This window comes from Coregonus lavaretus (assembly GCF_964263955.1).
Source record: "Coregonus lavaretus genome assembly, chromosome: 7".
In the NCBI taxonomy this organism is placed as follows: domain Eukaryota; kingdom Metazoa; phylum Chordata; class Actinopteri; order Salmoniformes; family Salmonidae; genus Coregonus; species Coregonus lavaretus.
This window is the reverse complement of record NC_139994.1, coordinates 15,694,694-15,816,770: the sequence shown is the minus strand read 5'-3', so window position 1 is coordinate 15,816,770 and position 122,077 is coordinate 15,694,694. Positions and strand designations below refer to the sequence as shown.

Below are 122,077 nucleotides of genomic sequence, written 5' to 3'. Positions count from 1 at the left end.
AGTTTGTCACCATCCACTTCCTTATGTCTGAAACACAGGCTTCCAGGGTAGGCAATTTTGGGGCTTCACCATATTTCATCGAAATGTACAGCTGTGTGTCGTCCGCATAGCAGTGAATGTTGACATTGTGTTTCCGAATGACATCACCAAGAGGTAGATTATATAGTGAAAACAATAGAGTTCCTAAAACGGAAACCTTGAGGAACACCGAAACGTACAATTGATTTGTCAGAGGACAAACCATCCACAGAGACAAACTGATATCTTTCCGACAGATAAGATCTAAACCAGGCAAGAACTTGTCCGTGTAGACCAATTAAGGTTTCCAATCTCTCCAAAATAATGTGGTGATCGATGGTGTCAAAGGCGGCACTAAGGAGCACGAGGACAGATGCCTTGGTCTGACGTCATTAAAAGGTAATTTACCACCTTCACGAGTGTAGTCTCAGTACTATGATGGGGTCTAAAACTAGACTGGAGCGTTTTGTATACATCATTTGTCTTCAGGAAGGCAGTGAGTTGCTGCGCAACAGCTTTTTCAAAATAAATTGCCTTGCAAAAGTATTCATCCCACTTGGCGTTTTTCCTATGTTGTTGCATTACAACCTGTCATTTAAATTGATTTTTATTTGGATTTCATGTAATGGACATACACAAAATAGTCCAAATTGGTGAAGTGAAAAAAAAAGAACTTGTTTCAAAAAATTCTAAAAAATAAATAACGGAAAAGTGGTGCGTGCATTTGTAATCGACCCCTTTGCTATGAAGCCCCTAAATTAGATCTGGTGCAACCAATTACCTTCTGAAGTCACATAATTACTTTAATAAAGTCCACCTGTGTGCAATCTAAGTGTCACATGATCTGTCACATGATCTCAGTATATATACACCTGTTCTGAAAGGCCCCAGAGTCTGTTACACCATTAAGCAAGGGGCACCACCAAGCAAGTGGCACCATGAAGACCAAGGAGCTCTCCAAACAGGTCAGGGACAAAGTTTTGGAGAAGTACAGATCAGGGTTGGGTTATAAAAAAATATCAGAAACTTTGAACATCCAACAATTAAATCCATTTTTAAAAATGGAAAGAAATGGCACCACAACAAACCTGCCAAGAGAGGGCCGCCCACCAAAACTCATGGACCAGGCAAGGAGGGCATTAATCCGAGAGGCAACAAAAAGACCAAAGATAACCCTGAAGGAGCTGCAAAGCTCCACAGTGGAGATTGGAGTATCTGTCCATAGGACCACTTTAAGCCGACACTCCACAGAGCTGGGCTTTACGGAAGAGTGGCTAGAAAAAAACCTTTGCTTGAAGAAAAAAATAAGCAAACGTTTGGTGTTCGCCAAAACGCATGTGGGAGACTCCCCAAACATATGAAAGAAGGCACTCTGGTCAGATGAGACTAAAATTGAGCTTTTTGGCCATCAAAGAAAACACTATGTCTGGCGCAAAGCCAACACCTCATCACCCCAAGAACGCCATCCCCACAGTGAAGCATGATGGTGGCAGCATCACGCTGTGGGGATGTTTTTCATCGGCAGGGACTGGGAAACTGGTCAGAATTGAAGGAAAGATGGATGCCGCTAAATACAGGGAAATTCTTGAGGGAAACCTGTTTCAGTCTTCCAGAGATTTGACACTTGAGTGGTTTAAGGGGAAACATTTAAAAGTATTGGAATGGCCTAGTCAAAGCCCAGACCTCAATCCAATTGAGAATCTGTGGCATGACTTAAAGATTGCTGTACACCAGGGGAACCCATCCAACTTGAAGGAGCTGGAGCAGTTTTGCCTTGAAGAATGGGCAAAGATCCCAGTGGCTAGATGTGCCAAGCTTATAGAGACATACCCCAAGAGACTTGCAGCTGTAATTGCTGCAAAAGGTGGCTCTACAAAGTATTGACTTTGGGGGGTGAATAGTTATGCACGCTCAAGTTTTCTGTTTTTTTCTCTCTTATTTCTTGTTTGTTTCACAATAAAAAATATTGTGCATCTTCAAAGTGGTAGGCATGTTGTGTAAATCAAACGATACAAACCCCCCCAAAATCCATTTTAATTCCAGGTTGTAAGGCAACAAAATAGGAAAAATGCCAAGGGGGGTGAATACTTTCGCAAGGCACTGTAGGCCGATAGTTAAAAAATAATAATCTGGGTCAAGGTTTGGCTTTTTCATGAGAGGCTTTATTACTGCCACTTTTAGTGAGTTTGGTACACATCCGGAGGATAGGGAGACATTTATTATGTTCAACATAGGAGGGCCAAGCACAGGAAGTAGCTCTTTCAGTAGTTTAGTTGGAATAGGGTCTTGAAGGAAGCTGGAAGGTTTAGAGGCCATGGCTATTTTTTCGATGAATGTTTTGAGAGATACAGGATTAAAAAACTTGAGTGTCTCCATTGATTTTAGGTCCTGGCAGTTCTGTGCAGACTCAGGACAACTGAGTTTTGGAGAAATAGGAGTCCGTAATTTGCTTTGTAATGATTAGGATCTTTTCGTCAAAGAATTCATCACGGCTGAAGTGAAGGCCATCCTCTCTTGGGGAATGCTGTTTTTTAGTTAGCTTTGCGACAGTATCAAAACTAAATGTTGGATTGTTTTTATTCTCCTCAATCAGGTTGGGAAAGTATGCTGATCGAGCAGCAGTGAGGGCTCTTCGATATTGCGCGGTACTGTCTTTCCAAGCTAGTCGGAAGACTTCCAGTTTGGTGGAGCACCATTTCCGTTCCAATTTTCTGGAAGCTTGCTTCAGGGCTCGGGTAGGGAGCTAGGTAGGGAGCTAATTTCTTGTGACAAATGTTTTTGAGGTGCGACTGCATCTAGGGTATTATGCAAGGTTCCATTTAGATCCTCAGTTAGGTGGTTAACTGATTTTTGGTAGGTGGAGGGAGTCTGGAAGGGCATCTAGGAAACTTTGGGTTGTCCGAGAATTTATAGCGTGGCTTTCAATAATCCTTGGTTGGGGTCTGAGCAGATTACTTGTTGCAATTGCAAACGTAATAAAATGGTGGTCCAATAGTCCAGGATTGTGAGGAAAAACATTTAGATCCACAATATTTATTCCACAGGACAGAACTAGATCCAGGGTATGACTGTGGCAATAAGTAGGTCCAGAGACATGTTGGACAAAACCCACTGAGTCAATGATGGCTCAGAAAGCCTTTTGGAGTGGGTCTGTGAACTTCTCCATGTGAATAAAGTCACCAAAATGTATAATATTTTCTGCCATGACTACAAGGTCCGATAGAAATTCAGGGAATGCTGTATATGGCCCAGGAGGCTTGTAAAAGTAGCTATAACAGTGCTTGGGTAGGCTGCATAGATTTCATGACTAGAAACTCAGAAAGGCAGTTTTTGTATTTTTATAGATTTACATTTGCAGTATGAAAATGTTAGAAACACTTCGCCTTTGCGGGATGTGCAGGGGATATGGTCACTAGTGTAACCTGGAGGAGAGGTCTCATTTAACTCAGTAAATTCATCAGGCTTAAGCCATGTTTCAGTCAGGCCAATCACATCAAGGTTATGATCAGTGATTAGTTAATTTACTATGACTGCTTTGGAACAGGGATCTAACATTAAGGGATCTAACATTAGGTAGTCCTATTTTGAGTTGAGGCATTATCACAGTCTCTTTAAAAAATGACAGGGATGGAGGTCTTTATTCCAGTGAGATTGTTAAGGCAAACACTGCCATGTTTATATTTTCCCGACCTAGATCGAGGCACAGACTCTGTCTCAATGGAGAAACTAAGCTGACTACACTGACTGTGCTAGCGGCAGACAGGGGGCAGGCCATCTCATTGTGGAGCTAGAGGATCCCTGTCTATGTTGATAGATCAGATGAGAGCACCCCTCAAGCTAGGATGGAGTCCGTCACTCCTCAGCAGGCCAGGCTTGGTCCTGTTTGTGGGTGAGTCCCAGAAAGAGGGCATATTATCTATAGCGACTGCAATTAGATGGCATTGCGTTAATGTTGCTACTTAGCTTTTTCGGCTGGTGGAGGTCCTGTAGAATCATGTCCAGATAAACTGTCCAGGGTGAGAAAGTTGAATGAAAAGTTGAGCGAGGACATACATTTACATTTTAGTCATTTAGCAGACGCTCTTATCCAGAGCGACTTACAGTTAGTGAGTGCATACATTATTTCTTTCTTTTTCATACTGGCCCCCCGTGGGAATCGAACCCACAACCCTGGCGTTGCAAACGCCATGCTCTACCAACTGAGGTACATCCCTGCCGGCCATTCCCTCCCTCAAAGGGGACAAAACCAAGACGTTGGTAGATTTCTTAAAGTAAAAAAACGAAAAGGTAGCCAAGTAACAACAAACAGCACAGATGCTGAAACTTTCATTTTATGACATTTATTAATACATGTACAAAATACTCATACTGATAATATGTATGAGTGTGTGTATGCATTTACACAAACACATGGATACAAGAATTTCTAACAAAAACGTCAACCTCATTTTGGAGAGATCCAACTCATCTCAAAATATCATATCAAAATAAAACGCAACAAATCCAACCAAAAACAACATTTTACATAATTATAGTCCCACAAGAGACATTAAGGCCACGGTTTTCATAGAAAACACTTTGAATTAGTTGACCCAGAGAATGATTCCTTAGTTTTACCCCGTTGGACATTTAACACTGACCGAACACTGAAGCCCATACAAGCTAATACAGGTGTGTGTGTGTGTGTGAAGAAGCAGCACTTATGTAAGGGGACTGTGTGTCTGCCACAGGGTATCCAGGGGGACATTTGACCATCATTTTTGTCACATGGAAGAGAGATACTCCTGGTGGTACAAGTTGATGGTACAGGTTATACAGTTGTTGAAATATAAAAATCACACAGAGGCTTCCATTAGACCTGAACTTCATTCACTATAATGTATTCTTGGTAAAAGGCTCAGTCAAATCAAGCAACGCTTTTTCCTGTTGTTTCCTCTCCTGTGATAGGCAGACCACTAATACCCACAAGTAGAAAACGCAACACGTAGCCTACAGGCAGCGTTCGTTCGTTCAGCGCGTAGGCATTCATCTAGGAGTGGTTCAGTTGAACATTCTCTTCTCAATACTGTTTCATTCATTTGATCTTGAGGGGAACGGTTTCAGGCAGGCCTTTCTAGAGCAGGAGCTAGATAGTAGAACATAGAACAAGCAGCGTAGAGGGCGGGAGCGACATTAGACGTTACCAGTTAGGTCCTGTCCTGTCAGTCAGGATGCCTGGTGAAAACGACTTGGATTTGGCCCTCATCTTTCCTTTTAAAGTGCTTCCTAACTGATAACGCTGTTGCCTATTGGGAAGTTTGCAAACAATATTCAAATGATTTGGTCAACTTCACATTCATTATCTTGTTTTCTGTTGAAATCCTACGGTAGAAAAAGTGGCATGTCTTTCTTGTATGCCACTTGGCCGTAAATAGGTTTTAAAATGGTGTACTGAACATTGTCATTTGGCCATGTCTTTCTGACTACAGTTTGAAAACTCAGGGGACCACAGTGCTACATTCAGTCATTCAGGAGGGAGGGCGGGGCTTATACTCATTCTGGCGCTGACGGTTCGCTAAAGATCCTGTCTCAGGGGAACACGGTCCAATAGGTACAGCCAGGGCAAGGGTGATGCTACACAACTACAGAGCAGAATGATGGAAGGATTATTTAGCTTAAAGAAGTCTGGCTCAATACTGGGGAGATCCTGGAGATGTTTCTATTGATGTTCTATCTTCATTGCTGATCTCTTAGCTCAGTGCTGATTGAAGTATCAAAGATGTAGGAGACTAGTGCGTTAGACAGGGCTAGCTGATAGGCTATATGGGAGAGTGTCAGACAGCAACCATAATAGTCATAGTGGTCATAGTGGGTGGTTACTGTACATCATCAACCTGAAGCAACTGTGTTAAATATGATCACAATAAAACATCTATTTAAACATATTAATGATCATCTCACAGCTATAGCAGTACCTATACTTTTACAAAGCCAGGGCATGAGCGTGTGTATTCTTGTGTACAAGCAATGTCCTCAATCCCTGATTGAGGGCGTTTGAGCGAGCAGGGCAAACAAAAATGGATGTAGAAAGTAAAGGATTTCTTGGGGGACATCTTGGGTTGGTGTGGGGAGAGAGGAAGAGGTAGTAGTAGAGAAAGGTCTGATTCTGCCCTCTACATTCAGTATCTTCCTCTGCTACTGGTGAGCCTTCATATCAAAGTCCCAGTCACACAGTAGGAGAACTGCTTCTTCAACAGACCTGCAGAAAAATCACAGAGATCACCAGACCGGAGCAGCTGTTAAGGCAGCAGGACACATTGGCAGTCACATCCAACTATCTATGGGTCTTGTCTCGCGCCATGTCTTTCTAGCCTGGTGGGCTGTCTGTCTCTCTGTCCTCGCTGTTCCAGCGGTGAAACCAAACCAGCAGCTCATGAATTCAGAGTTCTGCCACCTAGTGGTAGTATCAGGGTATTGTCACGTCTTAGTGTCCGAGGTGTGTCGGCGAACTAGTGCCCATGTTGTGGACCGTGGTCGTTGTACTGGTTGTGGGCGGGGTGGTTGGGAGGCAGGGGAGGACCGTTGACACCGGGGTGGTAGAAAGCACAGTTGCTCTCGTAACGGCAGTTTCCTTTCATCATGAAGTGGCGACACACTGGCCTCTTGGACATGTCTGGGAGGAGGAGAGTAGAGAGAAAGAGAGAGAAACAAGAACAGAGTTAGTACACAACTAGCCAGGCAAATCAAACGTTTCTGTACTGACTGCATCAAGGCTAGAAGATGGCAAACGGAAAACAACTTCGTCCTTACTTTTATTGGACTACTGTGGGGCAGAGTCCTACATGGGCAATACGGGGTGTCGTTTCAGACTGTCCCTATATGTCTCTAACATAGAAATCTAATTACTTGAAGGAACATTCCCTTTCTAAGTCAACTCACCTCCCATGTTGTGTCCTCCTCTAGGACCACCTCGTCCTCTCCCTCTGAAGCCCACCTGTTCCCCTCCTCTCCCTCGGCCCCCGCGGTGGAAGTGTCCCCCTCCGCCCCGGTGTGGCCCCCCCCTCATCGAGTCGTCCCCCCAGTAGTTGCTGTTGTCTCCTCCGTGGCCCTGGGGCGGCGGGGGCCCCATCATGCGGGGATTGGCGTTGAAGCCAGGGGGTCCGTGGTTGTGTGGGGGCGGGGGCGGGGGGTGGTTGTAGTGGGGGCCTCCGGGGCCCGGGGGCTTGCCTGCAGGAGGGTACCCCACTCCGTTCATGGGCATGCCCATGTTGTTCATGTTGGGCATGTTGTTCATGCCTGGACCGTGGCCCAACAGGCCCTGGCTCACTGTGGAGGAAAGACATACTTTAAAAATCATCCTAGCATGCATATTGTCATATACAGTTAAGAGTAGGAGGAAATGGAAGAATACTTGGTTTGTGTTAGAACTGAAGAGCGAGGTGAAGGTGTGTTGTAAAGGTGTGTGTGTGTTTTAAAGGTGTGTGTGTTGTAAAGGTGTGTGTGTGTTGTAAAGGTGTGAGTGTGTTGTAAAGGTGTGAGTGTGTGTGTGTGTGTTGTAAAGGTGTGTGTGTGTGTGTGTGTGTGTTGTAAAGGTGTGTGTGTGTTGTAAAAGTGTGTGTTAAAGGTGTGTGTGTGTGTGTTGTAAAAGTGTGTGTGTGTATGTGTTGTAAAGGTGTGTGTGTGTGTGTGTATGTGTTGTAAATGTGTGTGTGTTGTAAATGTGTGTGTGTGTGTATGTGTTGTAAAGGTGTGTGTGTGTGTGTATGTGTTGTAAAGGTGTGTGTGTGTGTGTGTATGTGTTGTAAAGGTGTGTGTGTGTGTGTGTGTGTATGTGTTGTAAAGGTGTGTGTGTGTGTGTGTATTGTAAAGGTGTGTGTGTGTGTGTATGTGTTGTAAATGTGTGTGCGTGTGGTAAAGGTGTGTGTGTTGTAAAGGTGTGTGTGTTGTAAAGGTGTGTGTGTATGTGATGTAAAGGTGTGTGTGTGTGTGTTGTAAGTGTGTGTGTGTGTGTGTGTGTGTTGTAAAGGTGTGTGTTAAAGGTTTGTGTGTGTGTGTGTGTACCTCCGGGCGGGGGTCCGGTGGGGGGGCCCTGGTTCTGGGTCTGCTGTAGAGAGCCCAGCAGCTGTTTGATCTTTTCAGAGAAGTCTGGCTGCTTGATCAGGTCCTCAGTAGACTGGCCACCACTAGCTCCCTACAGGAGAGACAGGGAGGGAGGGAGAGGTTAAGCCAAATCATGAAGACACTCTAAAATAAATATCACAGATACACTGGTTACAGGGCTTCTCCAGGGGTTCCAGAAGTTCTGTTTTAAAACAGTTACGGTAGACAACGCATTAATAATTGAATTCATCCAATCATAAAGTTCCTCAATGAGATTACATAATGGCGGGGTTACAAAAACAGCATTAGTTCATGTTTTGACATTTTTTAAATCTCTATATCGCTTACCATGATGGAGGTGAGTAGCTCCTGTACGTTGACGGAGGGGGCAGCGGGGGCACCAGGCGTGCCCTGGGCAATGTTGCCTAGGTTACCCAGGTTGCCCAACAGGTTGTTGGCCCCCAGGTTGCCCATGAGGTTGGCGAGGATGGGGGGCAGCTTGGAGCCCTCCACCCCCCCGGGGCCCACGGCAGAGCCAGGCTGGGACGACGTGTCCATGGGCTCCATGTAGCTGTCGTCCATCATGGTTGAGTCCTGGAGAAAAGAGGGAGTTAGTGAACTGGACACAGAGGATGTTTGGAGCATTGAATGTTGTTTTCTATGTATTACAGGAATTTTGTATCAATTTCAGATGCAAAACTCTGAAGAGTAAAAGTCAAAACTGATAACACTTGTAATGCTTCCTATTTTATATTCAAAACCTTTGTTTGTGCATTCATTGGAGTTGAACATCTTTCAAACAGCATCAAAGTGATTGACAGAAAATTGTATATCTCACCTCGTCCAGGGGTATGAGGCGTGGAGGCATGGGTTCGTAGGCCTCAGGCTCTGGTTCATGGGGGCTGTCAGGAACACTGAGGAAGAGACAGAAGGTGAGCTTCCCCAATACAATGTGAGGCACTTTGAGCACCTGGTAACCCACTAGGCTATAGAAATCCATATCATTTTAAGCCATACTTCTCTCTTCCTCTCTCTCACAAACTCTCTCTCTGTGTGAATCCGTACCTCTCTTTGGTGAGGAAGATCTCCTGCAGGATGCCCGTCTCGCGGTCCCTCTGTGTGAGTCTCTCTGTGCTGTTGGCCCCGGCGTTGACCAGGGGGCCGGTGAGGGCCAGGGGCCTCGGGGGGCTCCAGGGGACCCGCTCCTCCATGGAGTCGTGGGACAGGCGCCTCGCCATCTCAAACGTGTGGCGGTCCATCATCATCTCGCGCTTCGCCGCCTCGCCAAAGTCCTTGACCTTGTTGACGTTGACTGGAGAGGGGGATAGAGGGAAGGAGAGAGGTGGAGAACAAGGAAAAGGTTAGCTGTGGCACCCAACAGGGATGTGATTACGACAAGATAGAAAAAGCTGGCTTTTGACTAGGGATTGAAGATAAATGACAGAAAAGCAGGGGGGGAATCACATCGCTACCAAAAGACTCATTTACCAGAACTTAGTAAAGTATTGAGCATGTCTTTATTGGGCTGTTGACTAGCTAGCCAGTATTGACAACTATCTAGTTTGACTATAGAACCACAGTTTGACGTGCAATTAAACACAACACCGACCAAAGAAATTGAATTGAAGTTACCGTTAGTTTTTGTTCTCTCACCTCTCTCGGTCTCGTCCAGGTCGAAGTAGAAGTACTCTTTGAGCTGCTCCTCCTCGGCCCAGCGCACGCTCTTCTTCTTCTTGCCCTTCTTGGTCAGCTGACCCTCCTCTTCGCCGCGGGGCTCAGCCAGGGCGCTGGGCTTCTCACTGCTCGTGTCCATGGCCTCTGGGTCGTCGGCAGGCACAGGCGTGCCGGGTTGCTCTAGGTCTAATGGGACCTCGTGGGGAGGGGTGGTGGAGGCCACCTGGGTCTCTGGGGACAAGGGCTTGGCGCCGCCCTGGGGTGACGGATAGTGGGGTTTACCCTCGAATGGACACGGCTGAGAGGAGGAGGGATGCAGAGAGAGAGAGACAAGGGTGAATACTCAATTCCATTTGCACAGCTTTCCCATCGATTTAGGTGTAGAGTCAGAATAGCAGAGAGAGTAGTTGTCTGTGCTGTCTGTCTGGTCAGGAAGGCATGTGTTTACCTTGTTTGACGTGGGAGAGACAGCTTTGGGGTCTCTCCCTTCCCTTCCTTTCTTCTTCTTGATCTTGATGAGAGAAACGGGGGCGGAGTTTAGGGCATCCAGGAAGCCTGTACCCTCAAGGGCTGCATAGAGAGAGGAGGGTACCTTAGTGATGTCACTAACAGTCAACATACTGCAGTGCTACCTGATTGGGAGATTGGTTTAAAAGTGTGTACTACACACCACACTATTTTCTCAGGGGTAGGGTACAAAACAACAACATGTGAAAGAAACAAATGTTTGTTTATGCTCTGAAACTGTTGGTATGCTCTCTTGTAGTTTATTGCAATGTTTCAATCTTGAAGACCTTCCAGTAGGGGAACATATACAGCAGTGTGTGGGTCTCTACCAGGGTTGAGGAGGTCAATTCCATTTCAATCCAATCAACTCAGGAAGTAAACAAATTCCAAAATGTTTTCAGAGAAGTACTGAAGACACTTGGAATTGGAATTTCCCTTAACTCCCTGAATTGAGAAGGAATTGACCTCAATCCTTATATATTCTCCTTGTTAAGAGGTTAGATCTAGCCTAATCTACTAAATGTTGCGGGGTTAGGTCTAATCTACTACAGTGGGGGAAAAAAGTATTTAGTCAGCCACCAATTGTGCAAGTTCTCCCACTTAAAAAGATGAGAGAGGCCTGTAATTTTCATCATAGGTACACGTCAACTATGACAGACAAAATGAGGGAAAAAAATCCAGAAAATCACATTGTAGGATTTTTTATGAATTTATTTGCAAATTATGGTGTAAAATAAGTATTTGGTCAATAACAAAAGTTTCTCAATACTTTGTTAAATACCCTTTGTTGGCAATGACACAGGTCAAACGTTTTCTGTAAGTCTTCACAAGGTTTTCACACACTGTTGCTGGTATTTTGGCCCATTCCTCCATGCAGATCTCCTCTAGAGCAGTGATGTTTTGGGGCTGTCGCTGGGCAACACAGACTTTCAACTCCCTCCAAAGATTTTCTATGGGGTTGAGATCTGGAGACTGGCTAGGCCACTCCAGGACCTTGAAATGCTTCTTACAAAGCCACTCCTTCGTTGCCCGGGCGGTGTGTTTGGGATCATTGTCATGCTGAAAGACCCAGCCACGTTTCATCTTCAATGCCCTTGCTGATGGAAGGAGGTTTTCACTCAAAATCTCACGCTACATGGCCCCATTCATTCTTTCCTTTACACGGATCAGTTGTCCTGGTCCCTTTGCAGAAAAACAGCCCCAAAGCATGATGTTTCCACCCCCATGCTTCACAGTAGGTATGGTGTTCTTTGGATGCAACTCAGCATTCTTTGTCCTCCAAACACGACGAGTTGAGTTTTTACCAAAAAGTTCTATTTTGGTTTCATCTGACCATATGACATTCTCCCAATCCTCTTCTGGATCATCCAAATGCACTCTAGCAAACTTCAGACGGGCCTGGACATGTACTGGCTTAAGCAGGGGGACACGTCTGGCACTGCAGGATTTGAGTCCCTGGCGGCGTAGTGTGTTACTGATGGTAGGCTTTGTTACTTTGGTCCCAGCTCTCTGCAGGTCATTCACTAGGTCCCCCCGTGTGGTTCTGGGATTTTTGCTCACCGTTCTTGTGATAATTTTGACCCCACGGGGTGAGATCTTGCGTGGAGCCCCAGATCGAGGGAGATTATCAGTGGTCTTGTATGTCTTCCATTTCCTAATAATTGCTCCCACAGTTGATTTCTTCAAACCAAGCTGCTTACCTATTGCAGATTCAGTCTTCCCAGCCTGGTGCAGGTCTACAATTTTGTTTCTGGTGTCCTTTGATAGCTCTTTGGTCTTGGCCATAGTGGAGTTTGGAGTGTGACTGTTTGAGGTTGTGGACAGGTGTCTTTTATACTGATAACAAGTTCAAACAGGTGCCATTAATACAGGTAACGAGTGGAGGACAGAGGAGCCTCTTAAAGGAGAAGTTACAGGTCTGTGAGAGCCAGAAATCTTGCTTGTTTGTAGGTGACCAAATACTTATTTTCCACCATAATTTGCAAATAAATTCATAAAAAATCCTACAATGTGATTTTCTGGAATTTTTTCTCAATTTGTCTGTCATAGTTGACGTGTACCTATGATGAAAATTACAGGCCTCTCATCTTTTTAAGTGGGAGAACTTGCACAATTGGTGGCTGACTAAATAATTTTTTTCACCACTGTACATGTTGAGGGGTTAGGTCTAATCTACATGTTGAGGGGTTAGGTCTAATCTACTACTGTACATGCAGTGAAGGGGTCAGAAAGATAGTACATACCGATTTCTGTTGAGGTCTTACGTTGTGCCGGGATGATCTTCACCTTGATCTCCTTGGTCTGGTTAGGAGTGGTGTTTAGAGGTTTATACTTCTTCTCCACAGGGGGAGGGTCCAGAGGACCCAAACTGGTGGGGAGAAAGACAAGAGAAACACAGGTTAAGTTTTACCCCAGAGGACCCAAACTGGTGGAGAGAGATAAATGGGAGAGGTTCAGTGAGTAATAGTTCCAATATCTTCATTACAAATGGCAAATACATTTGCCAAAGATGGGTTTGGGCAGTACTCTCATTAAGCACCTAGGGGGAAGCACTGAGCAGTGTGAAATTCTGTGGTTAGGCAATATTTATCCTGTTATTGCCCAGTAAACAGCAGAAGGGAAACACATATACACAATACGAACAAAGCTGTTATTACTGTCTGAAGTAAGTGTAGTTTACCTGGGTCTCTTGAGGACTAGGGCTGGTTTGATGTTGTACTTGTCTCCCAGCTGGAGGGCCACGGTTGGCTTCTTGACTGGGACAGGGGTGGGAGCATCCATCTCCAGGCCTGGAAGACAACACACAGGACAGGGTCAAATCAGGATATTATATAGTCCTACATCCAGCACTTTAGGAACAGCAGGAGCTTCATCCCTACAGCCAGAAACACAATGACCTTTTCCTCATTTGCATATTACTGTGGCCTGTCTTCTATTGAAGGACAATAACCGTATACACAGAATCATCTTTTGTAAATTAAACTTTTTTGTGAAAAACTGTGAGGACAGAGTGTGCATGTAGTTTGACAATATGGTGGTGACGGGAAGCGTAGTGTACCTATGGAGCGGATCTTAGCATGGCTGGGAGCGTGAGCTTTGGGCTTCTCCCGCTTCTTCTCCTCCTCTGCTGCCTTCCCTACATCAGCCGCCTTCACCTCTCGGACTGGCACTCTCCCCTCCTCCTTCTTCCGCTTCTTATCTGAGAGAGAAAGAGACTGGGTGTTATGTAAACAAAGAGATTACAGGGGAGCGGAGAGTTAAAGAGGAAGAAAGTAAAAATGAGAAAGAGGGGAAAGATGGAAAGCATGAGGGAACGGGGGATAGGAAAGTAGTGGTTACCTGCAGGAGAGGTGGCAGAGACACTCTGGGAGCGGATGGTAGCCATCCAGCCATCCACCAGCCCAGTGGCCAGCTTCCTCAGCCCTGAGAGACAACATTAGTTACACATCAACTTCAGACACTGTCATAAAACAATTGACATCTTCTGGAACTCTATCTTGGCTTTGGGTTTGTGAGAAAGTGAGTTACAAATAAAATGCTAAAGTATTTCTTCACAGAGGTCTATTAGTCAGCTCAGTGTATTGAAGAGGGTGGACCACAAGGGAAAAGAAAGTTGTTTAAAAACATACCCTCAGTCTCTCCAGTCTTGCTGAGCTGCTTGACCAGCTTGGCAGTGTTGTTCTGTTTCAGGTGGTCTACAGTGAGGGGCAGTTTCTGCAGCGTCAGCAGGATGAGCTGTAACAGGGGGGTGTTGTTGCTAGTCTTGGAGTAGGTCAGCCACGCGTTCAGCAGCTTGTAGCCTCCCACTCGGATAAACCTGGATGAAGTGATGGAAGAGTCAATCAAATTGAAGCTAAATTGCCCATTTTTACAAAGCCATTTGTCACAAAGTGCTTTACAGTAATCCGGCCTAGACCCCCAACCCCCCAAAGAACAAGCAGCAGCACAGTGGCAGAGAAAACTCCCTAGTGAAGTTACTAAACAAGTTACTAAACAATAAATGACATAAGATGGAAGTAGATCTTACCGGTTGAGAATGTCATGGGACTTGGTCTGCAGTAAGATATTCAGGTACATACACCTGCTCACCATCTTGTGAGAGCCCTTCATGAGACTGTGGAGAAAAGACCAAGAAGAAAACCAACCGTCAGAACAAAATAATGCTACCATTACAATGCTACCATTACAGTCTACACCGGCAACTCAAAATACATTTTAAAATAATTAATGAAAAACACTAAAAGCTGGAAAAAAATGTATACAAGTTCAAAAGCACATCATAAAAGTTAAAATATGGCAGTGTGTTAATTACCTGAAAACTTTGGGGACTCCCTCCAGGCTGCGGAGCTCTCCATCTTTCCCCAGCAGGTTCTCTACTCCCTTCAGGACCTCCCTGGGGTCCACCGGGCCCACCGCCATCTCTGCTCTAAGGGAGGAAGAGACAAACACACTTAACATACAGGATATCGTCAAATAAAATCTTATAAACGCTGGCGCTTACTAAACAGTCATCGTTATAGTCTCTTTCAATGTGCCGCTCAAGTGATGTTTGCACTGAACTGCATCCAGGCATGTCAGATTTGACTTTGTTTTGGGAGTGCTCCTTGGAACAGACACCATCCGTTCAACTCTAAATCCTGCAAAAAGCAACGACCATAAGACATTTCCAAAATCCTCTCTACTACATGATCAACCAAGGCTGAAATCCATACTGCATAGTTTACACTGTTTCCTTCTAGCTACAAAACTGAGAGCAACACCACAATGGCCCAGAGGCCTACGTCAAAACACCAACATTGCTAGATCTTCAGTCACACTGAAATCTGACAACACAAGGGGGCAGTGACATTCCCAGCTAACCCCTCAGCATAGGTGCTGCCTTTGTATTCCAAATTATGTACCATGGTGAACAATTTGTAAGTCGCTCTGGATAAGAGCGTCTGCTAAATGACGAAAATGTAAATGTATTGACTGATATATTGGCTCATACTTTTAAAAAATGTGCATTTCATTTTCTCTGAGGGATGGATCTGTCAGTTCCGTGGGGTTATTCTCCTAGCTGAGGGAGAAGAGGGGATGACAGACAGAGCCTACTGTCCCTGTTCTCACAGTATCTGCAGTAGGCTTCCCCAAAGACAGCAGGGTAGAGCCTAATACAAAGATTGCTTATAGGTCATGCTGCTAGTTCATTTTCTGTGTCAGTAATTCAATAGAATACATAGAGAAAGAAAGGGAGGAAATATGCAAGGAGTCAGTTCAACACAGCACATTATTATGAGAAAATGACAGGTTGGGCTGTAGTTTAGAGTAGGTTCATGTGGACTTCCCCCAAGGGCGGAGCAATAAATTCAAGTAGCTATGCTTTATTCAGATTGTTAAAACATTACACAACAAGTTTCAACAAAACCTTCCACTCATGATTGCCTTCATAAAATGTACAGCCTTAACAAGTTCATGGTAAGTGCAAATAAAAACGGATGAGTGATTAGGCTTGGACATGAGCAAAACAACCAGTAGACCTACAAACTACAGTGGAGGGGAAGTTAGTCTTTGGGCTGAGCAGCAGCCTTGTCAACCTGCCATTTGTACTGTTCTAGTCTCAGAGAAAAAAAATACTGACTTTCCAACTTATTTTTATAGAAATGTTTTTATAGAAATGTCAAAGGTGATGAGAGCTGTGGAAGCTAGAATACTTTACTGATGCTGTCCTGGTAATGGATGAGGATGCTACAGTCTTTGTTGAGTGTGGGTGAAAAATACCTTGAGTAGCTTCCCCCTCTACTAATAATACACACATATTGGAAGCTAAACACTGAGGCACACAGACACGGCCCTCAAAATGAAAGCCTACCGATATTCAGTTTCAGGCTTGCAGTGCACTAAACTGGTGGTTGGAATGACTGACCAGCTCCTTCACTGATAGAGAAGGGTGCAGTCATATTACCAGTAGTCTCAGGTGGCACAGGAACTCCAAGGAACACAGTTGGTTGAACAGAGCACAGAAGAAGCCTATTCTATGACAAATGCATAGTACTATTAATTTCAGTTATCTAAAGAACATATTTAACTATTTTTGTGTGTGTTTGTAAGTATAAATAATAATTTTAAAGTAATATTAAAGTTATTTGAATTGATATTGTAAGTATTGGTATTGTAAGTGGTTGATCTCACACATACATCCCTTAAAGTGTATAGGACTACTGTGGAACCAGTATGTTAATTACCTAATATTAACATTAGAATAAAGGGAATATTTAATCTGAAGCATTATCCATGACTAACACTTGCTTCAATGGTCCCCCCAAGAGTATTGGATAAACGTTTCTTAGCATTTACTGCCACCTATAGTTTAGTACAAGGAATGACAAATTGTATGAAATGTACAAGCACTACACGTCAATGCTAATGTAGTCAAAAGAAATCCACACATTTCAAAGTACAAATTAATGAATACATGTATCAAAGCAAATTTATACACTATATTTAAAAAACGTCAAATTCACTAAACGAAAGTAATTTAATTTGGCTATGAATATATTTGAAACGTATAGTTAACCTGAGCAGGAGATTGGCTCAAGTACAAGTGCGTTGTTAAAACAACTACCGACGTCATTAATGTGCCATATAATGGGAACACTAGTAGACCAACCTCAGTTGAGGATACAGTGACGAAGGATGGATCGATCCTCTACATATAAAACGCAGTCAAATCTCCACTAAGCTATAAAACCATTGCAGTAAAATGTAATTATAATTTTTGCTTAGCCTTGCTCAAACTATGCTTAAATCATAATAAACACTTACAGTAGGGGCGGGACTTAGGCTATCTGTATGCATTTTTCTCATTGTTCAGTGCATAACTGAACGCTTATAACGTTAATATTTGAAGGTCGTTATAATATGGTTATGCCTATGTTCATTATCATATACTTTTAATTACTGTATCCAAGTATTACTTGGATAATATCCAAGTATTTCATTTTGAAATGTCATGATGTGAGGAAATCAGTTTGGTCTTACCCGTTTAACTGTTGTAGTAGAAGTTTTATATAGTCTCAGAACTCCACAACACACAACTCCTGAAAATGTCACAACTGTTACACACGCACACAGTCAATAGAACGAAGTTATTGAGAAGACAGCCTAGTAAAGAATAATTCAATGGGGGAAAAGTCAAGTAAATTAATATTCATACACAAATAATTGCTTTGGTGCATTTACTCAAATAAATAGCAATGCAGTTGAAAAGAGTAACACCTGTTATCATTTAGCTACAATTTAACAAATACTTTGTCACTATCGCTCAAACCCCTGGCAATACAAAGTGATTTTTTGTTTACATAACAACCGTATCCCTGGTCGACAGTCATTATTACATCAAACACATTTGTCCTATGGGGTTAATGTTATTTCTGTTTGTAGCCTACACCAAGCAGATCTAACTCAAATAAATGACTAGTTACAAATAGAAAATAGAGGCGGGAAAGCCTGTAGATAATCAAATTATGTATATACATTTCATTCAAACGCACCATGTTAATGATGGTTATATAATTAAATTTCACGCAGCCCTTTATGACAAACTGCATCTGTCATTGCAATGCACGCCCTACCATACCACTAGAATAAAGATCCCGTTGAATGACCGAGTTCAGACTAGGGGAGGGTGCCGTTAAGAGAGAAAGAACTAACCCGTGATCCACCGAAAATAAACCTAGGCCCTGCCCTCTTTTGTTAACTGCTTCGTGGCTGCCACAGCCTCGAGAACAATGTATGCCAGCTAACCCGGCCACAACAACAGTTAGCCTACTATCACATTAGCACGGCCGGAGAATCATTTGACTATCTACAAAAAACAACGGAAGGTATCTAGCTATAACGGCTACACATGCGTTAAGGACACTGCGAGAAGAAAGTCATTCCGCTATTCAGGGAAGCCAACACCCGACTGTCACTCCAGAAAAACATTGTAGCCATTAATGCTGAGTCTTCTGAAAGGATAAAACGACAACAAGCCCGCCATTTTGATGTAATTCCGACAAAACCGTTCTGCCTTGTACAAAATTTCGAATGAACGTTTCCCCCCGAGTATTTCAATCCTGCAATCTTTATCCTCAGATTGCCGTATACATATCGTACACCTGGGGAATGTATTTCCTGCTATAACGATATCGACGATACAATGTCAGGTGTAGCAAACTACCACAAATGACCGACTTTTCCAGTGAAGTCCGTAATCTTCAAACTAAGCAATCTTTATGTATAGATTGCGGTAGGTGTCAATTCCAAGAACCTCTCCCTATTTAGAGAAAAAAAACATCCAGATTCATAGGCAAAAATATTTCCTACGGCAATCTTTATGAGTAGATTGCTTATGATTAACTTAAAACATGTGTTTAGTTTATTTGTATCAGTCTCACACACAAAGAAACGGAGCGTTTCCACTCTGCATACTTTCCTGTGTGAGCTCATAAACTATCCTTAGCTTTCGCTGCATTTGAACTGCAAATAGCTAGCTAGCCACGTACGGAGACCAACTAGCAGACTTCACATTAGCCTAAATCTACGACAAAACAATTGATGATTTCATGAATTTTGGTTCAGAATGCTTTGAAAATCAACACTTACTATAAATACTTCAGCGTCTCGGGTAGCTATACTACTGTATATTGTGCTTTACAGCAACAGATCTCTTGTTACATCAGTTTTATATCGTTAACCGTCATGTTATTATAACGTTAACAATCTTATGGCTGGAAAAACTGGTTTATGGGCGGGGTTGTGGCAGCTAAAAACTAGTTTTTCCTTCTGGAACAAACTGGAGGCAAAAATAGTAATCAAATGTCCATTACTTGAAGAAAAAAAAAGTTTTTTTTGAGTAAAATGTTCAAAGTCCTCGACGGCCACTCTTCAGACTAAATACCTGAAGAAAAAAAAGAGCACACAAAACGAAAAACACATTTAAGATACATTCACTTATTTTTTCGGTGTGTTCATACACACCTGAATCTTAGAAGAGCTTTCTTATGATGGATTATGGTTAAAATACATAATTGCGCAGTCGTTTTTGTTTAAAAAAATAGCAGCATTTCTTTTGACGTTACTCACCTCAGAACACATCCAGGAATGAGCTAGAAGGGGAGGGGCTTGGTATTTATACCATGTGACGTTTTGACGTCGTACGCGTGTTCACGCATGCACTTTCTGGGGTTTTCATGGTGACAAAATGGAGTTTTTGGTGACGCGTGGTTGTAGAACGACCTTCATCAGTGTTTTGTATATGTGCTTTCATTGTCCATGAAGGACAGAGAGATGGCGCTGCAAGTTTTGTACGTTCTCTTTTCAATGTATCTCACATCCCAAGTCTATTGTTCCTTATCTAAACAAATTTAAATGAGTATCAGTGCTAACTCACAAAATATGGTGCTTGTACTGTGTTATAATATCACATTTGGGTATAAATTCGATTGTACTATTTTTACAAAATGGCTGCGATGCACTCGAGCATGCTGCGTGCCACACCCGCGGACACTATCAAAACCTTGCCGTTTAATTTAAAATGATGAAATTAATAATTAACTAAAATTAATAAAATAAATGAATTGAAGTCCAAAAGGACCGTCTTTGGCCATGCACAAAAATAAATAATGTGCGACTTCCCTTTTCACCTGTAACCTTTCAACCCTCAGTTGTAAAAGGCATAATGGGAACATTCATATTAAGTATTGGAAGGATTTTATGCCGTGTGTCCCCTTTACTTTTACAGAATATTCGGCAGAATAAGGTATTTCACAATTATTTTCTATAGTGCGTCAGATAAGCAAAAGCTATGACGTCTGCTGCACACATACAAATACGTTACATAGATAGTCATATCACGAAACGATGACCGAGCTAACTACAGCTAGCGAAGTTACAGAGCTAGCTAGCAACATAGCTACATAGCTAACTACAGACCAGTACCTGACTTTATGCATTGTGCATATTGCATCTTCAAAGTACAATATCCAATGCAACCCCAGTAATATGTTTCACATAGAACCATAGTCTATGCAAACGTATCAGCATCATTGTCGTGTGTACAGTACAGTACACTGTATTTGCAAGTTTCACACTTGATGACTTGACTGACAGTCACTGTATTTGTTTGGTTTCTAGCTTCCAAAGAGGTTGCCTGTCAGGCTTTGGACCCAGGATGGGTTTCCAGGTGTGCAGTCCAGCCTCTCTGTGCACTGCAACCTCACCTGAGATCCCCAGTAGTGCCGCTGAGGCAGTGGAGGCTCTTGCCCACTACAAGGACAGACCATTGGACTACCTGGAGAAGAATGGAGATTAGAGCTTGAATGTCTACTCGATGCGCTCTGATGTTTTTTCTAAGGGATGGTTCCTCGGACCCAGATTAAGCCTACTCCTGGTTCCTGCTCTAAAAAGCATGCTCAATGGAGAATCAGGAATTGGCTGGGAAAAGTCCAGGAATAGTGTAATTAATTACTGTTAATCCATCCATATCTGTGACCATTTACTTTGTGTCCGTCTACCTCTCCTATCTCTAGAGTACATAGAGCGCTATGGAACCAGTCCAGTGTGGTCTGACTACAGGAGGAACCACAAAGGGGGGATTCCCCCTCAGAAGACACGCAAGACCTGCATTGTAGGTGTAACAGAGGTGGTTCTGTAACCTTGCCTGAGACCTGGAGACTTACGGCAGGTCTCTGAGCTATTGCCTAGGCTTTGGGGAGTGCACAGATGATCAGAGGATGTCTACCTTGATGCTGTCTGCTTTGTATCAGGCTATGTAACTCCATATTATTATTATATTCTCCACCGGACAGACATGTGACTGCAACCTCTAATCACTATTTCTGTTTAGTTTTCTTCAGAGAGGAGACAAGATATGTGGGAACCCCTGTCCAATTTGTCAAGACACCAACATCATCCACTATCAGGTTTGGTCTCTCACATTTACTCATGGAATACACACACAATCATTATGAGAGATGGAAAATTGTCAAAGACTTCAGCCACCCTAGTCATAGACTGTTCTCTCTGCTACCGCACAGCAAGCGGTACCGGAGCGCCAAGTCTAGGTCCAAAAGGCTTCTCAACAGCTTCTACCCCCAAGCCATAAGACTCCTGAACAGCTAATCATGGCTACCTCGACTATTTGCACTGCCCCCCAAACCCATCCCCCTCTTTTACGCTGCTGCTACTCTGTTTATTATTTATGCATAGCACTTTAACTCTACCCACATGTACATATTACCTAAATTACCTCGACTAGCCGGTGCCCACGTACATTCACTCTGCACCGGTAGCCCCCCCTGTATATAGCCTCCCTACTGTTATTTAATTTTACTGCTGCTCTTTAGTTATTAGCTTTTATTTTTTCACTTAACACTTTTTTTATTTTACTTAAAAAATAAAATAAAATGCATTGTTGGTTAAGGGCTTGTAAGTAAGCATTTCACTGTAATGTCTACACCTGTTGTATTCGGTGCATGTGGCAAATACATTTTGATTTGAAAATTGGATGGCATTACCTTTGATTTCGTTAGGTTGATTTAACAAGCTATTCAATGTTATGTTTGTAAAGCAATGGACCATTGTCTTCCTGCAGAATGTGAAGCTGCTGCAACAGTTTATCAGTCCATATACAGGATTTTGTATGACCCAACACGGACAGGTAAGATATGTGTTCAATTTATGTAATATGTATACAATTCTATGAATGAATCTGAATCAACCATGCTGAATTCAGCAGGTGTTATCTAAATGCTTGCTGGTTTCATCGAAATAAGTTGTCTTTGATTTGATGAATGATTAATTTACACAGTTGACACAACCAAGAATCTGAGAATCTGCCAATAGTTGATTTAGTGATGAAAACAGTTCTGCATAAAGTAACATCTGGTTCAAGACCAACACTTTTTGTGAGGTTTGAGGTAACCAAAGTGCCACATTTATATTGTTATTCTACATGTTTATCCAGGAGTGTGTCAGAAACAGAAAAAACTACTCAATCAGGCGATTGGTGCTGCAAGAGACCATGGTAAGTTCAGCCTCTGTGACTAAGGAGCAGAATGTTAGAGCAGTACAGTAATAATGAAGAATCAACAATTTTTTGACCAGCGCAGTGCTTCAACAATGCCACCAAAACAGAAACTGCAGTTCTCTACAGTACATATTGTACATATTTCCAGGGCTGCTACCCTTCCAGGTTCCTCAAGTGGACTTCTCAGGGGAGGACTATTCCAACTCCCATGACGCGGTGGGCTCGACCCCTCCTCCCCCCACCATGACCCCTTGGTACCGGTGGTACTACACCATACAGCCAGACGAGACTGAAGTGGCTAAAGTCAAGAAGACCTACAAGGCCTATTTGAAATAGACTAGGGCCTATCAGAAGAGGAATCATGGTGAAATAATTTTTTTGTGTGGATTTAATTTGGGCTTTCTGGAAGTAGTAGAGCCCTATGCAGAAATCTCCCTCTGCCATTTCCTGTTTGCTAAAAATCTAATAGTTTGTCTAATTTCAGTTTGTGACAAAACAACCGCTGTGAAATATATTTTCCATAACCCAAAATATTGTGTTTGAAGCTGGTGTACAAAAATGAAAGTAAAAGACAAAATGAATTTTAAGCACAGGACGCATAGAAATAGCACACATAGAAGAGATCTACCACTTCTTGGAGTTGCTTTCAATGAGAATGGCAGATCTATAACTCACTTCTATGTGAATTTGGTCAGGTAGCTTAAAGTCACAAATTGCAGCTTTAAAACAAGTTATAGAATATTGTGTATGATTTGTTTGTTTTCATGGCAACATATAGCTTTTTTTTATTGATTTTGGGAGTGTGGGAGGGTAGCAGTTACAATCTTGATAAAACATCACTGATTCATTCCAGCCTCTTCTCCTTACAGGCAACAACTAAAAATCTAATTTTGTCACAAGCTTTGCAAACAGGTGTAGGTAGACTAACAGTTAAATGCTTTTGTACGGGCCCTTCCCAACAATGCAGAGAAAAATTGAAAAAAAGAACAAGGAAGAAATAGGAGTAACATTAATTTAGCAATTTCCACGGGGTACCAGTACCAAGTCGATATGCAGAGGTACAAGGTAATTGAAGTAGATAAGTGTATATATAGGTAGAGGTAAAGTGACTAGGCAACAGGACTTATCAGCTCATGAACAGAACATGCTACTATATTTACATTTTAGTCATTTAGCAGACGCTCTTATCCAGAGCGACTTACAGTTAGTGAGTGCATACATTTTTTATTTTTCATACTGGCCCCCCGTGGGAATCGAACCCACAACCCTGGTGTTGCAAACGCCATGCTCTACCAACTGAGCTACATCCCTGCTGGCCATTCCCTCCCCTACCCTGGACGACGCTGGGCCAATTGTGCGCCGCCCCATGGGTCTCCCGGTCACGGCCAGCTACGACAGAGCCTGGATTCGAACCAGGATCTCTAGTGGCACAGCTAGCACTGCGATGCAGTGCCTTAGACCACTGGACGTCCATGAGATAAATCTGTCAAATAATCTGTTCTATGCTCATTGTTTAGTATTCAGAGACAAGTTGTACAATAAAGACATTGTAAGATGCAAAATCCATTTATTGAATTGCCTTATCTGTAGTAAATACTTGATCATACAGGTATCAACATGTTTATTTCAAGTTAATAAGAGCTTGGTTTATACATGTACGAATCCGGTGGTAATGTATTGCCATTATAAACACTTCATCATATTGCCCTTTCTTTCTGTCCCATGGGTGAGACATGCCCACTTGTCCAGTCAAATTCTGAATTCCAAATCACCACCTTTGCCCTATCTTTTCAGATCTACAGGTGTGTAGGGGGGCAAGGTGGCAAATTGGACTAAAAAATGTATGCATCTCATAGGCTGACAGGATAATGTCATACAACAGGGGTGTGTCTCAATAGTTAGCGTGGCTTCCTCTCCACACCTTTCTTCAATCAAACTGATTTGGGAGACAGACTTCAGCCATGAGCTTTATTCAAATAAGTGCTGAACGATCAGGAGCGGAGACAAGGAAGCCACCTTAGACTATCGAGATGCACCCCAGCACTGAGCTGATGACATGGCCAGCTTCAGCAGTAGGTTATATAGCATTACATCTCCTCCTGGGGTCCGTTCGAAATGGCACCCTCTTCCCTACATAGTGCCGTACATTTGACCAGGGCCAATAGTGCTCTGGTGAAAAATTGCACACTATAGGGAATAGAGTGCCAACAGAGCCCTGGTTCTGCAGTAGGTAGGTCACTCCATGACCTTGTGGACCAGGGTCTCCCCCAGTGATTCCAGGTCCTCCTGTTAGTAGTCCTGGAAGTCCCCGCCTATCTGGCTTTACACCACTCCAGCCTATGCTTGGCATTGCGCATGGTGATCTTAGGCTTGTGTGTGGCTGTTTGGCCATGGAAACCCATTTCATGAAGCTCCAGACAAACAGTTATTGTGCGGACGTTGCTGTCAGAAGCAGGTTGGAACTCGGTAGTGTGTGTTGCACGAGGACAGAATTTTTTGCCGCTACAGCACTTGCCGGTCCCGTTCTGTGAGCTTGTGTGGCTTACCACTTCGCGGCTCTGCCGTTGTTGCTCCTAGACGTTTCCACTCCACAATAACAGCACTTACAGTTGACCTGGGCAGCTCTAGCTGAGCAGAAATTTGACTTACTGACTTGTTGGAAAGGTGGCATCCTATGACGGTGCCACGTTGAAAGTCACTGAGCTCTTCAGTACAGGCCATTCTACTGCCAATGTTTGGGCGAGGTTGTGGCAGCTAAAAGATAGCTATTCCTTCTGGAACAAACTGGAGGCAAAACTAGTAGTAAAACGTCAATTTGTTGAAAAGTGTTTTTTATTTAATGTTCAAAGTCCTCGACGGCCACTCTTCAGAGACAAAATACCTGAAAAAAAGAGCACACAAAACGAAAAACATTTAAAGTTACATTCACTTACTTTCTTAGTGCGCTCATACACACCTGTATCTTAAAATAGCTTTCTTATGATGGATTATGGTTAAAATGAATAATTGCGCAGTCGTTTTCGAAAATAAATAAATAAATTACAGCATTTCTTTCGACGTTACTCACCGCAGAACAAATCCAGGAATGTGCTGGAAAGGGGAGGGGCTTGATATTTATACCCTGTGACGTTTTTGACGTCTTACGAGTGTTCTACCATACATTTTCTGGGATTTTCATGGTAACAAAATTGAGTTTTTGGTGACGCGCAGTTGTAGACCGACCTTCATCAAAGAGTTTTCTATCTGTGCCTTCATTGTCCATTAGGACAGAAAGATGTCGCTGCACGTTTTGTACATTCTCTTTTAAATTTAAATCACACCCCAAGTCTATTGTTGCTTATCTAAACACATTTGAATGAGTATTAGTTCTAACTCACAAAATATGGTGCTCGTACTGAGGTATAATATCACATTTGGGTGTAATTTCGATTGTAATATTTTTACAAAATGGCTGCGGTGGAGTCGAGCATGCTGCCTGGCACACTCGCGGACACTATCAAAACCTTGCGTTTAATTTAAAATGATGAAATTAATAATGTACTAAAATTCATAAAATAAATGAATTGAAGTCCAAAAGGAGAGTTTAGCCATGCACCAAAAAAAATAATGTGCTACTTCCCCTTTCACCTGTAAACTTTCAACCCTCAGTTGTGAAAGGCAAAATGGCAGCGTCCATACCAAGCGTTGGAAGGATTTTATGCCGTGTGTCTCCTTTACTTTTACAGAATATTCGGCAGAATAAGGTATTTCACAATTATTTTCTATAGTGCATCATATAAGCAAAAGCTAGGACTTCTGATGTACACATTCAACTACGTTACACAGATAGTCATATCACGAAACAGTGACGGAGCTAACGTTACCGCCGGCTAATAAACACCACTACCCAGTTGCAGCTAGCAACATAGCGAACTACATACCGGTACTCGACTTTGTGCACTGTACATCATCCACTGCAAGCCCAGTAATATGTTTCACATATAACCATAGTATATGCAAACTTATCAGCATCATTGGCTTGTGTACAGTACAGTACACTGTATTTGCAAGTTTTACACTTGATGACTTGACTGACAGTCACTGTATTTGTTTGGTTTCTAGCTTCCAAAGAGGTTACCTGTCAGGCTTTGGACCCAGGCTGTGTTTCCAAGTGTGAAGTCCAGCCTCTCTCTGTGCACTGCAGCCTCACCTGAGATCCCCAGTGATGCTGCTGAGGCAGTGGAGGCTCTTGCCCGCTACAAGGACAGACCATGGGACTACCTGGAGAGCGAAGGTATGGAGATTAGAGATTGTATGTATTTTCTATGCACTCTGCTGTTTTCTAAGGGATGGTTCCTCGGACCCAGATTAAGCCTACTCCAGGTTCCTGCTCTAAAAGGCATGCTCAATGGATAATCAGGAATTGTCTGGGAAAAGTCCAGGAATAGTGTAATTAATTACTGTTAATCCATCCATATCTGTGACCATTTACTTTGTGTCCGTCTACCTCTCCTATCTCTAGAGTACATAGAGCGCTATGGAACCAGTCCAGTGTGGTCTGACTACAGGAGGAACCACAAAGGGGGGATTCCCCCTCAGAAGACACGCAAGACCTGCATTGTAGGTGTAACAGAGGTGGTTCTGTAACCTTGCCTGAGACCTGGAGACTTGCGGCAGGTCTCTGAGCTATTGCCTAGGCTTTGGGGAGTGCACAGATGATCAGAGGATGTCTACCTTGATGCTGTCTGCTTTGTATTAGGCTATGTAACTCCATATTATTATTATATTCTCCACCGGACAGACATGTGACTGCAACCTCTAATCACTATTTCTGTTTTGTTTTCTTCAGAGAGGAGACAAGATATGTGGGAACCCCTGTCCAATTTGTCGAGACACCAACATCATCATCCACTATCAGGTTTGGTCTCTCACATTTACTCATGGAATACACACACAGCCATTATGAGAGATGGAAAATTGGATGGCATTACCTTTGATTTCGTTAAGTTGATTTAACAAGCTATTCAATGTTATGTTTGTAAAGCAATGGACCATTGTCTTCCTGCAGAATGTGAAGCTGCTGCAACAGTTTATCAGTCCATATACAGGCATTTTGTATGACCCCACACGGACAGGTAAGATATTAGTTCAATATATGTATACAATTCTATGAATGAATCTGAATCAACCATGCTGAATTCAGCAGGTGTTATCTAAATGCTTGCTGGTTTAATAAATGCTTGCTGGTTTAATATGTTTCATCGAAATAAGTTGTCTTTGATTTGATGAATGATTAATTTACACAGTTGACACAACCAAGAATCTGAGAATCTGCCAATAGTTGTTTTAGTGATAAACAGTTCTGCATAAAGTAACATCTGGTTCAAGACCAACACTTTTTGTGAGGTTTGAGGTAACCAAAGTGCCACATTTATATTGTTATTCTAAATTTTTATCCAGGAGTGTGTCAGAAACAGCAAAAACAACTCAATCAGGCGATTGGCGCTGCAAGAGACCATGGTAAGTTCAGCCTCTGTAACTAAGGAGGAGAATGTTAGAGCAGTACAGTAATAATGAAGAATAAAACATTTTTTGACCAGTGCAGTGCTTCAACAATGCCACCAAAACAGAAACTGCAGTTCTCTACAGTACATAAATATTGTCCATATTTCCAGGGCTGCTACCCTTCCAGGTTCCTCATGTGGACTTCTCAGGGGAGGACTACTCAAACTCCCATGATGCAGTGGGCTCGACCCCTCCTCCCCCCACCATGACCCCTTGGTACTGGTGGTACCACACCATACAGCCAGACGAGACTGAAGTGGCTAAAGTCAAGAAGACCTACAAGGCCTATTTGAAATAGACTAGGGCCTATCAGAGGAATAGTTTGTCTAATTTCAGTTTGTGACAAAACAAGCAAGTATAGTGTAAAGAATCATTGTACCATCTAAACAACAGTGTGAAATATATTTTCCATAACCAAAAATCTTGTATTTTAAGATGGTGTACAAAAATGAAAGTAAAATATGCAAAAAGTTAACTTAAGCATAGAAATAGCACACATAGAACATATCTACTGCTTCTTGGAATTGCTTTCAATGAGAATGACAGATATACAACTCACTTGTGTGAATTTGGTTGGGTCGCCCTAAAAGTTACATATTACAGTTTTAAAACAAGTTATAAAATAGCTTTTTTTTTTATTGCTTTTGGGAGTGTGGGAGAGTAGCAGTTGCAATTTTGCTAAAACACGTCACAGGGCCTCCCGAGTGGCGCAGTGGTCTAAGGCTGTGCCACTAGAGATCTTGGTTCGAGTCCAGGCTCTGTCGCAGCCGGCCGCGACCGGGAGAACCATGGGGTGGCGCCGCGTCATCCAGGGTAGGGGAGGGATGTTCTTGTCCCATCGCAGTGCCAGGTGTACGGTGTTTCCTCCGGCACATTGGTGCAGCAGGCTTCCGGGTTAAGCGGGCACTGTGTCAAGAAGCAGTGCGGCTATGTTGGGTTGTGTTTCGGACGACTCTCGACCTTCGCCTCTCCCATGTCTGTACGGGAGTTGCAGCGATTGGACAAGACCGTAACTACCAATTGGATACCACGAAATTGGGGAGAAAAAGGGGGTAAAATACCAACAACAAAAAAAAACAGATCACTGATTCATTCCAGCCCCTTCTCCTCACAGGCTACAACTTAAAATGTAATTGTATTTGTCACATGCTTTGTATACAACAGGTGTAGACGAACAGTGAAATGCTTACTTAAGGGCCCTTCCCAACAATGCAGAGAAAAATAGGAGTAACATTACCTTTGCTATATACACGGGGTACCAGTACCGAGTCAATATGTAGAGGTACTTGAAGTAGATAAGTGTATATATAGGTAGAGGTAAAGTAACTAGGCAACAGGATGACTTATCAGCTCTTGAACAGTACATGCTACTATATGGACAGTCCATGAGATAAATCTGTCTAATAATCTATGCTCATTGTTTAGTATTCAGAGACAAGTTGTACAATAAAGACATTGTAAGATGCAAAATCCATTTATTGAATTGCCTTTTTATCTGTAGTAAAGACTTGATCATACAGGTATCAACATGTTTATTCCCAGTTAATAAGAGCCGGTTTCTACATGTATGAATCCAGTGGTAATGTACTGCCATTTCCTCTCTATAATATAAATACTTCAGCATATTGCTCAGCATATTGCTCTTTCTTTCTGTCACATGGGTGAGACTTGTCCAGTCAAATTCTGAATCCCAAATCACCCCCTTGCCCCATCTTTTCAGATCTACAGGTGTGTGTAGGGGGGCAAGGTGGCAATTTGGACGTACGCATCTCATAGGCCGAGAGGATACTGCAGTACACCAGGGGTGTCTCAATAGTCTTAACGTGGTTTTCTCTCCACACCTTTCTTCGATCAAACTGATTTGGGAGACAGACTTCAGCCATGATGCTTATCCAAATAAGTGCTGAACGATCAGGAGCGGAGACGAGGAAGCCACCTTAGACTATCGAGATGCACCCCAGCATTGAGCTGATGACATGGCCAGCTTCAGCAGTAGGTTATATTGCATTACATTTCCTCCTGGGGTCTGTTCGAAATGGCACCCTATTCCCTACATAGTGCAGTACATTTGACCAGGGCCAATAGTGCTCTGGTGAAAAGTAGCACACTATAGGGAATAGAGTGCCAACAGCGCCCTGGTTCTGCAGTAGGTAGGTCACTCCTTGACCTTGTGGACCAGGGTCTCCCCCAGTGATTCCAGGACCTCGCGTTTGTAGTCCTCGAAGTCCCCGTCTATCTGGTTGACGGACCGGTCCTCCACCACCCACAGCTGACAGGCTGTCTCAGTGATCAGCCGGGCATCGTGGCTCACGATGATCACCGCTATGGAGGGACAAAAGCAGGGAATGAACATGTGACATTACCATAAGATATGAGACACACTGTCAGAAGAGTCTACCAAAAGGCACTATCAGCAGCATGCTAATTATGCGTTTGATGTTGACAGCCATTTTATTTATGCCACCACCACTGTTCCCTCTAAGCTACATGCAGCTCCCCCGGGACTGGCGCGCAGAAGAAATATCACCACGCGCAGAGAAGCACGAGATTGAACATTATCAACGTTTCCATCTACTGTGCAAATTGTGTTCAAATCAACACAATATTAGCCACTTTCAACGCAACATACCGAAACAAAACGAACAATGCAATAGATTTTCTTGTACATTGGAGTAGGATTCTATTGCATTGACAGGCACGATTCAGACCCATACTCTACACAGACCAGTGCGCCATAACCAATCAGAGCTGCAGTATCCCTATATGCAAATAGACCATTGCCATATATGGATCTGTGCCATTTACTTTGAACTGGACTGTGTTTACAGCACGAGTGGTCGCGAGTAGATGCGCTTGTTTTGAGATCAAAGCAAGAGCTGCATGTAGCCAGGTGTGTACATTTGTTCATATTCTTTGCTACCGAGTTATTAGCCCAGTTATAACTAATTTCAAGTCAGCGATGGGGGAGTGGTTTCTTCCTACAAGAGCACAAAAGTGTGCATTTCTAGCCATCTTTGAAAAGCAAGTCAGGGAAAGAGCTTTTTTCTGTGTTATATTTTGAGACAGGCTTGAATAAGCTAAGTAGAAGCCAATCGGCAGAGGGTAGCATAATTTGACTGATTCTCTGTAATAATGGTATGGTAATAATAATGAATTTTACACTGAACAAAAATATAAAACGCAACATGTTTCATGAGATGAAATAAAATATCCCAGAAATGTTCCATACGCACAAAAAGCTTATTCTCACAAATTAGTTTACAACCCTGTTAGTGAGCATCTCCCCTTTGCCAAGATAATCCATCCACCTGACAAGTGTGGCATATCAAGAAGCGGATTAAACAGCATTATCATTACACATGGGCGGCAGGTAGCTTAGTGGTTAAGAGCGTTGTGCCAGTAACCGAAAGGTCGCTGGTTCTAATCCCCGAGCTGACTAGGTGAAAAATCTGTCGATGTGCCCTTGAGCAAGGCACTTAACCCTAATTGCTCCTGTAAGTCGCTCTGGATAAGAGCGTCTGCTAAAATGACTAAAATGTAAATGTAAACATGTGCACCTTGTGCTGGGGACAATAAAAAGCCACTAAAATGTGCAGTTTTGTCACACAACACAATGCCACAGATGTCTCAAGTTTTGAGGGAGTGTGTAATTGGCATGCTGAATGCATGAATGTCCGCCTGAGCTGTTGCCAGAAAATGGAATGTTAATTTCTCTACCATAAGCTGCCTCCAACGTTGTTTTAAAGAATTTGGCAGTACGTCCAACCGGTCTCACAACCGCAACCGCAGACCACGTGTATGGTGTCGTGTGGGCGAGCGGTTTGCTCATGTCAACGATGTGAAGAGTGTGCCCCATGGTAGCGGTGGGTTATGGTATGGGCAGGCATAAGCTACGGACAATGAACACGATTGCAATTTGAATGCACAGAGATACCCCTGTAGCTCAGTTGGTAGAGCATGGCGCTTGCAACACCAGGGTTGTGGGTTCATTTCCCACAGGGGGCCAGTATGAAAAATGTATGCACTCACTAACTGTAAGTCGCTCTGGATAAGAGCGTCTGCTAAATTACTAAAATATAAATGTAATACAGTGACGAGATCCTGAGGCCCATTGTCGTGCCATTCATCCGCCACCATCACCTCATGTTTCAGAATGCTAATGCATGGCCCCATGTCGCAAGAATCTGTACACAATTCCTGGAAGCTGAAAATATCCCAGTTATTCCATGGCCTGCATACTCACCAGATGTCACCCATTGAGCATGTTTGGAATGCTCTGGATCGACGTGTACGACAGCGTGTTCCAGTTCCCGCGAATATCCAGTAACTTCACACAGCCATTGAAGAAGAGTGGGACAACATTCCATAGGCCTCAATCAACAGCCTGATCAACTCTATGCAAAGGAAATGTGTCCGGCTGCATGAGGCCACACCAGATACTAACTGGTTTTCTTATCCACGTCCCTACCTTTTAAAAAATGTATCTGTGACCAACAGCTGCATATATGTATTCCCAGTCATGTGATATCCATAGATGAGGGCCTAATGAATTCATTTCAATTGACTGATTTCCTAATATGAAATGTAACTCAGTAAAACCTTTTAAATTGTTGCATGTTGCATTTATATTTTTTGTTCAGTATATTTTGTAAAGTTGTTTCTTGCATCAAACAACAACATTTTCAGTCACCTTCTCTGAAGGACAAGTGGATAAATAGGTTAATGTCAATCCCTACATGTTTTTTTCCAAACGTCTAATGGAATGTAGGCCTACATTGAACAACACACATTTACTGCTACTGTAGGCTGATATTATGCGTTATGATCAAATAGCCACAGTAGCCTACTTGGCCACTGTTATAGCTAACTTGAAGCAGGTACAGCCTCAGAGTTCACAGTAAACGCGTGCCAGAAGTTGCACAGAATATTTACAACGTTTAAGTTTGCACTAAGCAGACCTGAAATTTGCTCAGTGCCGAAAACAAGTAGAGGGAACACTGAGGCTACTTTCTGATCCTACATTTAAACAAAAATAAACCCTCAATAACAAACAGTCTCTTATATTTGTGTACATACAGTTGAAGTCGGAAGTTTACATACACTTAGGTTGGAGTCATTAAAACTCGTTTTTCAACCACTCCACAAATGTCTTGTTAACAAACTATAGTTTTGGCAAGTCGGTTAGGACATCTACTTTGTGCATGACACAAGTAATTTTTCCAACAATTGTTTACAGACCGATTATTTCACATAATTCACTGTATCACAATTCCAGTGGGTCAGAAGTTTACATACACTAAGTTGACTGTGCCTTTAAACAGCTTGGAAAATTCCAGAAAATGTAATGGCTTTAGAAGCTTCTGATAGGCTAATTGACATCATTTGAGTCAATGGGAGGTGTACCTGTGGATGTATTTCAAGACCTACCTTCAAACCCAGTGCCTCTTTGCTTGACATCATGGGAAAATCAAAAGAAATCAGCCAAGACCTCAGAAAAACTATTGTAGACCTCCACACGTCTGGTTCATCCTTGGGAGCAATTTCCTAACGCCTGAAGCTACCACGTTCATCTGTACAAACAATAGTACGCAAGTATAAACACCATGGGACCCGGCAGCCGTCATACCGCTCAGGAAGGAGATGCGTTCTGTCTCCTAGAGATGAACGTACTTTGGTGCGAAAAGTGCAAATAAATCCCAGAACAACAGCAAAGGACCTTGTGAAGATGCTGGAGGAAACAGGCACAAAAGTATCTATATCCACAGTAAAACGAGTCCTATATCGACATAACCTGAAAGGCTGCTCAGCAAGGAAGAAGCCACTGCTCCAAAACCGCCATATAAAAAGCCAGACTACGGTTTGCAAGTGCACATGGGATAAAGATCGTACTTTTTTGAGAAATGTCCTCTGGTCTGATGAAACACAAATAGAACTGTTTGGCCATAATGACCATCGCTATATTTGGAGGAAAAAGGGGGACCTTGCAAGCCGAACACCACAATCCCAACCGTGAAGCACAGGGGTGGCAGCATCATGCTGTGGGGCTGCTTTGCTGCAGGAGGGACTGGTGCACTTCACAAAATAGATGGCATCATGAGGAAGGAAAATTATGTGGATATATTGAAGCAACATCTCAACACATCAGTCAGGAAGTTAAAGCTTGGTCGCAAATGGGTCTTCCAAATGGACAATGACCCCAAGCATACTTCCAAAGTTGTGGCAAAATTGGTTAAGGACAACAAAGTCAAGGTATTGGAGTGGCCATCACAAAGCCCTGACCTCAATCCTATAGAAAATGTGTGGGCAGAACTGAAAAAGCATGTGCGAGCAAGGAGGCCTACAAACCTGACTCCGTTACACCAGCTCTGTCAGGAGGAATGGGCCAAAATTCACCCAAGTTATTGTGGGAAGCTTGTGAAAGGCTATCCGAAACGTTTGACCCAAGTTAAACAATTTAAAGGCAATGCTACCAAATACTAATTGAGTGCATGTAAACTTCTGACCCACTGGGAATGTGATAAAGAAATAAAAGCTGAAATAAATCATTCTCTCTACTATTATTCTGACATTTCACATTCTTAAAATAAAGTGGTGATCCTAACTGACCTAACACAGGGAATTTCCTAGGATTAAATGTCAGGAATTGTGAAAAACTGAGTTTAAATGTATTTCGCTAAGGTGTATGTAAACTTCCGACTTCAACTGTACCTCCTTTGTACTCGTTGATAGCTTCTGATAAGGCATCGATCGACTCAATGTCCAGGTTGTTAGTAGGCTCATCCAGGATGAGAACGTCAGGTTGCCGACAGGCCAGCTCAGCGAACACCACTCTGGCTTTCTGACCACCTGGATGGAGAGGAACATAGAGAGGACATTTAAAAGAACAGATTGACAATGGATGATGGTGTGTGTGTTTGCGCATGTGTGTGCGTGCATGTTTCTAATCCTAACCTGATAGCTTGGAGATCTGGATGGTGTGTGCATGGCTCTCCAGTCCGAAGCGGCCCAGACACTTCCTGCTGTCCTGGTAGGGCAGGTTGAAGTTCCTCTGGAGGTACTCTGTAGCTGCCTCCTCCATGTTCAGCTGGTCAGCATACTGCTGGTTGAAGAAGCCCACCTTCAGCCGATGGTTCTTTCTCATCTCCCCCTTGGTCTGAAAGGCAAATCAACACATTTAGTTTGACACACAGTTACACCCATCAGTGCAGAAACAGATACCGTATTTGTATAGATATTACTGTTGTTTTTGTTTGGAGGCAAACTCACCGGATTTAACCTGCCAGTGAGAAGTAGTAGTAGGGTACTCTTCCCGACTCCATTGGGTCCAACAATACAAACTGAACAAGGATAAAAGCTATGAGGTATAGTATGGAGGCAAATGAACATGTCCCAGGTTTTCAAACAGAAACAATTTCTACTTACTTCTAGTCTCCATGTCGATACCAAAGTCCACATTCTTGAAGAGGGGTTTGTGTCCCTCAAAGGCAAAGTCCACACCTGAGACAGACAGAGAGCGGAGGGTTAACAGGGATACACAAAGAGTGAGAGAGGAAGAGGAAAAAAGAGAGAGGGACAACTCACTGTGCAGTCCGAGGATGGGAGGAGAGAGAGAAGGGGGGTTGGGGAAGGTGAATTTGACAGTGTACTCTTTGGGTCGTTTGAGCAGCTCTGTTGCTTCCTGACTCTCCTCTTCCACTCCTCCCTTCTTCTTTCCCTTCGCCTGCTTCCTGGTCAGGACCTCCTTAGTCTGCTTCTCCTAGAGACAGAGACAGAAAACAGTGGATGATAGGAGAAGTACAGAGAGACTGACAGACACAGACAGATCCAGGTAGAACAATGTCTAAACAGAGGTAGCTGAACTAAACTTACGGCCTGTTTGGTGGACTTCCCTCCAGCCTTGAGATCCTTGAGCTTCTTCTCCTGCTTGTCGTACTGTTTCTGGAGCTCCTTCTGCTTCTGGACGTACATCTTCTTAAACGTCACTGAGACGGAGAGAGAAACACATTTGACATTTTAGTAATTTAGCAGACACTCGTATCCAGATAGTAATTTAGCAGACACTCGTATCCAGATTAAGCAACAGTTACTGCATTCATCTTAAGATAGCTAGGTGAGACATATCTCCGTCATAAATAACCACATCTCAGTCATAGTAAGTACATTTTTCCTCAATAAAGTAGTTAAACAAAGTCAGTGCCAGCGGGAAAAGACAAGTGCGAGGGTTAGATGCCCCTAGCTAGCAAAAGACAGTACAAGACAACAACTGATTATGACAAAAACATGTCACTTTGCTACTCCTGGAGAGATTAGATACAGTGCATTTGGAAAGTATTCAGACCCCTAGATTTTTTCCACATTTTGCTATGTTACAGCCTTATTCTAAAATGTTTATCAATCTACACACAATAACCCAGAATGACAAAGCGAAAACAGGTTTTTAGAATTTTTAGCACATAAAAAAAAAAACTAAAACAGAAATACCTTATTTACATAAGTATTCAGACCCTTTGCTATGAGATTCAATTTAGCTCAGGTGCATCCTGTTTCCATTGAGCATCCTTGAGATGTTTCTACAACTTGATCGGAGTCCACCTGTGGTAAATTCAATTGATTGGACATGATTTGGAAAGGCACAAATGTTTTGGTACACTTCCCCAGAGTTGACTGTGCATGTCAGAGCAAACACCAAGCCATGAGGTCGAAGGAATTGTCCGTAGAGCTCCGAGACAGGATTGTATCGAGGCACAGATCTGGGGAAGTGTACCAAAACATTTCTGCAGCATTGAAGGTCCCAAAGAACACATTGAACTACATCATTCTTAAATGGAAGAAGTTTGGAACCACCAAGACTTCCTAGAGCTGGCCGCCCAGCCAAACTGAGCAATTGGGGGAGAAGGGCCTTGGTCAGGGAGGTGACCAAGAACCAGATGGTAACTCCGACAGAGCTCCAGAGTTCCTCTGTGGAGATGGTTGTCCTTCTGGAAGTTTCTCCCATCTCTGCAGTACTCTACCAATCAGGCCTTTATGGTAGAGTGGCCAGATGGAAGCCACTCCTCAGTAAAAGGCACATGACAGTCCGCTTGGAGTTTGCCAAAAGGCACCTAAAGACTCTCAGACCATGAGAAACAAGATTCTATGGTCTGATGAAACTGAGATTGAACTCTTTGGCCTGAATGCCAAGCGTCACGTCTGGAGGAAACCTGGCACCATCCCTACGGTGTAGCATGGTGGTGGCAGCATCATGCTGTGGGGATGTTTTTCAGCGGCAGGGACTGGGAGACTAGGCAGGATCGAGGGAAAGATGACAAAGCAAAGTACAGAGAGATCCTTGATGAAAACCTGCTCCAGAGCGCTCAGGACCTCAGACTGGGGCGAAGGTTCACCTTCTAACAGGACAACGACCCTAAGCACACAGCCAACACAACGTAGGAGTGACTTCGGAACAAGTCTCTGGATTTCCTGAATGGCCCAGTCAGAGCCTGGACTTTAACCCAATCTCTGGAGAGACCTGAAAATAGCTGTGCAGAGACGCTCCCCATCCAACCTGACAGAGCTTGAGAGGATCTGCAGAGAAGAATGGGAGAAACTCCCCAAATACAGGTGTGCCTAGCTTGTAGCGTCATACCCAAGAAGACTCGAGGCTGTAATCTCTGCCAAAGGTGCTTCAACAAAGTACTGAGTAAAGGGTCTGAATACTTATGTAAATGTACTATTTCCGATTTTTATTTGTAATAAACCTGCAAAAACTTTTTTTTAAACCTGTTTTTGCTTTGTCATTATGGGGTATTGTGTACAGATTGATGAGTATTATTATTTTTTAAAATCAATTTTAGAATAAGGATGCAACGTAACAAAGTGGAAAAAGTCAAGGGGTCTGAATACTTTCCGAATGCACCGTACATGTTCTACATTATAGAACATGCATCTACACTGAACAAAAATATAAACGCAACATGCAACAATTTCAAAGATTTTACTGTAGGAAATCAGTCAATTGAAATCAATTAATTAGGCCCTAATCTATGGATTTCACATGACTGGGAATACAGATACGGATCTGTTAGTCACAGATACCTTAAAATAAAAAGTTTGGGGGTGGATCAGATAAGCAGTCAGTATCTGGTGTGACCACCATTTGCCTCATGCAGCGCGACATCTCCTTCGCATAGAGTTCATCAGGCTGTTGATTGTGGCCTGTGGAATGTTGTCCCACTCCTCTTCAATGGCTGTGCGAAGTTGCTGGATATTGGCGGGAACTGGAACACGCTCTTGTACACGTCGATCCAGAGCATCCCAATGGTATGCAGGCCATGGAAGAACTGGGACATTTTCAGCTTCCAGGAATTATGTACCGATGGCAATGTGAATGCACAGAGATACCGTGACGAGATCCAGAGGCCCATTGTTGTGCCATTCATCTGCCGCCATCACCTCATGTTTCAGCATGATAATGCACGGCCCCTTGCGACATGGGGCCGTGCATTATCATGCTGAAACATGAGGTGATGGCGGCAGATGAATGGCACAACAATGGGCCTCTGGATCTCGTCACGGTATCTCTGTGCATTCACATTGCCATCGATAAAATGCAATTGTGTTCGTAGCTTATGCCTACCCATACCATAACCGCACCGCCACTATGGGGCACTCTGTTCACAACGTTGACATCAGCAAACCGCTCACCAACACGATGCTATATAAACTGTTTGCAATCTGCCCGGTACAGTTGAAACTGGGATTCATCCGTGAAAAGCACACTTCTCCAGCTTGCTAGTGGCCATCGAAGGTGAGCATTTGCCCACAGAAGTCAGTTATGACGCCGAACTGCAGTCAGGTCAAGAACCTGGTGAGGACGACGAGCACGCAGATGAGCTTCCCTGAGACAGTTTCTGACAGTTTGTGCAGAAATTCTTTGGCTGTGCAAACCCACAGTTTTATCAGCTGTCCGGGTGGCTTGGCTCAGACGATCCCGCAGGTGAAGAAGCCGGATGTGGAGGTCCTGGGCTGGCGTGGTTACACACGGTCTGCGGTTGTGAGGCCGGTTGGACATACTGCCAGATTCTCTAAAAAGACGTTGAAGGCAGCTTATGGTAGAGAAATTAACATTCAATTCTCTGGCAACAGCTCTGGTGGACATTCCTGTAGTCAGCATGCCAATTGCACGCTCCCTCAAAACTGTGGAATTGTGTTGTGTGACAAAACTTCACATTTTAGAATGGCCTTTTATTGTCCCCAGCACAAGATTCACCTGTGTAGTGATCGTGCTGTTTAATCAGCTTCTTGATATGCCACACCTGTAAGGTGGATGGATTATCTTGGCATAGGAGAAATGCTCACTAACAGGGATGTAAACATTTGTGCACAACATTTTTGAGAAATAAGGTTTTTGTGTTTATGGAACATTTCTGCTCATGAAACATGGGACCAACACTTTACATGTTGCGTTTATATTTTTGTTCAGTATAGTATGTCAATAACCAAATACACACATTTTTGTTTGTTGTTGTGTTGAAGTTTGTATTCCCAGGCTAACAGTTTGTGGGGAAGGTGAAAGAATGTACATAGCTAATACTCACAGTAGTTCCCTCTGTAGTAATAAAGTTTCTGGTTGTCCAGATGAACGATGTCAGTACACACATCGTCCAGGAAACTCTGGTCGTGAGACACGATGAGGAGAGTCTTCTTCCAGCCCTGAAGGTAGCTAGGAGAAGGAGGAGAGATTGATATATTAGCCACTGTAGTGTATCATTCACAGATGCAAGGCAGAAAGGAGACCCATTGACTAAGCAGCTCCGTGTTGTGTGGACTATGACTGTGACCTGTCCCTGTGAAATAAATGATATTTAAGAAAAAGGCAGCGTGTGGTGTGCCCTTACTTGTTGAGCCAGATGACAGCGTTGAGGTCAAGATGGTTGGTGGGCTCATCCAGCATCAGCAGGGTGGGCTCCATGAACAGAGCTCTGGTAGGAGAGAGGGCCACAGGAAGCTTAGGTTAGAGTTCATTTTCACTGCTGTTTTCATTGCTGCTGTTTTTATCTCTGTTTTCATCCTTTCAGATCTATAGAAGTGCCTAAGCAGGGCTAGGGCGTCTACAGATATAGGATCTTAATTTGATCAATATTGTAACAGTAAAATAATCCTCCAGCAACAGGATTTAAAATGTTAAGTCCATAATGTCCATATTAGCTGGCCAAAAGTAGATTACATGAAAAGTGCGATACTGTTAATAACTGTGTGGTAGTGTGGGTTTTCAGTGAATTTATTGAAATCACAAAACTCATCTGCAGGAAAATTCTCAGCATCTCGAATTCTGATAAAGTCTACCTGGCTAGTGAGACTCTCATCCTCCAGCCTCCAGAGAACTTCTTGGTAGCTCGGTTCTGCATCTCTGGGGTGAAGGAGAGACCAGCCAGGATACGACGGGCTTTAGCCTCCGCTGCTGCTGCCCCAATGATCCTCAACTCCTCATAGACCTGGTTGAGACGGACACACAATATGTAGACATGCAGTGGCTTAGTCTATTGACAGATATGGCATTTCTGTCTGAATGCAGCCTAAGAGACAATGACTCCACAGTCTGAATTAAAAAACACTGTATCCAATACATTATCATAGCAATTAGGAGGTGGATATTTCACCTGGCAGATCTAAGAGTGTATTAGGGTTTCATTATAACGCTTCCCCATACCTTGTCCAGTCTCTCAGCCACGCTGTCTTCTCCTTTCTCCAGCAGAGCCTGCAGTTGTCTCTCCTCTTCCAGGAGCTTCAGACGCCTGGTGTCTGCCTTCAACACAGCCTGGACCGCCGGGGTGTCATCAGCTATCACCTCTATGGAGAGATGGAGAGAGACATAGGGTGTTAGAGAGAGAGAGGGTAGGGGTGACGTGAGAGAAGGGGTAGAGAGATAGGAAGGGAGAAGAGGGGTAGAGAAAGGAGGGTAGAGGGAGAGAGACAGGGGGTAGAGACAAAAGACATGCAAACAGATCGACGATAAGAGAGGGAGATGGAGAGAGAAGGGTATGATTGGAGAGGTATTCTTCAGAGGACAGGTGACATACCTTGCTCACAGAGCAGCACGTCGATGTTAGGAGGGATACTGAGAGCTCTGTTGGCGATATGTTTCAAGAGAGTGGTCTTCCCTTTCCCGTTGGGTCCAACCAGACCGTAGCGTCTTCCTGCCACCACCAGGAGGTCTGCGTTGACAAACAGCTCCTTCCCGTGAGCTGATATACTGAACCGCTCCAGCTGGAGGAGACAAAGAGTAGCACATTAAAACACTGAAACCACTACAGGTGAACTCTGATACTCATAGAACTTTATGGAACATTCTACAGCAGGGATGGGCAACTGGCGGCCCGAAGGCCCTCGGATCAATTTAAATTGTATTTTATATATTTATATTTTATTTTTTAAATTGGAGCTCAGTTGGGGTCTCAAATTACAGTTGCGCGTTACAACAGTAGAATATGAAATTTGGTTGTGCATTAGCAGTTTTTCTCTTGTTATGCCAGTCACTGATAGTCAGTTAGCCCATGTCAGCTAAATTTTTTTAGATTTGCTAAGTTAGTTTAGCGGCCAGCTATCTAAACTTATTATCATGGTCGAATTAATGTCCGGGGTGCCCCCATTGATTTTGTTATTCAGTCTCACTCAGATATATTAAAAACTGCAAACATTTCTCCCCACCCTATATAAAACAGCTACTTTTCCTCTCCGCCCCATGGCAAAATGTACATTTACATTTTAGTCATTAGCAGACGCTCTTATCCAGAGCGACTTACAGTTAGTGAGTGCATACATTTTTCATGAGTAGAATTGCATGAAATTAGTTATAAAACTGCAGTCTTCTCTCTGCCCCATGGCAAAATGTATAGAATTGCAGCAAACTTAATTTAAAACCGCAACATTTTCTCTCTACATCCCATGGCAAAACATCTAGAATTGCGCGGAATTTACTCAAAAATGCCTCTCTGCTGTCAAAGGGGTGGGGGGGGGGGGGTGGTATGGATATAGTACATAGACCCGCAAAAAACTGCGGCCCCTCATGATGAGTTCAGATTTTGTGGCCCCCACCCCCATCAAGGTAGCCCATCCCTTTTCTACAGTATATAATGGTTGAAGGGACTACCTCATACCTCACACTGTCTACTTACAAAGAAACATTTAATACATTTTCTTCAGTATTCAAGAACTATGTTCTATTAAGTTCTCACTCAATTCGTCAGAATAAAGAAACACTAGAAGAGTTGAGACGGTCAGGTCACCTTGATATCTGATGCGTTCTCCAGCATGGCCTGTCTGGAAGACAACTCAGCCTGGGACACGGAGAAATCTCCCTCGATAGCGTTGGCAGCACGCACACTGGCCAGCTGCTTCTCATACTCCATCTAGAAACACAGAGGCACAGACACACACTTCCAATGAATAAAAAGCTTATTCTGTGTCTGGTCAAGTACAGTGGGGAAAAAAAGTATTTAGTCAGCCACCAATTGTGCAAGTTCTCCCACTTAAAAAGATGAGAGAGGCCTGTAATTTTCATCATATGTACACGTCAACTATGACAGACAAAATGAGAAAAAAATCACATTGTAGGATTTTTAATGAATTTATTTGCAAATTATGGTGGAAAATAAGTATTTGGTCAATAACAAAAGTTTCTCAATAGTTTGTTATATACCCTTTGTTGGCAATGACACAGGTCAAACGTTTTCTGTAAGTCTTCACAAGGTTTTCACACACTGTTGCTGGTATTTTGGCCCATTCCTCCATGCAGATCTCCTCTAGAGCAGTGATGTTTTGGGGCTGTCGCTGGGCAACACAGACTTTCAACTCCCTCCAAAGATTTTCTATGGTGTTGAGATCTGGAGACTGGCTAGACCACTCCAGGACCTTGAAATGCTTCTTACGAAGCCACTCCTTCGTTGCCCGGGCGGTGTGTTTGGGATCATTGTCATGCTGAAAGACCCAGCCACGTTTCATCATCAATGTCCTTGCTGATGGAAGGAGGTTTTCACTCAAAATCTCACGATACATGGCCCCCATTCATTCTTTCCTTTACACGGATCAGTCGTCCTGGTCCCTTTGCAGAAAAACAGCCCCAAAGCATGATGTTTCCACCCCCATGCTTCACAGTAGGTATGGTGTTCTTTGGATGCAACTCAGCATTCTTTGTCCTCCAAACACGACGAGTTGAGTTTTTACCAAAAAGTTATATTTTGGTTTCATCTGACCATATGACATTCTCCCAATCCTCTTCTGGATCATCCAAATGCACTCTAGCAAACTTCAGACGGGCCTGGACATGTACTGGCTTAAGCAGGGGGACACGTCTGGCACTGCAGGATTTGAGTCCCTGGCGGCGTAGTGTGTTACTGATGGTAGGCTTTGTTACTTTGGTCCCAGCTCTCTGCAGGTCATTCACTAGGTCCCCCCGTGTGGTTCTGGGATTTTTGCTCACCGTTCTTGTGATCATTTTGACCCCACGGGGTGAGATCTTGCGTGGAGCCCCAGATCGAGGGAGATTATCAGTGGTCTTGTATGTCTTCCATTTCCTAATAATTGCTCCCACAGTTGATTCCTTCAAACCAAGCTGCTTACCTATTGCCGATTCAGTCTTCCCAGCCTGGTGCAGGTCTACAATTTTGTTTCTGGTGTCCTTTGACAGCTCTTTGGTCTTGGCCATAGTGGAGTTTGGAGTGTGACTGTTTGAGGTTGTGGACAGGTGTCTTTTATACTGATAACAAGTTCAAACAAGTGCCATTAATACAGGTAACGAGTGGAGGACAGAGGAGCCTCTTAAATAAGAAGTTACAGGTCTGTGAGAGCCAGAAATATTGCTTGTTTGTAGGTGACCAAATACTTATTTTCCACCATAATTTGCAAATAAATTCATAAAAAATCATACAATGTGATTTTCTGGATTTTTTTTCTCAATTTGTCTGTCATAGTTGACGTGTACCTATGATGAAAATTACAGGCCTCATCTTTTTAAGTGGAAGAACTTGCACAATTGGTGGCTGACTAAATACTTTTTTCCCCCACTGTATATGTATAGACTGGTTACCATTTTCTTTTTCTTCTTCTTCTCCTTCTTGCTCATGTTGGCGAAGGGGTCGTCACCTTTCTCCTGCTCCTGCTCTGCGATCACGTCTTCAGCACACTGACACACAGACAGAGGGAGAGACAGTGAGTTAGGCCTTCTATGGTGACTCTACACGCTATGTATCACCCTTCCATATAGCAGACTCAGATTAGACTATAAACACACACCTTCATTGTGTCATCTTCATCGTCTTCACCCTCTTCCTCATCTTCGCTGCGAGGCGGGCGAGCAGGTTTGTTCATCCTCTGAATGGGACAAGTCACACAGCATTATGGTTTTACAGAAACTACCTTGACAAGATATTAAGTGTTACTGTGACCCATACACTGTGGCCATGCATTATATTGGCCTGCATACTAGACAGTTTACAGGTTTGGATTTTAGGACTTGGTCACACTATATGTCGCTAACCCAATAATATTTTCTATCGAATGCCATCCTTACATTCCAGAAGGAAAACTGTTTTAAACAAAGTTTGTGTTGTTACCACCAGAGAGAGCACTTCACTCACCTTGGGCTGTTCCTTCTTGCCTTTCTTTGGCTGAGACGTCTCCTTTTTCTCCTCCTCTGCTTCATCCTCCTCAGTTGCCTACAAGGGAAGAGAAAAGGTGAGTCTCTCTCATTTAGTTCTCAACATAATGCTGAATCCCAAAGCAATACTCTCTAGATACTCCAGTAGATCTGAAATAATTTGATAGGTGTAAGCAATATGGTGAATATTCCACCAAGCCAATCAGAAGCCTGACCTTGGGTGCTGGTTTAGCCTCTGGTTTCTTGTTCTTTTTCACAGCTTTTTTCTCATCCTCCTCTTTCTTCTCTTCCTCCGCCTCATCATCAGAGGGAGCCTGGTTTTATGTAGGAAGAATAGAGTGAGGCTCCACGTCTGGGAAAAAGTGAGATCAGACTCACACGGTTTTATTGTGTTGAGTATTTCAGTGGGTTAGATCTGCAGATATGAGGTGTACGATGAAGAGAAATAAGTTAAATAGAGAGTAGAGTGAAATAAAAGTGAATGGAATGAGTGGGGGATGTGTTAGTGAACATTAAAAAATGTGCTGCCTTCCGTTATCAACCCTGTTGGATGGGAAAAAGACAGGCACGGGGGTAAAAAGGGTATGAAGAAAGGGGAAAGGAGAGGGAAAGAAAAGAGAATGCAGTAGGAGAAGAAACATTCCATCACCCACCTTGGCTTTTGGTTTTGGCTTAGGTTTATCTTTTTTCTTGCCCTTATGCACCTTCTCAACCTCCTGTGTTCAAGTATTAAAGACGCACAGACACGCACACAGATACACCAGTTCCTTAATATTAGAGATGTCCTTACACCAGAGTACAACGTCGTTATGAAGAAAAAGAACATGCTTGATTCAGATCATTCGATTCTAAGTGCCTTGCAAGCCCCAGCCCTTCTAGCCATTGCTAATATGTCCAACACATGTAGATGAAATGCAATAAAATGCAATAAAATAATGTAGGAATACCTAAGAATATGGATGTGAACATGTGTAGCTATTATTGGGTGTGTGTGATGAAATCCAAAAGAGAAGAGAAGACTGTAGAAAAGGAACAGGAAGGAAGGATATGAGGAGGGGAGGGATGGGGTGGATGAATTAGTAAACAAACCCATTCTTAGAGCTGCCTGGACCGCAAACAAAAAGGTAGTATAAATACAATCAACATTCAGATTCAGAAGAACATGATACATAAACATAAGAAGCAAACCGCACGCACCTTCATCCGTCTCTCATCTTCATCATCATCCCCTCCAGCCACTCCATCATCATCATCACTGTCTCCCTGACTGAGAGCTGCAAATATGTTCCCGCCCTGAAACAACAAATAGAACAAATACAATTTAAAAGTGGATTATAGCATATTCTCCCCCCAAAATGCAATAGAATAGAACAGAGTGATCAACACTGTTAAGACTAGATATAGTGATCAAGACTGTTGCATGCACAACATGCTCACCTTATTTCCCTTGCCTTTTCTGGGGGCCACAACTGGGATAAGATAGAGAGAGAGAGAGAGAGAGAGCAAGCAAGAGCGAGAAGTTGATGAAAGGCTAGCTAAGCTATCAACTCCACACATTTCCAGCTTGAAATGTATACATAATTTATGTTTGACAGACTTATTAAGCAGTCAACTTACCCTCTTCTTCCTCGTCCTCGCTGGCTTGCACTGACAGCTTCTTCAGTTTCTCCATCACATCCTCGTCATCATCATCGTCTCCCTCTCCACCTTTACCTTTCCGCCGGTCTTTCTTTTTCTTCTGAGGCTGAGAGCAAGAGAGATTATATTAGATGGGCATTAAGGTTTACATGATAACTACTAAGGTTAGGTATTTGCAGGGAGGGACCACACGAAACATCACAATACATAAGTTACAAATATATACAGTACCAGTCAAAAGTTTGGACACACCTACTCCTTCAGGGGTTTTTCTTTATTTTTACATTCTAGAATAATAGTGAAGACATCAAAACTATGAAATAACACATAAGGAATCATGTAGTAACCAAAAAAGTATTAAACAAATCAAAACATTTTATAGTTGAGATTCTTCAAATAGCCACCCTTTGCATTGATGACAGCTTTGCACACCCTTGGCATTCTCTCAACCAGCTTCACCTTGAATGCTTTTCCAACAGTCTTGAAGGAGTTCCCACATGTAATGAGCACTTGTTGGCTGCTTTTCCTTCACTCTGCAGTCCGACTCATCCCAAACCATCTCAATTTGGTTGAGGTTGGGGGATTGTGGAGGCCAGGTCATCTGATGCAACACTCCATCACTCTCCTTCTTGGTAAAATAGCCCTTACACAGCCTGGAGGTGTGTTGTGTCATCGTCCTGTTGAAAAACAAATGATAGTCCCACTAAGCCCAAACCAGATGGGATGGCGTATTGCTGCAGAATGTTGTGGTAGCCATGCTGGTTAAGTGTGCCATGAATTCAAAATAAATCACAGACAGTGTCACCAGCAAAGCACCCCCACACCATAACACCACCTCCTCCATGCTTTACGGTGGGATCTACACATTCCTAGATAATCCGTTCACCCACACCACGTCTCACAAAGACACAGCCGTTTAAACCAAAAATCTCACATTTGGACTCCAGACCAAAGGACATATTTCCACTGGTCTAATGTCCATTGCTCGTGTTTCTTGGCCCAAGCAGGTCTCTTCTTTTTATTGGTGTTCTTTAGTAGTGGTTTCTTTGCAGCAACTCGAACATGAAGGCCTGATTGACACAGTCCCCTCTGAACAGTTGATGTTGAGATGTGTCTGTTACTTGAACTCTGTGAAGCATTTATTTGGGCTGCAATTTCTGAGGCTGGATGAACTCATCCTCTGCAGCAGAAGTAGCTCTGGGTCTTCCATTCCTGTGGCGGTCCTCATGAGAGCCAGTTTCATCATAGCGCTTGATGGTTTTTGCGACTGCACTTGAAGAAACTTTAAAAGTAATTGAAATGTTCCATATTGACTGACCTTCAGGTCTTAAAGTAATGATGGGCTGTCGTTTCTCTTTGCTTATTTGAGCTGTTCTTGCCATAATATGGACTTGGTCTTTTACCAAATAGGGCTATCTTCTGTATACCACCCCTACCTTGTCACAACACAACTGATTGGCTCAAACGCAATAAGAAGGAAATAAATTTCACAAATTAACTTTTAAGAAGGCACACGTGTTAATTGAAATGCATTCCAGGTGACTAGTTCATGAAGCTGGTTGAGAGAATGCCAAGAGTGTGCAAAGCTGTCATCAAGGCAAAGAGTGGCTATTTGAAGAATTTCAAATATAAAATATATTTTGATTTGTTTAACACTTTTTTGGTTACTACATGATTCCATGTCTGTTATTTCATAGTTTTGATGTCTTCACTATTATTCTACAATGTAAACATTTGTAAAAATAAGGAACAACCCTTGAATTAATAGGTGTGTCCAAACTTTTGACTGGTAGTAATATATATATATATATATATATATATACATATATACACACACACACACACACACACACACATACATACAGTTGAAGTCGGAAATTTACATACACCTTAGCCAAATACATTTAAACTCAGTTTTTCACAATTCCTGACATTTAATCCTAGTGAAAATTCCCTGTCTTAGGTCAGTTAGGATCATCACTTTATTTTAAGAATGTGAAATGTCAGAATTATTTATTTCAGCTTTTATTTCTTTCGTCACATTTCCAGTAGGTCAGAAGTTTACATGCACTCAATTAGTATTTGGTAGCATTGCCTTTAAATTGTTTAACTTGGGTCAAACGTTTCGGATAGCCTTCTACAAGCTTCCCACAATAAGTTGGGTAAATTTTGGGCCATTCCTCCTGACAGAGCCAGGCTATTGGAGTCAGGTTGGTAGGCCTCCTTGCTCGCACACGCTTTTTCAGTTCTGCCCACAAATTTTCTATAGGATTGAGGTCAGGGCTTTGTGATGGCCACTCCAATAGCTTGGCTTTGTTGTCCTTAAGCCATTTTGCCACAACTTTGGAAGTATGCTTGGGGTCATTGTCCATTTGGAAGACCAATTTGCGACCAAGCTTTAACTTCCTGACTGATGTCTTGAGATGTTGCTTCAATATATCCACGTAATTTTCCTTCATCATGATGCCATCTATTTTGTGAAGTGCACCAGACCCTCCTGCAGCAAAGCAGCCCCACAGCATGATGCTGCCACCCCCGTGCTTCACGGTTGGGATGGTGTTCGTCGGCTTGCAAGTACGATCTTTGTCCCCCATGTGCAGTTGCAAACCGTAGTCTGGCTTTTTTATGGCGGTTTTTGAGCAGTGGCTTCTTCCTTGCTGAGTGGCCTTTCAGGTTATGTCGATATAGGACTTGTTTTACTATGGATATCGATATTTTTGTCCCCGTTTCCTCCAGCATCTTCACAAGGTCCTTTGCTGTTGTTCTGGGATTGATTTGCACTTTTCGCACCAAAGTACGTTCATCTCTAGGAGACAGAACACATCTCCTTCCTGAGCGTTATGACAGCTGCGTGGTCCCATGGTGTTTATACTTGCATACTATTGTTTGTACAGATGAACGTGGTACCTTCAGCCGTTTGGAAATTGCTCCCAAGGATGAACCAAATTTGTGGAGGTGTACCATTTTTTTATGAGGTCTTGGCTGATTTCTTTTCATTTTCCCATGATGTCAAGCAAAGAGTCACTAAGTTTGAAGGTAGGCCTTGAAATACATCCACAGGTACACCTCCAATTGACTCAGATTATGTCAATTAGCCTATCAGAAGCTTCTAAAGCCATGACATTATTTTCTGGAATTTCCCAAGCTGTTTAAAGGCACAGTCAACTTAGTGTATGTAAACTTCTGACCCACTGGAATTGTGATACAGTGAATTATGATTGAAATAATCTGTCTGTAAACAATTGTTGGAAAAATTACTCGTGTCATGCACAAAGTAGATGTCCTAACTGACTTGCCAAAATTATAGTTTGTTAAAAATAAAGTTGAAAAACAAGTTTTAATGACTCCAACCTAAGTGTATGTAAACTTCCGACTTCAACTGTACATACATACATACAGTGCCGTCGGAAAGTATTCAGACCCCTTGACGTTTTCTACAGTTTTTTACGTTACAGCCTTATTCTAAAATTGATTAAATGAATAAAAATACCCCATAATGACAAAGCAAAAACATGTTTTTAGACATTTTTGCAAATGTATTAAAAATAAAAAACAGAAATACCTTTTTTACATAAGTATTTAGATCCCTTGCTATAAGACTCGAAATTGAGCTCAGGTGCATCCTGTTTCCATTTATCATCCTTGAGATGTTTCTACAACTTCATTGGAGTCCACCTATGGTAAATTCAAATGATTGGACATGATTTTGAAAGGCACACACCTGTCTATATGAGGTCCAACAGTTGACAGTGCATGTCAGAGCAAAACCCAAGTCCTGTGTAGCTCAGTTGGTAGAGCATGGCGCTTGCAACGCCAGGGTTGTGGGTTCGATTCCCACGGGGGACCACTATGAAAATGTATGCACTCACTAACTGTAAGTCGCTCTGGATGAGAGCGTCTGCTAAATGACTAAAATGTAAAATAAGGTCGAAGGAATTGTCTGTAGAGCTCCAAGACAGGGTTGTGTTGAGGAACAGATTTGGGGAAGGGTCCCAAAAAATGTCTGCAGTATTGAAGGTCCCCAAGAACATAGTGGCCTCCATCATTCTTAAATGGAAGAAGTTTGGAACCACCAAGACTCTTCCTAGAGCTGGCCGCCCGGCCAAACTGAGCAATTGGGGTAGAAGGGCCTTGGTCAGGGAGGTGACCAAGAACCCGATGGTCACTGACAGAGCTCTAGAGTTCCTCGGTGGAGATCGGAAGTAGAACCATCTCTGCAGAACTCCACCAATCAGGCCTTTATGGTAGAGTGGCCAGACGGAAGCCACTCCTCAGTAAAAGGCACATGACAGCCCGCTTGGAGTTTGCCTAAAGACTCTCAGACCATGAGAAACAAGATTCTCTGGTCTGATGAAACCAAGATTGAACTCTTTGGCCTGAATGCCAAGTGTCACATCTGGAGGAAACCTGGCACCATTCCTACGGTGAAGCATGGTGGTGGCAGCATCATGCTGTGGGGATGTTTTTCAGCGGCAGTGACTGGGAGACTAGTCAGGATCGAGGGAAAGATGAACGGAGCAAAGTACAGAGAGATCCTTGATGAAAATCTGCTCCAGAGCGCTCAGGACCTCAGACTGGGGCAAGGTTAATCTTCCAACAGGACATGACCCTAAGCACACAGCCAAGACAACGCAGGAGTGGCTTCGGGACAAGTCTCTGAATGTCCTTGAGTGGCCCAGCCAGAGCCCGGACTTGACCCTATCGAACATCTCTGGAGAGACCTGAAAATAGCTGTGTAGCGACGCTCCCCATCCACCCTGACAGAGTTTGAGAAGATCTGCAGAGAAGAATGGGAGAAACTCCCCAAATACAGGTGTGCCAAGCTTGTAGCACCATACCCAAGAAGACTCGAGGCTGTAATCGCTGCCAAAGGTGCTTCAACAAAGTGACTGAGTAAAGGGTCTGAATACTTATGTAAATGTGATATTTCCGGGGGGGTTTTCCCCATAAATTAGCAAAAATTCAAAAAACCTGTTTTTTCTTTGCCATTATGGGGTAATGTGTGTAGATTGATAAGGAAAAATACAGAATTTAATCAATTTTAGAATAAGGCTGTAACCTAACAAAATGTGGAAAAAGTCAAGTGGTCTGAATACTTTCCAAAGGCACTGTTTGTGTGTGTGTATATGTATACAGTGAGGGAAAAAAGTATTTGATCCCCTGCTGATTTTGTACGTTTGCCCACTGACAAAGACATGATCAGTCTATCATTTGAATGGTAGGTTTATTTCAACAGTGAGAGACAGAATAACAACAACAAAATCTAGAAAGACGCATGTCAAAAATGTTATAAATTGATTTGCATTTTAATGAGGGAAATAAGTATTTGACCCCTCTGCAAAACATGACTTAGTGGCAAAACCCTTGTTGGCAATCACAGAGGTCAGACGATTTTTGTAGTTGGCCACCAGGTTTGCACACATCTCAGGACTTCTCCAAGTCATTAAGGTTTCAAGGCTGGCGTTTGGCAACTCCAACCTTCAGCTCCCTCCACAGATTTTTATGAGATAAAGGTCTGGAGACTGGCTAGGCCACTCCACGACCTTAATGTGCTTCTTCTTGAGCCACTCCTTTGTTGCCTTGGCCGTGTGTTTTGGGTCATTGTCATGCCGGAATACCCATCCACGACCCATTTTCAATGCCCTGGCTGAGGGAAGGAGGTTCTCTCCCAAGATTTGACGGTACATGGTCCCGTCCATCGTCTCTTTGATGCGGTGACGTTGTCCTGTCCCCTTAGCAGAAAAACACCCCCAAAGCATAATGTTTCCACCTCCATGTTTGACGGTAGGGATGGTGTTCTTGGGGTCATAGGCAGCATTCCTCCTCCTCCAAACACGGCAAGTTGAGTTGATGCCAAAGAGCTCCATTTTGGTCTCATCTGACCACAACACTCACCCAGTTCTCCTCTAAATCATTCAGATGTTCATTGGCAAACTTCAGACGGGCCTGTATATGTGCTTTCTTGAGCAGGGGGACCTTGCGGGTGCTGCAGGATTTCAGTCCTTCACGGCGTAGTGTGTTACCAATTGTTTTCTTGGTGACTATGGTCCCAGCTGCCTTGAGATCGTTGACAAGATCCTCCCATGTAGTTCTGGGCTGATTCCTCACCGTTCTCATGATCATTGCAATTCCACGAGGTGAGATCTTGCATGGAGCCCCAGGCCGAGGGAGATTGACAGTTCTTTTGTGTTTCTTCCATTTGCGAATAATCGCACCAACTGTTGTCACCTTTTCACCAAGCTGCTTGGCGATGGTCTTGTAGCCCATTCCAGCCTTGTGTAGGTCTACAATCTTGTCCCTGACATCCTTGGAGAGCTCTTTGGTCTTGGCCATGGTGGAGAGTTTGGAATCTGATTGATTGATTGCTTCTGTGGACAGGTGTCTTTTATACAGGTAACAAACTGAGATTAGGAGCACTCCCTTTAAGAGTGTGCTCCTAATCTCAGCTCGTTACCTGTATAAAAGACACCTGGGAGCCAGAAATCTTTCTGATTGAGAGGGGGTCAAATACTTATTTCCCTCATTAACATTTTTGACATACGTTTTTCTGGATTTTTTTGTTGTTATTCTGTCTCTCACTGTTCAAATAAACCTACCATTAAAATGATAGACTGATCATTTCTTTGTCAGTGGGCAAACGTACAAAATCAGCAGGGGATCAAATACTTTTTTCCCCTCACTGTGTGTGTATATATATATATATATATATATATATATATGATTCTATATGTATTATGATTTTCTATTTATTGGAGATTCGATACGGCAAGCTAGCTATCACTCTGGCTAGTAGTGGCTACCTTCCCGACCTCTTCAAGCTCATCTTCTATCTTTCAAGAGAGCAAATTAGGTGGGAAGGGAAGAAACGTAACAATTATGTAATAGGTGGATTTATTAATGTCAACATATCACAGGACATTGTGTTATTGATACAGTGTTGCAAAAATAAGTAATCCAACTACAAATGGCCTATATGATTATCTGTATTAATAAATTTAAACAATTACCTGCTTTCCTTGAGTCTCCTTCGCCACAGGTTCATCCTCCTTCTCCGTTTTGTTATCTGTGGCCAGCTCATCAAAGAACTGTGAGAGAGAGTGTGACAGTCAATGAGAGATTTTGACACATTTTGTTTAATGTGTTCACACATTGATGATTACATTTTCTTTCTCACCTCATTCAATCTATTCAAAATATCCACAAAAGAGGTATACTCACACTCTTCTTCCCCTTCTTATCCTTCTTTCCTTTCTTTACTGATTTTTCTGAAGAGAGGGGAGAGAAAATGTAGGTACAAAGATGAGCAAGTTGGTCATCGACATATGGATGCACTGAGTGACAAGATATGCGGTAAAGCCCGTTATATGGGGAAGTGGAGGGGTGGCGCATTTTCAGAATGACTTTTTTTTGTTATTATTATTTTATTTTATTTTAGCTGACGCGCTTATCCAGAGCGACTTACAGTTAGTGAGTGCATACATTTTTCATACTTTTGGCAACACAGCAGTTCTTCTAACAATGCATACTAGCTATGACAGAGCTAACTAGCCTTCATGACTTCAATGAATGAGAAATGCATAGCTAGTTAGCCAAGATCCTGTGTTGATTATTCTTCCACACAGGACCCCTTTTACATGTTGAAGTATGTCTCTACTTGACTGTCAGGTAGAGAGAACAAGGAATCATTTGTCTGACAATTACAAGGCATGCATGTGGCATTGCATCATTTTCACAACATTGATAGTAAGCTAGCTAAAGTAGACAGATACACCATATGACAGCCAGGACAGTTACTTGCTTATTAAATATCACATTGATGCACATTAGCTAACGTTAACAACTGTGGTGCAGTGGCTGGCTAGGATTCAGTTGTCACCGTTAGCTTAGCTGCTAACAATTAGCTACCTGCCACCGCTGGTGGGGCTGCTCCCTCTTCTCCTTCCCATTCTGCTTCTTCTTTTGCTTTCTTCGGCATTTTAATCTATTTATTTCTACCGATATTAGCAGATAACCCCCTGACTTTGTCTCAAAATAACTTAAAAGCAGTGGTAAGAGTGGCTGTCAGTGATGCGCAAGTGTTTTGTCACAACACATGCGGCCTGAGATTTTCCCACTTCATCATGTGGCGAGAGCACCACCAAAGAGGAAGAGGCAAAGCGAGAGGCCTAACTCAATGACGTCTCTAAACACATAATTAGCCCAACTCTACCAAAAATCTGTCTTCTTCAGCAGGTAGCATTCTTTCGTTTCTTTCGCTCACCAAGCGAGTTTTCGTACGGAGTGTCGAATTTGGTCAACAAAAAAATCGAATGGCTTATTTGCTACGTGAGGTTTATTTGATCGAATAGGAGTTTCGTAATGCTAGGTTGTTACGAGTGTACTGATATAAGTAGGACACGTGACATCCCGGCATATTCATGGTATGAACCTTGGGCATAGCAATTCAATTCGATTCAAAGGGCTTTATTGGCATGGAAAACATATGTTTACATTGCCAAAGCTAGTGAAATAGATGAACAAAAGTCAAATAAACAATAAAAAATGAACAGTAAATATTACACTCAGTTTCAGAGGAATAGAGACATTTCAAATGTCATATTATGGCTATGTACAGTGTTACAAAGTTGTGCAAATAGTTAAAGTACAAAGGGATTGTATTTACAATGGTGTTTGTTCTTCACTGGTTGCCCTTTTCTTCTGGTAACAGGTCACAAATCTTGCTGCTGTGATGGCACACTGTGGTATTTCACCCAATATATATGGGAGTTTATCAAAATTGGATTTGTTTTCAAATTCTTTGTGGGTCTGTGTAATCTGAGGGAAATATGTGTCTCTTATATGGTCATACATTTGGCAGAAGGTCAGGAAGTGCAGCTCATTTTCCACCTCATTTTGTATATAGCCTGTCTTCTCTTGAGAGCCAGGTTTGTCTACTGCGGCCTCTCTCAATAGCAAGGCTATGGTCACAGAGTCTGTACATAGTCAAAGCTTTCCTTAATCTTGAGTCAGTCACAGTGGTCAGGTATTCTGCCACTCTCTACATTGAATACAGGCGGTTGACGTCAACAACCCTAATCGAATCATTTAAAAAGTATTAAAACAATGACATGTATCCACCAATCCAAAGAAAGTAAAGGGGGGCGCTAGACAGCCCGCCGAGAGGCTTTATGGACAACGAGTCGTTGAGACGAGACTCCCATTGTTACGGTGGAGACACAAGTATCTTGTCAGTATATCCATCATCTTTGGCACCACCGAGTTTCAGTAGCCGATTGACAGCTGATAGTGAAGCAATATTTCACAGCTTCACCAGTAGGTTTGTCACAGAATTGCAGTCTCTTGTGAGCAAAAAAAGCTATAGATTTTTTATTTATTTTTTAGATAGTGAAATAATAATTTTGTTCAATGGATAGGATAAGTATTAAATAATTATATATTTTTTTCACAAAATTGATTGAAAAAGTTTAATAAAAACTTTTTAAAAAATGAAAAAGTTTTTAAAAAAAAGTAGCTGAAGATGGTAGTCATGAAAAATACCTACAATATTTTTTACAGCAGACTTCGATCAAAAATATATATATATATATATATATTCTTGCCTATAATGTAATGATTGTATAACTTTTATTGATTACGAATGATATCGATATTCATTCTACATCTAAGGAAATATGCATTCTCCACCAATCAGCGCTAAGCCGGTGTATGACGTGTTGACGTTTTTTTCTTCTTCTAGAAACGTTCCTACGCTTGCGTGAGGCGTGTTGCTGCTGGACAAGGACATTGGGAGATAGAATGACATTTGTGTAACGTTTGATAACTTCCAATTTCGTAACATTACGTGGGCAATCAAAAGTAAAACACCTGACTTGGAGGATTATCATCTCACTATCTGGTCATTGCCAAACTGACTCATCGCAATTTCGATCCAATTCGCTTCTGACACAGGTATTCATGCTAGCTAATAGCTAACGTTAGCTAATCATGGTGATCTTGCCGCTAGCTTATCAACTGACTAGCGAGTTATAGAACGTTAGCGTGCGTTTTATAACTAGATTGATGGGTCCCTATATTCGTCAATCAATTATGCATTTCCATACATATCAACATCAAAGTTGATGCATGGTTCACTTGTTTCTGGTTGTGTCTGCAAGATTGTGTCAATCGTCCAACCAATCCACTGGGTTACCAAAGGTTGAAAGTCAGTTAACGTTAATGAAGTCTAGAATGGGAAATGTTACATCATAGTATTGTATAATATTGTAGCTGCCATAAACTGATTGCAGTTTATTCTGCCTCTGTAATCATTAGTGAATATCGATTGTCTTAATGACAAACGTTACACTGCAGTGTCACCTATGTACGGTATTTGTATGTCATGTATCAACATCACGGTTCTAAAGTTATATTAGAAACATCACGATAGACGCTACTATAGTTATGGGTGGTTGTCGAGTTCAAATGTACCAAAGGACTGTCTTATTTGAAAGACGTCTGAGTAGCAATTACGATCTTGTGGTTTGCTGTTTCCACTGCTCGCTGTCATGTGCTACTGGCATGTATTTTTCGCGCTCCAAAATATATTTCAAGTGGGGTGGGTCAAACTTCAAAGTAGAAGAGGACCGACCTGCTTCAAATCTATTGCTCCTAGATGAGCACTTCCAAGACGGTGTTTGTTGTGTCGATTTAGTGTTAATTTGTCTAAAAGTTTAAAAGGAAACTTAGTCAAATACTGAATCTGAGGTTTAACCACTCAAACTCCAGGGACATCTCAAAATGTGTCTTGAATAATTCCCACCTCATTGAAGTTCTCTTCCATATGGCAATATTATCTCAATAGAATTTGGGGATTTTGTTTTCACTTTCAAATGCTATCTGTGAAATTTCATGGATGCTAGATCTGTCCTTCGTCATGGTATAGGCATACATGTATGTGTTATGCGTACCGTATGTATGCCTGTCTGGCATGGCAGTGAATGACAGTAGTATAAAGGTCATATAGGTCTTGATTTACAGCCTAGCAACCTACGGATGAACTCACAACTGTTCCTTGAGTAGCCTACACATGCACACACCAGGCCACATCATCATATGGACATATCATTGAGACGATGGTCTAAAAATAACTGTACACCCTCAACTGCCCCCCTTTCTCTTTATCTAGGTTTCTTATTTGGGATCGAGAGGGGACCAAGAAGATAAAGAGCTGGTCCTTCCTTGGGGTGGCTGTGGCATGGTGGTCTGGTGACTGTCTGGGGTGTCCCCTGCCCCTGGTGACTGGGGTTACACCCTACCCCCTGTCGTGAATGGCTGCGTGTAGAGGGGGCCTCACCTTGTGGGTGGGGGGTGTGAGGAGCCATAGCAACAGGCAACCAGTCAAGCAACAGTGCTGGAGACTTGCTCAGGTATTGTCTTGACAGACAGGCCTACATTCATTAAATATTTGGATAAGAGCAAGGCTGGATCCAGATCTGTTATAGATCTGGGACCAGGCTGTATAAGAGCACCTTATGGAAAATCTTTACTTGTCCTATGTGAATTTGCAGGCGCTGGATGTGCAGTGGAGTAGACAGATTCGGTCTCTCAGCAGCACCTCATGGGCCCTGGTTCCCCCCAACAGTCTGAGGTATCAGAAGATCAAGCAGCCGGCCCTGTCACACCCCTTCCACCATGCCAGCCAGGGCCAACCCCGCAGCCGGAGGCCCCTGGGCCTGGATGAGGACTGGGAAGAGACTGTCAGCCTGTGTGTGCTGGTGCGGCCCGTCCCTGGGGAGTGTGATGACCAGCACACCCTGGTGGAGGTGCCTCTGTTTGGGCATACTAAACTAGGCGAGCTCCTGGCTCCGGGAGGACTCAGTAGGCCTGTGGAGTTCCTCTTCCCCATGACCACTGTGGACGGGAGCCGAGAGGACGACATCAGCATTGGGACGACAAAGGTTCAGGCGGGTTCCAAGACGAAGATGAACGAGGGAGAGACAGAAAAGAGGGAGAGAGGATCGTTCCGAAGCCTGTTTGAGGCAGAAGGATGTCCCGCTCCATTTATGTATGGATCCAGGTTTTACTGCTTCCACTGTCCTGGGATGGAGCCATTACCTGGTTACGGGGACAAATCGGGCCATATGATTGGACTAGAGAAAGAGTTGTCGCTGTTGCTCCACACCTCTCTGAATAGTAGCTACTCAGAGAGAGAGACAGTGCAGGGGGGTCACAGCGATAGAGGGAGGGAGGATGAGGAGAAACTGGCCTTGATGTATGAAAAACTGAGGATTGAGGTAAGAGAGGAGAAGAGGGGTTTGTTTAAGATATTTCTGTTTGATGGCATACACTGCTATTTAGTTATTAGTATTGATTATCATTTGTTTGATTTGCAGCTTTCTAGTTTCTTTGTGAAGAGTCATGACTACACCATGTACACAAATGATATCGAGTTCGTCAACTGTATTCTAAATGCCAAGACCAGGTAAATGCTACTTTCTGGCTACTCAATAGCAGTTTCCCGAACCCTGATATTTATACATATGTAACTACACACATTTACACCCCCATAATAGGTCTACATTATAATACAGTTATACCGTGTCTATCTATCCTCTAGGGGCAGAGTTCTGTACCAGCTGAGCCTGTCTCTGTGGAGGCTGCTGTGTCTCTGTTACTATGCTGAGGCCCGGTTAGAGGTACTGAAACTGACTAAGCACCCAGAGGATGGGACCATCAAGGCCAGGTGGAGGGTCAGAGGACTGCCCTTCCTCTCTCTGCTGCTGAGATTCTACCGCAAGGACAAAACTGACCTCTACAGGTACAGAAACCTGGCTGGGATCTGTTCATCTTAACACAATGTTCAGATAGAAATGTATTGATTTGGTATTGGAATGGATAGTGTTTCTGGTCAGTGTTCCTCTTCACTGTTAATTATCTTTGATCATTCATACACTAGTAAACACAGTCTTTCAACAGGTCATATGATGCATTCTCTACCTTCTACCTTGGCCATGATGGACTCATACACTGTCACAAAGTGGAAAAAGTGAGTGTCCCTGTTGTGTACTGTCTCATCTGACTGAAATAGACATGCCTATAAATTGCTGAGAAATATCATCAGATTCTCTGCCTTGCCTAAACTGATCACCTCAAACTTGCTGAGTATTGTTTTCCTGTCTTCCTCCAGGTGATGAAGGCCCAGCCACCTATCTTGCCCAGGGTGACCACTCTGTTAGCGGGGGCCCTTGTGGCCCTGGGGGTCCAGGAGCACCGGCCAGCCCTCAACCTCCTGCCCCCCCTGCTTTCCTCCCTCCGACAGGGCCGAGACTGAGAGAGACAGAGAGAAAGGAGGCTCTGGAGAAAGGAGCATGTGTGTACCATGAGAGGAGTAACGGAGAGAGAGAGGGAAACATGCAATCAATGTTGTCGAGAAGAAAACATGTTTATCCCTGATCACCTGTACAATCCCCCCCTATTGTACGCCTGCTCTAAAACATTATTATAAAAAAATATATATTACTTTCCAAAACCGTTCTCTCTCTGGACTCCCACAGCAATAGAATAGCCGCTACTATTTTAGTTTATATGCAATCCAGAACTTCAGTTTATCCAATAAGTCGAGTTGGTACCTTGATCAATACCTTGTTAACGCACAAACAAATGATCGCACAGCACTGAGTGACTGCTTGTGTGATGTTGACCCGCTCTCTGGGCCTATACCCTCCCACTGTACATAGCCTGCTGCTCATAAAAGCGTCTGCTAAATGGCATATATTATTGGACAAACCTATTTTCACTGCATTACACAAAGACACTGTTAAATGCACAAAAAAAAGAAAGAAGCAATGTTAAAAAATAATGAATGCCCGATTAGTATTAAAGTTAAATTGATTAAATATTTATTGGAATCAGTCATTCTGTGTTTCATGTGTCCTCAGCCTATGGGGCAGTCAAGTATGCCTGGGAACTGGGCACACATTTGTCACTGGTGTCCTTTGAAAACAGTTGTCACTGGGGAATGCATTGCTGATGTAACAGTTGGCACAGCCCAAGAAACCAATGGAACCCTGTATTGAGGCCAGGGGTCTTTATATGAAGAGATTAGACCCCATTCTATATAGCCAGTTGGCCCGGCTATTATCTATGGCCTCCCACCATGACTCAATGTGGGCCTTGTTCTAACAGGCCCTCTGATCTCTGTGTGCTAGTGGAAAGTCATTTAAATAGGTTGCTTTATGCCACATGGATACTAATACGAATGCATGATGTTGTATGTCTGTCTCTGTCCCTGTACTAACTTATTTTGAAGTGTACATGTCAATCTCATAAGACTCTTATTTTGAAGAGCCTTAAATCTCATGTCCTCATTGATGTACCTTTGTGACTCACAACCCCATTCCTAGCTTGGTTGGAAACAGCTATGGTCCTTCCATGTTGGATGGCTAACTGGCTGTCAGGGAGAGGAGACACCTGCAGACTGCCTGGCCTGCAGTTAATGTTTGACCTGACCTCAGGTCAACCAGGGTTCATGTCCCTGACACTGCAACACAGTTGCATGACATACACTACATGACCAAAAGTATGTGGACACCTGCTCGTCGAACATCTCATTCCAAAATCATGGGCATTAATATGGAGTTGGTCCCCCTTTGCTGCTATAACAGTCTCCACTCTTCTGGGAAGGCACTTCAGCACTCGGCGGTCACATTCTGTGAGCTTGTGTGGCTTACCACTTCGCGGCTCTGCCGTTGTTGCTCCTAGACATTTCCACTTCACAATAACAGCACTTACAGTTGACAGGGGAAGCTCTAGCAGGGCAGACATTTGACGAACTGACTTGTTGGAAAGGTGGCATCCTATGACGGTGCCACGTTGAAAGTCACTGAGCTCTTCAGTAAGACCATTCTACTGCCAATGTTTGTCTATGGGGATTGCATGGCGGTGTGCTCGATTTTATACACCTGTTAGCAACGGGTGTAGCTGAAATAGCCGAATCCACTAATTTAAGGGGTGTCCACATACTTTTATATATATAGTGTATATAGGACTCTGGAGTCAGGTTGCTGAAAATATGTGAATAGCCTGTTTGGGACAGACACTTCTCCTTTGTTATTTTCTGAACGGAAAACAAGTGGCTCGTAAACTATACTCTTGACTGGAATGACAGTTGACTTATAATTTAATGGTTATTATAAGTTAAAAAGAAGTATGTGTAGAATATTGAGTACCTGTACGTGTCATCAGAATGCGACTCAAGCTTCCTCTGCATCATTGCTACAATATGTTTCACTCAACAACATGATAATGTGTGTGTTTGAGACTACAATACATGTGCTTTCTTAAACTATGTGACAAAGCATGCCATGTGTTAGATCTAGCACTACCTGTAATACTCAATAACACTTTACTTTGAGGGGGCATACATAAGGCATTCATAACACCTCATGAATGACATGGAATAAATAAATAAGTTATGAAGTTTGTTATGAATGATACTGAAACACTTGTAAAGTTGTTACGACCGCTTTCATGAAGGTTTTATCCCCTTCAAGTAAAGTGTTACCTAAAACTATAGTATCAGTAAAATTCAATCAGTAAAAAAAATGACAATGAATCGTTTCAGATTTTACTCAAATGTTTTTTGCAATAACCCAACATCTTGTGTGAAACCTGGCTATGTATGTGTGAATAAAACAATCTAGTGATTATACATGTGTATCTGCTTCCCTCAGCCAGGGCATTGAAAATGGGTCGTGGATGGGTATTCCAGCATGACAATGACCCAAAACACACGGCCAAGGCAACAAAGGAGTGGCTCAAGAAGAAGCACATTAAGGTCCTGGAGTGGCCTAGCCAGTCTCCAGACCTTAATCCCATAGAAAATCTGTGGAGGGAGTTGAAGGTTCGAGTTGCCAAACGTAAGCCTCGAAACCTTAATGACTTGGAGAAGATCTGCAAAGAGGAGTGGAACAAAATCCCTCCTGAGATGTGTGCAAACCTGGTGGCCAACTACAAGAAACATCTGACCTCTGTGATTGCCAACAAGGGTTTTGCCACCAAGTACTAAGTCATGTTTTGCAGAGGGGTCAAATACTTATTTCCCTCATTAAAATGCAAATCAATTTATAACATTTTTGACATGCGTTTTTCTGGATTTTGTTATTCTGTCTCGCACTGTTCAAATAAACCTACCATTAAAATTATAGACTGATCATGTCTTTGTCAGTGGGCAAATGTACAAAATCAGCAGGGGATCAAATACTTTTTTCCCCTCACTGTATCTGACAACAACTTCAAATCTTATTTACATTTCTGCAAGATTTTGAGGCATTTCAGCAAGAGCCGAATGCTCAGTCAGTCAATCGTTGACAAAATATATTTTAAAAATCCCTTTTTTCACAAAGTTAGCCCTACAGTGTAGGAGTGTGTGTGGTTTCTCAAGAGGAATTTTCCATAGCATTTCTACATTGACAATTTATTTTAAAGCAATGTTCACAAGTTACATAGCATTCAACTTTTTACAACAGTCAGGTTCTAGAAATGATAGCCGTGGTCACCTAGAAAGAAATACAATGGCATAAAACGAGGCTTATCTTTATCATGGTCTTGATTATGGCAGTTATTATTACGACTGAACATAATTATGGCTAAAACACCATTGAGCCCCGTATTCACACTCACTTTAAAATAGCTAGACACAAAATGTCACTGATGACATTGCAATCACCCATTACACCTAAACCGCTACCATCCTCTCTGTTCTGAAAGGAAATACGTAAAGATGTAGGCCAGTCAACATTTAGAATCTGTGCTTCTTTCACGTCTAGGCGGGATACCAGGCTAAACGCACCCCCCCACCCCCCACAAAAAAAGAGCCTACGGAAGGTTTTTGTTACTTTATTAACCTAACATGGAATAGCTGTTGCATTACCACTCGAATATTATTACATCACGTTCTTAATACAATGTACAATTTGTGCTAATTTACAAGTTACATCAAAGCCTTATAAGGACAACCGGACATACAGATGACGACAACCAGTTAGAAATGAGTTTGTTGGATTGAGAAAGCGGTGCTTTAGCAGAGATACCACACTGAGACTGACATTTTCCATTGATAGATGACAGACCGGTTGTAAAGCTCTTCTCGGTTTTAAATAAGTGGCATTTTCCATGGTAGCTCAATGAGAAAGCAGGGTTTATGCAAGTCAAGTCTCTTGTGTTTTCTTTTCTCTTTGTTCTTCACTGGACATGACAGACCCACAGGGAATGTTGCAGAATGGAATCTGGGGCACGTTACAGAATGTTGAAGATCAACATTTCACGAATAGAGCTGACATTCGTGAAATGTTGTTGACGTGATGTTGAGATGCATGATGATGAACACACCCCTGGATACATCATGCTTGTAAGTGATTGGCTAGATGGGGTTATTGACAGGTGTGGTGACCAATCAGATTAGGAGTTATCCATGGAGAAAACTGTGATTGGCTAGATGGGGTGGTTGACAGGCCTGAGGACCAATAATATTTAGGAGTCGTCTAGAGAGAAGGCCCGGTGTGTGTTGGGGAAACGCTGGGAGCTGAAGTCTGGGTCATCTCTCACTCTCTCCCTGATGTCACTCCTCACCTGAGACAAACATATGAGTCAAGGTTAGGGCCGGTCAGTCTCATCTTGCCATGCTTTAAAGTCTTGTTCACCCTGCTGTTTCAGAGTGAATGTGAGCCAAAAAAAGATGTTTGGGTTTATACTTTTGAAATGCTTCCGCTGTTCCTCCCTTACCTTGAGGTTATTACTAATGTACAGTGCATTCAGAAAGTATTCAGACCCCTTGACTTTTTCCACATTTTGTTACTTTACAACCTTACTCATAAAATTGATTCAATAAAAATATTTCCTCATCAAATCTACACACAATACCCATAATGACATAGCAAAAATAGCTTTTTAGAAATGTTTACAAATCTATTAAAAATAAAAAACAGAAATACCTTATTTACATAAGTATTCAGACCCTTTGCTATCAGACTCGAGATTGAGCTCAGGTGCATCCTGTTTACATTGATCATCCTTGAGATGTTTCTACAACTTGATTGGAGTCCACCTGTGGTAAATTCAATTGATTGGACATAATTTGGAAAGGCACACACCTGTCTATATAAGGTCCCACAGTTGACAGTGCATGTTAGAGCAAATACCAAGCCATGAGGTCGAAGGAATTGTCCGTAGAGCTCCGAAACAGGATTGTGTCGAGGCACAGATCTGGGGAAGGGTACCAAAAAAATTATGTTGCACTGAACACAGTGGTCTCCATCATTCTTAAATGGAAGAAGTTTGGAATCACCAAGACGCCCGGCCAAACCCTTGACTTTTTCAATAAAAATTCAGACTCGTAAAAAAACTGAGCAATCGGGGGAGAAGGGCCTTGGTCAGGGAGGTGACCAAGAACCCGATGGTCACTCTGACAGAGCTCCAGAGTTCCTCTGTGGAGATGGGAGAACCTTCCAGAAGGACAACCATCTCTGCAGCACTCCACCAATCAGGCCTTTATGGTAGAGTGGCCAGACGGAAGCCACTCCTCATTAAAAGGCACATGACAGCCCGCTTGGAGTTTGCCAAAAGGCACCTAAAGGACTCTCAGACCATGAGAAACAAGGTTCTCTGGTCTGATGAAACTAAGATTGAACTCTTTGGCCTGAATGCCAAGCGTCATGTCTGGGTGAAACCTGGCACCATCCCTACAGTGAAGCATGGTGGTGGCAGCATCATGCTGTGGGGATGTTTTTCAGCGGCAGTGACTGGGAGACTCGTCAGGATAGAGGGAAAGGTGAACGGAGCAAAGTACAAAGAGATCCTTGATGAAAACCTGCTCCAGAGCGCTCAGGACATCAGACTGGTGCGAAGGTGCACCTTCCAACAGGACAACGACCCTAAGCACAAAGCCAAGACAACGCAGGAGTGGCTTCGGGACAAGTCTCTGAATGTCCTTGAGTGGCCCAGCCAGAGCCCGGACTTGAACCCGATCGAACATCTCTGGAGAGACCTGAAAATAGCTGTGCAGCAACGCTCCCCATCCAACCTGACAGTGCTTGAGAGGATCTGCAGAAAAGAATGGGAGAAACTCCCCAAATACAGGTGTGCCAAGCTTGTACCTTCATACCCAAGAAGACTCGAGGCTGTAATCGCTGTCAAAGGTGCTTGAACAAAGTACTGAGTAAAGGGTCTGAATACTTATGTAAATGTGATATTTCAGTTTTTGCTTCGTCATTATGGGAATTGTGTGTAGATTGATGAGGTCATAAAAAAAAAAAAATGAATGCACTGTATATGTGATTGGATTAGGGAAGACGTTGCATCCTCCAGAAAGCAACACTGGCCGTAGTTTACCTGTTCTTGGTAGGCCTCCTGCAGCTCTGGCTCATCTAGTTCCCCCTGGAGGCTGTCTGGGGTAGTGACAGGTCTGACTCCTGCAGCCCGGGCCGCCCGGCTCACTGCCTCAGACAGGGACAGGTGAGGTCCCTCACCCTGGTGGGTCTGTGAGAAGGGGATAACAACAGGTCAACACTAACCCGAGCTGTGTTCAGTAATCACGAAACAGGAGAATAATATGTTTTGAAATTGGGAGGTATTACACAAAATTGTCCAATGATAAATGATAATTCTCCTCTTCCGTATCAAAATGTTTGACTCTCACTTCCTATAGAAACACTGTTAGAATAACCAGGTATACAGACTAGGCATTTCCGTTGAGAATATTCCTTAGCCCGGTACTACTTAATGGGCATAGCATCCTCATGACAAATAATTATAATATACAATGGCAAGCTGGCTCTCATTAGGTTTCTAACCAGATGGACAGCTCACCTTCCTCCTCTTGGCAGGCATCCCGTGGAGGTATGCATCAGACAGAGGGGGCTGAGCCTTTATCTTCCTCTGAGACAGCATGTCGTGTCTGATGATGGGAACCCACTCCTGATGAACACAAACACACAGCTCAGTGGTTAAACAGCTGGGCCTGTAACCGAATAGTCACAAGATCAAACCCCAGGAAATCATCTGGTGTAATTCTAGGTATCCTAGAAGAAATATCCTGTAATTGTGCCCTTGAGCAAGGCACTTAACCCCTAAACAATAAAGCATAGGTCCTATGTCCTTACAGGGGGCACTGCAGCTGCCCAGGGCTCCATGTCTCCTCCAGACTCCTCCCTTCCTCCTGCTGCTATGGCAACAGCTCCTCTGGTGTCCCCTGACGATGCTCTCCGCGAGGGGGTGGTCACCCCGGGGGATGCTCCGACCTCTTGTCTGTCCCCTGATGAAGCCATGGCCTCCTCTGCTGTGGTGGCCGGGGCCGGGGACAGACCTTCATCCATCTAGAGATGAGAGTAGGTTAACTAAGGTTAACTAAGGTTAGCTGTACTGTATGAAGACAAAGATAACCATGTCCTCAAAGCTGTCTGAACTTTGTGTTCCTCGCTGATTTCCTGGAATTACCACATGTCTTTCTAGGTGAGGCCAAGCATGCAGTGTCCTTATAACCCTCAGATAACACCTGGAAAGACTGTGACCACACACACACACACACAATCACTCACCTCCATATTCTGTGTGTCTGTCTGCTGTCCAGCCTGTGCCTCAGGCTCTGCTCTCCGTGTGTGGATGACATAGTGCTGGATGTGGTCCTCAGTGACTGGGTTGTGCTCCAGGATAATGTGGAGTCTCATGGTCATCATACTGGTCAGCCAGTTGACCAGGCTGGGGTTGACCTCTGCTGACATCCTCCTCTGTGGACATAGAGAGAAGAGAGAAAACATGTACAGAGCTTTACGTCATACACACCAAGCAGATATACCAGGACTCATCCCACAGCCTAACCTACCAGATACAATGGGATTCAACAGATTCATTAATTGACTAGTTTAGCAACTAGCTTGTCCTGAGATGGGAAAATATATGTGGACCGGCTATGGGTCCTGAGGACCGGGTTGGGAAACACTCAAGTCTATAAATAATAGAGTGGATAGAGTAGTGTAGAGTAGTGTAGAGGAGTGTACTAACGATGCGGTGGTTGATGACTTGGGTGAGAGCCCTCTGTTCCCCTCGGAGACAGTACAGGTTGAGAGCCAGACACTCAAACAGACCCTGGGTGCAGAGCAGGAGCAGGCGGGGGCCAAACGTTTGGTCTGCAGAGGTAGAGAGGAGCAACAGATTTACAGTCATGCTGCTGTTAGGTACTAGACTAGGGTTGACAGTAGTCCGGTGAACCAGTTTGGTAACAATGCGTAGGACCCAGTATAGAAAAGCTGTATTATACACAAGGGGTTTGTGTGTTTTACCTGTGCAGCGTAGGATGTGCGTGGCCATGCGGGTGAACTGCTGTCTAAGGAAAGAGATGTTGGTCTGAATTATGTCCACTCCCTCTCTCACTGTCACTGTGGCCTGAGAGAGAGACAGGGTACAGTATTATTACAATATTATCAACATATTGTGACAATTTAATAGTCAGAGACAAAAGCTCTCTACTTACAAAGCTCTCTGCTATGTACTCCTCCAGACCATTGATGAGGTCTACAGATGCTGCCTGAAAAGACAAAACATAGTGGTTTCAGTTTCTAAATTTCAAGCACACACACTTTGAGGTGAAAAGCCACAAACATTGGTCTTAATAAAGTTCACTGCAAATGGAGAGAATACTGTGCCAATTTCATGTCATGATTCTCAACAAAACAGCAGCTGGCAGTAGAGCAGAGGTACTCACGTTGATATTGGCATCAGTAGGCTCTTGACCCTGCAGGTAGTGCTGGTTGAAGAAGTCTGTGAGCTGGGGCTGGATCCGGCTGAGGGGCTGGGCGTTACCATGCATTAACAACACCATGTCCACCATGGAGAAACTGTGACACACCAGGGACAACAAGTCCCCAAAGAACCCTGCAGAGAGATGAGGTCAAAGAATATGTTCTGCAAAAACTAAGACATTTTGGTCTTCTTTCACTTTTCCAAGAACGCTATCACAGATGGCAAGGCACACCATCAGGTCAGGTGTAGGTTTCTACAGTTGAAGTCGGACGTTTACATACACCTTAGCCAAATACATTTAAACTCAGTTTTTCACAATTCCTGACATTTAATCCTAGTAAAAATTCCCTGTCTTAGGTCAGTTAGGATCACCACTTTATTTTAAGAATGTGAAATGTCATAATAATAGTAGAGAGAATTATTTTTTTCAGCTTTTATTTCTTTCACCACATTCCCAGTGTGTCAGAAATGTACATACACTCAATTAGTATTTGGTACCGTTGCCTTTAAATTGTTTAACTTGGGTCAAACGTTTCGGGTAGCCTTCCACAAGCTTCCCACAATAAGTTGGGTGAATTTTGGCCCATTACTCCTGACAGAACTGGTGTAACTGAGTCAGGTTTGTAGGCCTCCTTGCTCGCACACGCTTTTTCAGTTCTGCCCACAAATGTTCTATAGGATTGAGGTCAGGGCTTTGTGATGGCCACTCCAATACCTTGACTGTTGTCCTTAAGCCATTTTGCCACAATTTTGGAAGTATGCTTGGGGTCGTTGTCCATTTGGAAGACCCATTTGCGACCAAGCTTTAACTTCCTGACTGATGTCTTGAGATGTTGCTTCAATATATCCACATCATTTTCCTTCCATCTATTTTGTGAAGTGCACCAGTCCCTCCTGCAGCAAAGCACCCACACAGCATGATGCTGCCACCCCATGCTTCACGGTTGGGATGGTGTTCTTCGGCTTGCAAGTTTCCCCCTATTTCCTCCAAACATAACGATGGTCATTATGGCCAAACAGTTCTATTTTTGTTTCATCAGACCAGAGGACATTTCTCCAAAAAGTACAATCTCTGTCCCCATGTGCACTTGCAAACCGTAGTAGGCTTTTTTATGGCGGTTTTGGAGCAGTGGCTTCTTCCTTGCTGAGCGGCCTTTCAGGTTATGTCAATATAGGACTCGTTTTACTGTGGATATAGATACTTTTGTACCCGTTTCCTCCAGCATCTTCACAAGGTTTGGAAATTGCTCCCAAGGATGAACCAGACTTGTGGAGGTCTACAAAAAAAAATTCTGAGGTCTTGGCTGATTTCTTTTGATTTTCCCATGATGTCAAGCAAAGAGGCACTGAGTTTGAAGGTAGGCCTTGAAATACATCCACAGGTACACCTCCAATTGACTCAAATGATGTCAATTAGCCTATCAGAAGCTTCTAAAGCCATGACATAATTTTCTGGAATTTTCCAAGCTGTTTAAAGGCACAGTCAATTTAGTGTATGTAAACTTCTCACCCACTGGAATTGTGATACAGTGAATTATAAGTGAAATAATCTGTCTGTAAACAATTGTTGGAAAAATTACTTGTGTCATGCACAAAGTAGATGTCCTAACCGACTTTAGTTTGTTAACAAGACATTTGTGGAGTGGTTGAAAAATGAGTTTTAATGACTCCAACCTAAGTGTATGTAAACTTGACTTCAACTGTACATACATACATACATACATACATACATACATACATACATACATACATACATACATACATACATACATACATACATACATACATACATACATACATACATACATACATACATACATACATACATACATACATACATACATACATACATACATACATACATACATACATACATACATACATACATACATACATACATACATACATACATACATACATACAGTGCCTTCGGAAAGTATTCAGACCCCTTGACGTTTTCTACGGTTTTTTTACGTTACGGCCTTATTCTAAAATTTATTAAATGAATAAAAATACCCATTTACATTTACATTTACATTTTAGTCATTTAGCAGACGCTCTTATCCAGAGCGACTTACAGGAGCATACCCCATAATGACAAAGCAAAAACAGGTTTTTAGACATTTTTGCAAATGTATTCAAAATAAAAAACAGAAATCCCTTATTTACATAAGTATTTAGACCCTTTGCCCTTTTTTTTTTACATTTACACTACCAGTCAAAAGTTGTGTTAAACAAATCAATATATATTTTATATTTGAGATTCTTCAAATAGCCACCCTTTGCCTTGATGACAGCTTTGCACACTCTTGGCATTCTCTCAACCAGCTTCATGAGATAGTCACCTGGAATGCATTTCAATTAACACGTGTGCCTTCTTAAAAGTTAAGAAGGAAATAAATTCCACAAATTAATGCATTTGAGCCAATCAGTTGTGTTGTGACAAGGTAGGGGGGGTATACAGAAGATAGCCCTATTTGGTAAAAGACCAAGTCCATATTATGGCAAGAACAGCTCAAATAAGCAAAGAGAAACAACAGTTCATCATTACTTTAAGACATGAAGGTCAGTCAATACGGAAAACATTTCAAGAACTTTGAAAGTTTCTTCAAGTGCAGTCGCAAAAACAATCAAGCGCTATGATGAAACTGGCTCTCATGAGGACCGCCACAGGAATGGAAGACCCAGAGTTACCGCTGCTGCAGAGGATACGTTCATTAGAAAATGCAGCCCAAATAAATGCTTCACAGAGTTCAAGTGAACACATCTCAACATCAACTGTTCAGAGGAGACTGTGGGAATCAGGCCTTCATGGTCGAATTGCTGCCAAGAAACCCCTACTAAAGGACACCAATATGAAGAAGAGACTTGCTTGGGCCAATAAACACGAGCAATGGACATTAGACAGGTGGAAATTTGTCCTTTGGTCTGGAGTCCAAATTTGAGATTTTTAGTTCCAACCGCCGTGGCTTTGTGAGACACGGTGTGGGTGAACGGATGATCTCCGCATGTGTATTTCCCACCATAAAGCATGGAGGAGGAGGTGTTATGGTGTGGGGGTGCTTTGCTGGTGACACTGTCAGTGATTTATTTAGAATTCAAGGCACACTTAACCAGCATGGCTACCACAGCATTCTACAGTGATACGCCATCCCATCTGGTTTGCGCTTAGTGGGACTATCATTTGTTTTTCAACAGGACAATGACCCAACACACCTCCACGCTGTGTAAGGGCTATTTTACCAAGAAGGAGAGTGATGGAGTGCTGCATCAGATGACCTGGCCTCCACAATCCCCTGACCTCAACCGAATTGAGATGGTTTGGGATGAGTCGGACTGCAGAGTGAAGGAAAAGCAGCCAACAAGTGCTCAGCATATGTGGGAACTCCTTCAAGACTGTTGGAAAAGCATTCCAGGTGAAGCTGGTTGAGAAAATGCCAAGAGTGCGCAAAGCTGTCATCAAGGCAAAGGGTGGTTATTTTGAAGAATCTCAAATATAAAGTATATTTTGATTTGTTTAACACTTTCTTTGTTACTATATGATTCCATATGTGTTAGTTCATAGTTTTGATGTCTTCACTATTATTCTACAATGTAGAAAATAGTAAAAATAAAGAAAAACCCTGGAATTATTAGGTGTGTCCAAACTTTTGACTGGTAGTGTATATTCTAGTCATTTGGCAGCCGCTTACAATAAGAGCATTCAATTTAAATAAAAGGCAACCACATATCCCGATTATTGCAAGTAAAACCATCGAAATAGTAAGCCATTGAATCTTTTCTGTGCTAGTAAGAAAGGACAAGTATGCGTATGAGTGCAAGTGCAAGTGTTAGGTTTTTACTTTTGTCAGTGACTCACCGAGAGCGTCCCCAGATCCAGGTGTGAAGAGGTTGGTGGTCTGAGACAGTCTCTGGATAAACTGAGCGATGCTCTCCCCGTTCCCCTGCGGAGCCCCCAGAGACCCCATCATGGTGGAGAGGACCCCCTGGACAATACCTGTGAACAGCTCCGGGCTCAGGGATGGGTCCACTCCACCCCCAGGGGCCGCCTGGGGAGGGGGGGCAGGGGTGCCTTGGCCAGGGGGAGGCTCCTGGCCGGGTGGGGGTGCGGGTGAGGGTCGGGAGAAGATGGGTTGGTTAGCCTAGAAATGGGAGAGGAACTATTGGGTAACTACTGGGTGACACTTTGTTGCACAGTCATCTAGTTGTCTGGAGTTTATTTCTACTAATTGTGACTACTTCAACTTCGACTAATTACGACAACTTCGACTAATTACGACAACTTCTACTAATTACGACAACTGACTAATTACGACAACTTTTACTAATTACGACAACTGACTAATTACGACAATTTCAACTAATTATGACAACTTCTACTAATTACGACAACTTCGACTTCTACTAATTACAACAACTTCAACTAATTATGACAACTTCTACTAATTACGACAACTTCAACTTCTACTAAGTACAACTTCAACAATTATGACAACTTCTTCTAATTATGACTACTTCAACTTGTATTACAGCGTAATAACAGAGAAATTACATGATTATTACCTAAGAGTTACTTTTCAGTCACATTGATTATAAGAGTTAACAAAAAGTTACCAATAGGGTTCAATAATTTAATCTCTCACCTGGATGAAGTCTGACATTCCCTGGAAGAACCCTGGGACTCCAGGTACGGTCACAGTGATGTGTGGGTTAGCTCCAGAACCAGGGGTTCCTGGCCCACCTGCTCCACCCAACAGGGAGCCCAGGAGTTGGGCTAGGTTGGCCTCGGCGACCCCCTCCGGTGGCTGGCCCATGGAAGTGGTGTTGGTGGTGTGGGTGGTGGTCTGGCCAGAGGTGTTCGCCCCACAGGAGGGGTGGGGAGGGACGGGATTGGAGGATGAGAAGGAGGAGGACGCAGAAGATGATGAAGAGGAGGAGGTGGAGAAAGAGAAGGAGTGGGAGGCAGATGAGGAGCTGGTAGATGTCTGGTCACCTGGAGGAACTGGGAAAAATAAGACTTCTGATTCATTGTCCATTTTCTTTGAACGCTACAAAATAAAACCCATCATTCACCCAATACAATAATCAATCACTCACCTTGCTGTCCAGGCATCTGCCCAGGCATCTGTTGCCCAGGCATCAGTAGCTGTCCAACCAGACCACTGATCATCTGAGTTAGGGGAGAGGGAGCCAGAGGTGTGCCCTGGAAGAAGAGAATAAATGGAGGAAGAGATCAGTTGATTAGTTGAATCAGGTGTGTTAGAGCAGGGCCGGAACAAAAGTCTGCACACCCAGTAGCTCTCCAGGAGGATTGGCCACCCCTGCCGACGTACAACAGCACAAGCACATAAGAGACCAAAGTCGTTCCTCACAGACTTCTCCATCTCTGCCTCTCCTCTCCTCACCTGAAGGTTCTGTTGCCCACCAGCAAGGGGCACTGAAGCCCTGAGGTTGATGGTGGTGCCCCTGGTGCCCACAGGCTGGGGGATGTGGGGGGAGAAGGAGGGGCGCGTGATCACCACCCTGGCTCCAGGGGGCAGAGGGCCGTGAGGGTGAGGGGGGGCAGAGGGGTCAGAGCTGGGGATGGTCCCGGGGACACCTGCTCCTGGTTGGCCGGGGTGACCCGTGGCGGCAGCAGTTGCCATGGCAGCAGCCTGCTGAGAGATCTGGTGGACGATGGCCTGCATGAACTCTGGAGGAAGGCCTGCGATGTGGACCGGAGTAGCACCTTCAGATTGAGAGAGCACAGAGATAAATACTTGATAAAACAGTCAGCAACATCCCAGAGACTGGGGGTTGAGATACTGTGGTATAGGGGTCTGGTGTATACACCATAGAGAACATAGCGTGATGTAGGGTCAAAAGCACTCACCAGGCTGTCCAGTACCCATGGGGATCTGTTGTCCTTGGACCTGAGGGCCGCTGCCAGAATCTAATGGAGAGACAACCAGGGAGAATACATTACCTTACAACTCTGAATATGCATACTGGGTATGCAAGCTTTTGCTCCACTCCAGCTCTCCTCCAACACACCTATAAGGTTTCCTATAGGAGATCAACAATGACTAGGTCTCTCTCGGATTGGAATGATTATCTAATGTACTGATTATTTGGTACGCATGAGAGACACTGTTAGGGCATGACAACTCCAAGATGAGCCAAGAGCAAGAGTGAGAGAAAATAACAAATGTGTCCCCTTCCTCACCATCCAGGTTCATCTGCATCATTACCACAGGCTCCATGGTCTGGTGGGTGATTCTGATGACATGTGGAGCCCCCTGGCCCTGACTTGGCTGCTGATTGCCTGCGTTGGGCTGTGGAGGCGGGGTCTGGCCCTCTGATTGGCCAGGAGCCTGAGAGGGTTGGGCCTGGCCCTCGGCTGCATGCCTCCCATTGGACGTCATGGTCACTGTGGTTCCCAAGTTTCCGAGGTTCCCCAGGTTTCCTAAGTTTCCAAGGTTTATCTGAAGACACAAGTCAAGTTAATAACATCCCAAGAAAATGGTGTGCATGTACAAACTTAAATTTGAAAAGAGCAACAGCTAAATGCTGGTAAAAAGTATGAATGGCTGGTGATTAGAATTTGAATCCACCAACCAGTGAGGTTTAGTTTTAGAACCTGGTACTAAAATACCAAAATTGCTGTGAGTATATGTGGAAGAAACTCTCCACACAGTGACCTACCGGTATGGGGATTTGATGTGGCATACCACCCTGCAGCAGGACGGGGGAGCCGTAGTGGGACATGGGCCGAACCACGTGGAGGTGACGGGGGGGAGGAGTGGCCAGGTTACAACGCAGGTCACTAAGGGCAACCAGGGTGTTGCCAAGGAGACGGAGAGACTCCCCGACCAGGTTGAGTACGTGCTGGTCCTCCTCTCTCTCCTGGGTCTGTGACGACAGAAGAACAATGTTGTGATTGATTCACATGTGGTTTATTCAAGTCTGTTTGGGGCTCCATTTCACTCATGCAAAACAGCACTGTGACTGATCTATTCAAGAAGACTCACTATACTCTGCGGCGCAGTTTATGATGTAACTTTTCTTCTCATGGACACCATTAAATTTAAAGGACGAATATGTAACAGGAGTTTAAGTTTGAAGTAAAAACAGTGTGATGATGTGTTGCTTGTTGCTGTGCAACTGAATATTATGGAGTTGTAGTGTTTACGTTGTTGTTGTAGTCTGCTGAAGTGGCAGCCCCCAGGATGGAGTGAGTTCTCTCTATGAAGGGACGAAGCCTCTCCTCCACCCTCCTCACCTCCGACAACACCTCCACTAGCGCTGCTGGGCTGGGGTGGCTGGGAAGGGAGGGAGTGGAGGAGGCAGAGAGAGAGAGAAGAGAGAGAGAAAGAGGTACGTGTTCAGTAGGCATGAAACAGCAGAAAGCGTTTTGATTCTATTTGAAACACATTTTAATGTTCCTTTTTTTTTTTATGCTTTGCTACGCTGTGCCCTCCTGAGCACTTACTTGGGCCCGGAGTGGGGTGGTCCTTCTGTCTGGCTGGAGGAGGTGGGAGGGGGAGGTGGTGGATCAGGTGCAGGAGGGGAGGTGTCCATAGGCTGGGCTGCTCCTGCAGTGGCAGCTGTAGCGGAAGAGGATGAGGAGGAGGAGGAGGAAGAGGAGGTGGACTGAGATGTCTCCGGCTCAGCTTGAGATGGCACACCACTGGGCTGACCCTGCAAACACAAACATGTTGTCTAAAAGGTCAACTAGGCACTGAAAATAGATTTCTGTATAGTATAGAATAATAGCATAGCATAGCATAACATAGCATAGTATGTGAGTTGTAACTGTACCTCCAGTCTGTGGATCAGAGACTGGGTCTCCCTTAGCAAGTTCTCAGCCAATTGCAGCCTCATCCTGGGCTCGCTCTGCACTGATTGGTCAACATTGATATGCACATCTACTGAGCCGTTGCTCTACAAACAAGAAAGATCATTAACATACTGTATATATTACTATTAGGGTATGTGTGCATTACTTTTTCCACATATTGTTATGTTACAGCCTTAATCTAAAATTGATTAAATTGATGAGGGGAAAAAACAATCACACACAATACCCCATAATGACAAAGCAAAAACAGGTTAAGATGTTTTTGAAAATGTATACATTTTTTAAAAAACATTGAAATATCACATACATATTCAGACCCTTCACTCAGTACTTTGTTGAAGCACCTTTGGCAGCGATTACAGCCTCGAGTCTTCTTGGGTATGACGCTACAAGCTTGGCACACCTGTATTTTGGGAGTTTCTCCCATTCTTCTCTGCAGATCCTCTGAAGCTATTTTCAGGTCTCTCCAGAGATTTTTACTCAGGTTCAAGTCTGGGTTCTGGCTGGGCCACACAAGGACATTCAGACACTTGTCCCGAAGCCACTCCTGCATTGTCTTGGCTGTGTGCTTAGGGTCGTTGTCCTGTTGGCAGGTGAACCTTGGCCCCAGTCTGAAGTCCTGAGCGCTCTGGAGCAGGTTTTCATCAAGGATCTCTCTGTACTTTGCTCCGTTCATCTTTCCCTTGATCCTGACTAGTCTCCCAGTCCCTGCCGCTGAAAATCATCCCCACAGCATGATGCTGCCACCACCATGCTTCATCGTAGAGATGGTGCCAGGTTTCCCCCAGACGTGACACTTGCCATTCAGGTCAAAGAGTTCAATCTTGGTTTCATCAGACCAGAGAATCTTGTTTCTCATGGTCTGAGAGTCCTTTAGGTGCCTTTTGGCAAACTCCAAGCGGGCTGTCATGTGCCTTTTTACTGAGGAGTGGCTTCCGTCTGGCCACTCTACCATAAAGGCCTGATTGGTGGAGTGCTGCAGAGGTGGTTGTCCTTCTGGAAGGTTCTCTCATCTCCACAGAGGAACTCTGGAGCTCTGTCAGTGACCATCGGGTTCTTGGTCACCTCCCTGACCAAGGCCCTTCTCCCCCAATTGCTCAGTTTGGCCGAGTGGCCAGCTCTAGGAAGAGTCTTGGTGGTTCCAAACTTCTTCCATTTAAGAACCTTCAATGCTGCAGACTTTTTTTGGTAACCTTCCCAAGATCTGTGCCTCGACACAATCCTGTCTCGGAGCTCTACGGACAATTCCTTCGACCTCATGGCTTGGTTTTTGCTCTGACATGCACTGTCAACTGTGGGACCTTATATAGACAGGTGTGCCTTTCCAAATCATGTCCAATCAAATACATTTACCACAGGTGGACCGCAATCAAGTTGTAGAAACATCTCAAGGATGATCAATGAAAACAGGATGCACCTGAGCTTAACTTCGAGTCTCATAGGAAAGGGTCTGAATACTTATGTAAATAAGGTATTTCATTTATTTATTTCCAAAAATGTCTAAAAACCTGTTTTCGCTTTGTCATTATGCGGTATTGTGTGGAGATTGATGAGGAAAATGTTTTATTTAATCCATTTTAGAATAAGGCTGTAACGTAACAAAATGTGGAAAAAGTCAAGGGGTCTGAATACCTTCCGAATGCACTGTGTATGTGTGTGTGTGTGTATATATATATATATATGACAGTAATAAAGAAAACTTACTCCAGTGCTGGTGCCAACTCTGGCATTCCTTCCTGCTTCTCCCACTCCTGCCATCATCTGCTGCACTTGCATCTGCCAAGGAAAGTTATTACACTTGTGTTACTACACTGTTAATACACTCAATTCATCTAGACGCTCAACTAATCCTACAGACACATTAGGTACCCATTAAAACGGTTTGATTCAATTTATTTTTTAGGTGCTCAATATTTTTTCTGAATAAAGACTATGAAACAGCAGCACAGTGCACACCAACACACAACCTTGACTCACCTGTATCTGCTGGGGGTCCATGATGTTGACGGGCAGGTTAAAGGTTCCCAGCATGACGTAGCTGTTCCCGTTGCGGTCCTGGGGGCCTCCCTGGGAGGAGGAGGGGGTGGCACCTCCCTCTGTTCCCCCTGAGGACACTCCTCCTCCCCCACTGCCAGACTGGGAGGTCTGAGGAGGAGCACGCTCCACCAGGTGGATCACCTTACCAGCCACATCTGAGAGGACATAGGAGGAGAGAATGAGAGTGGAGGAGAGAGAAGGAAAGAGAAGGAGAGAGGACAGAGAATGAATTTCTGCATAAATCAGTCATAAAATTTGATCTGATCATCTAAGTCACAACAATAGACAAACACAGTCTGCTTAAACTAATAACATATACATTATTATATTTTTCTTGTCTATATTGAATACATCGTTTAAACATTCACAGCGTAGGTTGGAAAAAGTATGTGAACCCCTAGGCTAATGACTTCTCCAAAAGCTAATTGGAATCAGGAGTCAGCTAACCTGGAGTCCAATCAATGAGACGATATTGGAGATGTTGGTTAGAGCTGCCCTGCCCTATAAAAAAAAACTCACAAAATGTGAGTTTGCTATTCACAAGAAGCATTGCCTGATGTGAACCATGCCTCGAACAAAAGAGATCTCAGAAGACCTAAGATAAAAAATTGTTGACTTGCATAAAGCTGGAAAGGGTTACAAAAGTATCTCTAAAAGCCTTGATTGTCATCAGTCCACGGTAAGACAAACTGTCTATAAATGGAGAAAGTTCAGCACTGTTGCTACTCTCCCTAGGAATAGCCGTCCTGCAAAGATGACTGCAAGAGCACAGCGCAGAATGCTCAATGAGGTTAAGAAGAATCCTAGAGTGTCAGCTAAAGACTTACAGAAATCTCTGGAACATGCTAACATCTCTGTTGACGAGTCTATGATACGTAAAACACTCAACAAAAATGGTGTTCATGGGAGGACACCACGGAAGAAGCCACTGCTGTCCAAAAAAACATTACTGCACGTCTGAAGTTTGCAAAATAGCACCTGGATGTTTCACAGCGCTACTGGCAAAATATTCTGTGGACAGATTAAACTAAAGTTGAGTTGTTTGGAAGGAACACACAATACTATGTGTGGAGAAAAAAAGGCACAGCACACCAACATCAAAACCTCAACCCAACTGTAAAGTATGGTGGAGGGAGCATCATGGTTTGAGGCTGCCTCAGGGCCTGGCCAGCTTGCTATCAGACGGAAAAATGAATTCCCAAGTTTATCAAGACATTTTGCAGGAGAATGTAAGGCTATCTGACCGCCAATTGAAGCTCAACAGAAGTTGGGTGATGCAACAGGGCAACGACCCAAAACACAGAAGTAAATCAACAATAGAATTGCTTCAACAGAAGAAAATACGCCTTCTGGAGTGGCCCAGTCAGAGTCCTGACCTCAACCCGATTGAGATGATGTTGCAGAGACCAGACATCCCAAGGATATTGCTGAACTGAAACAGTTTTGTAAAGAGGAACGGTCCAGAATTCCTCCTGACTGTTGTGCAGGTTTGATCCGCAACTACAGAAAACATTTGGTTGAGGTTATTGCTGCCAAAGGAGGGTCAACCAGTTATTAAATCCAAGGGTTCACATACTTTTCCCACTCTGCACTGTGAATGTTTACAGTGTGTTCAATAAAGACATGAAAACGTATAATTGTTTTTGTGTTATTAGTGTAAGCCCACTGTGTTTGTCTATTGTTGTGACTTAGATGAAGATCAGATCAAAATTTTATGAACAATTTATGCAGAAATCCAGGTAATTCCAAAGGGTTCACATACTTTTTCTTGCCACTGTATGTAGTATATTACTTACAGTGTCCTTAGAATAGTTGCTGGCTTTTTTACTCACTGTATTCGTTCAGTGTAGTCTCGTGGCTTTTTTACTCACTGTATTCGTTCAGTGTAGTCTCGTGGCTTTTTTACTCACTGTATTCGTTCAGTGTCGTCTCGTCCTGCAGCACTCTGCCCTGGTAGATTAGTCTCTGCTTGTCCACTGGGATCTCCACTGATGCAGCTATGTGTTCTTTGAACTCCTTCACTGTCAACTGAGGGACAAATAGCAGGCTCAGTGCATCGCTAGTACAGAGCTGAATAAATATATTTCCCTCTCATAAGTGTACAAGATATATGCCACATAGAAGTAGCCTGGAATTCAAACTGATATGTTCAGTTGGATTTCAGACCAAGACAGAAGCAGACAACAACAACAACAACAGGAAGTCACAGCCTACCTCTCTGCGGACAGTGTAGCTCCTGCTCTGGGAGTCCAGGGTCTTCACAGTGACCTCTATGGTACTTGCTGACTCCTCCATGGTTTCTCTGCTAGAGCATAGAGAAATACAGTCAGCAAATGTACTTTCTCCAGAAAATGTTCACCCATGAAGACAGTCGATTGGTAGCCAAATCGTTAATAGTACTGTACCTGTTTTGGGTAATCTCACTTGAATCGGGGTTGTTGTTAGTTTGCTAACATAGTTGGCTAATCCAAATGGAATTATCACGAAGCCAGCTAACCTCCCGGATGAGAATTTATTTGTCTTCGTTCAATGTCAAAGCACGACAATTCCGTTAATTTCTCTGTATCCAACGGAAAACCCTGTCGGTGAAATGAGCAATTAGCTACTTTGTCTATACTTCAAATATTTACAGTTCATATTCCGTTGAATGGTTTCTAAAAAAAAGTGCGACACAATCTAGTCGTGCAAGGACCCATATGACGCACAAAACGCGAGTGTTCATTTTAAATGCCTGTTTGTTTTGGTGTGAGTCTGTGCGCGTGTGTGAGAGAGAGCAATAACTGTGTACAGTGGACTTTGAAAACAAAATGTACCAATTATCAGTTTACTGATGCAGTTTAACATCAGTGTGTCTAATGTACACTCTCCCTCCTAACATTCTTTCTCTCTCTCCAAGACCATTACTTCCTTCCTCTGACCCTTGGTTGGGAATTAGATTAGGAGCACAGTGTACCCTCTTCATCCCTCACTCCTTCACCTCTTTCTCATCTCAGGTTGAGCTTAATCCTGCCTATTTTTAGCTGAAGACAGGATAGTTGGTGTGTGTCCATGGGCGCAATGTTAACCTTACCTTCATAACACAATGTTCAGCTTGTGTAAAGAGGGGGTGAGAGCAGAGGGAACAAAAGAGGCCATAGGCACAGATCGGAAATAACTGGACAATTGAGAACAAATCCCACAGACATTGCTTTCACCTTTATGGTGTTCTCAAATGAGTCCAGGTGTAGGGTGGTTGGAGAGGAGTGAAAGTCACCATTGACTACATAGATGGATAAATATAAATACAGTACCCGTCAAATGTTTGGACACAGCTACTCATTCCAGGGTTTCTCTTTATTTTTACTATTTTCTACATTGTAGAATAATAGTGAAGACATCAAAACTATGAAGTAACCAAAAAAGTGTTATACAAATCAAAATATATTTTATATTTTAGATTCTTCAAAGTAGCCACCATTTGTCTTGATGACAGCTTTGCACACTCTTGGCATTCTCTCAACCAGCTTAACCTGGAATGCTTTTCCAACAGTATTGAAGGAGTTCCCACATATGCTGAGCACTTGTTGGCTGCTTTTCCTTCACTCTGCGGTCCAACTCATCCCAAACAATCTCAATTGGTTTGAGGTCGGGTGATTGTGGAGGCCAGGTCATCTGATGCAGCACTCCATCACTCTCCTTCTTGGTAAAATAGCCCTTACACAGTCTGGAGGTGTGTTGGGTCATTGTCCTGTTGAAAAACAAATGATAGTCCCACTAAGCGCAAACCAGATGGGATGGCATATTGCTGCAGAATGATGTGGTAGCCATGCTGGTTAAGTGTGCCTTGAATTCTAAATAAATCACTGACTGAATCAGCCCAGAACTACACGGGAGGATCTTGTCAATGATCTCAAGGCAGCTGGGACCATAGTCACCAAGAAAACAATTGGTAACACACTACGCCGTGAAGGACTGAAATCCTGCAGCGCCCGCAAGGTCCCCCTGCTCAAGAAAGCACATATACAGGCCCATCTGAAGTTTGCCAATGAACATCTGAATGATTCAGAGGAGAACTGGGTGAAAGTGTTGTGGTCAGATGAGACCAAAATGGAGCTCTTTGCCATCAACTCAACTCGCCGTGTTTGGAGGAGGAGGAATGCTGCCTATGACCCCAAGAACACCATCCCCACCGTCAAACATGGAGGTGGAAACATTATGCTTTGGGGGTGTTTTTCTGCTAAGGGGACAGGACAACTTCACCGCATCAAAGGGACGATGGACGGGGCCATGTACCGTCAAATCTTGGGTGAGAACCTCCTTCCCTCAGCCAGGGCATTGAAAATGGGTCGTGGATAGGTATTCCAGCATGACAATGACCCAAAACACACGGCCAAGTCAACAAAGGAGTGGCTCAAGAAGAAGCACATTAAGGTCCTGGAGTGGCCTAGCCAGTCTCCAGACCTTAATCCCATAGAAAATCTGTGGAGGGAGCTGAAGGTTTGAGTTGCCAAACGTCAGGCTCGAAACCTTAATGACTTGGAGAAGATCTGCAAAGAGGAGTGGGACAAAAACCCTCCTGAGATGTGTGCAAACCTGGTGGCCAACTACAAGAAACGTCTGACCTCTGTGATTGCCAACAAGGGTTTTGCCACCAAGTACTAAGTCATGTTTTGCAGAGGGGTCAAATACTTATTTCCCTCATTAAAATGCAAATCAATTTATAACATTTTTGACATGCATTTTTCTGGATTTTTGTTGTTGTTATTCTGTCTCTCACTGTTCAAATAAACCTACCATTAAAATTATAGACTGATCATGTCTTTGTCAGTGGGCAAACGTACAAAATCAGCAGGGGACCAAATACTTTTTTCCCTCACTGTATATATATATATATATATATATATATATATATATATACACACACACACTACCGTTCAAAAGTTAGGGGTCACTTAGAAATGTCCTTGTTTTCGAAAGAAAAGCAAATTTTTTTGTCCATTAAAATAACATCAAATTGATCAGAAATACAGTGTAGATATTGTTAATGTTGTAAATGGCTATTGTAGCTGGAAACGGCTGATTTTTAATGGAATATCTACATAGGCGTACAGAGGCCCATTATCGGCAACCATCAGTCCTGTGTTCCAATGGCACGTTGTGTTTGCTAATCCAAGTTTATCATTTTAAAAGGCTAATTGATCATTAGAAAACCCTTTTGCAATTATGTTAGCACAGCTGAAAACTGTTGTGCTGATTAAAGAAGCAATAAAACTGGCCTTCTTGAGACTAGTTGAGTATCTGGAGCATCAACAATTGTGGGTTCGATTACAGGCTCAAAATGGCCAGAAACAAATAACTTTCTTCTGAAACTCGTCAGTCTATTCTTGTTCTGAGAAATGAAGGCAATTCCATGCGAGAAATTGCCAAGAAACTGAAGATCTTGTACTACGCTGTGTACTACTCCCTTCACAGAACAGCGCAAACTGGCTCTGACCAGAATAGAAAGAGGAGTGGGAGGCCCCGGTGCACAACTGAGCCAGAGGACAAATACATTATTGTGTCTAGTTTGAGAAACAGATGCCTCACAGGTCCTCAACTGGCAGCTTCATTAAATAGTACCTGCAAAACACCAGTCTCAATGTCAACAGTGAAGATGCGACTCCGGGATGCTGATCTTCTAGGCAGAGTTGCAAAGAAAAATCCATATCTCAGACTGGCGAATAAAAATAAAAGATTAAGATGGGCAAAAGAACACAGACACTGGACAGAGGAAGATTGGAAAAAAGTGTTATGGACAGACAAATCGAAGTTTGAGGTGTTCGGATCACAAAGAAGAACATTTGTGAGACGCAGACCAAATGAAAAGATGCTGGAGGAGTGCTTGATGCCATCTGTCAAGCAAGGTGGAGGCAATGTGATGGTCTGGGGGTGCTTGAAGAAGGAAGGCTATCACTCCATTTTGCAACGCCATGCCATACCCTGTGGACGGCGCTTGATTGGAGCCAATTTCCTCCTACAACAGGACAATGACCCAAAGCACAGCTCCAAACTATGCAAGAACTATTTAGGGAAGAAGCAGTCAGCTGGTATTCTGTCTATAATGTAGTGGCCAGCACAGTCACTGGATCTCAACCCTATTGAGCTGTTGTGGGAGAGCAGCTTGACCGTATGGTATGTAAGAAGTGCCCATCAAGCCAATCCAACTTGTGGGAGGTGCTTCAAGAAGCATGGGGTGAAATCTCTTCAGATTACCTCAACAAATTGACAACTAGAATGCCAAAGGTCTGCAAGGCTGTAATTGCTGCAAATTGAGGATTCTTTGATGAAAGCAAAGTTTGAAGGACACAATTATTATTTCAATTAAAAATCATTATTTCCAACCTTGTCAATGACTACATATCCTATGCATTTTGCTATATTTCCTATTCAAACTAATTTCATGTATGTTTTCATGGAAAACAAGGACATTTCTAAGTGACACCAAACTTTTGAATGGTAGTGTATATATTCTAAATCATCTTTGCCATAGGCGTAGAATAGTCACGATCAACTAATCTGAATATCTACGTATTTCAGGAGCACAGCTCCTGCTAGAGGCAATAAAGAACAACGCCGCAGCTGTAGAAATGTCATGATTTAATTCAACATAAAAGGCAGGGATGAGCACTGCATAGGTATTCATAATTTACAATTCACTTTCTTACAAAATGAATACTCAAAAACATTCAAAGATGTAGATACCACAAACGTACAACATACAAAAGGTGTCAATTCAAAGTCAAACTGCAGAGAATTCCCAAAACAAAACCAACCAGTACAAAAAGCCAGAACAGATTGATGGCTTATCATAAAGTCCCAGATTAATTTTATGATGGCCCCCTGCCTAATGGTTAATGTTAGGATTTCAGCAGGGTGAGCTGATCTTAGATCTTTGTGTAAGGGCAACTCCATTCCAGAGTGATATGAGAAAGGCAACTAAAAAAAGAGGTAAATATATCTGAATATTTTAACTGAATGTGTCCCCCAATGGCATCATATTCCCTATATAGTGCACTACTTTTGACTAGAGCCAAATGTGCACTATATAGGGAATAGTGTGCCATTTGAGATGGAACCCAACTCTATGGTTCTCTGTTCATCCACTAAGAAAAGAGAAAACATCAAACAAATGTTCATCTTCAGACCCCAGTGTTTATGCTTATGAAAATAAATACACTTAAGCTGTGGAATGTTTCACTCAAGCTCAGGCAACATTAAAACAACCATTAACATGTTTAAAACAATTTAAAAAGGCAACAAGGAGCTCAATGTGAACGTGCAAGAATCCTCTGGTTTATAAATAAGAAGTCTGTTTGGTCCCATATTCATCCATTTGAACAGTTTGTCTTGTTGTGAGTTGCTATGGTCTACGAGGCAGTGAAATGCTTAGTTTCAGCTCGATCCAATTGATCTCAGTCAGTCTCGTTATGAAAGGCAGTGATTAAGCTCAGAGCTCAGTTTGGTGCTTAATCACCTGATAAAACTAATCGTGAAAAAGAAAAGTCTTACTGGAGTGTGCATTTCATTGTCATAATGGGCATAGATAGTTTGATAAAAACGAAAGACAAATAAATACCTATAGAAAAGTAAAACCCTTTTGAAAATAAATAGCCAAAGTGTTTGATGAACTCCTAAGAACTCCAGTTCCTTTAAAACTCATGTTGGAAAGTCAGACAGCATACAAAGTCCTTGAAAACAGTAGCAGACAAAACCAGAGATGGGAGTATTGGTGTGAGATGGTGTCCAGAGGAACAGATTGTCTCCACCCTCCATCATATCCTCTCACTAACCAAATCTCTCTATCATCTCTCCCTCTACTCTCCTTCAACATACCCAACCCTTCTCTACCTCCATCTCTCCCTTTCAGTCTCAATCTCCTCTATCCGTCTAATAGTTTCTTACTTCTCTCCCTCTATCCACCCCTCCTTATCTCAATATATCCTATCCCTCGCTCCCTCTCTCCTTCTCTCTGGTAGAACATATGGGCCACAGTGACACAGAAGATATAGTAACTGTAGAAGATAGATTTGTTTGCTAGAGCCCCAGGGCCTCCCAATCGCCCTTCTATCCCTCCATCTTTTCCTCCTCCCTCCACTCTCCTCCTCTCTCTGTGATAGGAAGTAGATAGATCCATTTGAGAGTCTCAGTCTTCTTTCCTCTTCTGTCCAGGGAGGCTGCAGGTCTGCTCCTCTATGTCGTAATGGTCCACACTGAACCCGTTGACCAGGGGGGCTGTGTGGGGGGTAGAGGGGGTTGTCCTGGAGGAGAGGAGGTACTCCTGAGCAAAGTCTGGGTGCTGCTCCACGAACCGACAGAAGTCATCTACAGACGGATATAGAGAGAGGGAAGGTCAAAGAGAGATTGTAGTTACAGTGTTGGCTGTAATCCCGTTAGTTGGATTACATTATATTTTATTCATTTAGCAGACGCTCTTAACCAGAGTGATTTACAGTTAGTGCATTCAACTTAAAGTAGCTAGGTGAGACAACCACATATCACAATCATAGTAAGTAAAACTTTTTCCTCAATAAAGACAAGAAGCGAGTGTTAGCGCAAGAAAGGCAAGGGTATTGGTGTGTGATATCACCGTGTGTGATTTTCCCCGCGTCAAGTGTGTCGATTGCTGAGAACAACTCTGTGACATCGACCTCTGCTACTCCCAACGCCGTTCTCAAAATGGACGCCAGATCCTTTTCCACGATGGCCCCGTCCTCCTTCGCCTCGTACATCTGACCAGGGTCAGGACATAGGACAGTTATAACGCTTTATATAGCAGACATAGGTATTTTGTAGGTATTTCTATTATAATGCCTAATAAGAGCAGACAGAGATGTTCTAATGCTTTATAGGAGCAGACATTGGGTTCTTATAGTGTTTCATAGGAACTGTTATAAAGCTTAATTGCCTGTCACTCACACCAAAGGCAAGCCTGAGGGTGTCCATGGCTTTAGAGGGTTGACACGCCACAGACAGGGCTATCACATACTCCCTGACGTCGATCTGGCCATCTCCATGCTTCAGAGAGGGAGTGAGAGAGTGAGGAGGAGAGAGCGAGCGAGTGAGAGAGAGAGAGAAAGAAAAGAACACTGATGGTTATTTATTTCTACAAATTTGATTGATTTATTTGATTGACTGAATCAAATCAGTGTGTGGTGTGTGTAGGACACTATGTGAGTTATGCGCTGTGTGTTAGATACCTACAGTGGGGAAAAAAAGTATTTAGTCAGCCACCAATTGTGCAAGTTCTCCCACTTAAAAAGATGAGAGAGGCCTGTAATTTTCATCATAGGTACACGTCAACTATGACAGACAAAATGAGAAAAAAAAATCCAGAAAATCACATTGTAGGATTTTTAATGAATTTATTTGCAAATTATGGTGGAAAATAAGTATTTGGTCACCTACAAACAAGCAAGGTTTTTGGCTCTCACAGACCTGTAACTTCTTCTTTAAGAGGCTCCTCTGTCCTCCACTCGTTACCTGTATTAATGGCACCTGTTTGAACTTGTTATCAGTATAAAAGACACCTGTCCACAACCTCAAACAGTCACACTCCAAACTCCACTATGGCCAAGACCAAAGAGCTGTCAAAGGACACCAGAAACAAAATTGTAGACCTGCACCAGGCTGGGAAGACTGAATCTGCAATAGGTAAGCAGCTTGGTTTGAAGAAATCAACTGTGGGAGCAATTATTAGGAAATGGAAGACATACAAGACCACTGATAATCTCCCTCGATCTGGGGCTCCACGCAAGATCTCACCCCGTGGGGTCAAAATGATCACAAGAACGGTGAGCAAAAATCCCAGAACCACACGGGGGGACCTAGTGAATGACCTGCAGAGAGCTGGGACCAGAGTAACAAAGCCTACCAGTAACACACTACGCCGCCAGGGACTCAAATCCTGCAGTGCAAGACGTGTCCCCCTGCTTAAGCCAGTACATGTCCAGGCCCGTCTGAAGTTTGCTAGAGTGCATTTGGATGATCCAGAAGAGGATTGGGAGAATGTCATATGGTCAGATGAAATCAAAATAGAACTTTTTGGTAAAAACTCAACTCGTCGTGTTTGGAGAACAAAGAATGCTGAGTTGCATCCAAAGAACACCATACCTACTGTGAAGCATGGGGGTGGAAACATCATGCTTTGGGGCTGTTTTTCTGCAAAGGGACCAGGACGACTGATCCGTGTAAAGGAAAGAATGAATGGGGCCATGTATCGTGAGATTTTGAGTGAAAACCTCCTTCCATCAGCAAGGGCACTGAAGATGAAACGTGGCTGGGTCTTTCAGCATGACAATGATCCCAAACACACCGCCCGGGCAACGAAGGAGTGGCTTGGTAAGAAGCATTTCAAGGTCCTGGAGTGGTCTAGCCAGTCTCCAGATCTCAACCCCATAGAAAATCTTTGGAGGGAGTTGAAAGTCCGTGTTGCCCAGCGACAGCCCCAAAACATCACTGCTCTAGAGGAGATCTGCATGGAGGAATGGGCCAAAATACCAGCAACAGTGTGTGAAAACCTTGTGAAGACTTACAGAAAACGTTTGACCTGTGTCATTGCCAACAAAGGGTATTTAACAAAGTATTGAGAAACTTTTGTTATTGACCAAATACTTATTTTCCACCATAATTTGCAAATAAATTCATTAAAAATCCTACAATGTGATGTCATAGTTGACGTGTACCTATGATGGAAATTACAGGCCTCTCTCATCTTTTTAAGTGGGAGAACTTGCACAATTGGTGGCTGACTAAATACTTTTTTCCCCCACTGTACCTGGTTCAAGAGGCTGTGTAACTCAGTGAGCATGTCCGTCACAGGTAGGTTGAGGTACTGAGCAAAGTCCCCCAATCCCAGTCTGTATCCCCAAAGCTTCCTGGCTTTGCTAGCCTGCTGCTGTAACACTGTATCTGTTGTCCCAGCTCTCAGCCTACACATAGAAAATACATGGTTAAGAAATACATTTCCTACTGTCCAGTGTTGTGGCTACAAGCTTGGTTTTGTCCATTTAATGCAGTGGTATTCAAAGTCGGGGTCGCGAGAATTGCAGTTGGGTTAAATATATATATAAAAAAACTGGGAACCAAAATGTAAGAGTACAGATTATTTTATGGGACAATATACAAACGTTTTTGAGAAAGAATTTGAAGAATAAAACTTGATTGAGTAAATGTATGTATTGGTTCTCTTAATGTTGATAGGAGAGATGAGAATGTAATGAATTGAAGGTTATTTGTTGATATGAAAATAAAAATGTACTGATTTTAAGGTTGTGTCAATAGATTTGGGATGGGGTCCCCACTGAAAAAGTTTGAAAACCACAGATTTAAATGGCAAAATTAAGTACATCTCAAATACTTTGAAATACTATACTTTCTAGTATCTGAATGTATTCGACATAAACCCACTAGTACTTCAGTAGTATTTCCCAGTATTATCAGTAAACCCAGTAGTATTACCCAGTATTATCAGTAAGCCCAGTAGTATTTCCCAGTATTATCAGTAAGCCCAGTAGTATTTCCCAGTATTATCATTAAGCCCAGTAGTATTTCCCAGTTCGACCAGTAAACCCAGTAGTATTAGTTGTAGTATTTCCCAGTAAATCCAGTATTATTTTCCCAGTATGACCATCAGTCCCCAATATGACACCCTTAAATGTCACACAACGATGTACAGGACATCACTCATACCCTACCTACCCATTCAGACAACTAAGATTTTAGAATAAACATTTATAGCATTTTGAAATGTTCTTATTTAATCAACATTAATGTTTTGTTACAACAGCAAAACAATTCCCTTTTTAAAAACTGTTAAGGACCTGTAATAATGCTGAACGACCAATAGTATAGTAAACTCACCCGAGCCTTCGCGCTAATCTATTGAACTGCAGTAGGCTGCTGTTGCTAGGGACACGCAGTGGGCCCTTTGCTAGGCTCAGCTGGCAGTCATCAAACGACAGGTCTGTAATGGGAAGCTCCAGGGCCCTATCAGAGCACAGAGAGAGCAGTCAGGACCCCTCCTGACATGTCAGATATACTGTATATGTGGCAGGCATTTAGAGAAGTTAAAGACACACAGATAGCCAGATGTAAACTCAATGTAAAAGCTTGATGTAACCTGGGAGGCCACACACACAGTACTAACTTGGCCATGATGCGTCTGACGTTGTTGGCGAACAGAGCAGGGTTGTTCTTCTCTTCCTCTGAAGGAGTGTAGAGAGGCAGGTACTGCATGGAAGAAAAACATTAACATATCACCTGCCCATCTTCCATTTCTCAATTTCTTCACATTCTTCAAGAGAGATTGGATGTCTGTAAGCAGTAAGACACCCCACTATGTAACGATGGTATCATATTTGCTGAGTCCACCTTTAAAAAAAGAACACTTACCTCGATCTCTATGGGGTTATGAAACTGGCACAGTGTCAGCCACAGTATCTCAAACCTGAGTGGAAAGAAGAGAGAGTAATCAGTTGATTCAGAAATAAAAAAGTGTGTGTGTGTGTGTGGGGGGGGGGGGGTGAGAGAATAGAGAGAGAGGGAAGTTGTGCAGGGGGGGTATATTAGGCCTGTATTAACCACAGGCCTAAAAACACAATAACATCCCCTTCTAATCTAAAACATGTTGCCAGACCTCTCCACAAACAACAGCCAGGGGGCGATAGATAGAGCAGCAGGGAGTTTGAGCATATGCCTAAGGATGTTTTCACACTTGGTCCCTTTCAACCAATTTTTGTGAACTCAGTGCGGTTCGCTTAATTTTTTGTGCAGTGTGAACACTCCAAAGGAACTCAGACCCCTCAAAAGAGCCCCCGAAGCGAACCGAACTGAGACCATCTCGAGAGGTGGTCTGAGTTCGGTTTGCTTGAATTCCGTGGTCCGGTTCCCTTTTTTAGGACAATGTGAACGCAAAGCTCCCCAGGTTTGCTTGTCATTATTCCCGCACCACACACTATACCAATTCAACACCGTTTTCCCTGTCATAAACCCTCACATTGGTGCCACAAAAGAGAGAAGATGATGATGTGCAGGTTAGCAGAATCTTTTTTGCTGTTTTTGGATATTGATTAGCGATTGTCAAGGACGCACAGAAATTCCAAAATGTGTGGAGTTTTTGTTTGCAATATGTGATCTATAGGCTAGGAGAGCTTCATAAACTGTTAATTGATTGTGGGGTTCGAATAGTGTTAGAAGACAATATGTTTGGTGAGAATCACAACATAGGGTACAAAATCTATTCTAGCTCTTAAAAGGGGCAGTAGCCTACCTTGGATGTACAATTTCCAATTACAGCATTAAGTATTCTGCAGTTATTCTATTGCTATTTATTCTGTTACCAATCACATTGACATGTTAATAGTATCTTCTGATTACAATTATTTTGTCTCATATTTTAACTAAATGCAATCTATTAGCTTCCAAAATGTAAGTAAGTATATCTAGCTGTCTGATAACGCATTCTGATTGAATGCCTAGTCCTGCACTTTGTAAAAACACAGAGTGCATGTTGGACAAAGATCTTGGTTCCTTTCTAAACATAGCAATGTGAATGCAAAGAAGACTTGGTCCACAAAATAGGTGAAGTGAACTGGCAAAATAGTTGAGTCCTCATTCAAAGGCAAGGGCAGTGTGAATACAAAGACATTTGAGTTCTTTTGCTATTTTTTGGTACCCCAGAGTTCACTTTAAAGAGGACTGAGATCGGTTATTTTAAAGGGGACTATATTTGAAAACACCCTAAGAGAGAGAAACAGCGATAGAAAGAGACTAGGTCAGACAGAGAGAGAGAGAGATAGAGAGAGAGAAGAGACCGAGAGAAAGAAAAGCCAGAGAGAGATGAAAAAAAATGAGGAAGAGATACTCACGCTCCAGGACCTTGCCATGTCCATGTGATCGTATCCTGTTGAAAGAGGAAGGGAGTTACACAGCAGGACTGGGGCCTACACAGAGGCTGCATCTCAATACTTTACACTGGCTTCCTCTCCTCCTCCGCGGGCCAGAGACACACTGAGACACATGAATAGGGATCAAATCGTATATGACGTACATCATTGTCCGTTTTTGTCCGTCAAAAGTACAACACAAGTAAACTATTTGTATCTGTCAAAAGACGGACCATTTGTGCATTTTCTGTCAGACAATCTACGCTGTCATTCATCCGACAACAGATAACTCCCATTGAAAAAGCATTGGCTCCATCTGAAATACTCGAACACAAAATCCCAGCGTGTTCATGGCATAAATGAGTTACACACAGCAGGACTGATGCCTACACAGAGGCTACATCTCAATACTCTACAGTGGCTTCCTCTCCCCCTCCTTCGTCTGCACTGGTCTGAAAACACTGTACAAGTGAAAGCAACTAGGCGGATCGTCTATTTGAGACTTGCTCTTACTTTTTCAGTTATTTTGTGCTATTAAAGGAAAAGAGTAGAGGACGACAATGTAGAGATGAAATACCACTCAGCATGGACACAGACGGACTCACGCCGTGAGAAGAGAGAAACTGTCAACGGAGGGAGGGAGAGAGAGTGGGAGAAGAAGGGAAGGAAGGATAGGTATGTAAAGGAAGGGAAGGATAGTAGGAATGAAGAGAGGGTGGTTTGGAGGAGAGGAGGGAGGGAAGGAGGGAGAGTTTAGTTGTATGCTTACCAGTTTGTTGGGGTAACGTAGGACTACTGGTTGGACTGGAACTGCTGGAATGAAGGCCCCTGAGGAGAGAGAGAAAGGTTACTGAGTGAGTGTGAGTGTGTGTCTGTGCGTATTTGTGTGTGTGCGCGTCTGTGTGAGCATATTCATACTCTACCGTATATACCGTATACCGGGGTATTTGGAAATAGCCACGGGATGGTTTTTCAATACCGTCAATACTGTTAAACCATTTCTTTGAAGTTTTTTAATAAATGTGAATATTTATAGGTACTTTTTAAGTATACTGACCAAAATAATAAACGCAACATGTTAAGTGTTGGTCCCATGTTTCATGAGCTGAAAAACAAGATCCCAGAAATGTTCCATACGCATTAAAAGCTTTTTTGCACACATTTGTTTACATACCTGTTAGTGAACATTTCTCCTTTTCCAAGATAACCCATCTACCTGACAGGTGTAGCATATCAAGAAGCTGATTAAACAGCATGATCATTACACAGGTACACCTTGTACTGTGGACAATATAGGACTGACCCCATTTAGTCGACTGGTCGATTGTTTGGTCGATAGGCTGTTAGTCGGTCTGATTCACACCTGTCTCCGTAGACTAATCCATTGCGGAGGCTGCGGGGATGGCACACCTGTATCACCAGTAGTACGTTTCCCGTTAATTCCCATAATTTCTAATCTACAATGTTTGTTTGGTTATAGTAATTTCTGTTAATGCATTCAATATATTCTTATTACAGTCTTTTACCGTTCTCTTTGTTGAGGGGACACGCTGTTTGCGGACTGCACAACCTAGGCTACACTTGTGAGGAACAAGTTTTGGTTTATTTCATTCCATTTAGGAGTTGTCAATTTATTCATTGTCATTTGTTTGTAGCGCTCCTGTCAATGTTGAGTAAGGACCTGATTCCTGCATGCAAATGTAGGCCTATAAATGTGCCCATTTGGAGATCTGATAGTATTTCTGATTGTCTTAACTCACTTCTCAAAGTAATAATTTCTTCACCTCAAACAGCAAGTAAACGAAGTCTGTTTTTACATCCATTGAGAATGACAATAGTTCCTCAACTTAGCCTATTTGAAAAATCTTTCCAGCTCTCTTTCGATAACCACTCAGCGTGAAAAGGGGGAAAAAAATGTCACGCTCTGATCCGGTGGAAACGTCATAAAATAGGCCTACCTTATTATTTCTTATCCCTTGCGCAAATAGCCTACAGCTATGTCTGTCCGGAGCAGGAAACTGAGAGCCCAGAATATTTTATACATTTAAGTCATTTAGCAGACACTCTTATCCAGAGCGACTTACAGTTAGTGAGTGCATACATTATTTTATTTTTTCATACTGGCCCCCCGTGGGAATCGAACCCACAACCCTGGCGTTGCAAACGCCATGCTCTACCAACTGAGCTACATCCCTGCCGGCCATTCCCTCCCCTACCCTGGACGACGCTGGGCCAATTGTGCGCCGCCCCATGGGTCTCCCGGTCGCGGCCGGCTATGACAGAGCCTGGATTCAAACCAGGATCTCTAGTGGCACAGCTAGCACTGCGATGCAGTGCCTTAGACCACTGCGCCACTACAATGTTGCAAGTTTGCTAGTGCAAGCTTCAAGCTGGACCCAAGTTAATAGTTTACACAATGTTTCAAGTTCCTTGCAGACAGGCCATGCGTAGCCAATGTGATTTATAGGATATTTATTTTTATCAAGATATTTTCTACCTGCAGGCTGCAATGTTTTTATTTGTTGGATTTATGTAGGCTATTTTTACATTGTTGGCAATGGCAATAGAAGTTACTTTTAGAATTTTTATTAATCACATGATAATGATTTTGAGATACAAATACTTTATTATAAATTAAATGAAACTGTTCCACGAAAATGTGCACATAAAAATCATAACTGGCACACAGATCGGTAGAAATGGTAAGATAGATCGGCACTCCAAATGGTAGCCTGTTCGTAGTGTAAAAGCAGAAGCGTAACAGCAGAATCTGCGAAGGCCAGCAGCAGTAGGAGGAAGAGTGTCGAAAAAACAGACGACTAGGTCGACCAAGATTGAGACAGCCCTAGGACAATAAAAAGCCACTCTAAAATGTGCAGTTTTGTCACACAACACAATGCCACAGATGTCTAAATTTTTTAGGGAGCGTGCAATTGGCATGCTGACTGCAGGAATGTCCACCAGAGCTGTTGGCAGAGAATTGAATGTTAATTTCTCTACCATAAGCTGCCTCCAATGTCATTTTAGAGAATTTGGCAGTACGTCCAACTGGCCTCACAACCGCAGACCACGTGTAACCACACCAGCCCAGGACCTCCACATCCGGCTTCTTCAATTGCGGGATCGTCTGAGACCAGCCACCCGGACAGCCGATGAAACTGAGGAGTACTTCTGTCTGTAATAAAGCCCTTATGTGGGGGGGAAAAACTCATTCTGATTGGCTAGACCTTGCTCCCCAGTGGGTTAGCCTGGCTCCCAAGTGGGTGGGCCTATGCCCTCCCAGGCCCACCCATGGCTGCGCCCCTACCCAGTCATGTGAAATCCAAATATTAGGGCCTAATATATTAATTTCAATTGACTGATTTCCTTATATGAACTGTAACTCAGTAAAATCATTGAAATTGTTACATGTTGAGTTTATATTTTTGTTCAGTATAAATACCTGCAGTCAACTTGTGTTAGGAGATAAGCAGATGGCGTTCTTCATTTCAAGAGCCTTGCTGTCTAATATTTGTTTTGTGTGTACAGCAAACTGAGTAGCATTTTTGAGTTACTTGTATAACGTTATGAGCTGGGATGTCTGCCTTGCAAATAATTTGTCAGAGACTGTATAGAATGTTCACAATGAGCTCGTTAGCATTTAACTAGCATTCACCATGGGATTTTACATGTACTTGTTAGCATTGCTAACCTTCACATTACAGAGGCTCAGTGGGGTTTGAAAACAGTGCCCCTTGTGTTCAATGCCGCTATTACCGAATAACCTGAGATGGCACAAGGTTGGTATGAAGGTATGACAATCTGGACACCGCCCAAGCCTAATTCATACTCAGTGGATGACTGACATTCTGACAACCTTCTGAGTGTGTGTGCTCCCTTGTGTGTGTGTGTGTGTGTGTGTGTGTGTAAGATGACTGATGTTCTGACAACCTTCACCCTGGGGACACAAAACGTCAAAAGCCTGTGTTAATGGTTACAGTATTATTCAGTAGTACAGCCTGGTCATGACACTGCCGGAGACCACCCTGACCTCTCGGTGCAATGGGACCATTACCACTAGGATACTGTAGGAGTTATGACTGGATGATTATGTAGGAGTATGGAGAGAGAAAGGGATGAGGAGGAGAGAGGGGCGAGAGAAAGAAAGAGGGGATAGAGAAAGAGGGAGAGAGAGATGCATGTGAAGGTCTGTGTGAGAGCGACTTGTTGGAGAGCCATTTTAGTACAGCAGAGAGGAAGAGATGAGGGAATTCAGGAAAGAAAGAGAAGGGAAGCTGAAATATGATTGAGACATACTGTATGACAGGGCTGTTTTGCAGAGAGCCAGTGAGAGGACTAAACAAGAGGAGACACATTGCACAGCTAAATCAAGACAAGACCGAGGTACTTATTGTTGGAGCCAAAGCACAGTGAGAGAATCTGGCCGCACATTTTAATTCACGGGCAATAAAGGTAAAACACCAGGTAAAAAACCTAGGGGTTATTCTATTGGTATTTAAATCAATCCACGATTGTGCATCCCAATACATGTCAGACCTGCTTTTAAAGTTATGTACCCAGTAGGTCCCTCAGGTCCTCTAGCACTGGCCTGGGACCAAGAGGCATGGAGAAGCAGCCTTTAGTTATTATGCCCCCAGCCTCTGGAATAGCCTGCCAGAGAACCTGAGGGAGGCCGAGGCTGTGGACATATTTAAAAGAGATCTTAAAACATACCTTTTTGGCTTTGCTTTTCCTTAGGTTGCTTTTTAGTCGTTCAGTTTTATTGTTATTCTTTTGTTTTTTTATCCTCTTATGTTGTGTAGTAAATATTTCATTATATTTTCATTGTTTTTATTTGTTTTTTCCTGTGAAGAACATTGTATTGCATGTCTGAAATGTGCTGTATAAATGAAGATGGATTTGGACAGACACACTAACACAACCCAGAGTTAAACTAACAGCGGGGTTTAAAGGGGCAATACTCCACAGACAGGAACAGGGTTAGATAAACAGGGATTTACAGCTCCAGTCTGACAGTTGGGAAAACTTTCAGTGGGCAATTCAACTCTTGATATTTAACTACAGTACCAGTCAAAAGTTTGGACACACCTACTCATTTCAGGGTTTTTCTTAATTTTTTACTATTTTCTACATTGTAGAATAATAGTGAAGACATCAAAACTATGAAGTAACCAAAAAGGTGTTATACAAATCAAAATATATTTTATATTTTAGATTCTTCAAAGTAGCCACCATTTGTCTTGATGACAGCTTTGCACACTCTTACATTTTAGTCATTTAGCAGACGCTCTTATCCAGAGCGACTTACAGTTAGTGAGTGCATACATTCTTCATACTATTGGCATTCTCTCAACCAGCGTTATGAGGTAGTCACCTGGAATGCATTTCAATTAACAGGTGTGCCTTGTTAAAAGTTAATTTGTGGAATTTCTTTCCTTCTTAATGCGTTTGAGCCAATCAGTTGTGTTGTGATAAGGTGGGGGGGTATACAGAAGATAGCCCTATTTGGTAAAAGACCAAGTCCATATTATGGCAAGAACAGCTCAAATAAGCAAAGAGAAATGACAGTCCATCATTACTTTAAGACATGAAGGTCAGTCAATACAGAACATTTCAAGAACTTTGAACGTTTCTTCAAGTGCAGTCGCAAAAACCATCAAGCGCTATGATGAAACTGGCTCTCATGAGGACCGCCACAGGAAAGGAAGTCCCAGAGTTACCTCTGCTGCAGAGGATAAGTTCATTAGAGTTAACTGCACCTCAGATTGCAGCCCAAATAAAAAGTCACAGACACATCTCAACATCAACTGTTCAGATGAGACTGCGTGAATCAGGCCTTCATGGTCGAATTGCTGCAAAGAAACCACTACTAAAGGACACCAATAATGAGAAGAGACTTGCTTGGGCCAAGAAACACGAGCGATGGACATTAGACCGGTGGAAATCTGTCCTTTGGTCTGATGAGTCCAAATTTGAGATTTTTGGTTCCAACCGCCGTGTCTTTGTGAGACGCAGAGTAGGTGAAAGGATGATCTCTGCATGTGTGGTTCCCACCGTGAAGCATGGAGGAGGAGGTGTGATGGTGTGGGGGTGCTTTGCTGGTGACACTGTCTGTGATTTATTTAGAAGGCACACTTAACCAGCATGGCTACCACAGCATTCTGCAGCGATACGCCATCCTATCTGGTTTGCGCTTAGTGGGACTATCATTTGTTTTTCAACAGGACAATGACCCAACACACCTCCAGGCTGTGTAAGGGCTATTTGACCAAGGAGAGTGATGGAGTGCTGCATCAGATGACCTGGCCTCCACAATCTCCCGACCTCAACCCAATTGAGATGGTTCGGGATGAGTTGGACCGCAGAGTGAAGGAAAAGCAGCCAACAATTGCTCAGCATATGTGGGAACTCCTTCAAGACTATTGGAAAAGCCTTCCTCATGAAGCTGGTTGAGAGAATATTAAAAGTGTGCAACGCTGTCATCAAGGCAAAGGGTGGCTACTTTGAAGAATCTAAAATCTAAATTATATTTTGATTTGTTTAACACTTTTTTGGTTACTACATGTTATTTCATAGTTTTGAACTCTTCACTATTATTCTACAATGTAGAAAATAGTAAAAATAAAGAGAAACCCTTGAATTAGTAGGTGTGTCCAAACCTTTGACTGGTACTGTATATCTAACTATTTACCTTTGTCATAACCCAAAAGATAAGAATTTGTTACTCCATTGTTTACAAACAACAATGTAAACAATGTATAGCTTCAAAATATATGTTGTCTTTCCTTGCATCTGGAGCACTGTCTATGAACTTGAGTGTGGTTACATTTCCCTAGCCCCATCCCTCAGCTGTATACCATAAGAAATGGCGAGGACACCATTTTGTTGTTTTTCGATTCCCAGAATGTAGCTTAACTGGACAGGGTGGGGACAGGGTTAGAAAAGCATGGCTTATGGGGACAGGACAGTGACATTGGGGTGGAACAGAAGGGATTACTCTGTGGGGACAGCCACAATGAAGAGGGGTCACTACAGTGGGAACACACACACAAAGCGACAACACGCACACACAGCCAACACGCACACACAGAACAGAGACACACACACACAGAACAGAGACACGCACACAGAACAGAGACACGCACACAGAACAGAGACACGCACACAGAACAGAGACACGCACACAGAACAGAGACACACACACACAGAACAGAGACACACACACACAGAACAGACACGCACACACACAGAACAGACACGCACACACACAGAACAGACACGCACAGAACAGAGACACGCACACACAGACAGAAATACACACACATGGAAGTGCGCATTCAAAACACACACACACAGGCACACACAGGCACACACACACAGTGACAGGCACAAGGGGCGCTATTTTCAAACCCCACTGAGCCTCTGTAATGCAAACATTAGCAATGAGAGAGAGAAAGGACGAGAGAGAGAGAGAGAGAGAGTGAGAGACAGACAGTGAGACAGACAGACAGACAGCGAGACAGACAGACAGCGAGACAGACAGACAGAGGGTCTGGTCAGCATAAAGAAAAACACATACCAGGCTTGAATGTGATGAGGCAGGATCGGTTGGTACACGTCCCCTCTGGAAATATCATTATCTGTGAACACACACACGGAGGTATAGACATCGTTTAAGCTGTTTTTGCCATCACAGAGTTAGCATGGCAACAGCAGAAAACAAAACACATTGTTTATTAGATTTAGCTACATCCTGTCTTACCTAAACACACAGTACATTGAATTTGACTTACAAGATTGAGGAAGGTTGGTCTTTACGTTAACAACCCAACCAGGCAGTGTGTGTGTGTGTGTGTGTGTGTTACCTGAGGCCACTCCCCTCCAGCTTGGGCTCTGCGTTTGATCTCCTCGACCGTCTTCTTACGAGAATCCTGGTCCGACCGCGAAACGAACACTGGCCTTATGAACTTTATCAGAGCTAGTGGGGCAGGGGGAGGGAGAGACAGAAGGGGTAGGAGGGGGATGAGGGAAAGACAGTGGGGAGAGAGGGGGAGGTGGGGGAAGGGGGAGAGAGAAAGAGGGAGAGAGATGGAGATAAAGAGAGAGGGAGGGAAAGAGAGAGATTAGTGATTAGCACAGCATTATAACATTCAAACTATAATAATGTTATAATGAGAATATAACGAGAATATGCTCATCATTAACACCTGGTCTCACCACCTCTCCCCCTCATACTGTTCCTCCCTCCCTCTTCATGTCCACTCAAATACCCTCACTAACACACATCAGTCAGTATCTTTCAGAAGACTATGGTTCTCACCGCCCCTGACGGAGACAGAGGGTGTTTCTCAATATGCATACTACCGTACTCCACACTCTCCTGCTTCGAGTGCATTCTCCGACAACGTTCTCTTGAGTACAATCTTGTGAGGGCGAGAGTGTGGAGAATGCATAAAACATTACATTTGAGAAGCACTCCCCCTACTGTATTATCCCACGCTTCACCTCCCCATTCACTGAACCTTCTTCCAGCCAGGACAATGGCAACAATAGACGATACAAGATATACACAAAGTAACCGTTTTACTTCATAACTATCAGCTAGCTATATGTGAATCATAATAATGTAACTAACCAGATAGTTTAAGAGGCAAAAATGACCTAAAACTAATAATATGCAAGACAGATGTTAATTCTTCGTGGGTAGCTAGCTAACAATTATTTGTGGCTATCTGGCTAGCACAAGTAGTAGCTAGTCAGTTAGCCCTATTGACTTATTATGGGCTTGCGATCTACAGTACGTAGGCAGGTAAACATGCCAAAATTAACAGCATGTATTTATTTACGTATCAAGATAACATTTTGTAGTCAGGCAACATATGAGATGTGAATAGGCAACATTTCATTACCAAGTCGGAGTGCATTTTCTCTCGCTTCCGCTCAAATAATGGCCGCCATTGATTTCAACAAATTTTGCATCCTTTTTTAAGTGGTTGTGTCATATTTCTTTGCATACTTTCTGTTGAAGCTTGTGCATCGATGCATGCTTCAAAATATGTACAAACGGAGTACGCATCCGAGAAGTGCCCTCCATGCTCCGTTTCACATACTTTGATTTGGACTCATACTCCGACCCTCCCGTGCTCCAATTTGCGTGCTTGTAGCATGGTAGTATGCATTTTGAGACATACACAGAGAGAAATGAAGAAGACTATGGTACCAGAGAGAGAGAGACTGAAGATAGACAGACCGGGAAAGAGAGAGAGGTGAGGAAGACTGTGGTACGAGAGAGAGAGACTGAAGATGAAGAGTACACACTTCCCTGGACAGTGAGACAGACTGAAAAGGCCTGAAAATTTGGGAAGAGGCAGAGAGAAGGAGAGAAAGAGAGGTGAGGAAGACAATGGTATTTAATGAAGATGAGAGAGAGATGAAGATGAGGAAGACTACTCACTGCCCCAGACAGGGATGTTCTTGCTCTCGGTCTTCATGACGATAGAGGCCATGGTCATGGTGATTGGGATGGCGTCGAAGTAAGACGAGTGAGGGGCCAGGGTGAGGATGGGCGCCTGCGAGGGCGGGGCCGGTTCCCCTTTCACCGTCACCCAATGGAACCCTCCACAGAACCACATGGCACGCATGATCACCTTCAGGGCTATGTCACAGATTCTGTAGGAGAGAGAGACTGGTTGAGGGTGTGTGTGTTTATTTTCTATTTAACCTTTATTTATACAGGTAAGTAAATGAAGACTTGTTTGCAATTACGTCCTGTTGTGTGTGTGTGTGTGTTTGCCCTGACACAATGACAATCGTATCCAAACCTTCTACAAATATTCCACAAGTGGTTGTGATGTCATTATCAGGTGTGTCATTCATTTTATACACTGAGTGTACAAAACATTAGAAACACCTTCCTAATACTGAGTTGCACCCCCTTTTGCCCTCAGAACAGCCTCAATTCGTTGGGGTATGAATACAAGGTGTCAAAGGCGTTCCACATGGATGCTGGCCCATGTTGACTCCAATGCTTGCCACAGTTCTGTCAAGTTGGCCGGATGTCCTTTGGGTGGTGGACCATTCTTGATATACACGGGAAACTGTTGAGCATGAAAATGCCAGCAGCATTGCAGTTCTTGACACACTCAAACTGGTGCGTCTGGCACCTACTACCCATACCCCGTTCAAAAGGCACTTAAATCTTTTGTCTAGCCCATTCACCCTCTGAATGGCATACATAAACAATCCATGTCTCAAGGCTCAACAATCCTTCTTTAACCTGTCTCCTCCCCTTCATCTACACTGATTGAAGTGGATTTAACAGGTGACATCAATAAGGGATCATAGCTTTCACCTGGATTCACCTGGTCAGTCTCATGGAAAGAGCAGGTGTTCCTAATGTTTTTCTGTCACTCGCTCACTCACATACTGACACGCGTACCTCCTCCACCAGGTCTCTGTCTCCACAGCCAGTTCAGATCGTCCCAGAGAGGCAGCGAAGGCAAAGGGCCAGGCCATCAGCATGAGGAGCACAGCAAAGAACAACCGCACTGGGAACACTGTCACCGTCATCACACCGATCTGAGAGAGGGGGGAAGAGAGAGAGGGGGGAGGAGAGAGAGAGAAACTAAAGCAAATGGTCAATATCAGAACGAGCAATGTCAGAGTCCGGAATATATATATATAAATACATATAATGGTGTGTATAGATAGGCTGTGGAGACATTCGGAAAGTTTTCAGACCCCTTGACTTTTTCCACATTTTGTTACATTACAGCCTTATTCTAAAATTGATTCAATTGTTGTTGTTTTCCCTCATCAATGTACACACAATACCCCATAATGACAAAGCAAAAACTGGTTTTTAGAAATGTTTACTAATATAAAAAAATGAAATATAACATTTACATAAGTATTCAGACCCTTTACTCAGTACTTTGTTGTAGCACCTTTGGCAGCGATTACAGACTTGATTCTTCTTGGGTATGACGCTACAAGCTTGGCACACCTGTATTTGGGGAGTTTCTCCCATTCTTCTCTGCAGATCCTCTCAAGTTCTGTCAGGTTGGATGGGGAGCGTTGCTGCACAGCTATTTTCAGGTCTTTCCAGAGATGTTTGATCGTGTTCAAGTCCGGGCTCTGGTTGGGCCACTCAAGGTCATTCAGAGACTTGTCCCGAAGCCACTCCTGCATTGTCTTGGCTGTGTGCGTAGGGTCGTTGTCATGCTGGAAGGTGAACCTTCCTTAGCGCTCTGGAGCAGGTTTTCATCAAGGATCTCTTTATACTTTGCTCCGTTCATCTTTCCCTCAATCCTGACTACTCTCCCAGTCCTTGCTGCTGAAAAACATCCCCACAGCATGGTGCTGCCACCACCATGCTTCACCGTAGGCCAGGTTTCCTCCAGATGTGACGCTTGGCATTCAGGCCAAAGAGTTCAATCTTGATTTCATCAGACCAGAGAATCTTGTTTCTCATGGTCTGAGAGTCCTTTAGGTGGCTTTTTGCAAACTCCAAGCGGGCTGTCATGTGCCTTTTACTGAAGAGTGGCTTCCATCTGGCCACTCTACCATAATGGCCTGATTGGTGGAGTGCTGCAGAGATGGTTGCCCTTCTGGAAGGTTCTCCCATCTCCACAGAGGAACTCAGGAGCTCTGTCAGTGACCATCGGGTTCTTGGTCACCTCCCTGACCAAGGCCCTTCTCCCCCGATTGCTCACTTTGGCCAGGTAGCTAGCTCTAGGAAGAGTCTTAGTGGTTCCAAATTACCTCCATTTAAGAATGATGGAGGCCACTGTGTTCTTGGGGACCTTCAATCCTGCAGAATTGTTTTGCTACCCTTCCCCAGACCTGTGCCTCGACACAATCCTGTCTCGGAGCTCTATGGACAATTCCTTTGACCTCAAGGCTTGGTTTTTGCTCTGACATGCACTGTCAACTGTGGGACCTTATATAGACAGGTGTGTGCATTTCCAAATCATGTCCAATCAATTGAATTTACCACAGGTGGACTCCAATCAAGTTGTAGAAACATCTCAAGGATGATCAATGGAAACAGGATGCACCTAAGCTCAATTTCGAGTCTCATAGCAAAGGGTCTGAATACTTATGTAAAGAAACATTTCTAAACACCTGTTTTCGCTTTGTCATTATGGGGTATTGTGTGTAGATTGGTGAGGAAGAAAATAATTGAATCAATTTTAGAATAAGGCTGTAACATAACAAAATGTGGAAAAAGGGAAGGGGTCTGAATAATTTCCGAATGCACTGCATGAATAGGAAAGGTATGTACAGCAGTAGTTATATAGGATAAGCCTTAACTAGAAAACAGTATATACACAGAAGTGGGTAAAACAGTATGTAAACATTATTAAAGTATGTTTTCTCCAGAGTGATCAGTGCTGGTCTACAGATGAGCAGTCTGAGGATGTAGAAGAGGGGAGAGAGCTAGTAAATTAGATTGACCCATCAGGAATGGCTCTATTGAAGTAGAGACTCAGGCTTGCCTCTAACCATCAACCATCCAGCAATGACAGACATACAGCTAGTCATCCCTCCTAGCTTCTCCTTGTTTACTCTATACTCCTTACGTTAGCGCGATCACATGGTCGATGCATACATTAGCTCATACAGAACAAAAAAGTTAATTAAGGTCAAAGGTCGAAGCATCATCTGAGATCAAAGCTGATAACTATTGACCCGTCATGCCCTTTGCCCTTGCAGGGAATATGGTTATCTTGTGTGTGTGTCAGGATCATGCCATCATTCCTAATAACTCCTAATAACAGGGTCACAATGTCACAGCCAACACTGTCATTTCAGATCCCATTCCCCATCCTCTATTCCTCTCCCTGGTGCTCTCTCCATCTCTAGAGACCTCTTAAATTGCCCTCTTATCTCTCTTCCCTCGCCTACTGTGTGTTACAGTAGTGTGTTGTTGTTCTCGATACTGTACATCTTTATCTCTCTATTGCTTTCTCTATAAATATATTTCCCTCTCTCTCTCCATCTCTATCTCCCTTCATTACAATGATGTGGTCTCCTTTCCTCTCCCAGGGGACTCGTATTCCTTCTCTTCTCCTTCCACTCTCCGCTTTAATTTCTCCCTCCATCGATCTGTGTGAGCCCCAGGTGCAGACAGCATGTCCAGCTAAATAAATAAACACTAATAGGGTTGGTTTATGACACTCACCCCTCCCCAAATCACCTAATGGACCCATCCTGACCACCCACAACCACCACCACCCCCCCTCTGTAATGGACTCATCCAAACAGCATACTAACACACACATCTAGCAGCCCTTCTACTGAGGTTACAATCCTGTTACAACAGACTAAAATGTGACCAGAATTATGACTATCAGTCTCTCCTGTAGAGTCAGTGTTTCACCTATTTTCATTTAGCAGCGGTGCACCGTTCCCGCCATAAAAAAAAAAAAAAAAAAAAAAAAAAACATCTGACAAGCTACTTTTAAGATCAGAGTGACAAGTTACAACAAGGTACATATGTTCCTCAGATTCTCATCAGATTGTCAGAGAAACCTCCATGATAACTAGCTAGCTTGTAATTATGGAAGTGTAGCCAATCCTATTAATAGATGTATGTAATAATTGTTAGCTAACGTTACGCAGTTTTTGGGGGTTAATATAGAATTGGCTGGTGATGTCATTAAGATCAAGAGATAAAAATGTAACTGTCCTCGATTTTCAGATGAGTTTCAATAGGAAGAGAACATAATTTCAACTCACACACCCTTCATTTCTGCTCATTTCAAAGGTTAGGGAAAGGAGCGAATGGTTGTGTTTTAAAACTGGCACTCTTGTGAGCTGGTCTCCATGTTTGTTGTGAGGGAGGATTCAGGGAGTTAATTTTTTATTAATTTTTTATTTAACCTTTATTTAACCAGGTAAGCCAGTTGAGAACAAGTTCTCATTTACAACTGCGACCTGGCCAAGATAAAGCATAGTAGTGCGATAAAAACAACAACACAGAGTTACATATGGGGTAAAAAACATAAAGTCAAAAAATACAACAGAAAATATATATACAGTGTGTGCAAATGTAGCAAGTTATGGAGGTAAGGCAATAAATAGGCTATAGTGCAAAATAATTACAATTAGTATTAACACTGGAATGCTAGATGTGCAAGAGATTATGTGCAAATAGAGATACTGGGGTGCAAAAGAGCAAAATAAATAACAATATAGGGATGAGGTAGTTGGGTGGGCTAATTTCAGATGGGCTGTGTACAGGTGCAGTGATCGGTAAGGTGCTCTGACAACTGATGCTTAAAGTTAGTGAGGGAGATAAGAGTCTCCAGCTTCAGAGATTTTTGCAATTCGTTCCAGTCATTGGCAGCAGAGAACTGGAAGGAATGGCGGCCAAAGGAGGTGTTGGCTTTGGGAATGACCAGTGAGATATACCTGCTGGAGCACAGACTACGGGTGGGTGCTGCTATGGTGACCAATGAGCTAAGATAAGGCGGGGATTTACCTAGCAGTGATTTATAGATGGCCTGGAGCCAGTGGGTTTGACGACGAACATGTAGTGAGGACCAGCCAACAAGAGCGTACAGGTCACAGTGGTGGGTAGTGTATGGGGCTTTGGAGACAAAACGGATGGCACTGTGATAGACTACATCCAATTTGCTGAGTAGAGTGTTGGAGGCTATTTTGTAAATGACATAAGAAGGAAAGCTTTGTGGTGTGAAATATTCAGGAGGAGACTCAGTGGTGTATATGTGAGAGAGGAGGCATGCAAGAGAGAGATGCACGCCTTTTGTTTCCCTAAATGCATGTCACACACACGAACATGCAGACACACACTTCCTCCCATCCTCCAGGGTTGGCAAGTGCCATTAGGGGCAGGATCTCCACCCTCTGTTAGCCGGTAACCGGCTTTTGGGCAATTTTTGTTGAAAAGCAGATAAATAAAATTGGCACCGCCAATTGTCTGGGAGAAGAAAAAAGATCCTATTGCGAAATAATGCTTTTTAGCCTATTCATTTATGAAAATACCAGTTGATGCAAATACATTTGACCCCTCATGCTTATTGGTCTACGGGTTCATTTGCATAATTTTGTGGAATTAAATTGGGAGTGGTATATTTGTTATGCATCTTATTTATCACATGCACAGCATACCAATACAGAGCCATTTAGCAGAAAATCTGTCGGACAGCGCTTTTATAAGCCCAATCATTGCGCAACAATTCTAAATGCAATCATGTGTTGAGAACAGTTTTTTAGGCCATGATTAAAAATAGATAATATTTGTATTTCTCAACTGGTAATTGAATCGTGCTTCCCATTCCCCATTCAAATGCATAGGCAACAACAGAAGGCAGGCTACATCTGCGAGTCACACAACACTTTGCAATGAGCTTGAGAAAGTACACATTTTGAAAACATATAGCTGCTTAATTGTTTAAAAGTAGCCTACGCAAAATCTGACCATATCCGCGGAGGCAATTATTTTACACAGACTTCCATATGCATTTGAAATCAGTAGCTTATTTCTCTCATGTTCTATTGGTTTTCAACTTTCTTTCATTGTCGGATAGCCAAATACACATTCGCGCTTAGCCTACTGCCTTGTGCGCTGATAATGTTAAGAAATAATAGTTTATCAACATTTTAAGGTAAACGTTCTGATCGGTTGCATCAGTGTTGTTTATGTAGCCTAGGCATACTGGTTGGATGAATTCGGGATCTATCGTCCCACAACTCCTCATCCAGTTTAGATGGATGTCATATTATATTTGTGTCGCCCCTTCTCGTAGGCCTATTATACGGAAAACATCGTTTTTATTTATCTGTTTGTCAGTGTCAGCAAAGTAGACTACCCTGTAATTTGTCGTATTAAAAAAAGATTCTGCTAATGTCTCCAGTCATATAAAGTGTAGCAGAATTGCATGAAATGTGTTTTTCCCAAGCAAAGAAAGAAGAAACGTATCTGATATAGCCTATAGGCCAGGCCTCTACACTAAGCCTATAGCCCAGGCCTTTACACTACACACGCTCAGCCATGCATTGAACGGTATGTTTTGCGAACAGTGATTGAGTTATATTATTAGCCTATATTATGACTATTCAATCTACTCATCACATACTGTAAGTCTGCAAACGCAATGATGTATGGCATGCTTTATTATAAAGGTGCATTTTTATGGTCAAAATGTGCTTCCTCAAACTTGAAACTCACGCTCCGCCTATGCATAGGCTAGTGATTTTGCTGTTCATTACTCATCTTGTTGGCTGAGGAAAAGTAAATGTGGACAGTTATTCTAACATCTTCAAAGTGCACGGTAAGGATAAACGTCATTGCATCCTTGACTTGCATGTTCTCTTATGAATAATTACCATAATCTAAATATGATTTCTGACATTCTGAGCACCGTGGGTGGACGCCATAATCAGGTTACGCACCCAGTGCATATTGGTCCGGTAACATTTCTCAAATGTCCTGTAAATTAAAATGCTGCCGGTCAAACGGAAACCCTGTCGCACACACACTTACGGGGGTATCTCACCCCGCTACACACACGTAGGGGTCTACCCAGCAGGCAAGCATCTTCCTGCCCTCTAAAGGCGTCCTCATGCTTCTCTTCCGAAACAACATGCATATATTACGACAGAATTTTGTGACGTATTTGGTCTTTTAAAGCTGAGCTGTTGGTGCACACAACACTTTTTTCTCGAGGCAAGCCGAAGTTCGGTAGTCGAAGTGTACGCCCCTTCGTCTGTGATTGGTCAACAGTAGCGATTCTTCAATGAAGTGTTTGTTTTCATGCAATTTTTTAAAACTTGCGAAATACTGCACCAAACATCTTAGTTAGATGTAAAACTGCGCGACTAAGATCTCCTTGGCAAAAACGTCAAAATGAATGACAGATTTCTTGCGTTACCTTACACTGAACAAAAATATAAATGCAACATGTAAAGTGTTGGTACCATGTTTCATGAGTTGAAATTAAAGATCCCAGAAATGTTCCATACACAAAAAAAACTTAGCTCTCTAATTTTGGCCACAAATTTGTTTACATCCCTGTTAGTGAGTATTTCTCCTTTGCCAAGAAAATCCATCCCATCCACCTGACAGGCGGGGTATACCAAGAAACTTGATCCTTACACAGCTGCACCTTGTGCTGGGGACAATAAAAGTTTTGTCACACAACACAATGCCACAGATGTCTCAAGTTGAGGGAGCGTGCAATTAGCATGCTGACTGCAGGAATGTCCACCAGAGCTGTTGGCAGAGAATTCAATGTTCATTTCTCTACCATAAGCCGCCTCCAACATCGTTTTAGATAATTTCACAGTACGTCCAACCGGCCTCACAACCGCAGACCACGTGTAACCACACCAGCCCAGGACCTCCACATCCGGCTTCTTCACCTGAGACCAGCCACACGGAAACCGAAGAATTTCTGCACAAACTGTCAGAAACCGTCTCAGGGAAGCTAATCTGCATGCTCGTCGTCCTCACCACGGTCTTGACCTGACTGCAGTTCGGCTTCATAACCGACTTCAGTGAGTAAATTCTCACCTTAGATGGCCACTGGCACGCTGGAGAAGTGTGCTCTTCATGGATGAAACCTGATTTCAACTGTACTGGACAGATGGCGTCATGTGGTCGAGCGGTTTGCTGATGTCAACGTTGTGAACAGAGTGCCCCAAGGTGGCGGTGGGGTTATGGTATGGGCAGGCATAATCTACGGACAACAAACACAATTGCATTTTATCGATGGCAATTTTAATGCCATTCATCCGCAGCCATCACTTCATGTTTCAGCATGATAATGAACGGCCCCATGTCGCAAGGATCTGTACATAATTCCTGGAAGCTGAAAATGTCCCAGTTCTTCCATGGCCTGCATACTCACCAGACATGTCACCCATTGAGCATGTTTTGGATGCTCTGGATCAACGTGTACGACAGCGTGTTCCAGTTCCCGCCAATATCCAGCAACTTCACACAGCCATTGAAGAGGAGTGGGACAACATTCCACAGGCCACAATCAACAGCCTAATCAACTCTATGCGAAGGAGATGTGTCGCGCTGCAAATGGTGGTCACACCAGATACTGACTGGTTCTGATCCACGCCCCTAACTTTTTTAAAAAAGGTATCTGTGACCAACAGATGCATATCTGTATTCCCAGTCATGTGAAATCCAAAGATTAGGGCCTAATTAATTTATTTCAATTAAATGACTTCCTGTAACTCAATAAAATGTTTGAAATTGTTGCATGTTGCATTCATATGTTTGTTAAGTGTAGATTCATTCTGACTATTTTGAGGAAGTGTATACTGGATAGTGAGTCACAAACAGTACTATGTGTTCTACTAGGAGCAAACCGAACCTAGTGTGCAGACGCCTTAACACCCCATCTGTCCCTCAGCACCAATCCACCCATCTGCTGCTGCTGCTGCTAGGGCCACACACACACAGGCGGACACACACACACACAGGCGGACACACACACACACACAGGCGGACACACACACCTGACATCAGAATGGTCTTTGCAATCTTGGTTTGTTGCCCTTCCTGGTTGTCAAATATAACAAAATATACCTCTCTTTCACCCACATACACCCTCTTCCACATCCCCCTCTCCTCTCCCTCTCCTCTCCCTCTCTTTCTTCCTTCCTGTCTGTCACCGATAGCCCCAATCCCTTGTTTTTCCTCCATCCCCTTCACTCCCTCCCTCTCTCTCTTTTCTATCCCTGTACTGTCACTGATAGCATGACCTTCTCTTCTTCCTCCACCCCTCTCCCTGCTTCCGGTCTATGAGGGATAGTCCCAGATCCCCCTCTGCTCGTGCCTGTCAGTATAATGAACCAACAGCTTGAAGTGCTTATTAGCTGAAGCTCCTGTTATTATTTAGTTGCATCATCAGTGCTGCCAGGGAGAAATGCAAACCAGAAGGACTTCAGCTCTGCAAGGGCTAACTAACCCTAACTAATGTCAACAAACACACAGACACACACACACAGGCTCCTCAAAGAATGCAGACTTTATCCATAGGCTAAATGGCAGACAGACAGAGACACTACAATACAGACCCCTCATCTGTTCAGTCAGTGAGTGATGTCTTCTTTACTAGGGATGTTTTGTTTTGTTAGTTCAGTGGGTTGGTTCATTGTGACGTTAATTCACTTGTGGTGTTTTTGTTGTTTTGCAAACTCCTCTTCCTCAAAACAGGCGGTCTGGGAGAGAGAGAGAGAGAGAGGCCTGAGGGAGGAATGTGCTTACATGTGTTGGCGTGACAGACACACACACACTCAAACGTGTCACCCAGTCATATGGCTCTGTTGCCAGCTGCGTGAAGGGAAGTAGTGTTATGTTCAGGCAGAGAGAGAGGCAGCTCTTAAATGAACCAGTGTGTGTGTGTGTGTCTACATAGAATGGAAAAACACACCTGGACACCTTCACAGTAAGAGCAGGTAGCAGGCTAGTGAGAACAAGACTGAGATAGTAAACTGTAGCATGGGTCTAACTCAACTAGCAACATTCACATCTCTGATTGGCCCAAGTGTGTGTGTGTGTGTGTGTGTGTGTGTACTTCAGCCCAAGTAACCACCAGCACCTTTTTCTGTCCAACTAGCCTAACTATTACTTAGATCTGAGTTTAACAATCATTTTGATTTAATCTTTGACAGAAACATGCAACGGCAATGCAATTGGATACACTGTGACGGTCTTCTAAGAAACACAATTTTAAAGGCCAACGTGCTCGTATTACAATAGAAAAGAAACACGCATTTCCAGAGGCTTGGCCTAGATCCAGAGACTGGAATAATTAGCACCAGATTCCAAAGCTAAATGCTGTTCCAAAATCTCAGTCCTTTCTGCTCACGTTCTTCCCCTTATCTCTCTCTGCAGTGTGTGTGTGTACATTGTGTGTACAGTGTGTGTGCATGTGCGTGTGCACGTGTGTGTGTGTGTGTGCAAAGCAAGCCTCCTGCTGCAGGAGTAAACTTGTTTGCTGTGTTTCTCTTCCATTGCTGGCACAAAATGTTCTGTGCCAAAATGGAGGCCAGTTTCCTGGACCCTGTTGGGAAGGGCTCTCCAACCCTGTTCCTGGAGAGCTACCGTCCTGTAGGTTTTCACTCCCTCTAATCTAGCGCACCTGATTCTAATAATTAGCTGGTTGATAAACTGAATCAGGTTAGTTATAACTGGGGTTGGAGTGAAAACGTACAGTGCCAGAGACGAAAAACAGCTTCGCTACATGCATGCTTGCAGCTTTACAGCCAAGAAAACGTCTTGTCTCTAGCTCAAACGGTTGAAAAAAATATGACTCATATTACCAGAGCTACCTTTTTTTCTTCCTGCGCGATTTCGATATAATTTCACAAACCATATCACGGGCCATTTTAAACTAATCCTGTGTCGCTAATTATTGGTTTGATAAACAACGTTGTTCAGTCATGTTACCTAGCTAGCTAACAACCTGGTAGATTTGATTGGCACAGGAAGAAAGGTCTGCTACTCATGTGCTTCAAAAAATAGGTTTCATATAGGCCTAATGTAAGCCTAAACTATCAAAAATCTCTTTCTTTCTGGGGGCCCTTACATCCTGTTTGGTGCCTAACGTTTCTAAAGTGGGAGCAGTGTGTATGTGTTTGTGGAAGAGAGAGTGGTGTGTGTGTTTGTTTATGAGAGAGGGAGACAGAGTGAGTGTGTGAGGGAGGGAGTGTGTGTGTCTGTGTGGTAACTGAAGAGTAAAGAATGTTTCATGCAGTTTTCCTGTATCGTATCGTTAGTAAAATGTTGGTATCATGACAACACTACAGGAGGGTAGCTCTCCAGGAACAGGGTTGGAGAGCCCTGCTGAACAGTATATGGCTGAGAGTGACTGGGACACACCCTGGTCCTGGGGCTGTGTGAGAGCCGAGAGGCCAAGGAAACAGAAACAGGACAAACCACATTTCCTGCACTTAAAGGAAGAACGCTAGCTGAGTATTGGTACACTTTTGAATGTTATTGTAATGAAAGTAAGTTATGTTTGGAAATAACAACGGGACAAGACACATTTCTCTCACTCCTCAGAATACTAACTTGCTACACACATTGGCTAGAATGTTACGGTCAGGGAATGGAACACTTGGTGCAAATAAGGAAGATAATTTGCTGAACGATGCCCTATTCTACAGCCGTTCTGTCCTTTGCAGCATGGTCTGATAGTGATAACTGCATGTCCAAGCCTCACCGCTGTGTGTAAAAGGCCAAACAGAGAGTATGGGGACAACTGTGTGTCTGTGTGGCCTTCTTCTTCTATCCCATGAGGACACAGGCTATTTTAAATTTAGGGGTTAAGTTTAGGGTTAGAATTTGGGTTAAGTTTAGGTGTTAGGGATTAAGGTTAGGGGAAATAGGATTTTGAATAGGAAAAAAATGTTGATCCCCACGAGGATATAATAACGTGTGTGTGTAATCAAATTGTTTTGGTCGCGTACACAGTTTAGCAGGTGTTATGGCAGATGCAGCGAAATGCTTATGTTTAATAACGTTAGTTCCTAATCAATGAGAGAGAGAAAGAATGTGTGTGTGACCCAGATCTATTCAAAAGCCACAGTAGGCAACCCTCCCTTGAACAGTGAACGCTGTCCAGTCATTTAGGACAACAGTTTTACAGTTGACAGCTATTATTGGACATGGAAATCCAATGCCAACGTTTGACATGCAAATGATGAGAATCAAGATCATCAATTCAATAGCTACAAAACGTTGGCTCTGGTATTTTGTCAATGAAAACTCTTCTTTATATGATTAATTCACCATAAAATTACAGCATATGTTTAGATTTGAGTTGAGTCCCTAAATGTAGCTTATGGTCGAGATATACCAATTATTCTAGCAACATGCAACAACAAGCTTGAAAGGCACGGAAAACTTGGTGGGCAGAGAAAATCAAGTACCTACTAGTCGCTAGCCTTATAGTAGCTACTGTAGCACATAGTATTGTTAACTGTCTAGCTAATAGGCAAAATAAAACATCAACAAATAATTTGAATGTTCATTAGATACGATGTCGTGAAAAGTTGAACGGTTGCTTACCCTGATTTTCTCCAAGGGAGTGAATCGTAACTCGTGAACGAAAGGATTTCTGAACGGGGGAGGCAAGTCCGACCCATCTCCATTCTCCGAGGAATGATGCTGCTTATTTGGCAACTTCATAACTGAAAACAAATAAACAAACACTTATCAGCTCGCAACGGTTTTTCTCTTCCACAATAAACAGGCAATGCTTCTTTGAAATCGACTATCTAGGCTCGCTACACAGTACGGATGGTGCTGATCTGTAGGCTCGAGGACCATCAATTCGTTCTCGTCCGTGAGTGAGATGACGTATGTGTTGTGAACAACATTAGCATGAGCAACAATACTGGAATCGGTGGTTTGCCTTCAAAATAAAAGTTCCCCATTGAAACTGATTAAATGGATAAAAATAGTGGAATCATGCCACAGTTGGACTAGATACTGCTAAACAAGTTTGGAATGTTGTTACCCAGCAAACAATGACCTGTCGGTCCGCCAGCGTTTTTTGGGTGGCACACCGTCAGCGGCTTGCCGCGGTCGGGACTCCGGAGGCAGACCATGCCGAAGCCGATAGTCGGCAATCGCTCATCCGTCCACTAGCGTTTCTTGAGCGGCAAGCCGGTATGCTAGGGGGAGGTCTGACCTTCAGTGGAGGAACTTCGGCCATGTCGATATGCGGACCCCGTGCGTGCGACCTGCTGTAACACCTTCTCATAAATTGAATAAGTACTGCTACTATTGCTGAAAACAATATGTATATATATTTTTATATAAACCACACTGATTTGACAAGAATTGAACTGTCCCATTCAGCTTTGTCTGGAAAATGCCCATTATAAAGTTCCACATTTTGTAATCGCATAATGCATTTCAATGTAATAGCAAGTTCCACTACTTTTATGTGTGTTCTTATAAGTAGATAGCTTGCATACTTTCACTTTTAAGTAACCTATTCACTAATCTTGGGCATTATGAAGGAGAGTTTTAGTGAATATAGAACAAAAATGACAGGAAATGCATCTTCATTTTACAGCAATACACAAATTAAGATATGGTGTTAGGTATAGGTTAACAATAATACCTTTAACATGGTCTTGTGTAACAACCTTTAGCACAACACTGCAATGTAATGTATTTACATAGATGTTACAGACTTACAAACAGTGCAGGCTCTAGACTTAAGAGGCCCCTAGGTAACATTTTCTGTAAAGTCTTCCTTAGTTTTCAGTTTCCATTAAGAAATGTTATAATGTTCTAAACAAGTTTAGAGATAAACAAGATACATTTCTCTCCATCGTTGGTGGAATAACTTGATCAGAGATGATGAGTCAGTAAAATGTTCTAACTGAAGATTCATGCAAACCAGGGAATGCATTTAAACTGAATATGGATACAAACCACCCTACCTGTCTATGGGGATGTCATATTGAAGATGGACAGGAGGGTTTCATGTGTAATGTTGTGGGGCGCATGTGCTAGTGGAGCTTGAGGGTGAGTGATGTCATCAACATATTTCAGGAACCAGACATCAGAGAGAAGTCCTGTTGAAGAAATGCCACAATTAAAGATCTGTAGACTTTCATCACAATTATTGTTTTACATATAAATCATGCTACATTCTCATGTCACCCCGCTCCTCCGCACACTCCACTGGCTTCCAGTTGAGGCTCGCATCTACTACAAGACCATGGTGCTTGCCTACGGAGCTGTGAGGGGAACGGCACCTCCTTACCTTCAGGCTCTGATCAGACCCTACACCCAAATGAGGGCACTACGTTCATCCACCTCTGGCCTGCTAGCTCCCCCACCTCTACAGAAGCACAGTTCCCGCTCAGCCCAGTCAAAGCTAATTGATGTTCTGGCACCCCAATGGTGGAACAAGCTCCCCCACGACGCCAGGACAGCGGAGTCACTGACCACCTTCCGGAGACACTTGAAACCCTACCTGGAATACCTGGAATAGTATAAAGCAATCCTTCTACCCCCCCCCCCCCCCCCCCATAAAAAAATATTACATTATTGATTACAAATCTTATTTTTTTTCCTGAGCTGTCCTCTCCTGCCCTCCCCCACTGCAAGATATCTATCTCTAAAATAATTAAACCTAGTCGTCATACCTGAGCCTTGAGCCTGAGGAACAAGGTCAAGAATCCACAAAATCAAGCTAACACTAACCCTACACCCGATCAAAACACCCCATTAAATAGACCAAAAGGTTGTACCAATCATGCCATTCATATGGGGATATGTGGTACCACACAGCAGGTAAGGGGCGCCTTTTAATGGTGATTCGCAAACCACACAGAAGGTAATGGACGCCTTTTAATGGTGATTCATATATTTTTTAAATATATATATATATATATATATATATTTTTTTTTTTTACAATTAGATGTTACTATTGTGAAATGTTTGTGTAAACTAATCTAATTGAGTGCCCTTATTTGCTTTTTTGTTCACAGTACCTTGTTTGCTGTGGTTAATTTCCCGAACGAAGATGACAGTTTAGCTGTCATCTCAAAAACCTGGTGCACCAAGGACAAATGTTATTGGCCTCCATACAAGAGGAAGGCAGTGATGTCGCACGAACGGCCGGACATTGATACATGGGAGGTGTATTCAATTCAATTACTGAAGACAGAGTGAGTACTTTAACTGAATATTAAGATACTAAATGTGTCGTTTGCAGACATTTACCGATTAATTGATAAACTCCTCTTTCGTGATGTTTTCAGATTCATATGAGAAAGCCCATGAGTGCCTGGTTCGGGCAGAAAAAGGCTCAAGCCTGGAAACAGAGACAGAGTCTCACCAAAGAAAGAGAACGTAAGCTTTAGTGTTTGAAATAAGAATCTAAACACTACACTACTACTCTGAAAACGTCATGCTTGCTGTCATTCCCAGGCGAAATATTAAATTTGATCAGACCGACTGAGGAGTCTGACGCTGATCATAACCAGCACCCAAAGACCCCCAAATTCACCCAAAAAAGGGTTGATTCCACACACAAAAAAAGTAAATGCAATATTTCATTTTTTGTCAATGAATTGTCCATACAAAGTATAAGTCTAATTTTCACAACCTGCATTTCATTTGCACAATTTGCAACAGTATCTTCTAGACCCTTTTTGTCACTCTCTTCTGGGGGTAAGTATATCACATAACATTATGCTTAAGAACTAATAATGTTATAATGTGTTTTTTGAAGGAATGCTGAAATATTTTGGCTGTGAACTCAGATGTATAGGACAAATAACTATGCTTAACTTTGATCTGAACAGGTCCTCAGTCCTCTTTGTCACAGGGGCCAGCTGCTCACCAGTCTGAAGGTGCCTGATCTTGCCCATTATATTATCTGAGGTGTAAAGGGAGAAATGCTCTACAATATTGATATTTTCAAAAAAACAAACATACATCTTCTGTCAGCAAGTTACCACGGCTGTTTCACTATAATTATTGCTTTCATGCAACGATTATCAACACAAACCATTTGTTAGATTTAATTCAAAAAAATTTTTACAAGTAGGATATAGAAATAACTGAGGAATGTGAGAAAAAATGTAACATTAATTGAAAGTGTTCGTGACCTTTGCTAGCAAGTAGTCGAAAGCGAATCCATGCAATCAAAACGTTGTCCAACTAGGAAAGTTCACCGCTAGCTAGCCATGAACAAACTTGTCTTGTTCACTCCATGTGTTCACTCGTGAAACACGTCAGTTGACTTATTAAGATTGCATGTGCTTCACTCCTCCAAAAGTAGCTAACTTCCAAATCGCTTTTTTAGCGATAGTAATGCTAAACATAGGGCCAGTTGCAGTTTGTGGGACACATTGTTGAAAAGGGGGCTTCCCTTTACCCTTGCGAAAGTGGTTTCCCTTTGGGAATACTGGATACTTTTCGGGATACTTTTCCCCAGTTGCGATGAAGGCGCTACTTACTTTAACTGAAATTCTACATTTGTGTATTGTGCTTAATTTGCAACAGAATCATCAAGACCCTGTTCCCGTGCCTCTGTGAGTGTCACTGAGTAGGCTGACATCCCATTTCATGGACCCAAAATCCATAGATAAGGCTGAACAGAGCAATATAAGTATGCCCCCAATGCAAAACTAAAGTCTAATACATGCGTTCAACGGGGGGGACTTTTATTTCGAAGGCAAACCACCGATTCTACTATTGTTGTTCACAAGACACTGGTAGGAAGATGTGGGGCGGAGAAGGGAGGATGGCTAATTTGAGCATCCTGGGACTGCGCATGCGTATTAGCGAGCCCCTTTTTCTGACATCACTTTGGAAGGTGGAGGATCCTTTTAACATTTTTTTTTTTTTTTACAGTGGTGCCAGATATTCAGCACACATGCCACAGACACACAGCGATAACTGATATGTGTCGTTGAGATGTGCCAGATACCTTTGAGTGTGTGTGTACGAATATGTGTGTGAAGTTGAAGGGCTTCCTCTCTCATTTGATCCACCCATCAATTTGTTACTCAGTGCAGACTGGTCTCATTGACTAGACGTAACATAGTAAATATAAATCCAGGACACACTAATTAGTATAATATGTTATGTTTGGTATGGTTACATTTATTTATTTTTTATTTTATTTCACCTTTATTTAACCAGGCAAGCCAGTTGAGAACAAGTTCTCATTTACAACTGCGACCTGGCCAAGATAAAGCAAAGCAGAGTGATAAAAACAACAACAACACAGAGTTACATATGGGATAAACAAAATGTACAGTCAATAACACAATAGAAAATCTATATACAGTGTGTGCAAATGTAGTAAGTTATGGAGGAAAGGCAATAAATAGGCCATAGTGCAAAATAATTACAATTTAGTATTAACACTGGAGTGATAGATGTGCAGAAGATGATGTGCAAATAGAGATACTGGGGTGCAAATTAGCAAAATAAATAACAATATGAGGTAGTTGGGTGGGCTAATTGAAGATGGGCTGTGTACAGGTGCAGTGATCGGTAAGGTGCTCTGACAACTGATGCTTAAAGTTAGTGAGGGAGATAAGAGTCTCCAGCTTCAGAGATTTTTGCAGTTCGTTCCAGTCATTGGCAGCAGAGAACTGGAAGGAATGGCGGCCAAAGGAGGTGTTGGCTTTGGGGATGACCAGTGAGATATACCTGCTGGAGCGCATACTACGGGTGGGTTTTGCTATGGTGACCAAAGAGCTAAGATAAGGCGGGAATTTGCCTAGCAGTGATTTATAGATGACCTGGAGCCAGTGGGTTTGGCGACGAATATGTAGTGAGGGCCAGCCAACGAGAGTGTACAGGTCACAATGGTGGGTAGTATATGGGGCTTTGGTGACAAAACGGATGGCACTGTGAAAGATAGAAGGTTACTTAAGGCAAAAACGAAAGGAGGGTGGTTGGTCAGAGGGGTGGGTGTATAACGCGAACGTCTAGCAACGCAAAGTTTGCATGTTCGAATCTCATCACGGACAACTTTAGCTTTTTAGGTACATTGCAATTACTTAGTATTTTAGCTAACCCTTCCCCTAACCCAAGCCTTAACCCTTTAACCTAACACCTAAACTTAACACTAACCCTAGCCCTTAGCGTTAATTTTAGCCAGCTAGCTAACACTAATGTAAGCCACCTAGCCACTTAGCTAAAGTTAGCCAAAACAAATTGGAATTTGTAACATATCATACATTTAGCAAATTAGTAATATATTGTATGTTTTGTAAATCCGTAACATATTGTACGAATTGCAATTCCTCACATATCATACGAATTGTAATTCATGATATATCACAGGGAATAGATGATGGACATTCACAAATTAATACATAACAAACATATACAAATTTAATACGAAATGCTCTGAGACCATGTTGCTCAGTTTGACATCTTTGGGTCTCTCTTGCTTTAGCCTGGTCTCATAGACTAGACATAACATTGTAAAAGTAAATTCGGGACACAAATTACACTGAACAAAAATATAAACGCAACATGTAAGATGTTGGTCCCATGTTTCATGAGCTGAAATAAAACATCCCAGACATTGTCCATATGCACAAAAATCTTACTTCTCTCAAATGTTGTGCACAAATTTGTTTACATCACTGTTAGTAAGCATTTCTCCTTTGCCAAGATAGTCCTCCACCTGACAGGTGTGGCATATCAAGAAGCTGATTAAACGGCCACTCTATAATGTGCAGTTCTGTCACACACCACAATGCCAAGTTTTGAGGGAGTGTGCAATTGGCATGCTGACTACAGGAATGTCCACCAGAGCTGTTGCCAGAAAATTGAATGTTAATTTCTCTACCATAAGCCGCCTCCAACATCGTGTTCGAGAATTTGGCATTATATCCAACCAGCCTCACAACCGCAGACCACGTGTAACCACGCCAGCCCAGGACCTCCACATCTGGCATTCTTCACCTGCGGGATTGTCTGAGATCAGCCACCCGGACAGCTGATGAAACTCTGGGTTTGCATAACCGAAGAATTCTGCGCAAACTGTCAGAAACCGTCTCAGGAAAGTTCATCTCACCAGGGTCTTGACCTGACTGCAGTTTGGCATCGTAACCGACTTCAGTGGCCAAATGCTCACCTTCGATGGACACTGGCATGCTGGAGAAGTGTGCTCTTCACAGATGAATCCTGGTTTCAACTGTACCGGGCAGATGGCAGACAGTGTGTATGGCGTCGTGTGGGCGAGTGGTTTGCTGATGTCAGCGTTGTGAGCAGGGTGCCCCGTGGTGGCGGTGGGGTTATGATATGGGCAGGCATAATCCTCAGACAACGAACACAATTGCCTTTATGGATGGCAATTTCAATTTACAGAGATACCGTGACAAGGTCCTGAGGCCCATTGTCGTGCCATTCATCTGCCACCATCACCTCATGTTTCAATATGATAATGCATGGCCCTATATCGCAAGGATCTGTACACATATCCTGGAAGCTGAAAATGTCCCAGTTCTTCCAAGGACTGCATACTCACGAGACATGTTTGGGATGCTCTGGATCGACGACTACAACAGTGTGTTCCAGTTCCCGCCAATATTAGGCAACTTTGCACAGCCATCGACTGAGCCCGGTGAAGCACGAGGCTAGCTAACCCACTACCTGGACTAGCTAGCGGGTAGCTACTGTGGATAGTTGTTTCACGCTTGAGAGTACCTGTAATTATGCCAGCTAGCTGCCTACCATTCAGCTGTTTTTCTAACCTCATTGTCTGAAGCGTTGGCGTTAGGTAGTTAGTAGCTACTGTGCTCGAAATATAGCTAGCTTGTTGCTACCTGGATAGCTAACTAAACAATAGCTGGAACGACCTAGCGAACAGACGTGAACTGGCTGAGTCGATTCAGTGGCTAGCTTTGCACTTGGCTGGCTAACAGTAGCTGCTAGGGGTAGGTTATAACCGACATTTGTGTTTAGTTTTTACATACTGGTAACCAGAGTCGTTCAGGGGAATTCGGGACATGGGTGACTAGTTAACGTTAGCTTGGCTCTCTCTGTGTGTTCGTGCCGTGGGAGGAGGGTTTTTTTCGTTGGCAGAGAGCAATGGCTAGCTAGTATGCTAACTATTCTAGCTAATTAACTGGCTGAATAAATTGACGACGGACTCGCTCAAGCTGTCGGGACTAACCCAGAACTTTACACAACGTTAGACACGGACACGAATGATCTGCTTGGCGTGTTGACACACTGGTGGTTTGTTGTGTCCGAGTATTGGTGCAAAACCGTGTTGTTGGAGGCTGGCATGCTAGTTGGCTGTGGCGTCATAGGATTCGGTGCCCTGGACGGTTTTCACGGAAGAATACTGTACCAAGTTAGCTAGCTGAATAAACTAAGTTAGTCTATTCCTAGAAAACATTGAACCGCTGTAGTTTACAACAATTATAGTTTCTGAGGTGGAAGTTGGGAGAGTTATATTTGGGTGTTTCAGTGAAACGTAAGTGAGGGAGGCCCCGCTCTCTCGCTTTCCCAGATGTTTAGTTCATTTCATTCCGATCTCCTTTGCATTATTGTAGCCATTTTCTGTAGCCTGTCAACTATGTGTCTGTCTATCCCTGTTCTCTCCTCTCCGCACAGGCTATACAAACGCCTCACACCGCGTGGCTGCTGCCACTCTAACCTGGTGGTCCCTGCACGCACGACCCACGTGAAGTTCCAGGTATTCCGGCAGCCTCTGGAACTGCCGTTCTGCGGCCAACAAGGCAGAGTTCATCTCAGCCTATGCTACCCTCCAGTCCCTCGACTTCTTGGCGCTGACGGAAACATGGATTACCACAGAAAACACTGCTACTCCTACTGCTCTCTCCTCGTCTGACCATGTGTTCTCGCATACCCCGAGAGCAT

The 122,077-nt window shown here is 43.1% G+C and overlaps 7 protein-coding genes across 18 annotated transcripts; 3 read left to right on the top strand and 4 right to left on the bottom strand.

Moving 5' to 3' along the window:
- Window positions 1–4,336: 4,336 nt before the first annotated feature.
- Window positions 4,337–19,368, bottom strand: LOC311131952 (serine/threonine-protein phosphatase 1 regulatory subunit 10-like). Of its 4 annotated transcripts, none has more exons than XM_084165070.1 (17): window positions 18,907–19,368; window positions 17,299–17,372; window positions 14,591–14,704; window positions 14,306–14,392; window positions 13,908–14,095; window positions 13,618–13,701; window positions 13,337–13,477; window positions 12,959–13,067; window positions 12,522–12,646; window positions 10,220–10,341; window positions 9,730–10,069; window positions 9,163–9,409; window positions 8,936–9,011; window positions 8,446–8,691; window positions 8,059–8,188; window positions 6,937–7,323; window positions 4,337–6,670 (listed from the first exon to the last, which is right to left on the bottom strand). In XM_084165070.1, exons 3-17 carry the CDS (start codon window positions 14,695–14,697, stop codon window positions 6,507–6,509), a joined length of 2,553 nt encoding a protein of 850 aa, XP_084021196.1. In that variant the 5' UTR covers window positions 14,698–14,704; window positions 17,299–17,372; window positions 18,907–19,368; the 3' UTR covers window positions 4,337–6,506. The 4 variants fall into 4 exon arrangements, with proteins under 4 accessions (XP_084021196.1, XP_084021198.1, XP_084021197.1 ...); XM_084165072.1 differs by having other exon boundaries at window positions 15,269–17,357; XM_084165071.1 differs by having other exon boundaries at window positions 17,299–17,357.
- Window positions 19,369–20,782: 1,414 nt separating this feature from the next.
- Window positions 20,783–25,413, top strand: LOC311131963 (small ribosomal subunit protein mS40-like; the record flags this gene model as incomplete). Its single annotated transcript, XM_084165090.1, is given in 6 exon segments — window positions 20,783–20,929; window positions 21,159–21,224; window positions 21,896–21,938; window positions 21,941–21,961; window positions 22,268–22,327; window positions 22,479–25,413. Coding segments are annotated over 6 exon segments (525 nt in total), but the record flags the coding sequence as incomplete, so codon positions are not given.
- Window positions 25,414–25,909: 496 nt separating this feature from the next.
- On the top strand, window positions 25,910–29,502 carry LOC311131958 (small ribosomal subunit protein mS40-like). The gene is made up of 7 exons (XM_084165082.1): window positions 25,910–26,073; window positions 26,432–26,603; window positions 26,832–26,929; window positions 27,159–27,227; window positions 27,378–27,444; window positions 27,770–27,829; window positions 27,985–29,502. The coding sequence occupies exons 1-7, from the start codon at window positions 25,993–25,995 to the stop codon at window positions 28,170–28,172; spliced, it is 735 nt and encodes a 244-aa protein (XP_084021208.1). The 5' UTR covers window positions 25,910–25,992; the 3' UTR covers window positions 28,173–29,502.
- Window positions 29,336–54,539, bottom strand: LOC311131951 (ATP-binding cassette sub-family F member 1-like). 4 transcript variants are annotated; one of them, XM_084165067.1, is made up of 25 exons: window positions 54,051–54,539; window positions 53,364–53,410; window positions 53,153–53,230; window positions 46,125–46,251; window positions 45,945–45,976; window positions 45,705–45,800; window positions 45,161–45,223; window positions 44,723–44,821; window positions 44,488–44,565; window positions 44,144–44,221; window positions 43,938–44,033; window positions 42,139–42,261; window positions 40,933–41,119; window positions 40,563–40,702; window positions 40,199–40,347; window positions 39,751–39,834; window positions 39,451–39,575; window positions 35,744–35,856; window positions 35,456–35,630; window positions 35,297–35,371; window positions 35,141–35,211; window positions 34,826–35,027; window positions 34,583–34,720; window positions 30,020–30,196; window positions 29,336–29,924 (listed from the first exon to the last, which is right to left on the bottom strand). In XM_084165067.1, the coding sequence occupies exons 1-24, from the start codon at window positions 54,118–54,120 to the stop codon at window positions 30,030–30,032; spliced, it is 2,613 nt and encodes an 870-aa protein (XP_084021193.1). In that variant the 5' UTR covers window positions 54,121–54,539; the 3' UTR covers window positions 29,336–29,924; window positions 30,020–30,029. The 4 variants fall into 4 exon arrangements, with proteins under 4 accessions (XP_084021193.1, XP_084021192.1, XP_084021195.1 ...); XM_084165066.1 differs by having other exon boundaries at window positions 29,336–30,196; XM_084165069.1 differs by lacking the exon at window positions 45,161–45,223 and having other exon boundaries at window positions 54,051–54,532.
- Window positions 54,540–55,900: 1,361 nt separating this feature from the next.
- On the top strand, window positions 55,901–61,833 carry LOC311131956 (uncharacterized protein). The gene is made up of 7 exons (XM_084165080.1): window positions 55,901–56,093; window positions 57,310–57,550; window positions 57,692–58,417; window positions 58,517–58,605; window positions 58,741–58,941; window positions 59,100–59,169; window positions 59,311–61,833. The coding sequence occupies exons 2-7, from the start codon at window positions 57,452–57,454 to the stop codon at window positions 59,452–59,454; spliced, it is 1,329 nt and encodes a 442-aa protein (XP_084021206.1). The 5' UTR covers window positions 55,901–56,093; window positions 57,310–57,451; the 3' UTR covers window positions 59,455–61,833.
- Window positions 61,834–63,004: 1,171 nt separating this feature from the next.
- Window positions 63,005–80,446, bottom strand: LOC311131950 (large proline-rich protein BAG6-like). 2 transcript variants are annotated; one of them, XM_084165064.1, is made up of 24 exons: window positions 80,199–80,446; window positions 80,008–80,098; window positions 79,704–79,821; window positions 77,734–77,948; window positions 77,461–77,532; window positions 75,717–75,839; window positions 75,388–75,596; window positions 75,088–75,217; window positions 74,601–74,807; window positions 74,122–74,380; window positions 73,789–73,848; window positions 73,322–73,644; window positions 73,014–73,119; window positions 72,560–72,918; window positions 71,776–72,058; window positions 67,879–68,048; window positions 67,648–67,701; window positions 67,457–67,559; window positions 67,179–67,303; window positions 66,716–66,904; window positions 66,281–66,493; window positions 65,988–66,095; window positions 65,511–65,657; window positions 63,005–63,752 (listed from the first exon to the last, which is right to left on the bottom strand). In XM_084165064.1, the coding sequence occupies exons 2-24, from the start codon at window positions 80,086–80,088 to the stop codon at window positions 63,654–63,656; spliced, it is 3,753 nt and encodes a 1,250-aa protein (XP_084021190.1). In that variant the 5' UTR covers window positions 80,089–80,098; window positions 80,199–80,446; the 3' UTR covers window positions 63,005–63,653. The 2 variants fall into 2 exon arrangements, with proteins under 2 accessions (XP_084021190.1, XP_084021191.1); XM_084165065.1 differs by having other exon boundaries at window positions 80,008–80,095.
- A 3,946-nt stretch (window positions 80,447–84,392) lies between these two features.
- On the bottom strand, window positions 84,393–114,054 carry LOC311131955 (lysophosphatidylcholine acyltransferase 1-like). 5 transcript variants are annotated; one of them, XR_014613476.1, is made up of 15 exons: window positions 113,758–114,045; window positions 102,133–102,272; window positions 101,149–101,363; window positions 99,560–99,672; window positions 99,274–99,334; window positions 92,464–92,522; window positions 91,677–91,711; window positions 90,202–90,256; window positions 89,957–90,039; window positions 89,671–89,796; window positions 88,586–88,739; window positions 86,728–86,826; window positions 86,399–86,540; window positions 84,854–86,133; window positions 84,393–84,813 (listed from the first exon to the last, which is right to left on the bottom strand). XR_014613476.1 is itself a non-coding variant. In XM_084165079.1 (14 exons), the coding sequence occupies exons 3-14, from the start codon at window positions 101,333–101,335 to the stop codon at window positions 85,955–85,957; spliced, it is 1,293 nt and encodes a 430-aa protein (XP_084021205.1). In that variant the 5' UTR covers window positions 101,336–101,363; window positions 102,117–102,318; window positions 113,758–114,054; the 3' UTR covers window positions 84,393–85,954. The 5 variants fall into 5 exon arrangements, 4 of the variants coding, with proteins under 4 accessions (XP_084021205.1, XP_084021202.1, XP_084021204.1 ...); XM_084165079.1 differs by having other exon boundaries at window positions 84,393–86,133; window positions 102,117–102,318; window positions 113,758–114,054; XM_084165076.1 differs by having other exon boundaries at window positions 84,393–86,133; window positions 113,758–114,042.
- Window positions 114,055–122,077: the final 8,023 nt, after the last annotated feature.

Coding starts and splice junctions, on each gene's coding strand:
- LOC311131952 (XM_084165070.1), bottom strand. CDS start 14,697: ATGGCGGTGGGCCCGGTGGACCCCAGGGAGGTCCTGAAGGGAGTAGAG. Junction 13,068..13,336: donor TGCTAAGATCCGCTCCATAG/GTACACTACGCT, acceptor GTTGTCTTCCAG/GCCTGGAGATGGATGCTCCC. Junction 8,692..8,935: donor GCCTCATACCCCTGGACGAG/GTGAGATATACA, acceptor TCTTTTCTCCAG/GACTCAACCATGATGGACGA.
- LOC311131955 (XM_084165077.1), bottom strand. CDS start 113,840: ATGGAGATGGGTCGGACTTGCCTCCCCCGTTCAGAAATCCTTTCGTTC. Junction 88,740..89,670: donor AGATTAGCGCGAAGGCTCGG/GTGAGTTTACTA, acceptor TTCTATGTGTAG/GCTGAGAGCTGGGACAACAG. Junction 86,827..88,585: donor TACACAGCCTCTTGAACCAG/GTACAGTGGGGG, acceptor CCCTCTCTGAAG/CATGGAGATGGCCAGATCGA.
- LOC311131956 (XM_084165080.1), top strand. CDS start 57,452: ATGGCTGCGTGTAGAGGGGGCCTCACCTTGTGGGTGGGGGGTGTGAGG. Junction 57,551..57,691: donor AGTGCTGGAGACTTGCTCAG/GTATTGTCTTGA, acceptor GTGAATTTGCAG/GCGCTGGATGTGCAGTGGAG. Junction 58,418..58,516: donor ATGAAAAACTGAGGATTGAG/GTAAGAGAGGAG, acceptor TTTGATTTGCAG/CTTTCTAGTTTCTTTGTGAA.
- LOC311131951 (XM_084165066.1), bottom strand. CDS start 54,120: ATGCCGAAGAAAGCAAAAGAAGAAGCAGAATGGGAAGGAGAAGAGGGA. Junction 44,034..44,143: donor ATGAAGATGACACAATGAAG/GTGTGTGTTTAT, acceptor TCTGTGTGTCAG/TGTGCTGAAGACGTGATCGC. Junction 40,703..40,932: donor CGTGCTGCTCTGTGAGCAAG/GTATGTCACCTG, acceptor ATCTCTCCATAG/AGGTGATAGCTGATGACACC.
- LOC311131958 (XM_084165082.1), top strand. CDS start 25,993: ATGGCAGCGTCCATACCAAGCGTTGGAAGGATTTTATGCCGTGTGTCT. Junction 26,074..26,431: donor AGAATATTCGGCAGAATAAG/GTATTTCACAAT, acceptor TTTGGTTTCTAG/CTTCCAAAGAGGTTACCTGT. Junction 26,604..26,831: donor GGACTACCTGGAGAGCGAAG/GTATGGAGATTA, acceptor TCCTATCTCTAG/AGTACATAGAGCGCTATGGA.
- LOC311131950 (XM_084165064.1), bottom strand. CDS start 80,088: ATGGAGGAGTCAGCAAGTACCATAGAGGTCACTGTGAAGACCCTGGAC. Junction 77,949..79,703: donor GACGACACTGAACGAATACA/GTGAGTAAAAAA, acceptor ATGTCCTCTCAG/ATGTGGCTGGTAAGGTGATC. Junction 75,597..75,716: donor CTCTGATCCACAGACTGGAG/GTACAGTTACAA, acceptor TTGTGTTTGCAG/GGTCAGCCCAGTGGTGTGCC.